Here is a 115,874-nt window from a genome sequence, read left to right on the forward strand (position 1 = left end):
CCCAGGCGCCCCGCTGTGGTCTGCTTATTTACCACTAGCTTTCCTTTTACAAATTCCTTTCCTGTGATTTATGTCCTCTGAAATGAGACTGAGAAACAGGATCGTTGTTAAGTGTATACATTTGACATAATACAAATAAAATGCTCCATTTTATTTTAAATTGTCTCCACTTTCCAAGACTCGATGCAAATGCCCCCTCCTCCAGGAAGTCTTCCCCATCTCTACTGCAGAAGCAATCTTTTGAACTTCCTCCATATTGTTCCACCATATATTATGGTACTTTCCAGTTTCTTCCACATTTGTGGTAGGGTAAACTATGTGAAAATCTCGTTTCCTTTATTTGACTGCAAAGTCCTTGGTGTCAAGAATTATGTCTTTAAACGTTCACGTAAAGCCAAATGCATTTAGCAGAGTATTCTGCAGGAAACAGATTTTTGGTAAATTGAGGGAAGAATGAAGCAACGGAAGGAGAAAAAAGAAGTCTATTGCATACAGGAGAGGCCTTCCTGCATAGAAAAGACCTTTAAGGGAGTTTTCAAGAGAACGGGAGGAAGCAGGAAAGAAGAGTAACCTGAATTAAAAGCCAACCCATCAACGAAAGGGATTATGTCTAAACAAGTAAGGAGTGGCAGGGAAGGGGGTGAGGGGTGGGGTGCCTGGAAACATGTTATCTTTATGGGTGATACTTCATAGGCTGGCTTTGCCTCTTCCCTCACCTGTTGCTTTCAAGTCCACTTTCTGAATGAGTATTTGCTACCCTTAGAGAAGTCAGAGGTAGGCATATGCAACGGCCACAGGCAAGCTTAAACTCTAACAAGACAGATTAATTCCTTCCCTAGAATGTAAGCACTATCTCTCTGAGAGCAATCAACTGACTGACATGAAGCTTTTCTCCACTACAAATGTGGAGATTTGTTCCTACAACTAAATCACTGGAACATCTTGTTCAGCCAAAGCATTTCTTCTTCAAGGAAACCTATGCCAGTGCTCGGGATGCCAGGCTATTCCTCCCTAACCCAGGACACCATCTTGACAAATCAACTTAGCCTGAGTCAGCAAGGGCGTTGGGCAAAACCCTCTGTCTCTGATTGGATGAGAGGTCATGTCATTCACACACTCAGACTTCCCCTCCCAACTCCGCGCTTATTTTCCTTTGTCCCTAGCTTGATTTCAACCACTGAGCCCAACAGTCCAGGTCTGCGCCCCCCCCCCCCCCCCCCCCCACCAAAGACTAGACTGGCCTCACAGAGCCAGCACCTCAAACTCAAGTTGTCCATAATGGAACCCTTCACCTCTTCACACACCAAGTATGCTTTTCCTCATGGTTTCTCAATGCTTGCTAAACATACCTACCTCCCAGGTCAGGAAGCCTCACAGACCTTTCTACTACCCAGCCCCCAAGGCTCTTTCTTTTCTGAGCCAACTCCGATGCTGGAATCTCCTTCCATCGTTGCTGCAAACTCCAGAGATGAAGCCACGTGTCCCCTCTTCATCCCAGGGTTCAAAGAAAACTGAATCCGGTTTCCTAGGTAGGGTTTTTTGGTTTTTGTTTTTAATTTTTTTTAACGTTTCTGGTTCTTTTTTTTTCTTTTGAGAGAGAGAGAGACAGAATGTAGCAGGGGAGGGGTAGAGAGAAAGGGAGATGCAGAATCCGAAGCAGGCTCCAGGCTCCAAGCTGTCAACACAGAGCCTGATGTGGGGCTCGAACCCACAGACTGTGAGATCGTGACCTGAGCTGAAATCGGTCGCTTAACCAACCGAACCACCAGGCACCCCCCGAGGAAGGGTTTTATAGTGACTCCCATGGCACAGGAAACATTAGTTCACTATAAATAAACAACGTATAGTTTATAGAATTCAAAAGGTCATAGACTGAAGGGGCTTCCAGCCTCTGTTTCCAAAGGCAGAGCTCCCCACACCTTACCTCTTCCCTTCCTTCTGGCCTGGGCTTCAGCTCAGGAGCATGCAATGCTCACAGAACAGCTAAGCTGCTCTCTATCAAGCTGGTGGTTTGTATTTCTAAGACTCTCTTGTTTCCGGGACTCTGCTTGACAAAAAAAAAAAAAAAAAAAAAAAGATAACTTTCCTTTTTCTTAACATCTTTTTTTTTTTTTTAAAAACCAACTAGTCTTAAAACTTTATAATAACTCCTCCCTCTTCCTATCAGAATTGCAAGACTCTATCCTCTACCCTTTCCTTTCCATTCCCAGCTCACTGTCCTGGGTTAGGCCCTCTTAATAGTTTAATTAGTCTAGGCTATCGCTCTACCCTCTTAACTGGTCACCCGATTTCTGATATCACTCTAAATGATACTTACTTCTAGCTGTTTTTCGTGGTGCCTCGGAGGCGGTAGGTAGCCTCACGATGAAGCTGAACATCTCTTTCCCAGCTACTGGCTGCCAGAAACTCATTGCAGTGGACAATGAATGCAAATTCCATGCCATTATGAGAAGCGAATGGCCACAGAAGTTGCTGCTGATGCTTTAGGGGAAGAATGGAAGGGTTACGGGGTCCGCATCAGTGGTGGCAATGACAAACAAGTCTTCCCCATGAAGCGGTGTCTTGACCCATGGCTGTGTCCACTGACTATGGAGTAAGGGGCATTCCTGCTACCGACCACAGAGGACTGGAGAAAGAAAGTGCAAATCTGTTCGAGGTTGCATTGTGGATGCCAGTCTCAGTGTTCTCAACTGGGTCATCGTGAAAAAAGGGGAGAAGGATATTCTTGGACTCACTGATACTACTGTGCCTCGTCGCCTGGGGCTCCAAAGAGCTAGCAGAATCCGCAAGCTTTTCAGTCTCTCGGAGGAAGATGATGTCCACCAGTATGTTGTGGGAAAGCCCCTAAACAAAGAAGGTAAGAAACCTCGAACCAAAGCACCCAAGATTCAGCATCTAGTCACTTCACGTGTCCTCCAACACAAACTTCGTCGGTGCATTGCTTTGAAGAAACAGCACATGAAGAAAAGGAAGAGGCTGCAGAAGATGCTAAGCTTTTGGCCAAGAGAATGAAGGAGGCCAAAGAAAAGCGCCAGGGACAGATTGCCAAGAGACAGAGGCTGTCTTCTCTGAGAGCTTCTACCTCAAAGTCTGAGTCCAGTCAAAAATGAGAGGGTTGTAAGAGGAACAAATAAATAAGATCAGACATCAAAAAATAAAAAATAAAAAATAAATAAATGATACTTGTAAAGCACATTTTGATCATGTCACTACTGTTCCCTCTTACTCCCCTACCCTCAACATTTTTAATAACTCTCTATTGCTCACAGAACAAAGACAAATTTACTTAGCATGGTATTCAAGACTTTCATGTTTGCTCCCCAACCTGCCAGTCTAGTCTTACATTCTCAGACTCTAAATTCCTGCCAGTGCAACAGGCTCTAAGATTTCAAACTCACCTCTGTCTGCAATGCATGTCTACCTGTTAAAATCTTGGCAGTCATCCACACAAAAATCCGCACACAGATGCTTATAGCAGTTTTATTAATAATTGCCCAAACTTGGAAGCAACTAAGACGTTCTTCGGTGGGTGACTGGATAAATAAACTGGTGCATCCAGACAATGGAATATTATCCAGCACTAAAAATAAACAAGCTATCAAGCCATGAATAGCATGGAAGAAACTCAAATGCATGTTAGTAAGTGAAAGAAGCCAATCTGAAAAGACTACACATTGTATGATTCCAATTATACGGCATCCTCAAAAAGGCAAAACTTTGGAAACCATAAAAAGATCAGTGGTTGCCGAGGTGGCCGGGGAAAGAGAGGGATGAATGGGCAGAGCACAGAGGATTTTTAGGGCAGCCAAAGTACTCTGTGTGGTACTATAATGGTGGATACATGTTACACATGTTTCCTAGTCCACAGAATGTGCACACGAAGCATGAACCCTAATGCAAACTATGGACTTCGGGTGATTGTGATGTGTCGATGTACACGCAGATTCATTGACTGTAACAAATGCACCACACTGGGGTGCAATGTTGATAATGGGGCAAGCTGTGCATGTGAAGGGATAGGCATATATAGGAACTCCTGTACCTTCCTTTCAATTTTGCCGTGAGCCTAACTCTGCTCTTAAAAAAATAAGGTCTATGAAAAGAAACAAGGAAAAAAAAACCCTCCAGCTATCTTTCAGGGCTCAGATAAAATGATACCTGTTACACCTGCTACCTTCCTAACTTTTCCCTGCCTGAAATGCTTCCCTGGACTCTGGGTCCACCTCACTTCCATACACGTGTCCCCGGGCACTTTTTACCTCTCACTTAGTAACTGGTACACACATTCCATCTCCTCTTTCAAACGCAATAAAACTCTATAAGGTCAAGAAAAGTGTCATTGATTTTTATACCCTTTTCAGTGCCTCACACATTCCCTTACATAAACTTACTTAATAAAATATTTGTTAAATCCATTGCTATGCTAGTGGTGATGTTAGTCAACAACTTTTTACAGGTAGATAGCTTCAACTTCAACTTGCAACCTTTTTGAATTTATATACCTTCTGCCAGGAAATTATGTGAATCATTTCTTACGCAATCATGCTCTCAGTCCAGAGGTTAATCCATATGGGGATGAACTTTAGTTACACATCCCAGTGAGTTCTATTCCAGAAAACTGTGTAATGCCTACTCAACACTGTACATAAGAACCGACTCTTGTATTCCTTGTGAGTCAGGGGAGGAAAGGAAACTGGGTGGGTGAGGAACGTATTCAAGGTCCCTAGCAAATGAGGGCAGAGGTTAGATTTAGAACATTGCAAGGTTTAGGGAAACATTTGTATTGAGTCCCTGGGGTATGGTTCTCTGAGCAGTTGGTGAGTCATCCATGAAGGTGCTGATTAATACACAATGAGATTTGACTAGCATCGCACACGCAATGCCAAAGAAAGCCATCTTGTGGACAGATGGCCAGCCTGTTAGTATGGTAGGCAGAAGGGTGAGTTCTGGCCCAGCAGCCAGGATGGCTGGGTTTTAGCTGGTCCTGCCCACTGTGCATCCTCAAGGGACTCATCCACTCATCTGTTTAAGCCTCATTGCCACCTCCGGATAGTGATAAGCACATCAAACTTAGGGAACCATAAGGCCCTTTCTAGCTCTAAAGCTGTGATTTGGAGAAATTCATTCACTCAATGAGTAGACCTTCTGAGCAAGTGCCTTTGTTGCATCCCTAGGAAGTAAAAAAGAGCCTGAAGCCCAAATGGGAAGGGAAAAACTAACACATCTGAAAATAAAAATTAACATCCAAGTTGGGAGTAGAATAGGGAAGGAATAAAATAAGGCCAACTCATGGAGAGTCTGGGGAGTCAGGCTGTGAAATCCCACCTTGACACAGGAGAGGGAGAAGAGGAAGGAGAAAGAACAGAGAATATTGGACTTTGGATTTTATAGAACCTCCCTTTTGTCATCTGAGCCTCGTAGTACCCTGAGAGTTGTATGAGATACAGGGACAGAGCAGGCTCATCTAGACATGAATAAAATATTTTAGGACCCCCCCCCCTCGCCCCTAACAATAATGTCCTGGCTACAAATCTTGATAGGGGATAGATTCTAGGTCCCTTTCTGGACCATTAGACATTCTGGACCATCCTGAAACTCATCCTGACTTTTCACTAGTGCTGGTTTTACACTGCACCTCCCCAGATTCCAGCAGATCAAGAACCTAAAGTGAGAGAATTAAATGCTTGTTAGACTCTTTATTTTTTGAGTTCTATTTTATTTTTGAGAGGGTAGGAGCAAGAGAGCATGTGCGTGAGCACAGAGGGAGAGGGAGAATCCCAAGGAGGCTCAGAGCTGTCAGCGCAGCGTGAGGTCATGACCTGAACCGAAATCAAGAGTCAGACACTCAACTGCCTGAGTCACCCAGGTGTTCCTGAAGTTCATTGCTTCTTTCCACTACCCTGACACAGGGGCATGATATGATAACAATGCTGTTTTTGAAAGAGAAGTCAGGCGGCCATTGGTAAGAATGATGAGCACTGGGAAGAGGAGGGAGACAAAAATGTGACCAGTTAGCAGGGGCAGCAATTCATAAGGGCCAGGGAAGGGTCTTGGTGATACATTCAATACGGGGGATGAAGGAAGAAATCATATTCAGATTCCATTGTTATCTATTGAGCATTTATTGGATTTCTAATTGTATACTTGGGTGCTTTGACACACCCATTTAATATGGACTTTAGAACAACCATGCAGAGGTACGTTTTATAAGAGTCATTGAGAGAACCACCTGTGGTCTCTGGCTAACAGGTGCTAGTGTGGAATTTGAATCCAGCTGTCCTAACTCCCAGTCCCATGTTTTCTTCATGACATTATGGATCTAGAGACGTGGCATTTACATCTGTGTGTCACATTTGCACAGGGGCCGTGCTAATCTCTGTATCATTCCAATTTTAGTACGTGTGCTGCTGAAGCCAGCACTAGAGATGTGGCATTTGCAGTTGAAAGGAGTGGCTCACAGAGGGTTTGATTTTTGGACCCACAAATAGGAGTCATAGTGAGACATCCATCCAGTTGGAGATGTTCTGTGCTGACCTGGCTCAGTCTTGCCTTCCATCCTAATTCATAAACACAGTCCCTCCACGGGCCTGTGACCTTCAGTGCATTTCTCCTCCTGGATCGCGCTGATCCTACCGTCTCTGACAAATGCTCCACTCCACATCCCACTTTCTGCCTGTGACTCCCCAGTCCCCCAGGTTTCCAGTTCTCTTATTCCCATTACAAATGCCTTTGACTTTTTGGAAACATCGGCCTCTTGATCTGTTTCTTTTCTTCCAACCTTTTATTACTTCCTCCGGGTTTCTCCATCTCCCCAAATGACCCTAGACTCCATGGCCGATCCTCTAGATCCTGCCCTTACCAGCACCTTTGATTCCCTTGCACCCCATCCCTCTGTAGCATCTCTCTGACAACACCCCAAGCTTAGCTTAATGTTGTAATCCACCTTCATGCTGACCTAATTGCCAGAAAACAATTTCTCGGTCTTGCAGAGAATACTGTGATCTCCAACGTCAACTGGGCCCTCAGTACCCCGCTCAATCCTTTCCCTGCCTAGGGCCCCTCTCTGTTGCCTCCTACCTCATAGAGAAAACCCCCAGATCACCATGTATGCTCACCAGCGCCCTGCTATCTGTAAATGTATCAGTACATACCCCTCCTCCCTGCTTGTCCTCCCACAACAGAAAATCAGCCATCCCTTCTGCCCAAGGCCAGGTCCCAGCCTCTGCTGCTCCCTCAGGACTCTGCTTCTTCACAGCACCATATGTCACTTCTCCAACTCTGCTGGCCCCTTTCAGCTTCTAAACCTTCTCCCCCTCTCCTCCTTGACCTCCTTGACCTCACCATCGTCTTAGCCTTTGTCCAACTTCTCTTCCCCTGCTTGTCCAAACTTCTCAGAGGAGTCAGTCTCTACATCCTTACCTCGCACTTGCTCCTCAACCCACTGGATTCTGACTTCCACAACCAACTAGCTAATAAAACTACATTCCTATAGAGCTTAAATGCCCTCCTAATTGGTACATATAATTTTAATCTTCCTGGATCTCTCTGCTCAACTGAGCCACCCAGGTGCCCCTGTCTTAATCATTTTTAAGGGTAAGTTCAAGAGTGTTAAGTATATTCACATTGTTAGGTAACCATCTTACAAAATTGAACCTCTGTACCCACTGAACAAGTCTACATTCTCCTCCGTCCCTAGAAGACACCTTCCACTTTCTGTGAGTTTGACTACTCTAGATGCCTCTTGTCTTTTTGTGACTAGCTTATTTCACTGAGCATAATGTCCTCAAGGTTCATCCATGCTGTCGAATGTGTCCGAATTTCCTTCCTTGCTAAAGCTGAATCGTATTCCACTGTAGGGACAGACCACATTTTGTTTATCCATTCATATGTTAATGGACATCTGGGTTGCTTCCACCTTTGACTAATTGTGTGCTATGGACATAGGTGTACAAATACCTCTTTGGGACCCTGTTTTCATTTCTTTCACATACCTACACAGAAGCAGTATTGCTGGATCATATCATCTCCTCCATTTTTTAAAGTTTATCATTTCTTCCTTCCTGAAGCTCTCTGCTACACTGTTTCCATGAGACACTGTCCTCACTCTCACTCGCCATTCTTTTTGTGGCCTTCCTTCTCCTTCCTTCCCCATCTCCTTTGAGACCCTTTCAGGGTCTCCCTGTATCCATTTAGAAAAACAAAAACCACCTTTCAAAGACGGAGTGTTCGATACAGATTGTTGGTTCCACAAACACTGGAAAGCTGAAAGAATAAGAAGGGGAATGGTGGGGTCCAACATTCCGCCCAAGTCAGTAACAGAGGGATCAGTAATTCCCCCTTGCACCAAATGGCTGAGGAACAAAGGAAGAGGTGAGGTTGTCCTTCACCACCAAGGCTGGGGACCAGAAGTTCTCGGAAACCCCTGCTCTGTGGCATGGTACTCAGACCCTTGTCTGTGCTGCTCAGCTGATTGATGCTAGCAGCTCTGAGTGAGGCACCTCGGCTGGGGCTGGGAGTGAATGAAGAAGGCTGAAACTGGCACTGTGGCTGTCCTCTGTGACTTTTGTGACTTGGGTGACTGCGATAACAATTAGAAGCAGGAAGAAAGTCCATTCTGCCTTCTTCATGCCTTCCTGTTTCCCTTTAGTGGCTCTACTGGCAGAAGTCAGTGGGAATTCAGCTGGCAAGGAAGGCTGGCCGTAGCCTGGAAGCACAGTAGAAGGGTGAACGGGGAGCTGAGAGACGGTGCACAAATGACCAGCCTGGGGCTCTAACCTGGGTCCACTGTACTCACTAAGTATACTTCCTAAGTGGCCTAAGCTTTTCTAGGTGTAAGCTCTCCCAGTTGCCATGGCTACTTGCGTGTAGGGACATCCAGACCCACCCATCCGATGCTCACCTCTATACTGTACTGAACTTCAGATGCATTACTTCTTCAGTGGCCTTCCAGAAATCTCCACCCTTGTGGCTTTTGAATTAAACAGGCTAAAAACTGGACTTGTTGTCTTTGCTCCTCGGTCTGCTTCTACTCCTCTGTTCTCTGTCTCAGCTGGTGGCCCCACCTATGCCAGTGAGCTTCTCCAGAAGCCTGGGGGGGGGTCCCCCTCAGTTGGCTGGCTCCTTAGCTCCCCTGCCCTCTGCTCCATCTATACCACTGTCCCAGCTCAGGCCTTCACTCTGTCCACCCGTCCACTCCACAACCTCCTCAGTGTTCAGCTGGGTTTTCTTCTTGCTTGGCTGACATACACACAGCTGCCTAAGTGATGGCCTCAAAAGCCCAAAATGGCCACGTCTCTCCCTCTCTTAAATAAAACTGTTTGCTAACTCACTACACTCCTTCCCTGGTCTGGCCCTGCCTTCTCTCCAGCATCATCTCTTGCCCCTCTCCACCCTGTCGCCCACTCTAGCAATTCTGAATTGCCTGAGCTATGCTATTTCTCCCATTCTGTTCCCTCTGCCTGGAAAAGCTTTCCTCCTCCACACTACCTCTGAGTTAACCCTACTCATCCTTTCAAACCCAGGTCAGATGCACCCCTCCTGCCCTGATAATCCTCCCCAACATGGAGATAAAAAATACTTAAATCACAAGATATGGCAAGCTGTGAGGCATGCAGAGTGGTATCTCCAGGCAGCACCAGGGTCATAGCCACAGCTACCACTAGACTCCTTAATGGCCCGGTCCTGCTTCCTGGCCACATGCCACTTAGACCCCCAACATCCCAGCACTTCTAGGCCATTGTGCCTCTACCTTCTTGTAAAAGCAGCTCCTCCTGTGAAGTTTCTATCTATACCTCTCCCTCACCACCGACATCCAATCACCAGGCCCCATAGTTTCTGCCTCCTACACATTTCTCAAATACGTCTGCTTCTCCCCATCTCTGTTGTGGCCCCTGAGACCAAGCCATCCCTAACTTCCATCTAGGACGTGGCTATAGATTCTCTCCTCATTGGCTCCTGCCCCCTCTCCAGTCTATTATCCCTCTGTAGCCAAACTGACCTTTTCTGAATGGAAATTTGATCTTGTCAGCTACCAATTTAAAAACTGTTGGATTATTAGCCTTTTTTTTTTTTTTTTAAGATAAAGACTAAACTATTTAACGGCAAGGCCCTGCAAATTACCGTGTGCCTACCCCTCTCAGCGCATCATCTTAGCCCTTTGGCAAAGCCCTTTGGCAAATTCAATCAGCTCTTTGGCAAATTCTCCTTCCTCTGAGTCATCATATACCTGACTACTCTTTCCTCACTTTGCCTATTTTCTACTCAGCCTCAAGCGTCATTGAAGTCTAGCTTAAGTGTCAGCTCAGGAAAGCCCTCGTCAATTTCTCAGTTTACTAGATCTCTCTATTAAACGCTCTCTGGCATTTTGTGCTTACCTCTTAGTAGTACCTGTCGCAATTGTAAAATTGCATGACCCATTTAATGTCTCTTTCTCCCACTTGGTAAGACTGTAGGCTCCATGAAGACAAGGACCAGGCTTGCCTTGCTCATTCTTACAGTCTTAGTACCTGGCTTTATTACTGATGCATAGTAGGCCCTTGCTACTATTTGTTGATTTAATGAATGTGAATGTTTGTTGAATTAAAATGAATAAGTTCCCTCACCCCAATCCCAGATGGGGTAGGTGTCTCTTCTCCGCAACCCCGTTATACACTGTAATACTCATTTCTATTATTGCACTGACATAAGTATCTGTACAGGTGTCTGCTCCCACCTCTCTTCATTCTTCAGTCTTTCACCTGTTACCCACTCGGCCTCCTGAGCACTCCTTCAGGGTAGAGACAATTAATTAATCAAGTGTTCATTTGAAAGCAAGTAGGCCCTCTAAAAGTGTTTCCTGAGTGAATGGAAGCTCGGGGAAGAAAGGCTAGGATCAAAGGTGAAAATTCACAGCAGAGGACACAGATACCATCACAGTGGATTGGTTTAGCTTTGAACCTCAGGGATCACCCTTCATAATGCGGCAGCAGGAAGAAGAGACAGCAAAGGTGAGGCCAACAATTCGGAGTATTATGCCCAAGAAGCCAAAGGAAGTGTTTCAAGAAGGAAGGGAAGGCCAGTTGGGTCAAATTTTGCCGAAACAATAAGGAAGTTGAGGACTAAAAAAAAAAAAAAAAAAAAAAAAAGTTTGAATTTCACCGAAAAAAAAGAGGAAGTTTTGCACAGTTTTAATAAAGTTATGGAGAAGGAAGCCAGACTATAGGCTATAAGGAATGGACTGGTTTCATAGGAGAGAACAGAGCTGCAGGCTGTTTGTTAAAGGGCTTAACACCTTGGAGGCAAGTCAAGCTCTCCCATTTGGACAGAGTAAAATGAGCTCCAGGATATTCCTTCTCACATTTTCTTCTCACTTCTCCTTTCCTCCCTAATAAGTACACACTGGGCTGAATTCATGACTGAACAGTTTGATTTCCCTTTTCTCATTGTTGGCGTAATGTTTTTTGAATGTTATTTTCACAGCTGGCATGAAATAAAATTCTATTCCTTTTCCACACTTACATAAGGATGACAGTTGCTTTTCATATCTTCTTCAGAAAATGTGAGTGAAATATAAAAATATGACACGTCGCTCTCTCCGCCATCTTGGAACCTGTGGAGGTGTGCGGGGAGCAGGACTCCTGAAATGACAAATATGTCTGGAAGGCTGTGGTCCAAAGCCATTTTTGCTGGCTATAAGTTGGAGTCTCTGGAACCAGAGGGAGCACACAGCTCTTCTTAAAATTGAAGGTGTTTATGTTCTAAATGACACTGGATTCTATCTAGGCAAGAGATGGGCTTGTGTGTACAAAGCAAAGAACAGCACAGTGACTCCTGGTGGCGAACTGAATAAAACCAGAGTAATCTGGAGACAAGTAGCTAGTGCTCATGGAAACAGTGGGATGGTCCCAGCCCAGTTCTGAAGCAACCTTCCTGCTAAAGCCACTGGCCACAGAATCCGTGTGATGCTGTATACCTCAAGGATTTGAACTAACTGAAAAGTAAATTAATAAAGGTGCAGAGTTGTTCTCTTGTATTTTTGTTTAAAAAAATGAACAAGTCATTTTTCTTCACAAAAGGAACTCGGATACATTCTTCTACCAAGAAAAAAATTGTAAAATGCATTTTAAAAAGTAATCGTGGTAGGCTTTCAAAAATATATTCTAGAGCAATTACTCCAAGAGGAAGAATGTCAGTAATAAAATCACTTCCTTAATGTGTCTCACAATATGTGCCTCTAGCACAAGGAAAGACGTGAACAAATTCCTCTTAACAAGGGATAGTAGATGATAAGGGAAGTTTTCTAAGTTATCAACTTTGGATGCTGAAATCCAAACTGGATTCGGTGAAATCCAACTGGAAATTGTGGCCAGTTTTCAACTTGAAGGCACCCTCTGCAATGCTGACCAGGCAAACCCACATTTGTTTCACCAGGCCACAGGAAAGCCCGGGTAACACTGTCCCAAGGAACACTCAATAAATTGAAAGGGAGTAGAATTTACTGAAAGTCACAAAAGACCTGTTGACAGGGAATGTCTCCACATATCCTTGAAACCGGAGATCTGACAAAAGAAACTGCTACAGGAAACTGTTTCCCGGTATCAGAAGTTGAACTCATAAATTGCTGACTGATAGAAGGAAGTTCCTAGCTAAACTGAGATCAAAACAGCCCCAGTACACAGGGTTCTTGGCCACAGGTGGTAGGTGAACTTGGATTGAGAAAAGTATACTTATCTTTGCTATCTCTTCACTGGAATTTAGCATTTTGTTTGTGGATGAAGACGACAAACTGCCAGGATTAACAGAAACCACAGATTTCTCATATCACCTTACAGCTGTTGCAGATACTTTGAAACATCATTTATATTCATCATTACTAGTTATTAGACCCACCATTAGATTTTTATTTAATGTATTATAAAGTAGCATATGTATCATTATACCAGAAATTTGGGGATAAAAAAATATTTTGAGGGGTACTTAGGTGACTCAGTCAGTTAAGTATCTGACTCTTGATTCTGGCTCAGGTCATGATCTCATGGTGACATTGAGCCCCAATTCAGGCTCTGCACTGATAGCACGGAACCTGCTTGGGATTCTCTCTCTCCCTCCCTGCCCCTCCCTTGCTTGCTCTCTCTCTCTCAAAATAAATGTTTTTTAAAAAAGAAATAAATATTTCCAAAAAAATCCAGATATAATTTTTGGAAGGTTGTGTCATTTTGGACTAACCTCTTATTCTATGTTCTTCTGTGCGATATAATTCTGGTTCAAGTATAATGAAGGAAAGACATTCTACTTCACTTTGGATGTCTATTAAAACAGAATGCTCTAGGGCGCCTGGGTGGCTCAGTTGGTTAAATGTCTGACTCTTGATTTCGGCTCAGGTCGCGATCTCACAGTTCATGAAATCTAGCCCTGAGTCGGGCCCTGGGCCAACAGTGTGGATCCTGCTTGGGATTCTCTCTCTCTCCCTCCCTTTCTGCCCCTCTCCTGCTTACACACACACACACTCTCTCTCTCTCTCTCAAAATAAATAAATTAATTAATTAAAAACCAGAATGCTCCAATTAATTGCTGAAATTGGTGCAGACCCCAAGATGATCAAATTCTAATATGAACCATCAGTATTGAGTCAAACCTCCAGGGAGGTGTTGGGTTCCCCAGACATTCATGAGATAGCCAGTGGCCATGGTAAGGATATCTGGAAGAATTCCCAGCCCAGGAGTGCAGCTTGGTGTGGAGGGTGACTCACTTTTGAGAAACATTTCAGAATGCTAGCAAGTCTAAAGCAAACTAATGGAAGGAAAGGCATGCCTAGGAGATTTCTTTTATGGTTAGACCACATCTTATTGATCTAACAGATATGACATATTCAATTTAACAACATCAAAGCTGTTTTTAGGATTCTGATATCCCTTGTGCCAAAGAACCCGCCATTTATTGCTTAGTAGTAAAATATATTGACTAGGATTAGGAGTAAAATAACTTAAGCCCAAATTATTAATTCATGTTTTTTCTTAAATTACTGTTATCTATTATAGCTACTCTCTTGGCCACAGAAAGCTTGAAAACTTTATAGAAAAGTGTCCCTGTAATGCCCCCAAGAGATAGAATCTCAGAGGTACCTTTTCATCCCATGTAGTCTAAGAACCATGAAGCATGTGGGGTCTATTAAGGACTGCATGTAAAGTTATGCTCAAGATACCGGGAACATTTTTTGAATAATAAAGGCAAACATTTCTGGGATTTTTTTCCCTGACATCAGCCAGAGACTTTGCATACATTCTATTTGGTGCAAACATTCTACCTGGTGCCTAGATCATAACTACACATCTGATGAATGAACAATAAAATCGTACTGCTTGTGGTTTAAGCATAACATATTCTCATTGTGGGAAGGAGAGAACTGCTTTTGCCTTGGCACAGCAACTTCTTGAAGGTAAAGAAAGTGTCGTGGGTTTCTCATTATCCCATATCTATATATAAAATTTCATTCACAGCAGCATGAGTTCACAGAATCTAGAACTTCAGGGGTCCTCCATGCTTCCCAAATGCTAATGTGCATGACCATGTTGGATTCTGATGGAGTAGGTCTGGGGTGGGGATATAGATTTCATTTTTCTAACAATCTTTCGATGCCAATCTAGCCGCTCCTCCAGTCCTCTCTTAAGGGCTTATTAGATAATCATGAAGAGAGACTAGGATTTAGAATGAATAACACCAAACAACCAGAAAATTTGAGAGGTGGCATTAGTAAGACTGAATCACCTTCATAAAAGAAAGAAGATATTGGGGCACCTGGGTGGCTCAGTCGGTTAAGTGTCTGACTTCAGTTCAGGTCATGATCTTGTGGTTCATGAGTTTGAGTCCTGTGTCAGGCTCTGTGCTGACGGAAGGAAGAAAGAAAGAAAGAAAGAGAAAGAAAGAAGGTTGTGCCACAATGACGTGATGCTAGCAAATTTTACTTTACTCTCTTCAGGTTACCTAAGTTCTAGATAAAAATCAAGAGGTAAAATATTATCCACAAACACCAAAGTGTTATTTTTCTTTAAGGAGTAGAGGTTCTTCTATTGTTAATAAGCCTATGATATTACCTTCTTTGTGCTTCACAAAAGTTTCTAGAACTCTCCTTAAGAATATTTTGGTAATGAAGGTATTGCTTATTATGGTATTAATTACTGCTTAGTTACAGTTGTAGTTTAGTCTTTTAGATATGCTGACAAGTTACATTATTTTAATTATATAAAAAATGGTTAGTACTTTTTTAAGTGGCAATTACCATCATTGGCACTTCATTGTATTTTATTTAAAAAAACATTTAATGTTTATTTATTTTTGAGAGAGAGAGAGAGCATGTGCAGGGAAGGGGCAGAGAGAGGGAGACAGCAGAAGATCTGAAGTGGGTGCCAATGGGGGGCTGGAGGGGCTGGAACTCACAAGCTGTGAACTGCAAGATCATGACCTGATCTGTAGGATGTCGAACAGAACGAGCCACCCAGGCGCCCTGGCACTTCATTGTACTTTAAAACACATTGTTTTGGGGGCTCTTGGGTAGCTCAGTCAGTTAAGCCTTCGACTTCAGGTCAGGTTATATCTCATGGTTCATGGTTTCGAGCCCTGCATCGGGCTGTGTGCTGACAGCTCAGAGCCTGGAGCCTGCTTTGGATTATGTGTCTCCCTCTCTCTTTGCCCTTCCCCTGCTCATGCTCTCTCTCTCTCTCTCAGGAATCAATAAACATTAAAAAAAAAAACCACATTTTTTTTTTAATGATAGTACCTACACCAAATGCCTTTCTTTCTTTCTTTCTTTCTTTCCTTCTTCTAACGTCAAATGCTTTTATGTCTCACTTCCAAACCAGGCTGACTGGACACAAATGCCTTTAGATATACAGTTTACTTTCTCTTTCATTTTTAAAGAGTTTGCATTTTTAATGACCCTAATTTATTGAAGGATAATTCCCAGTGGTGCAGTCAGTATTCATTATTAATGTTTTCTATTCTAAGGCAGATGGAGTTGTGTAAATCTAAACACGTGATTAGCACAATCTATCTACTTTTGCTATAGATGATGTGCCAACCTAAAACCAATGACCCTACTACATATATTCTCATTATAAGGAGAATAACCTTCCATAATTCTCTGAAAACTCAATAATATGGATTTTCCTTAAGGAAACACACTTGGTGCTTAGATGAAATAAAGCTACTCTATTTTCATGGCAACTGGTACAGAAGTTTCTCTAAGCATCTTCCTTTAATTTTTAGGAAGATGGGCAAGAGTGTACCCATCTTGAGATAACTGGCATACCTTCCACTTTAAGCTGCCTATTGAAGGGTTTTTAGGGAAGTCACCTGGCCAAGTGTGCCCTGGAAGCCTGCCCCTTTAAGGCTCCTCCTACTTCACAAGTGGACTAGCCAACCTGAAGACAAACTGAAATAGCAGCTTCAGCTCACAACAGTACAAGACTTATACAAACTTATCCATACCTATGCCCTTCCCTTAGTTGAGTGACCAAGCCCTATACCTATTTCTTCCTCCTACTTTCCTGTTAATTTGGGCCTTGGCACTTTGTTTTACCAGATGTCCTGCTTTGTAATCCATCCTTCCTGGAAGAGCTTGTACCTTCTTTCTAGGCTTGTATTGTCTGCACGGTCATTTTGACAACTCTACAGGGCCCAGTGAGCTACACTCTGGACAGTCAGGAATGGTCCCTCACTTTTCCTAAGAGGTCCAGTGGAGGTTACCAAGGAAGAAGCCTAAAATGAAGGTACTGGATCTTCAACAGGGGGCATTTACTCCAAAAGAAACAGCAATGCACAATGCAAAAGGTTTATTTTGTATTGGTTGGGGTAGAGATAAAATTCATGCATTGAAGTGTATAAGTACCTCACTCAAGTGTGATGAATTTTAACATATGTACACATATATAGTCATCGTCCAGACTGAGATATAGAATGTTCCCTTGTCTCTTTTCAGCCAACCCCCCATTAAAGCTAACCACTTTATTGACTTCTAGCATCAAAAATTTCTCCTTAAAAGCTAAGTTCTTATAACTTACCCAATCAGTCATTTCTGTGCTCACAGCGCCAAGTAAAATTTAGCTTGAGTATTATAATAAGCAATATTTAAGTAATAAATTATCTGCTTAATTCCAGCAAAATTGGAATTGAGGACTATACATAGCCTTCCCCTAATTTATTGTACCATAAGGATTGCACTTCTGGATCATACAAACAGATGAAGCCCTTGGAGCCAACTTGAGAACTTAGAAAATTCTGGATTTGACAAGACATTAAAGGAACATATCCTATAAGTTATATATTACCTTCAGTGAGATCTGGGGCACTCAGTCCATACGACTGAAAACAGATACGTGGAAAATCTATTATTATCATTACTACTACTAGTACTCCTACTACTTCAGATTTGATATCCTCAATTTGAGTTATGAGCTATTTTTTTTTGAGTTATGAACTATTCTAAAGAAAGAAGTATATAACTAAGATACTATGGCAAGGAGCACGATTTTCGTGCATGTTAACAGTAATTGTTAGTAATTATTTTTAGCTCCAAACAACAGAAAACCCTATTTGAGTTGATTTATACAAACAGAGGCTTATTTTTCACAAAGTAAGAAATATGGGGCTAGGAACCATGGTGGAATGTGGCTCAATAATACTATCAGGGATCCAAGTTCTTTAATCCTGCCAATACCCTTAGAGTGTAAGCCTTCATCCATTTGTTTGTCATCTTATGGTGCAATGATGGCTGCCACGCCTCCAAACATTTCTGGTAAGAAGTGGAATGAAGCAAAAAAGCCAAAGGCATATACCAGTTGAGCTTATTTTTTAAACGGCTTTCCAGAAGTCTTGCCCAGCAGCTTCCATGTATGTGACTCTAACAGGGTCCTCTTGGACTAGTACTATACAATGGAAATACATGCAAGCCACAAATGGGACCTACATATGCAATTTTACATTTTCTAGTAGTCACATGAAAAAGGTAAAAAGAGAGGAAAGTAATTTTAATAATAAATTTCATTTAACCAAAATTCTCCAAAGATTTTGACGTGTGATCAATATTTTAAAAAATCAAGAGGGGTGCCTGGGTGGCTCAGTCAGTTAAGCGTCTGACTCTTGGTTTCAGCTCATGTCATGATCTCGTGGTTCGTGGGTTCCAGGCCCATGTGCTGTCAGCACAGAGTCTGCTTGGGATTCTCTCTCACACCCTCTCTTTCTATCCCTCATCTCCCTCAGAAGAAATAAACATTTAAAAAAATCAACATACATGGTTTACATTCTTTTTTGTACTGTTTTCATACTCAGTGTGTATCTCAATTTAGACTAGCCACATTTCAGGTACTCAATAGCCATATGCTGTCTTGAATAAGAAGCCTCAGACCAGTCACCAAAGGGACTCGGGAGGAAAAATGTATTGGGGTGGGCCACCAAACAGTAGTGTATGCCTCATTGACATTAACAAGTATTTCATTTAAGGAATGAAATGACCTCAATTTAACAAAAATAAGTCCCATCCATGGGTTATTCTAATGTAGGACGAACTGTCTTTCAAAGACAAAACAATTTTACCTCTATTAATGGAGCATTTATGACTTTTGTAATTTTTGAAGTTTCTCTCATTCCGATTGATATTCTTGACAATTCCTTGCGAGCAGGGTTATTTTTAGGTGATGGTTACTTATAGTCCTTCTTTTACTGAGATGGTTACTATAGCAGCCATATCTATCATTTATCAACTAACTACGGTGTTTCCAAGCATGCCCCACCCTTCCATCTCATAGTGGTCAGCTGCTCCAGATTTCACGTAATTGTAAGTTTAAGAATGGATAACTCTCTTTTCTCAACTTCCGCTCAATTTTCTCTACCTTACATTTCCATCACTCAGTTTTCTTATTCCATCTTCCTTGACTCTTTTTTTACCCTTCACACTTTCACTTTAAAATTATCGGGGCGCCTGGGTGGCGCAGTCGGTTAAGCGTCCGACTTCAGCCAGGTCACGATCTCGCGGTCCGTGAGTTCGAGCCCCGCGTCAGGCTCTGGGCTGATGGCTTGGAGCCTGGAGCCTGTTTCCGATTCTGTGTCTCCCTCTCTCTCTGCCCCTCCCCCGTTCATGCTCTGTCTCTCTCTGTCCCAAAAATAAATAAAAAACGTTGAAAAAAAAAATTAAAAAAAAAAATAAATAAAATTATCATTACCATACTTCAAAAGTAAACTCAGTTACAGCCGAGAAGTTTTGGGTTATAAGATTTTCTGAAAAAAAGTGAAGAAACAGCCTCCAATGTCATAACCGTGAGTGAAGATGTATTAAGGTGCAGTCCCTGCCGCTTTCAAGATGACAATGTAGGGTTCCAGTGCTCTTCTGAGAGAACATTGAACTATTTATGGTGACTGTGACGGTAGGGATTGGTAAATTCCTCGCGGGCCAGTAACTGTGCTAACAGGCGTGGAGAGCAGCAAAGAATTCTGCAAAAGAGCGAGGAGACACAAAAAATAGCTCAGAAACAGAAGTCGCCCCTAAAGTGCGGAGGCCTCGCATTTCCTGGGTTCCCCTTCTTCTGCTTCTCTAGTCTCCTGACCTATACCCAGCTCTTAATCTCTCCTTCATCCTCTGCCTGCCTCCATGGGCTATTCAGGATGGACCCAAACTCCCAGCCTTTCTCTCGCCTCCTGGGGACTGGGAAGACTGGTACCCGCCGACATCCCCCGGCCCGCCCGCGCCTGCGCAAAGCCTCTTCTCGCGCGAACGCGCAGCCATCAACTCGAGTATCCGCGCAGCTATCAACTCGAGTATCCCCGCAGCCCAGGGATGCGAGGTCCGCTGTAAACCAGCCTCCGTTCCTTTCATGGAACGACGGGCGTCGCCTGTATCTCCGGACTCCTACTCCACACCGCCCCTCTCGCATTCCTCGGGATCGAGTGCACACGGGCGCGCGCCCGGCCTCAAAACAGAAACCTCAAAGAAACAGACCGAGGAAAGCGCCCAGGGGAAGGAACCCCGGCGCGCGGGCCGCGAAGCCTCAGCCACAGCTCCGCCCTCCGGGGCCGGCTTTCTGCCTCCGCATTGGTCCGCGCGCCCGTCAGTTTCCGCCCCAGGCCGCGCCGGCCGGCCTCCCGACTCCCTTGCTCATTACGCCGCCGTACTTAGGCTGCCTCGCCGGCTGTTGGCCGCCCATGCCAGTCCGAGCTTGAGCTAGCGCCGGCTCCGCGAAGCTCGGGAAGGGGAGGGCCGGACTCGGCTGCAGCTGAGCATCGCCTGGGTGGGCGGCAGGGCCGCGGCCTCTCCGCCGGCAGCACCACCTGTCGCGGGGCGAGACTTGGGGTAAGGCTTCGCGTGGCGCTCCGTCGCGGGAGGCTTGGCACTGCGGGGCCAGGGCGGGAGCTCCGAGAGGGGAGCGGGCGCCGGCCTCCTCCTGTCCGGCCAGTGAAGCCGTTTGCGGACCTGCGGCCGGCTTCCGTGTGGGCTGCCGGCACGGACCCGTTTAGCGGATGGGCGGGGCGAGGCAATGGGAAGGGGTTCTTGGGGTCGGGGCTGAGGGTGGGGGAGTGGTCAGGTTGAAGCGGTCCCCAGTTCCAGCGTCCGCGGCTCTTCCCCGGACACGGTTTTGGGGCGCGACTTCCCCGTTTCTAGACTCGCTGGTCCCAGGGTGGCCCCCTTCCCGCCCCGGAGTGAGATCCTGTGGCCTCCAGAACCCGAGCATCGCTCCCTTCCGCGCCCTTTGAACACCCGATTTTGTGGCTAGACACCTATTACCAATGTCTTTCTGCAGGGATGAATTAATGACAGGAGTTAGGCGGGGTGTGTGTGTGTGTGTGTGTGTGCGCGCGCGCGCGCTCGTTCGTGTGTGTGTGTGTGTGTGTGTGTGTGTGTGTGTTCGTTCCTCGCTTTAAAGGAAGTTTGTTAGGAGCTAGAAAGTTCTAAGACTGGAACAGTTCTGTCAGGCAAAATGTCATAAGTAGACCAGGACTGGCAGGTGTTCCTTTGACGCTGGTGGTAACCACTTCTGCTTGTGTGGTGGTGTTACATTTTCGAGCCTGGAATTGACTTTCTTATGAAAATAATTCCAGAAAGCTTGTTGCCTTTTAATGAGAAGCATAATCAAAACAATACATTTTTTTTTCAAAAAAAAAATCTTAACAGTAGTGCTTCCTTACAAAACGTAGTGTTACCTCCTATCAGATTTACCTTCCTGATGCTTGTGGCAATCACTTCTGGCAAAATAATAGCATTGTTGTTTCTTTTAGTGTTGCTATTGGTAGCAATGGAAGCCCTATTGATTGTCAGTTACGGTCTGGACACTACTCTCTACGTGAGTCTTTTCAAAATAACTTTGAGGTTGGTACTGTTATTTCCCCTTTACAAATGAATAAACTCAGGCTTAAGAAGGTTAAGTAACTTGCGCAAGATCCCGGGTTTTAGGTAGCAAGCCTGGATTTGAACTCAAGCAGAATCAGGCAATTTACCATAACAGCTCCAGCCCCCTCTTAACCTTGCCTTGTACGCTTCTTAAGCATTGTTCATGTTGTTGAGCTAGTTGCAGAGTTGTACTCATGAATTTTAATTTTAAAATTTATTCTTCACTCATAAATTTATTCTTTAGTTTCCAGGCATTCTGGAAGTTAGAGAAGAAATGGTTGCCCACATTTACCCCTCCTCAGCTGCCATTGTATTGTATGAGCGTGTATGTGTGTGTGTGTGTATGTGTGTGTGTGTGTGTATATACATATATATATATATATATTAATTATAGTAGTTATACAAAATATAGATAAGTATAGAATCTACTGTGTAATTACTAAAACTAATTGAGTTACATGTTACTATGTTACATGGTTTGCAGAAATATAGAAAAAAACAGTTTAACTCTTGGCTTCTAATATTGAACCTTTAATTAGGTTTGAACTCTGATTTGTAACCTGTATCTGACTCTTTTATGGTAGTTATAAAGACTTAATGAGAAGTTAGGCATAACGGCCAGATATGCTGCTATAACCTTTATCATAGGTTAATAGGGAATATTGGGCTATGCTTTTGTAGAAGTTCTTCATTCTCTTGAGAATTAAATATACCCTTGCTCAATAGTTATTCTTGAGAAGGAAGCGTTTACAGATTTCACCCTTAGAAGGTGTTTATGTGTAATGTTTTTTCTTTCATACATTTGTTATGAAAACACGTTAAAAAATTCATAAAAGAAAAACTCATTTACCATTTGAGAATTTCTTTTGTAAGTTAATTTCTATAATGCCATAAAATATATTTAATTTCCTATAAAAATAAGCTCTTCTCAACTATATTAAAATTTATGTTAAGTTAAACTAAAATTCTAATTTAGGTTGGTGAATTTTTGACAAACTTAGTAATATTTTAAAACAAGTAATGTTGAAACCTGTAATAGTTTACTGAGGATTAATTTTAGAGGGAGGACAAAATTCGTACTAAATGTCAAAATCACTCTACATATGATTTTCTAAAAACCTATTTTATTAAAAGTTAACTTTTATTTTAAAGTCACCATTTTGATTGTATGGCTGCATATCATTTCTGTTGATCAACATGTACAAATTTCAAAAGTAATGAAAAATACTATATTGATTCTGTAGATGTTGTTTAGAATGACATTTGATGTTGCCTGGACCTGTATGCCATCCACATTCTCATTATTGACCTAGAGATTTCATTTGAAATCGTATAAATAAATGCTAACCATGATCATCCTTACAGCCTCTTAATAAGGATTTCACACCAGAAGATGTTGATGCAGATACTCACAGGCATTCAAGAGGCACCTTCTGACCACCTTAGTCTCTTACTACCACTAGTAGTGCTTAGGTAACTAACATTGAAGCACTTAGAGGGCACTGTGATAAGCATCTTACATGGATTATCTAATTTAAATCTTAAAATGGTACTGTTTAGTAGGTCCTGTTGCTTATCATCCCCACTTGAATGATGAGAAGACTGCAACAGACTTACTCAAAATCACAGAGCTAGCACTGGCCAACCCTGGATTTAAATCTGGTAGTTGAACCCAGAGCTTGTTTTTGACTACTGCTGACCTGCCTGGATATGGATTTTATTGAATAAACCTTCACGTCAAGTAGTCAGGCTCTTAATGGTGATGATAAAGCTCTAATTGCTTGATACTTTACAAATACCTGATTACTACACACAGCTCTGCCCAATAGAGTTTGCCCTCCGCTAGTTCATTGATAAGAGAAGTAAGACTTGTAAGGCGGTGGTTCCCAGACTTTGGGACTTCTTGGGCAAGCATGCACAGGGGGACAGTTGGGACCAGACATAGACTGCCAACTTTTAATTCTGTCAAGGTTAATGACCTTTTTAAAAACTACCACAGTCTACAATGCCCGTCTTTTCATAAAAGAAAGGACATTTTTTTTTATCACTAAAAAGGTATGAAGATCGTAATTAGAACACAAAAACAAAGACCATAAGTTTTGTTTTATGAAAGACTATATTGCATTGTCCCAATTTTTCTCATTTGGCCACAGACCCATGAAAAACGTGTCCCAGATGAACACCAATTCAGAGACCATTTGGGAATGCCTGGGTGACACCACTGATTGCAAAATGGTGATGAGCCGAGTCCAGATTCAGACTCAGGTCTGACTACAAAGCTTGTCCTCGTTGCCCCTAGTCATGACCTCTGTCTAATTTCGGTCTCCTTTGCATTGCTTCCTTTGACCCCAAGTAAGAGGCTAAGGTGAGTAGTCTCCCGCAGCCAGTGACCTAGCAGTTTCTGTCCCAGTCCAGTTTGTAAACAGCAGAGAGTAAGTTCCAGGGCAAGGCCATGTGAATGACACACCAGGGGAGAAACCACAGGCATATCTCAGTATCCCAGAAACTCACATAAGCAGGCAGCTTGATTTTGCATGTTGATTAAAAATTGGAAGCCCTGCCTTTTGGTTCCTTTTTTTACTTCACTCTCCTTCTATCACATCTGCATAACGTAACATTTTATCTTGTTGCCTCCCCAGATGATATTAAGGCTACCTGTCTCTTAGTCCTTGGTTCTAATTTTGGCAGAATTTTTTCCCCTTAAGTTTGTTTGTTTTTTACTTATGCCTGCTGTGTTTTTCTTTTAATTTTTTTTTTAACGTTTATTTATTTTTGAGACAGAGAGAGACAGAGCATGAACAGGGGAGGGGCAGAGAGAGAGGGAGACACAGAATCCAAAACAGGCTCCAGGCTCAGCGGTCAGCACAGAGCCCGACGCGGGGCTCGAACTCACGGACAGTGAGATCGTGACCTGAGCCGAAGCTGGTGCTCAACCGACTGAGCCACCCAGGCGCCCCGTCATGCCTGCTGTATTAAAGACACTGTTAAAATTACCTTTATATTTTATTTTACTATCACTTACTAATAAAGTAATTTAAGTGGTATAACATCTATATATTTTTTGGATATATTCTCTCATTTGATCATCAAAATTATCTGTAAGGTAGATTTGACAGGTGGTATTATCTTTATTAAACAGACTAAATTCAGTGTTTGATAGCAAAACTTTAACCAGGAGTTGAAAGTAGATTTCATGTATTAGAGTGCTGATCTTAACTTCTGAAAGGAAAAACTAATTCTCCTTACTTGCAGACTCAATTCTTCTGGCCACCAAACATGGGAATTTTTCCCCCCACACCCAGCAGTTCACCAGTTCTCAGCAGATGCTGACTGGGTGTCCTTTAATTTAACCTCATTCTGACGCTGTCCAAATGCAGATAGCTTCACATCCCACAGGTTAAGAGTTCAGTCGCAAAAGATGTCCCTACTTCAGATGCCAATTGGAAGTCCAGGTTGTGACCTATACTTCTGACCTATAAACTGAGGCTTCCCACAAACCCCTCCTCAAATTGGATGATTTTATAATGGCACATTGAACTCAGAGAGATACTTTACTTGCCTTTACCGGTTTATTATAGAAGGATGCAACTCAGGAACAGATGGAAGAGATCCGTAGAACTGGGTATCGATGGGAGTCAGGGGAGGATGTGGGGCTTCCCTGCCTTCCCTGAGTGTGCCAACCCCCAGCACCTAGGTGTGTTCAACCTGAAAGCTTGGCAGATCTCCTTCTTCACGAGTCTCTAGCCCCTGCCCACTTCCCTTTTCTGGAGGTTCCGGAGTGGGGCTGAAAATTCCTGCTCTCTAATCGCTTGGTGTTTCTGGTGACCAGCTCTTCCCTGAGGCTTTGTAGTGGTCCACCCTGGGTCACCTCAAAATGGGTGGCTTATGAATAACAGAAAATACTCCTATCATGCAGGAAATTCCAAAGATTTTTAGGAACTCTGTTCCAGAAACTGGGGACAAAAACCAAATACATTTCTTACTATACAACAAGTGCTGATTACAAAATGCTTTTTTTTCCAGATTTTCTTTGATTTAAAGTAAAAGTATCCCGTATTATTTTAGATGTGCCTACCTCACCAATATACTGCAAATACTAGTTCAGTCTTCTGGTACTAAAGTTTTAATCGTGACACATAATGCTGTCTCTCCTGGAAGAGCCACACAAACACATGATCAATGCTACCATTTCAATTTCTGTCTTTTTAAAATTTATTTTGAAATAACTTGAAAGGCTTTGGTTGCGTACATCATACTTCTTGGCCCCTTAATAGTTCACTGTGTGTTTTCGAAACACAGGTGTCTCTTACATATGGTTATCAAATTCAGGAAATTTAAAATTTTACAAAACTTTTATGTAAGCTATGGTACATGTTTCAGTTTTGCCAGTTGTCCCAATAAATGTCCTTTATAGCATTTTTTTTTTTTTTTGATTTAGGTTTTGCATCTAGTTATCATATGTTTAGTCTTCTTTAAATTGCAGTAGTTCCTTAGTGTTTGTCTTTCAGGACATTAACTTTTTAAAGTGGCCCAATTATTTTGTTGTATATCTCTTGTAATTCTTTATTACTATTATTATTGAAGTATATTTGACATAAAACACTGTATAAAGTTAAGATGTACAACATGTTAATTTGATATATTTATATATTGTAGTATGATTGCCATTGTAGTGATATTTATTGCTTCTAATGTTATATCATTTCTCTTTGGTGGTTGAAACAATTAAGATGTAGTCTCCTAGCAAGTGTGATGATTATAATACAGTATTGTTGTCTATATTCACTATATCATGTATTAGATCTCTAGGAGTTACTATCTCTTAAGACTGTCACTACAGGTTAGTACCTTTAAACATCTGTCCTATCCTCCCATCCCCCCATCCCCATCTCTCATGATTTTTGATGTTCTTATATAGATTTCTTGTTTTTGTGGCCGTACTTATACACTACATTTATATGAAATACCCAGAATAGGTAAATCCATAAAGACAGTAAGCAGATTGGTGGTTTATGGACACTGGGGGAGGGGAAAAGCTGCTTAATGGGTACAGTGTTTTCTGCTGGGATAGTGATATTTTGGAACTAGATGTGGGGTTGCTCAACATAATAGCTTTTCTAAATCCCTCCAAATTATTCACTTGAAAATGGCAAGTTTTGTTATGTGAATTTCACTTCACTTAAAAAATAATCCCAATGTAAACGGTTTGCTGCACCCCCCCATACAAACCCTTGATTTCTCAAAAACTACAAATTCCACTAAGAACTTATTGCGGGATCATTGCAATGATTTGTAATAATTACGGTAAATGGGCATTGCAGGTTGATTTTTGGTGGGAGAATTGATATGAAGAAGAATCTATTATATTCGTATCATTTAATGTTTAATGTAGTATGTAGAATTTTCCATTTTGAAAAATTCCCATGTGTTTGTGATGGACAGGAAAGGGTAAAAACATGTTTTCTAGCCAATTTGCATGTTTTTCTATGTTAAATAACAGGGTTTTTGAAAACAAAAAATATTTAGTACATTACATAATCCATAACACATAATATATAATTATTACATAAAAATAAGTATAGTATTATACTAATATTAGTACATTGAAGTCCTACATCTAGGTTAAGAATTTGTTTTTTGGTTTATTTTTTTCATTTCTTTAAATGTTTATTTTTTAGAGAGAGAGTGTGTGTGAGCAGGGGAGGGGCAGAGAGAAATTCTTAACCTACATCTAGGTTAAGAATTTGTTTGTTTTTTGGTTTATTTTTTTCATTTCTTTAAATGTTTATTTTTTAGAGAGAGAGTGTGTGTGAGCAGGGGAGGGGCACAGAATCCGAAGCAGACTCCAGGCTCTGAGCTGTCAGCACAGAGCCCAAGGAGGGGCTCAAACTCATGTACTGCAAGATCACGACCTGAGCCTAGCAGAAGTAGGCCTCATAACCGACAGAGCCACCCAGGTGCCCCTAGGTTAAGAATTTGAATAGCTTCTCTTCCTCTAAATGTTTATGCTCCAGGCTTTTCTGTTACTTAACTTTTCCACCTTCAGCCTAGACTCCCACACCCATTTACATGGAACTCATGTTTACTAGATGTTACCTTGTTTCTTAATCTCTCCATTTTTTGGTCCCATAAATGGGAGATACATACCTTGTCACACTTGGGTAGATTAGAAAAAGAATAAGTGTTTAGCACATTTGTAGTGTACCGTATATACAAAATGGCAATGATGAGTAACCAGGGACTTAGAGTGTTGTCAGTCTTTGTCTTCACCCAACTATTACTCTTTTACAACCGTTGCAACCTGTAGAAACATAAATGTACTTTGAAAAAGCTTTATCAAGTGTGGAAAATTAGGCTTTCTATATCTGCTTTTGAAAACTGATACCTGACGTGCATGCAGTTCTCTGAAAAGTTTATTTGCTTCTTTTTTCCCAGGTGAAAGGAAAGATGTTGTCCCGGATCAGAGTAGTTGCCGCTCCTTGTACTCTGGCATGTCGTCATTTGCACATAAAAGAGAAAGGCAAGCCACTCATGTTGAACCCAAGAACAAACAAGGCTAGTAACTTTAATACTAACATAACATTTTCTCTCTTCCTGGAAAAGGTTTGATATATTTCAGACTGATAAAGTATGAACTTTTTGTATTTTGTAGCTTTATCCTAAAAGTATTCAGAGGTATTTGCTTTTTCTGCATGACTTTTCCCTTTTCTCCATGTGGCAAGAATCGTGGCTGCATTATGGCTCCCAGTTTCACCCCTCACAACTTCTACCACCAGAAAAAGATTGACTTTATTTCCTAGTTTCAGCTGAAAAAAATCCCTAAAATAGCAGTGTAGCCAGGACTTTTAGCCAGGGTGGGATATTTAGATTTACCCAGCTCAAATCAGGTACTTACCCTGGACCAATCTAATTGAGCCCTTGGAAGATGGAGTCAAAATTGTAAAATAAAATTTCATCTAATGTCCACCCCTACCGTACCTCCAACCAGCTTTTTGGACACAAATCATTGTGTACAAGTGCTTTTGCCCAGTAATCTCATAGTGCTACTTCAGAGTGGGGAGACTTCTGACCCTCTTTACAACTCTTGGGGCAGAAGTGGCAGGCATTATTGATACCTAGTCTTGCCTTAATTCTGTACCCAAAGTGTGTTCAGTGGGCAAGTCCCTTTCTATTTTTTAGTGGTGATATTAATTAGGAAATACACATGCTTCTGAAAAAAGATTTCTTACAGAAAGCTTGTAAGAGGATACATTAGATTTATTGTAATCTGTGAGAGTTACCTCTTGGGAAGGGTGCATGCAGATTGAGTTGCGATTTATTTTAAAACAATGGTCATCAGAAATTTGCCAGTCCCGTTTATTTCCTCTGGTGGGGGTTGGGCATAATTAATTGTACAGTGTATGTTTTGAAGGATTTCAGGCCTGCAAGAGGAAATTTGATCGACGGTCACGCAGAGCGCCTTATCTTTGCATTTTTGGTACCTTGCACAGAAATGAGAATTCTGTAGGCAGTGGTGAATTAAATGAAGCTTAATGAGGGATGTTCTAATCCTCTTTTTTTTTTTTTTTTTTTTTTTTGGCCTCACTTCCCCAAATCTTGCTTGCTCTCCAAGATGCAACTCACTCAAATCCAGTTCTCCTGTAGAGCCTTTTCATACCACCATAGACTGGAATAATCTCTCCTTTCTCTGAAACCCTGTAGCAGTTTTTATCTTCCTGTTCCTGTGGCAAGTAATCAATATATGTTGCTGCGTGCTTCCTTTCATCTCTTAAGCTGTCCTTGAAGTAGTTGATGGTAGTTGCGTTTTCATGAATTTATATTCCTAACTATATTTCAGGTTCCTTTGGGGATAGGGACCATTCAAAATTTCTTAAATTTTTTACGATGCCATGAGTACAGTAAACAGTTGCTAAGTATGTTGGTTTTATTTTATTTTTATCCTTACAGAAACTATTTAAAATGTACTGTGAAGAGATTATAAGAAATTTATAAAATACATTAAGTGGCAAATTAATTTTAAGGAGGAGGGTAGTCTAAAATGCATTACAGTACTTCTGTACAGAAAATAAAATCTAATGCTCTGGCCCTCTGAAATCTCTAAGGTTGGATAGCATCTGTATGGTTATCTCATTGAAAGATCACTTTTGGAAGCCCTGTAAGCATCAGGAAGAGTTATTTTGTTGTGTGTGTTTAAGAAGGAACATAGACTGTGATTCCCAATTTGAGGGTCATGAAGTCCTTGGGGACTTAAAAATCAGGCATGTGCTTCAAACATTGTAGACTAAATGTCTTAAGAGTATGTTGCTGCTGCGATTAATAAAATAGTAATATAAGGCAGTACTGAATTCTTTTAAGATTGTAATCTTTTAACACATCCCAGCAGGGCGCCTGAGTGACTCAGTTAACCATCAAACTTCAGCTCAGGTCACAAAATCAGGGTTCATGGGTTTGAACCCTGCATTGGGCTCTGCACTAAGTCCAGAGCCTGCTTTGAATCCTCTCTCTCTCTGTCTCTATCTCTCTCTCTCTCAAAATAAATAAATAAACTTAAAAAAATAAAAACACATCCCAGAAATTGAAAGGATGAATTGGACAATTAAAAAAATAAATAAGATTGTAATCTTTTAAGATTTCTGGAATCACTGTCTACTAAAAGCATACCTGTTATTATGTCTATAAGACTTTTTCATTGTGGTAAATAGTGTACAATTTACAGTTTTAACCATTTAAAATTGACAGGTCAGTCACATTAAGTACGTTCAGAGTCACGCATCCTTCACCGGAAATGGAAACCCAGAACCCATTCAGCAGTCACTCCCCATTTCCCTTTTCCCCTCCTCAGCCCCTGGCAGCCACTAATCTGTTTTCTCTTCCTATAGATTTGCCTATTCTGGTATGAATATGAAATTCTTTATGAAATTTTTTAAAGTCCTTATACTTAAAAAATTTTTTTATGTTTTTATTTATTTTTTTAATTTTTTTTTAACGTTTATCCATTTTTGAGACAGAGAGAGACAGAGCCTGAACGGGGGAGGGTCAGAGAGAGAGGGAGACACAGAATCTGAAACAGGCTCCAGGCTCTGAGCAGTCAGCACAGAGCCCGACGTGGAGCTCGAACTCACATACCGCGAGATCGTGACCTGAGCCAAAGTCGGACGCTTAACCGACTGAGCCACCCAGGCGCCCCTGTTTTTATTTATTTTTGACAAGAGAGAGACAGAGCATGAGCAGGGGAGGGGTAGAGAGAAAGAGGGAGACACAGAATCCGAAGCAGGCTCCAGGCTCTGAGCTGTCAGCACAGAGCCCGATGCGGGGCTTGAAGTCACAAGCCGTGAGATCATGACCTGAGCTGAAGTTGGAAGCCCAACCAACTGAGCCACCCAGGCGCCCCAAAGTCCTTATACTTTAAATTTTTTTTTTTTTAACGTTTATTTATTTTTGAGACAGAGAGAGACAGAGCATGAATGGGGGAGGAGCAGAGAGAGAGGGAGACACAGAATCGGAAGCAGCCTCCAGGCTCTGGGCCATCAGCCCAGAGCCCGACGTGGGGCTTGAACTCACGGACCGTGAGATGGTGACCTGAGCTGAAGTCGGACACTCAACCGACTGAGCCACCCAGGCGCCCCATTCTTATACTTTAAAGGACAGTGAACATCACTGTGCTAGGTTATAAGCAGGACTTTAGGTGTTAATTTGAATTTGGTAGCCATGAAACTTTGGCTCTTCACTTAACCTCTCCAGACCCAAGTCTTCACCCTTAAATCATTAGGTAATATAGCATTTTGAAATGTTCAGAAAGCATTAAAAATTTTTTTCACCATGACCAAGTGGGATTTATACCTGGGATGCAGGGCTGGTTCAATATCCTGAAACGTTCAAAAGGCTGTGCAAGTGTAAGATTGGATTTCTCCTTCCATCCTCATGCTCATTTACTTATTTATTTTTTATTATTACTTAATATTTATTTATTATTATTATTATTATTATTTATTATTTATTATTAATTATTTTATTATTACTTATTTGTTATTATTCCTTATTACATGCTATGTATTTACTTATTTATTTTTTAAATTTTACTTGAGAGAGAGAGAGAGAGAGAGAGAGATTCACAAGCAGGGGAGGGGCAGAGGGAGAAGGAGAGAGAATCCCAAGCAGATTCCATGCTGTGAGCTCAGAGCCTGACAGGCGGCTCATACCACAGACTGCAAATTCTTGATCTGAGCCAAAAGCAAGAGTCAGATGCTTAACTGACTGATTGGCTAACTTTCTAGATAATTTTTTGAAACTCATCTTTGCATCCTTTGTTGTAGGAAGTTTGCACTTCCCAGTTTTGTACCTGGAGCTCTGGCTTTATGGTTATTAGTTCTGTGAGGGTTTTTGTTTATTTTAACTTCCCCTGGCTATATGTCTAATAGGTAAACTAATTCAAATTTTTATTGTTTGTGTAAATAATAATCATATTATGACTAATGAAAAATTGCATTCCTACTACCCCAGTACATCATCTGTTTTTATTTTGCCAAATCCCCTTAGAAGTATATTTACCTTTAAGATTGTAGTATATAATTTTATATGCCATTTTACTGCTGGGAAGAGTGTATTATAAATAATCTCCATGATGCTTTGTAAGCCTTTTATATATGGCTGCATCATAATTTAGTAGATAGATTTGGAATCATTAAGACTAAAGAGAGACCCCCTTGACTCTTACATGCTGTGTTATCTTCAGTGTAAGGTTATACCTACAGTTTCTTTATCTAGACTGCTGTGGAGAAAAAGGAAAATTCTAAAGCTACTTTAGGCACTGTAAATGCTTTATAAATGTGAGTTACCCCCTCCAGGGGATGTTTTGTAATTTAGTTAGCCATGACCCTATTATTGAATATAATTTTCAATTTTGACATTATGAATCATTAGTTACTAGTTATCAGTTTTATAAGTAGGTATTTGGTAATTTCCTAATCCCTAACAGATTATTCTGATTGTATTTGGAAGGAAAGATATAGAAGGGGCCTTTTATGTCTCCCCAGTGTTTACTTGCAACACTCAAGTCTAGTTAACAGATTTTTATCAATGTTGACTTATGTGAGAAAACTAGGTGTGTCTAAAGGAAAAAGCTCAGGGGATCTTTCAGGATTGGTCAAAGGAGGTACACTTCTACTGTGTTAATTGGCAGGGTATTGCTGTTGCATAGATGAGAAAAGGGCAGACTTGGTGGAACAGGTGGCATTGAGGAATGGAGAGGGAGAGGCTGACTGTTAAAGAACTAATCAAGGCATTCATTTTAAGCTAATGTCGTCTTTGCAGACTTGCTTCACTTATTAATACCAGGCTAGAAAATGTAGGCATTTGATCAACTATTAACGTAAATACTCAACATATAAAAATGTTTTAAATCATTTTAACTTCTACCCTGCATTATAAATAAAATGCTTTTGAGTGTCCCTTAAACCTAGATAAGAGATAGGCAGTGACACCTTGTATAGCCAACTCATTTGTCTTTGGCACTAGGATAGGCACTTTTAAGTGAACTCATTAATTCATTTAAATCTAAAGTTTAGGGTCGGCTAAAGTTTAGGGGAGCCGACTAGCTGGCTCAGTCGGCGGAGCATGTGACTCTTGATCTTGGGATCATGAGTTCGAGCTTCATGCTGGGTGCAGAGATTACTTACTTAAATAAATAAATAATTTTCAAAATAAATGAAGTTTAGCTTTTCCACTTTTGTCTTGTACTAGAGTTGGAAAAGAAAGTAAGAGTGATAGTTTGGGTTTTACATCTTTTATATTTCCCAGCCTTAGGTGAAATCTTACAAGGAGAAACATGAGTTGCAAAGGATTTAGTGATTTAAGTCTTCTCCCTTTTCTCTTTTTCCAATATAGCTGAAGCTTTGTCAGTTTTGGAGATCTTTTTAAAGAGCCAACCTTTGGGTTAACTGATTTATTTTTCCAGTTGTTTTTCTATTTTCTATTTCACTTATTTTTGCTCTAATCTTTAATATTTCCTTCCTCCTTGCTTCAGGTTTAGTTTGCTCTTTCTCTCCCCCCTAGTTTCTTAAGGTAGAAGCTTAGACGATTGATTTGAGATCTTTCTGCCTTTTTAATGTGGGTGTTTACAGCTCTAAATTTCCCTCTAAAGATTGCTTTTGCTGCATTCCCTAAGTCCTAAGTTTTGGTGTGTGTGGTTGTTTGGTTTGGTTTGGTATATGTGTTTCAATTCATCTCAGAATATCTTCTAATTTCCTTTGTGATTTCTTCTTTGATCAGTTAGTCATTTATGAGTTTGTTGTTTAAAATCCAAATATTTGTGAATTCCCCAAATTTCCTTTTATTATTGATTTTTAATCTCATTGCATTATGGTTGGAGATCAGACTTTGGATGATTTCATAAATCCTTTAAAATTTATGGAGACTTATAATTATAGTTTAACATACAGTCCTGGAGAGAATATTCCATGTGCACTTGTTTTGAAGAATGTTTATCTTGCTGCTGTTGTGTGGAGGGTTCCATACATGTCTGTCAGGTCTAGTTGCTTTATAGTGTTATTCAGGTCTTATATTTTCTTGGCCGATTTTCTGTGTAGGTGTTTTCTCCATTATTGGAAGCGAGGTATTAAAGTCTCCAACTTGTCTTTCTTCCTTGGATCCTGTCAGTTTTTCCTTCAAGTATTCTGAACCTCTTTTACAAATGTATATATGTTTGTAATTGTTATAACTTCTTAATGGATTGACCCTTTTGTCATTATAAAATGTCCTTCTCTAGTAACAGTGTTTATTTCAAAATCTGTTTGGGTTATTGTTTATGTGGTATATCGTGTTCTATCTTTTTACTTTCTACCTAATTGTATTTTTGCTATAGACAGCATAAAGTTGCCAATCCCTGCCTTTTTATTGTAGATTTTAATACATTTACATTATCTAATGGTTGATAAGATACAGTTTAGTCTGCCATTTTGCTATTTGTTTTCTAAATGTCTTTTTTGTCCCTCTGTTCTGCCATTGTTCCCTTCCTTTGTGGTAAATTGATATTTTCAAGTATACCAATCTAATTCCCTTGTCATTTCTTCTACTGCCTTTTCCTGAGTTGTTTTCTTAGTGGTTTGCCCTGGGGATCACAATTATCATCTTTATAACAACTTAGTTCAGTTTGATTCCAACTTAACTTTAATAGTACACAAAAGCTGTTGCTGTATAGTTCTGTCCTTTCCTTCAGTGCTGGTTTGTCATCCAAAGCATGTGCTTATGCATTGTGTGATCATCAATACAGATTTATATTTATTTCTTTTTTTAAAACATTTTTAAAATTTTATTTTAGAGAGCACAAGGAAGAGGGGCAGAGAGGGGGAGAGAGAGAGAGAGTCCTAAGCAGGCTCCAAGTTCAGTGCAAAGCCCAGTGTGGGGCTCAGTCCCACGACCATGAGATCAGGACCTGAACCGAAATCAAGAGTTGGATGGTCAACTGACTGAGCCACCCAGGAGCCCCTATGTTGACTTTTATATTTACCTGTATGATTATCTTACCCATGTTCTTTATTTCTTCAAGTAGATTTAAGTTACTGTCTAGTGTCTTCATTTTAGCTTAAAGGACTGTCTTTGGTATTTCTTGTGAGACAGGCCTGCTAGCAATGAGTTCTCTATTTTTATTTGAAAATATCTTAATTTTTCCTTCAGTTTTGGATAATTTTGTAAAGACTTAGAAATTCTTGGTTGACACGTTTTTGTTTTGTATTTTTTCTTCCAGCACTTTGAATATGTCATCCTACTGCCTTATGGCCTCTGTGGATTCTGATAAGAAATTAGCTGTTCCTCTTTTTAAGGATCCCCTGTACATGATGAGTCACTTCTCTGTGCTTTCAAGTTTCTTCTTTTGTCCTTGTCTTTCAACAGTTTGAATATGTGTGGCTAGGTATCGATCTCTTTGCGTTTTTTCTGATTGGAGCTGTTGAGTTTCTAGGATATGTGTTTCTTCTAGGGTTCGTGTTTCTCATCAAATTTGAGAAGCGTTTGGCCATTATTTCTTCAAATATCCTTTTGTCCTTTTCTTTCCTTGCCTTCTGGGACTCCTGTTATGCATATGTTGGCACACTTAATAGTGTCCCACCAGTCTCTGAAGCTCTGTTCATATTTACTCATTGATTTTTCTTTCTGTTTCTCAACTGGAGAATCTCAATTGACTTATCTTTAAGTTTGCTGATTCTTTCTTCCACCTGCTCAAATCTGCTGCTTAACCCCTCTGAACTTTATTTTAGTTACTGTACTTCCAATTCCAGAACATCTATGTTTGGTTCTTTTTTATAGTTTCTATTTTTTCAGTGATATTCTGTAGTTAGTGAGGTATCATTCTCTTACTTCCCTTTACTTCTTATATGTGGTGTCCTTTAGTTCTTTGAATATATTCAAAATAACTAGAGTCTTTGTTTAATTAGTACAATGTTTGAGCTTCCTCAGGGACAGTTTCTATTAGGTACCCTTTTTCCTGTGTATGAGCCAGACTTTGTCTTTGTGTATGCCTTATAATTTTTGTTGAAAACTGGACATATTAAAGAATGTGGCTGCTCTGGAAACCAGATATTCCTCCCAGGGCTTGTTATGTTGCTGTTGTCTATTTAGTGACATTTCTGAACTAATTTTTTTTCTGCGTGTGAAATATAATTGAACTACTTCTTTAAAGTCCTTATTCTTGTTTGTTAGGCCGACTAAAGTCTGCATCATTAGCTAAGTAGTCAACTAATGATTAGACAGAGACTTAAATACCTAAGGGCTCAGTGTACTTGTTGGAGTGTGTCTTTAGTGTTCAGGCAGGTTACAACTACACATTAGCCTTTATTTCCTGCTTACATGGAGCCTCCAGGTTAGCCAGAGATGGGAGCTAAGGGCCTTCTCAGATCTTTCCTGGACTTGCCTACAGTTTGTGCATGATGACCTTCTAGATTCTTACGAATATGTCAAGCTTTTCAACCACTGCCCCCACTCCCACCCCATGGACATTTTGTTCTTCAGCTTCTCCTTTTCAGTTTTTTGGTTAGCCTGTTGTTTCCTCAGCTGTTATCTACTGCCTTAGGCAGCTGCCATGTTAAATAATTGCCTCAGATTGTTTTCAGGACACTCTTCTGGAGAAAAAGCTGTTCACACTGGGTGAGCTCCATATAAGGTTAAATAAAGACAGATTTGCAAGTGGGGTCTTCCACTGAAATAATGGCAGCTTTCCTGGGGATGGGGCTGTAGAAAAATCTCCAACCGCTAGACTCTATTTTTCAAAGCGATTATTTCATAGTGATTGCTGTTTTCTAGGCTTCTGTGGAGCTGGGAAGGGAAACATAGGAATAAGGCAAATAAAAATGTCATGAATCCTGCTTTTCTTATGAAAATTCAGCTGCTTCTCTTGAATATAATGTTCCCTGATTGCTGAGGCCTTTGGTTAGTTTCCAGAATTCTGAAAAAGTTTATTCTGGTCATTTGGCCAGTATTCTTGTTGCTTTTATGGATGAAAAGATTTTTGGAAGTCCTTACTCTGGCGTTTTTACAGACATCACTTTGATAAAAAGAAGTTAACACACAGCTGAATATCAGAAATTGAAAAAGATTTTCATATGACATAGGTTAATTTTTTCCTAAGTATCATTCCCTGCTTGCTCTTTGTCAACTCAGCCTCACTGCTTTCTAGTGGAAGGAGCTTCTGTTATCAGTTTGGTTTGTGTTCTTTTAAGCTATATTCTGTTAATTTCATTTCTAATGTATGTATGGATCTGTGTATATGATTTATTTTATGGGGGGTTTCTGAATATAACAGTTAACAGTAAATGTGTTTGATTTGAAACTTGCTCTTTTTTTTTCTTAACTATGGGTCTGGGAGATACTTGTACTACATAATTGGAGATCTGTGTTTTCCATACCAGGAAATACCATAGGTTCCTTAACTGTTCCATAATTCATGGGCTTTTAGTTAGTTTGTAATAGTCAAGAGAACTAGAAACAGTACTATAACGAATCTTTTTTATATGCCTCTTTATGTATGACTATTTCTCTATGATGGCTGTCTAGAAGTAGAATTGCTCTCTTGTAGAGTATGTGCATTAAAATTTAAGAATGTTTTTAAGTTGTCTTCTAAAAAGCTTAAACCTGTTTACATTTCTAGCAATGGTATGTGAGAATAACTCTTTTACCACACCCTCACTGATACTAGAGATGATCAATCTTAAATACTTATGACAGTCTGGGCAAAATGGTATCTTACTTATTTTTTAAAAACTTACATTGAAATTACATTTTGTTGGATAGATAGCACCATTGCAACCTCAGTAAGCAATAATTTTTAATCCTTTTCTCCTTTGTAGGGAATGGCGTTTACATTACAAGAACGACAAATGCTTGGTCTCCAAGGACTTCTACCTCCCAAAATAGAGACACAAGATATTCAAGCTTTACGATTTCATAAAAACCTGAAAAAAATGAATAGTCCTTTGGAAAAGTAAGAGTTGATTAGATGTTTCGTTTTTTTTTTTTTAAAGGAGATAATTGTTTTAAGTTTATTTTATTATGAGAGAAAGCACAAGTGGGGAAGGGGCAGAAAGCCAGGAGAGAGCGAGAATCCCAAGCAGGTTCCACACCATCAGTGCTGAGCCTGATGCGGGGCTCAAACCCACGAACTGTGAGATCATGACCTGAGCCAAAGTCGGATGCTTAACTGACTGAGCCACCCAGGTGCCTCAGATGTTTGGTTTTTTTATTGATGTCCTGATCAGAAAAATTGGGAGCATTATGGTATGTAGTCTCAAGATGAAGTTTGGATTTTAGTCAGTTAACTATTATTTTTTTATTTTTTTATTTTTTTAAATTTTTTTTTAACGTTTATTTATTTTTGAGACAGAGAGAGACAGAGCATGAACAGGGGAGGGGCAGAGAGAGAGGGAGACACAGAATCCAAAGCAGGCTCCAGGCTCTGAGCGGTCAGCACAGAGCCCGACGCAGGGCTCGAACTCACGGACCACGAGATCATGACCTGAGCCGAAGTCGGACACTTAACCGACTGAACCACCCAGGCGCCCCAACTATTATTTTTATAATGATTATGTTTCCTTTATTTCACTGAATGTTTGTGTTTGCTATTGTAAAAGTTAGCAGAAATCTATTTTTAAGCTTAAAATCACAGAGCATTTCAGACTTGAATGTTAGAAACAAAAGCTATTATCTGACTTGTATCCTTTCTATTCAACAACTTTTATTAATCATCTACTTTGTGTTTGCCACTGTACTGGCCACTGAGAGTGTAAAGTAGGTAAAAGTTAGGTGACCATATAATATATCATCCAATCCAGAGGAGTGAAAAAGAGGAGTAACTGAAACTGTCCCAGGAAAACTAGAATGTATTGTCACTCCAGTAATACACAGCCCTGCCTTCTAGGAGCTCATCAATAGATATTATACTGTGACGGTCATAGTACTCTATACTACTGTGTGCAGGACAGTGAGAAAAAGGTACATGCAGAGAACATTCTGAAAGCACAAAATAGGGACTCCTAGCCGGATTTGGGGAATCCATTAAAGTTTTCTGGAGGAAGTGATTCCTGAGCTGTGTTTTAAACAGTATATTACACGTGGCAGGCAAAATGAGAAAGAAGGGCAAAATATTATGGGTAGAGGGATCAGTCTGAATGCAGAATTAAAAATATCTTCTGGGTTTGTTAAGTACAGGAGATTATTGTTTGATGACTGGTGAGAGTGGTTTCTCACCAGTAAGTAAAGCAGGACTTGGGGTTAAGGAGGTATATTTCAAGCTAGAAGGAAGTTGAAGGTGTTCACGTTGTGAGGAATGAGCCCAGAAGAAAGGGTAATTGATAGAACAAGATCCCAGAATACTGAAAGGGGCATAGAGTCAAGTGCAAAGATGGAGAGCATGGGACATGCAGAGGTAGAAGGCATAAGGTCGAGGACAGAGGTGGAGGCTGACCTTGCACAAGAAAAGTACAGAGGTAGAGGGAATAAGGTCAAGTACAAAGAGAGAACAGTGGGTTGAGTGCAGAGGTAGAGGGTGTAGGGTCGAGGGCAGAGGTAGAGGCTGGCCTTGGACAAGAAAAAAGAACAGGTCATTTTCTGGGGCAAGAGCAAAGATAAATACAGGTACAGTACGGATAAGCTATGCAGGTGGTAGGGCAGAGTTTGTGAGATCTCATCCTGCCTTGTTGACCTTGATTTTCTCTATGATGTCAAATATGGAGGTTGTGGCTAAGATTTAAAAGGGCCAAGGTTGAATAGAGTTGGTGAGGAAAGTGATAAATGTTTAGAATAGCCATTTAGCCAAAGAGTGTAGCTGAACAAGGACAGATTAAAGGGATGGGAAAGCCCTGAAGACTTAGTGGCTTAATCTTGTTTGTATTGATGTCATTCTGCCCAGCAATGTTATTTTTACATGGAAAAGGTGAAATTTAACTTAATTCAGGTTTGGGGTTTGCTGGGCTGGCAAAGATGCTACATTAATTTATTCAGCTAGTATTCATTCAGGGCTGTTATGTGTCAGGCATTGTTTTAAGCTCTAGAACTACAGTAATGAGAAATTCCACCCTTTCCTTCAGGGAGTCCATGGCTGGAAAAGACAGACACTGTGGAAGGGGAGTGCAGTGATAAAGGTACAGGGGTGTTCCAAAATGGTGAAGATTTGTTCAGAGTGAGAGGCTTGATCATGGGATCCAGAGTGGGGAAAGAAGAGGAGCCAGGGAGGAGCTAATAGAGCGGGAGAAAACAGAGGGATCCAGGAGCCAGGGATCTCTCAAAGAACTGGGAAGTGGGGGCAATGGATAGCTAGCCACAGGGGAGAGGGTTGCCTTAGTGGTAATCAGAATTTCTGAGCTGTAGTAGTCCTAGGTGAGGACAAGATCCAGCATGGAGCACTCAGAGGAGGGACCAAACTTAGATGGAGGTGAAAGTGAATCACAAGTGCCTGATAGGTCTCTGCTGTCTGTTTCACAGAGCTACTCAGTCTTGTCTGTTTTCTCCCCTGGACTGAGGAGCAATCTCCTTCCCTTTAACTTCTACCTATTGGTATTATTTCTGCCTGTGGTAGCTGCATAGAAAATACTATTCCTCTTCTAAATAGAATCACTTCTCCCTGATTATTCACCAAATATTTGCACACCAGTTATATTCCACTTACTTTGCTAGTTACTGGAGATACAGAGGTATATAAAGCAGTAGTCCCTAACTCATGATACCATCCAGGCTGGAGGGAAGACAGAGTCAGGAAGTAGAGTGAGAGTTGCAGAGGAGGGAGTAGGGTATTAAGGGATCTGAAAAGAGGAAAATCTGTGTCTGTGTGGTGGGGGAGGGGAACGGGCACCAAGGGACAGAGTGCCACCTGAGCTGCATTCGGGGAGAGTAAGTAGGGACTATGCATGCATAGGGGGTGTTCAGAAGTTGCGTTGTATGTAGCAACACCAAGGTAAGACATGGGTGTATTTGAGAAACTGAAGTAAGTTCAGTATGAACATGTGGCTGGAAAGTAGGCGCAGGTGTTGCTAACTAGTTTAGAAGCATTAGCCTATTTAATGGGTGTTTGGAAAGCATTCAAAGAGAATAGAAATAATAAGAGTTATTTTTTTAAGAGAAGACTAGATTGGAGCAGGGGAGCAAAACCGTGTGTATACAGACTAGTTAAGAAAGTTCTTGAGGTAGCCCAGGTGAGAAATGATGCTAGCTTGGATGGGGTGAGGGTGGAGAGGGGGAAATAGATATATTTGAAAATTATTTAGTAGGTGGACTCTGTAGGGCTGTTGCTTTATTAGACTAGGGTAAGGTAGAGTGAGAGAGGGAGAAATCAAGAATGGGATCTTGGATTCCCATTTGGTCAGGTGATAACAGGAAGAGAAACAAGTTTGAGTAAAAAGTAATGCGTCTGTTTTACACATATTTAATTCAGGGTGACCACTGTTTTTTTTTTTTAATAATAAAAGCATCTACGACTTAATATTTTTAAGTTTATTTTTTATAGTAATCTCTACACCCAACATGGGGCTCAAATTCATGACCCCAAGATCAAGAGTTGCGTGCTCTTCTGACTGAGCGAGATGCCCCATCGCTGGTTTTTTTTTTTTTTTTTTTCAGGCCAACATTTTCCAGTTTTCTAAACTTTATTCTTGAAAAGCCATTGTTTATATGTGTATATGAGTTGACCATTGCCTTTATGCTACCTCTATGCTTTATATAGATCTGATAATGCCATTAAGCCTATTGGATTATAACTCCACAAGGACAGAGGTCACTTCTTACATCCTGGGAGTCCAAAATAGTGCCTGGCACATAGTATTTAGTAAATATTTGAATGAATGCCACTTTATTTTGCTTCCGTATTTACATGTTAGTCACTTTGAACATTAGTTCCATAAGGATAGTCTTTGCATTTCTAGTTCCTGGTATAGAGCCTGACTCTCAGTAAGGGTTCAGTAAATGTTAGCTGTTGTTTCTGCTGTTCTCCTCCTCCTCTTCTCCTTTGTCATCATCAGCATCTATAATTTAAGTGCATTTTTACTTTTGTTAATCTTTGTCCTGGGTGTTAAACAGTGATAATTCAGGGTTTTGTTTTCTGGCAGGGAAGGAGTCCTCAGTTTTTGATGTTTGCGTATGACTTTCAAAGGCCAGAACTCTAAGTATAAATGCTGACTGATGTAGACATTATTTACTGTGCTTAATTTCAGATACATCTACATAATGGGAATACAGGAAAGAAATGAAAAATTGTTTTATAGAATTCTGCAAGATGATATCGAAAGTCTGATGCCAATTGTATACACACCAACAGTTGGTCTTGCCTGCTCCCAATATGGACACATCTTTAGAAGACCTAAGTAAGGCTTATTTTTAAAACTATATTTGCAAAGATTATTGTATAGGGAAAATTGCACCCCCTAACCCCTCTTACATTTCTCTTTTATATATGCAGTCTCAGGTCAACCACCTTCCCACCTCACAAAAGCTTAATTTGGACAAAAAGGGATTAATGAAAATCCAGCATGTTGATACCTTTTGTTTTTGTAGAAATAGCAACATTCATTCCTAACCTGTAACTTATTTTGGTTGTTAGAACTGTGCATTTCTGTACCAAAAAAGGGGGGATGTAATCTTAATTTTCGTGGCAGATTCTCCAGAATTATCATGAATATCATTTTGATGATCTGCCCAAATTAAGAGATTCTTTCTCTCTCTCTCTCTCTCTTTTTTTTTTTTTTTAATTTGTGTTGTTTGTTTTTTCTTTTAGAATTTGTACGAATTTTAATTTCAAATAGTTCTGGCACCTCAGCTATTTTAAGTAGAAAGAGTACTGGAATGGGCATCTACTTAAGTCTTTCAATAAGTCACTTTCTCCTTATGAATCTGTTTTCATATGAAACAGGGATCCTAGCACCTCTCAGAGAGCAGCTGAGAAGGTCAGATGAGGAACTGATGGGACAATTCTTTACAAATTTTTGATTATTTTGTGTTTTCTTGTCATGTTCCTCTAACCTGTCCTTTTCTTCAGTCCTCACACCTTTCCCATGTCCTGCTTACACGTTGATACAAATGTACAAATTCAGACAGTGCAGGATAGCATTGACCTTCACTCTCCCCTCATCTAGCCTAGTGGCGTTCAGACCTTAATGTGCATACAGAACACCTGTGGGACTTAAAATGTTGATCCATGCCAACCTTCCTCTCCTTCCCGTTCCCAAGATTCTGCTGACAAAGAGAAAGGTCTGGAGGTCTGGATTTTAATGACCGTGGTTGGTGATGGTGCTGCAGGTATTCCCTGGAAGACCCTTGGAGAACAAGCATTGTCTTGTTCTGTCCTATGTGCTGCCATCAGTTAATGAGTCTTAAGCATTTCTTTTTTTTCTTTTTCTTTTTACATTTATTATTTTTGAGAGACCGAGAGAGACAGAGCACTAGTCAGGGAGGGATAGAGAGAGAGGGAGACACAGAATCCGAAGCTGGCTCCAGGCTCTGAGCCGTCAGCACAGAGCCCGACGCAGGGCTCAAACTCACAAACCGTGAGATCATGACCCGAGCCGAAGTCAGACGCTTAACTGACTGAGCCATCCAGGAGCCCCAAGTCTTAAGCAGTTCTTATGTTAACCCAGCTGTTCAGCTCTTTTACATTTCTTTTTCATTTAGAATAGTGTTTCTCAATCCAGATTAAAGGATTAAGATAAAGTTAAAAAATACTGATGCCTAGGCCCCACCCTAGAGATTCTGATTCATTCAATCTGGAGTTGGGCCTCTGTGTAGGTATTTCATAAAAGCTCTTGCTGTGGTTCTGATGTGTACCCAGCACTCAGAACGGACTCGAAGCATAAAGAGCATGGTTTTTGGGTGAGGACAGGTACTGTGTGTCCATTATGCAGTATAGTGCTGCAGGGGTGTTTTTTTGTTTTTTGTTTTTGCATTGAAGATCATCAGTAAATCTTGGTTGTTTAATTGACCTAAACTCCAGGCCAGTTAAATCAGGATCTCTGGAGGTGGGACCCCTGGCATTTTTTTAAAAAGTTCATCAGACAACTCTGTTAAGCAGCTGTAGTTGAGAAACTGTTTAAACTGATTTGAGATGGGATAGTAATGCCAAAGCTGAGATAGGTACCAATGAGAAAGTTAAGTGTAAGAACCAGTTTGAAGGCACTGGGGACCTGTTGACCCTCACATCTGCCTGACTCATTTTCTACAACCTATGTTTCTCCCCCATCCCCTTCTCCCTACCTCTCTTCCTTTTTAAAAATCTGGATTATTTATCTCAATTGGATAACAATATGCTGTGTGTTTAAAATAACTTTTCACTTTTTCCTAATGCTTCAAGGACATCCTCTTTTGTGTGAAGTTATTTACTGTAGTTTTCTTCTCTCCCTTCCTGCTGCTTCATATTTCAAATTTTCAGTTTTAGTGAGTTTGAATCAGAGTGTATGTAGCTTTATTATGCTCTCCTGCATTAGTGGTTTATTTTTGTACTGCCTTTTTCTGGAGGTGTCTGGAGTTTATTTGAACATGAGATGTGGAAACATTCCTTCTTGGGTAACACCATCAATCGTATAATAATCATCTTTGTTGCAGCTACCGTGTGAGCAATGCAATTACAGTTTGAAATAGTCGAAAATGTTTGAAAATAATCCAGTGTGATTTAGCAAAATCTGCTTGGAAATGATACTGTGTCTTGATGTGTTATTACAATATCTAAATATTCCAATTATGAACAAAAACTTAGTAGAAAGCAAAAAACTGTTGTGAAATGCAAAGGTGTTTTTGTTCTGTTGCAGGGGATTATTTATTTCAATCTCAGACAGAGGTCATGTTAGATCAATTGTGGATAACTGGCCAGAAAATCATGTTAAGGTACTAATAGCACAACCTTCCTCTTCACAATGTATTTTCTTTCTTTGTAAGTTATCTCTGAATTTCCAAGAACAGTTTTCATTGTTGCTCTGATTTACTTTGCATTTACATACATGCAGATTTAGTGCCCTGAGGAGATCAGGATAGTAATACTTACAAAATGGGTGACAAGTACGGAGTTTACCCTGGGAAAGAAATTGGAACTAGTTCACGCTGTGAACCTGTCACTACCACTGGTGTTTCTTGCCTTCTTTTTATTCCTTTTCTGTTTCAATTCATGTTATTGCCGGTAGAGAAAATACCTTAAATGCCATAAAAAACTTTCATTTTGGTGGGTGGTGAGAGGATTTACTACGCCTTTTTTCTTCTAAATCCCAGGTAGATTTAGATCCGTAGCAAATATAAAACTCTTTGAGTTTCAATTGTAATAGATATAAATTTTCGTCAGTCTGGCTGTCTTTCATAAAACAAAATCTGATGACGTATTAAGATCTTTTGGTAGGCTTTAGTGCTTATTATAGGCAGTAACCTTACTTGCCTTTATAACATGTCTTCCTCACCAAAATAATCTTTAATGAATAATTATTAGTTGTAGTAATCTAGAAAAAATTTGGTTAGATAATTACTCACAGTATCATCTTAAAACTTGGTAGGTATATTTTGTATTCTAGATCTCCCCTCAGCCCCCCACACACTGTTGCTAAGGTTTTTCTTGTTTGGCCTACGTTATTATGTGGGAGTAGCATATTCATTTCTAAACTTGATTTTCTCTTCTGGTTAATCTCTGTCCGAAGTTTGCCTGCCTGTCCCTGGTTTAGTCTTTGTGATGATATATAAGTTGACTCTCCAGTCAGAAGCATTCTGTTCCTAAACCAAAGACAGAGGAAAATCAGACCTAGTTCATTCTCATTTTTATACCTAGATTCTAAAGTCCTACAGATTTAAGTATGCTTGGTTGGTTTATGTTGGAAGTTAATCAAGAAACAATTTTGTTTTTAAAAGAGTGAAAATATACGAAGAGACTCTTTTTTTCAAATGCTTTAGTACCCCATTTTTGGCAACTTTTAATTTATATGTATTTTTTGTAATTAAGGCCGTTGTGGTGACTGATGGAGAAAGAATTCTGGGTCTTGGAGATCTGGGTGTGTATGGAATGGGGATCCCAGTAGGAAAACTCTGTTTGTATACAGCTTGTGCTGGAATACGGCCTGATAGATGCCTGCCTGTGTGTATTGATGTAGGAACTGATAATCCAGTGAGTAAAACAATTTTTCCCCTTTGATCTTTCTCTCATATTTAAAAAACAAAAGTTTTATTATATTCTTCTTTTGAAGATAATATAAGATGGGAAAATGTTGTGATTAAAGCTAGTCTGTCTTGAACTGTGCTTTTGATATTTATACAGATAACAGTAAATTAAGCCTATTAAGAGATTCTTGAAGAAAATGTAATGAATTTTTAAAAATTACAATAGTAATTTTTTTATTTTGCAATTTTTGCTTTATAGAGTATGTTTAAACTGGTGACGTAACAAAATGATTTTATTTTTACATTTGGTCTATTTTGTAGGCACTCTTAAAAGATCCGTTTTACATGGGCTTATATCAGAAAAGAGATCGATCACAGCGCTATGATGACCTGATTGATGAGTTTATGAAAGCCATTACTGACAGGTATTTTGTAAAAGGTTGAGTAAATGGAAGAATCTTTAATTAATAAAAGAAAGGAACCACAGTTTTCTTTTCCTTTATCTCTTTTGAAGATGGGTACAAGGAGATTAAATATTTGAGAATTTGGGTTCTGTTCTGCCTGCTTAGATTCTGATGCTGGTGACACCCTCTATACTCTGCCTTGCTTTCCTGAGTTATCAGACCTGCTGTAGGAAGTCTGTATTCCCTGCTTCTGCCAGACCCTCCTGTCCAGTTCTCCCACCCCTTGGCCTCCGGGCTCACTTGCACCGTTCCTGGGACTCTCGTGCAGCTTTTGTGTTTTAAACTTGCTGATCTGGGGCGCGGGTGGCTCAGCCAGTTGAGCATCAGACTTCAGCTCAGGTCATGATCTCGTGGTTGACAAGTTTGAGCCCTGGGTCGGGCTCTGTGCTGACAACTCACAACCTGGAGCCTGCTTCGGATTCTGTGTCTCCCTCTCTCTCTGCCCCAACCCTGCTCATTCTCTCTGTCTCTCAAAAATAAATAAATGTTAAAAAATTTTTTTAAATAATTTGCTGATAATTGGGGCTCCTGGGTGGCTCAGTCCGTTAAGCACTTGACTTCAGCTCAAGTCCTGATCTCATGGTTCATGAGTTCGGGCCCAGCATCTGGCTCTCTGCTGTCAGATCTTCTGTCTGCCTCTCTCTCTGACCCTCCCCTACTTGCGCTCTCTCTCTCCCTCTCTTTCCCTCTCAAATAAATAAACATTGAAAAAAGAATAATAAGTTTGCTGACCATTGCTCCTCCTGTCTCTCCACCTCTGCAGCATCTGACCAGGTTTTCTACTCCTTCATCTTTGAAATTCTCTCTTCTCTCGATTACTGAAAGGCTTTCCTAACTTGGTCTTTCTCCCACCTCTTTCTGTCTTTTGTCATCTGTACTGGTTCTTCTTGCTCTCTTCTACTAAGTGGGGATACATTCATAGTTCTTTTCTCTTTCAGTCAGGTAAGCCATGACCTTCAGGCATGTGACTCCTGAACTTACCTCTAGTCCCACCTCTCTCTGAGGCCTGCATTTCTAACATCCCATCTAGACATTTTGTTGCTACTTCATATTTGTGTCCAAAACCACTCCTTCCCTTAGCAAGCTGCCTGTCTTCTCTTTAGCCAGCTTCTATTAATGGCAGCAACATTTACCCTCTGGCCAAAACTTTGCTTTTGCTCTTATCTTTGACTCTTCCCTCCTTCTCCATCAACCCTCTATAGTGTCTGTCGGTCCTCAGACCCAGGTGGTACTACCATGTAAATGCCTCAGAGATACATCTCCTCTTTTCCATTGCCACAGCCTTTCTGCACATCCTCATCTCTCTCTGGGAGGCTTCTAAACCTTCCTTCAGTTTCTCTCCTCTCCATTTCATCTCCACCTTATCTCTCTGCTACTCTTTTATTATTATTTTTTTTAATTTTTTTTTTTTTTTTTAATTTTTGAGAGAGAGAAAGACAGAGTACAAGGAGGGGAGGGGCAGAGAGAGAGGGAGACACAGAATCTGAAGCAGGCTCCACGCTCCGAGCTGTCAGCTCAGGGCCCAACGTGGGACCCAAACCCACCAGCGTGGAGATCATAACCTGAGCCGAAGTCGGCCGCTTAACTGACTGAGCCACCCAGGCTCCCTCTGCTAATCTTTTAAAAATGTGCACTTCATCATGTCATTCTTTTGCTTGAAATCTCTCAGTAGTTTCCTGTTGTTTTGGGGTAAAGTTCAAACTCTTTATGATACTAGCCCTGCCCTACCTTTTAAATTGCTAGTACATAGAAGATACTAAAAATTAATGCCTTTCCCTAGTCAAAGTTGACATATCTAAAACTAAACGTTTCATCTGCCCGTAAATTGCCACCTCCTCCCCGTCTCCTCACTTCCCTACCTTGGACAATAAATAGTACCTTCATAGTCATCCAGATTGCTTTGGCATTTTAATGGCGTTTCCCTGACTTCCCAGGTGGCCCTTATCAAGTTCTTTTTGCTCATTCTGATGTCTTAAAATTGTCCCTTTAACTTCCCGTGGTTTTTCCTTCAGATTCTCTTGTCCTTATACCATAGTAGCCTCCTGGCTGCTTCCTGCTTCTCCGCACACCAGTGTGTGTTACACGTCACTGGCACGTCTGTCCTTCCTAACGGGTCTTCCCTTCCCTGCGGCCTTCAGTGATTTTACCTTGGATACACAACAAAGTCCCATTCTCTGATTGTGCATTTAGGATTCTCCCTTATCTGGCCCCAGCCTACCTTAACCAACTTCTCCTTATTCTTTCCTATAAACCCTGAAATATATAGCCTGATTGTTGACAATTCAGGTTCACCAAAACACACCTTGTTTTTCTTCCTACTTCTTTACTTTTTGTTCTTTCAGGGCCCAAATGAAGTCTCCTCGCCTCTTCAAGCCTTCCCTTACCCCACCTCACCAAGATGATTGATGTCTTTTTTTTTGAATGCCAGTGAACTTGTACAGAAATTATTTTTTTTTAATTTTTTTTTTTAACGTTTATTTATTTTTGAGACAGAGAGAGACAGAGCATGAACAGGGGAGGGGCAGAGAGAGAGGGAGACACAGAATCTGAAACAGGCTCCAGGCTCTGAGCGGTCAGCACAGAGCCCGACGTGGGGCTCGAACTCACGGACCGTGAGATCATGACCTGAGCCGAAGTCGGATGCTTAACCGATCAAGCCACCCAGGCACCCCCAGAAATTATTTTTTAATTTCTTATTTAATATAAACTCTTCCTTAATATACTCTCCTGTGTTGCTGTTTACCTGCTAGTACAGTGAGAATATACGTGTCAAATAGATACTTTATGAGACTCAGAGGTAAAATCCCTTTCTTTTTAGGAAGTTATTTCATGCTTGTATGTGCTTGGTAACACTTGGATATAGTTTATGCCAGTGACTATCCCATAGGTCCACCTCATAAATTTTTCTGAATGAGTAGTAGATTTCTACATTTCGACTCCACTTTTTCACAGGCTCTCTGAAAATTGCCAGGTGCCCATTTAAGGGATACATTATTTTTAAATGGGATGATAAAGACTATTAGAAAAGCTATCTAATGGTGGTATTTTCAACACAGCCATTATGGGTTTTGTTCTTTTTAGATATGGACAGAACACACTTATTCAGTTTGAAGACTTTGGAAATCATAATGCATTCAGATTCTTGAGAAAATATCGAGAAAAGTATTGCACCTTCAATGATGATATTCAAGGTAAAGCAAAAAGAAAACCTTAGGTTTTTGACCCCCTACTTTCTTTAAAGGTTTTTAACATGCCCCTTTTTTATTCTAAGAAATCTTTCTTTTCCGCACAGGGACGGCTGCAGTAGCTTTAGCAGGTCTTCTCGCAGCACAAAAAGTTATTGGGAAGTCGTTCTCAGAACACAAAATCTTATTTCTTGGAGCAGGAGAGGTAAGTTTTTGTAAGCTTTTAGAGTTTAAAATCAACATCATCCTTTAGAATTGGCAAATGGGGCATAATGAACTTTTCATTTTGTTGAGATCTTGTGTGAATTGAAGATCTGTATTATAAAGTAGATCATTTAAAATATGATTAGAGGGGCGCCTGGGTGGCTCGGTCGGTTAAGTGTCTGACTTCGGCTCAGGTCATGATCTCACGGTCTGTGGGTTCGAGCCCTGCGTCGGGCTCTGTGCTGACTGCTCAGAGCCTGGAGCCTGTTTCAGATTCTGTGTCTCCCTCTCTCTGTAACCCTCCCCCGTTCATGCTCTGTCTCAAAAATAGAAAACATTAAAAAAAAATTTTTTTTAATATGATTAGAGAGAATATATAGCAAATCAACTTTTGTGTGGTTTGTTAGAGAAGAATAAACCAAATATTCCTCGTAACACATAATCCTCATATATAAAGTAACTCAAGCATTGTGCCTTACCCTCATCTTTAATTTTAAAATTTATATTTTGTTGGACAGGCTGCTCTTGGAATTGCAAATCTCATCGTTATGGCCATGGTAGAAAATGGCCTCTCAGAAGAAGAGGCACAAAAGAAAATTTGGATGGTTGACAAGTTTGGTTTATTATTTAAGGTAAGGTAATTAAATCTTGGAGAAGCAAAAGAATGTTGTTACAATGGTGTTTTTGTTTGATTTTTAAAATATTACCACTTCTTAAAATACTGTATTGCACTGAACTGTCCAGATTGTACCAGTTGGAGACCTTCCAGTATATTCTCAACAGAAATCCTCCCATGTTTTTTTGTTTTTAAGTTTATTTATTTTGAGAGAGGGAAAGAGAGTGCATGCTCGTGAGTGGGGGGAGAACAGAGAGAGGGAGAGAATCCAAGCAGGCTCTACGCTGTCAGCATTGAGCCCAACGTGGAGCTTGATCCCAGGAACTGTGAGATCGTGACCTAAGCTGAAATCAAGATTTGGATGTTTGACTGAGCCACCCAGGTGCCTCCAGTCTACTTTTTGTCTTTTATAAAGACTCTTGCTTTTTATTTAAATCATAATCTCCATGTTGGCATGGACATTTTCTTTCTTGCTTTGTTCTCTGAGTCTTAAGAAAGCAAGTAGCCATACAAATAAGATTGTACTTGACCTTTCTAAAACTAGGCTTTATATGGGAACTCAGAAGTTTCTAATTAAATTGTTAGCAGGACATCTGACATTTGAGCAGAAATTCTTTAACCATTTGGAGATCATAATCCCTTGGAGCAGTCTAACAGATGTCCATGGACGTTTTCTTGAAGCCAGTTCATGGATAATAAGAAGCTTCCATCCCAGATTAATTTAGTATCCTTTGGACCTGCCTGCCTTCCTAGCATTGATTGCCATTTTTAGTAGCTTAAGAAATGCCTTGTATCTTATACTGTGTAACACGTTATAGTATAGGTAAACTGTTTCATAGTTGAACCTGTCCAGTACACAATGCTATTGTATTTTTGTTACATATAATGACATACCTCAGTTACTTGAAATACACATCTTTGGAGCAAGTTTATTTCCATGTGCTTTGTTTCAGTTCTGAAATCTTGCCTTCTTAATTAGTGCTCACAACTATTCGTACAAAAAATAAAATGAAGAAGCGTATGAATGAAAAGTTTTGAGTGCTTAAATTATACATAATTTTAAATAGTAGTTTAAAATGCAGCAGACATTGTGGTAAGACTCTACAGGTATTATGTCATTTAATCTTCTCAAAAATTCTGTGAAATTTTACAGATGAGGAAACTGTGGTTTGAAAGGGCAGGTGACTTTTCCAATGTCATCAATTTAAGTTGTGTGTAAGAGTCGCATCCTAGCAGTCTGTGAGGCCTGTGCTCTTAACCATTGGACTGTGCTGCCTCCCAAGTGAGCTACAGCCACCGTATTTGCTTACACATCAAATACAAGGATTATAAACCTTGTGCTTTTAGAAAGCTGTTGGCAGAATACATATTTTTACTGGTACCCAGTTTGATGCTTCTTTTTGTGGTGTTGGTGTTCACAGATGTTTTGTGATTCTTTTTAATAAACAAGTCCGCTCAAGAATGAATATGGTATTGGTTAGCACCAGTGAGAATCCCTCTATATCCACAAGTTCAAAGTCTATTTTTCTTTTAGGGTGTGTGGATAGCTTGACCTATGTGTAAAACACATAGGTGTCCAGTCTCTCTTGGTGACCCAAACACTGCCCTCCTTATTGAGACTTTGAGAGTTTCCTGTTGAACCCCCATAGTGGAGAGCGAGCACAGGAAGCCACTGTTCTGAAAACCTGGATCTGTTGAGGCTAGATGTCAGTCCTTTAATTAACTTCCCAGCCAACCGATGGCGGTGTGTTGCTTTTCCCAAACCTTGCTAGTTCTTCTCTGGGGCTATTCTGGAATTCTGATGCAAAGTTTCACCTCTAGGGCAGGGTCTTCTCTTTTGCCAAAATAAGGGTATGGATTTCTCAGCCTGGTGGGTTTTTGCGTTCTATGTGTTTTTGCCTGCTTTCGATACTGAGAAATTCTTCAGTGTTCTGGTTTGTCAGTGGTACCTCTGGTGGCCTTGTAATACTACTAAGGATTTCATCGTTCTAGTTTTTGGCCTGGGATTCGTGGAGGAAAGCATGTTCCTAATTCAGCCGTCCTGAGCCAGAATTCCCTGTTCCTCTTGCTTCAGAACTCTTGTTAGTACAACTAGTCCATGATGTCTAGATTCCTAAAAGCTCTGAAACCCCACAGTTTTTTCTGAAATTGGTAACAGATCTGACTGACTTGAACTTACCTGGTAGCAAAACCAGAGAGGGTATTGGTAGTACTATTCATAAGTGTTGTTCACTTTGGGGTGTCCACAGTGGGAAGATTTGTAATATTTGCTATATTACCATAATACGTTTCTAAAATGTGAAAAATTCTGAATTCCAAAATGCGTCTAACCCGGATAGGGTATTATAAGCCTTTGTGCCATATTGGATTTAGAAGCACTTAACAAAGTAAATGAGTTTTTGAGAGGGACTAGAAAGTTTCTGATTATGACAAGATTGGATTTATGTTTTATATGCGGGTTTTGTGGACACTGCAAAGATAGAATTGCAAGATAGAGGTTGAAGAGGAAAGTAAATGAGAATGAAAAGACATTCGTATTATAGAAACAATATGTGACTCATAATGATGTCTTTTCGATTAATTCTCGGTAAGCATTTACTAAAAAATACTGTATTTTTCCCAAAAATTCAGGGACGAAAAGCTAAAATCGAGAGTCATCAGGAGCCCTTTGCGCACTCAGCCCCAGAGCATATACCTGATACTTTTGAAGATGCAGTAAACATACTCAAGCCTTCAGCTATAATTGGTAAGTGGAGTTGTTGACAAATCATTGTATCACTTAACTCTATGTTGCTGGTCATAACTAGCACGCTAGAGCACTAAAAATGAAATGACCCATTTTATTTAGCTTTCAGCATATAATGTTTTTTTTTTTCTGTGGTAGCCTTTTGGTCATAGTGTGTAAAGTTCAGTTAACAGATGTTGCTTGTGCTTTTAAGTGCTCGAAGCTGTGCGATTTATCATGCTTTGCTTTTAGAGTTGGTGTGACTGACCGCTGCACTCAAAACCTGAAAAAAGACCAAGGTCACCTGACAGACTGAACCAAGAAAGTCCTATGCAGAGTCAAAGCTTTGCATTGGCAACAAAGCAGAAAGCTTTGGTACGTTTTGAAAGTCAGGCATTGCATAGCTGACATCCGACTATGCCAGAATGGCGCTGAGTTCATAGCAGAAAATGTAAAAGTCTTTTTTTTTTTAAGTTTATTTATTTATTTTGAGAGAGAGACAGAGAGAGAAAACACGAGGGGTTGGGGCAGAGAGAGAGAGAGAGAGATTGACAGTATCCCAAGCAGGCTCCACGCCATCTGTGCAGAGCCTGACTTGGGGCTCAAACTCATGAACTGTGAGATCATGGCCTGAGCCAAGATCAAGAGTCGGATGCTTAACTGACTGAACCACCCAGGTGCCCCGAAAATGTAAAAGTTTTTAAAAGAGGAGCAATTTCATTTCGTATACAGCTGTAAGATTTGAATCTATAATTTTTAAATAATTTTATCACTTTCTTGAAGAGGCCCTGTAGAATTTTAAATAGTAAACCAGTCACAAACAGTAAGTTTCTATGGCCATTAGCTTCTTCATTGATTAGAACTCATAATTGTTTTAGAGCAAGAGGACATCTTGAAGATCATCCAACTTCTCTCAAAACCCTATATGGAAACCTAAGAATCTGTCCATTCAGTCTATCTCTGGAGGGTCAAGAAAACAAAAGTTTTAAAGGTTTAATTATTTTAGAACTCACAGACTCCTAAAAATATGTTCACACACCTCCACATGGAGAAACACTGAATATAAATTCCTATTGTACGTAGGAAAAACAAGCACGGAGATGTTAAACAACCTGCCCAAGATTTGTGAATATTTCATATATCCAGGAGTGACAGAGCAGGTGCTAAAACTTTGGTCTCCAGATCAATATTTCTCTTTATTACATATCAGTTTATAAAAGAGAATTGAAAATTAATTATTTTGACTATTGAAGTCTCTTTACTGGATGAACTGGAAGAGTACTCAGCTGAGGCACTGCTTGGTCATCCCCAGCGTCCTGTCATGGGCCGGGTCCTCCTCTGTAACACTGCGTACTTGTTGGCACCTGTTACAGGTTTTCTCATTTTCTCTTTAGTTTTTTTTTTTTCTCAATTATAAGCCACGTTATACTCATTTTTATATCCCAGAGGCCTAATACAGTATAGGAGCTTAATAAAAAGGCCATTAAATTCCATCAAGAAAATAGATTGCTTTAGTCAAGATGATTTGGCATCCCTTCTGAATTTCTGGTATTTTCTAATGAATACCAGAGTTTGAAAGTTTAACATCTGAGATGCAAGTTTTTATCTTTTTAAAATTCATTTGTAACTGCGGTAAAATACACATAATGTAAAATTTGCCATCATAACCATTTTTAAACGTACAGTTGGATATGTTAGGTGCATTCACGTTGCTGTGCAGCCAGGCTCCAGAACTCTGCGTCTTGCAAAACTGAAACTCCCTACCCGTTAAACAAATACTTGCCCCCAGCCCCTGGCAATCACCGTTCTACTTTTTGTATTGATGAATTTGACTACTCTAGGTACCTCATGTAAGTACCTAAGGAATCCTACAGCGTTTGTCCTTTTGTGACTGGCTTATTTTACTTAGCATAATGTCCTCAGGGGTCCTCCATGTTGTAGCAAGTTTTATCTTCTTAATTAGAGTTGGAGGTACTCTTATACTCTTCTTTTATTTCCTGCAATTCACTATTTTTGGGGCAAACTGAGTATTTCAGTGAAAGCTTTTAGAATTTTATTGTTGTTTTCAGATTCAAGATTTTGTTCCCATGGCATTTTCTCAGTTATACAAAATCTGTCTTTGTGATGGGAGTTTACCTGTGCTTTCGTTGTATTAAACCTATTGTAGAAATGATGTTGATAAGAATTGTTTTATTTTAACTATAATGAAATTGCTTCCTCCCCCCCCCCCCCCCCTTTATATGTCATAGGAGTTGCAGGAGCTGGCCGGCTTTTCACCCCTGATGTAATCAAAGCCATGGCTGATATCAATGAAAGGCCTGTAATATTTGCATTGAGCAATCCTACAGCAAAGGCTGAATGCACAGCTGAAGAAGCATATACACTTACAGAGGTACTGATGACAACTACATGAATTGGTCTTGTCTATTATTTTCCCTCTAGTAGCCTATTAGTTATACATTCTTGTGTAATTCTTTTCATGGTTACTCTAGAGATTCCAGTATGCACCCATGGATTGTCAAATTCTGATGTTATTGCTTGTTTGAGTTCTTGAAAGCAATTACCTTATATTTCCATTTTAATACCCTCATGTCTTGTGGCTCTTGTTGTGTGTTTTATTTATTATTTTTTTTTAATGTTTATTTATTTATTTTGAGAAAGAGGGAGTAAGAGAATCCCAAGCAGGTGCAGAGCCCAACTGAATGCAGAGCCTGTTGCAGGGCTCAATCTCAAAATGGCGAGTACACAACCTGAGCCGATATTAAGAGTCAAATGCTTAACGAACTGAGCCATTCAGGGGCCCCGTTGTTGTGCATTTTAACTCTATGTTTTAAACCCCAAAAGACATTATGATTCTAAACACAAAATATTCATTTTGATACATTTTGATATCTTCTGTTGCCATTTTGTCCTTCCTGTATGTGTGTGCTTTTATCTTGGATCATTTTCCTTCTACCAGAAGAACTTTCCTTGAGTGTGGGTCTGATGAATTCTCTTGATAATTGCTTTATTTTGCCTTCATTTTGAAGGATATTTTCACTGTGCATAGAAGTAAAAGTTGACAGGGACTTTATTTTAGCACTTTGAAGATATTATTCTCTTGTTTTCTGATTTGTTTTCCTTTTGATATACCATTTTGTCTTGGGTTTTACCACATTGGGCATGGGTGTGTTTTTCTTTGTATTTATTCCCCCTGGGACTATGAGCTCTTTATCTTGATGCTGCCCTCTCTTGTGGTCTCTTTTGGCAGTATCTCTGATTTGGCTGCCTTCTCTCTCTCTTCTCGTGGGACTCCAGTTGTGTGATTGTCAGACCTTTTCACCATATCTCTTATATCTACTACATTAGTTTATATATACACCATCCTGTCTGCATACTGTGTTTTAATCTGGTGATTTTCTTTGGCTTTATCTTCCAGTTGGCATATTCTTTTTTTAGCTATGCTAATCTGCTGTTAGATTCTTAATTTTATTGTATTTTTCTTTGTAGAATTTCTATTTGATTATTTTTCTAATTATTTAGTGACACAGACGTACAAAGATGTATTATGGAAATAGTCAATTCATAAATAAATTCTGCTTTCTTGCCCTCACGTTTCATAAAACAATTCTTTTTACCCTCTTCAAACGCATCTTCACTGTCAGTGTTTGTCTTTATGAGGGCCATTGTTCTCAGTCATCTGACAGCTGTCGGGAACAAATTTTTACTTTCATCCAAATTGTTTAAGATTTAGTTCTTTTGAATTCTTTAACACTGCCACAGGGTTATATTCCCAGTGACAAGTATCTGCTCATATGATCCAAAGGGTCAAATTCTTGAGTGTTAAATCTGAGGATCCACTACACTTCAAAGAATAATCATTACACCATTGGTATAATGGTATAATACACATTTTTAGATCTAGAGAAAAGAAGACAATAGCGTTGTCTAAACGCTTCTTATTCTGCCCAGTGTTCAGGTGCCATGTCAGTTTGTCCATCCTACTGTGTGGAGATAGTTTAGTTTTCTATAAATCTCCTTTTCTTTAATCCAAGTAGCTGATTAAACATGATCTACTTTAGTCATACCTCAAGTATTCCAAGATAGATTATCGTTGTTTGTTTTGTTTTGTTTTTTTGCCAAGGAGGAGTGGGGCAGGTAAGATTTGGCACAGGGAAATGATATTTAAAGGATTTACAAATTTACTTTCAGGTGCTCTTCAATTTCATGGGCATCTAATTCTCTCTTAGAAATAGTGAATATTCAGGGTGCCTGGGTGGCCCGGTCAGTTGAGCGTCTGATGTTGGCTCAGGTCATGATCTCACGGTTTGTGGGTTTGAGCCCTGCGTCAGAGTGCTGACAGCTCAGAGCCTGGAGCCTGCTTCAGATTCTGTGTCTCCCTTTCGCTCCCTGCCCCTTCTCCTCCCCACCCCCTCAAAAATAAACAAACATTTAAAAAAAATTTTTAAAGAAATACTGAATATGCTAGTAACATTGCATACCATTGTTGAGCATAGTACTAGAAGTGACGCAACAAATTTGGAGGTTTATTTTTCTTCAGCAAGGCAACATGCCATATTTTTCTGGGGTAATAGTGTGGGTATACCATACACCTTTGCGTGAACTGCATAATTCGGGCATTATAGCAGAATGGAAAGACCATGGGCTTTAGAGTTATAAAAAAAAAAAGTCTGGATTCAAATGTAACTGCTGCAGTTGTGATGCGTGACTTTTTACAAAGCACTTGGACATCTAAGCCATAGTTTTATGAGATTTTTTTTTTATATATCAGTGAGATGGAGATGATAATCCCAGAAGGTTTCTTACACAGGCTATACTGAGTTAACTCATAGAAAGCACCTGGAACAGAGCCAAAAAACAGCAGCTGGACAGTCAGTGGTCACAATTTAATTTTTGATGTGTTCCACTTCATTCACAGGTGTTTACAGCAATCTTTATTATTCAGGATAGCATTTGTTGGCCCATCTACATTTTAAAAGGAAAAAGAAGTGTCAGGATTTTTAGTTTATTAATGGGCAGTTTTCAACTTTATTTGAATGTGTGTGATGCATAAAACCTCATTCTAGGGGCGCCCGGGTGGCTCAGTCGGTTGAGTGTCTGACTCTTGATTTTGTCTCGGGTCATGATCCCAGAGTCATGGGATCAAACCCCAATGTCGAGCCTGCTTCAGATTCCCTCTCTCCCTCTGCCCTCTCCCCTACTTGTTCTCTTTCTCTCTCTGCCTCTCTCTAACATTAAAAAAAAAAAAAAACATCGTTCTAATAAGAATTTTTAAAATATTTATTTATTTATTTGTTTTGAGAGAGAGAGAGAGAGAGAGAGAGAGAGAGAGCAAGCAGGAGGAGGGGCAAAGAGAAAGGGAAAGAGACAATCCCAAGCAGCCTCTGCACTGTCATCACAGACCCCTATGCGGGGCGCGATCCTGTGAACTATGAGATCATGACCTGAACCAAAATCAAGAGTCAGACGCTTAACCAGCTGAGCCACCCAGGCACCCATCTAATAAGAATTTTAGTGGAAGTATTATGTTATATAATAAATTATGTCTGTTCACAAAGAATATATTGGTCTGTTTTAGTACAGGATTTAACTTTGTTTTGATTCGTTGTTTTGATTCACCTCAATATTTTAGTCCAAATGAAGTTACAAATTGAAGTTGTTTCATTTCTTAACAGGGAAGGTGTTTGTTTGCCAGTGGCAGTCCATTTGAGCCAGTGAAACTCAATGACGGGCAAGTATTTACACCAGGCCAAGGAAACAATGTGTATATTTTTCCAGGTAAATGCCACCGTTATTTATGTGAAAGATCAATAGTTAATTACATTAACTAGTTCTCCAAATTGCTTAGAATTTAAGAATAAAATGAACAATAGTGTTTACAGAATTTTGGTATGTTTGTACAGGTAAACTCAAGGAATTCAGCAAATCCAACTTGCTTTATTTACCCTATAAATGTATTCATATTGTTCATTAGATTTGTTTTTATTACAGAAATAATGTACTACATGGTATATAAAAATGCAGAAGGAACACAATGTTTTAAAATTATTTAAGCCTCTTTGTCTCCCTTTGGTACCTCCTTTTTTTTTAAGGTTTTTATCTAAATTGCACTTAACATGCAGTGTAATATTAGTTTCAGGTGTGCAATATAGTGATTGAACACTTCCATACAACACCGGGTACCCATCCCTAATCCCCATCACCTATTTAGTGTGCCCTCCCTAATCCCCATCACCTATTTAACCCATCCCTCTACTCACCTCCCTTCTGGTAACCATCAGTTTGTTCTCTATGGTTAAGAGTCTGTTTCTTGGTTTGCCTCTCTCTCTCTTTTTTCCCCTTTGCTCATTTGTTTTGTTTCTTGAATTCCACAGATGAGTGAAATCATATGGTGTTTGTCTTTCTCTAACTGACTTATTTTGCTTAGCATAATTCTAGTTCCATCCATGTTGTTGGCAAATGGCAAGATTTCATTTCTTTTTTATGGCTGAGTAATATTCCTGTGTGTGTGTGTGTGTGTGTGTGTGTGTGTGTGTGTGTGTGTATCACATCATCTTTATCCATTCATCAGTCAATAGGCAACTTATGGAATAGGAGAAGATATTTGCAAATGACATATCTGATAAAGGGTTAGAATCCAAAATATGTAAAGAATGTATAAAACCCAACACCCCAAAAAAAACCCAATTTAAAAATGGACATGAATAGATACTTTTCAAAAGAAGATGGCCAATAGATACGTGAAAAGATGCTCAACATCACTGATCATCAGGAAAAGACAAGTCAAAACTACAATGAGATATCACCTCACACCTGTCAGAATGGCTAAAATCAACAACACAAGAAACAATAGATGTTGGTGAGAATATGGAGAAAAGGGAACCCCATTGCACTATTGGTAGGAATGCAAACTGGTAGAGCCACTCTGGAAAGCACTGTGGAGGTTCCTCAAAAAGTAGAAAATAAAACTACCCTACGGTCCAGCAATTGTACTACTAGTATTTACCCAAAGAATGCAAAAATACTAATTCAAAGGGATTTGTGCACCCCGGTGTTTATAACAGCATTATCAACAACAGCCAAATTATGGAAAGAGCCCATGTGTTCTCTTCGTGCCTCGTTATCATACTTCTCAGCTATAACCGCTGTCAGTGGTTTGCTTTGAGTTTTTCTGATGGTTACCATCATCACTGATACACTTCTCTTCCCTTATCTTGATTCCAGCTATAGACAGTATGTATGAACTTCCCAACTGTAAAATGTAATAGTGTCCACATACCTCCTAATACCTTGCTGCTTCTCTATACCTCTGAATTTGTATTACTATTTTTAGTTTTTAGAGTAGTTACCTTTATTTTTATAGAACATATTTAAAGACCTTTTGATAACAACTTAAGACTGTTTTTTTTTTAATTTTTTAATGTTTATCTTAGAGAGAGACAGGAGTGTGGGTGGGAGAGGGGCAGAGAGAGAAGGAGACAGAGAATCTGAAGCAGGCTCCAGGCTCTGAGCTGTCAGCACAGAGCCTGACGTGGGGCTTGAACTCAAGAATCACTAGATCATGACCTGAGTCAAAGTCGGACATTTAACTTTAACTGACTGAGCCACCCAGCCACCCCAAGACCATTTTTATTAGTTTGCCACAGTTGAAAAATCTGGTACTTAGCTTTCTTATCTGTTCTTATTCCATCTCTCAATTTTGGTCAGTTAGTATTTCTACACTGTAGAGAGGGTTTTTGGACGTTTACATTATGTTCTGTTGTTTTCTGTGCTTTGTCTATGGATTGATTCTAAAATTACATGATTATGGATCATTTATGTCTAAACAAGTATGATTTGAATACATAATTCTATATTACAAAATGTTTGAAACTCAGAAGTCTTTCAGGTGTCAAGTATAGTGAATCTTTCTTTAATTTCCTGTTAGCTTTCTTCGTTTCTCCTAGATCCTGCTCCACAGTTGACTACTTCTTGGGCCCCATGTTATTGTCCTCTCTCACACGCATGTGTCCTATTTCTGTCCTGGTCTCACTTTTTGGAATGCATTTTTGAGTAAGTGTTTTTATTGAGCATGGATGAAATGTTCCCGAGTTTTTACATATCTTAAAATGTCTTTATTTTGTCTTCTCACTTGATAGTTTGGTTGGGTAGAGATTTGTAGACTGAAAGTCCATTCTGTCAGATCTTTGAAAATATTTCTCCTTTTAGTGGCCAGTGTTGCTGTTGAGAAATTTGATGTCATTAAGATTCTCATTTCTTCATGCATACTAGCTTTTTCTTCCTAAAAATATTTAAGCTTACTAGGATGCATCCAGGTTTAGGCTTAATTTCCATTTATTATGCATGTATGTGTGTGGGCCAGTTCCCTATATCTTTTCCAAAGGATTTTTTGTAACTTTTTGTTTCTTTCTCATTTTTCCCTTCCATTGTTGCCGTTTTCCTCTTACAGAACTTATGTTAGACCGCGGTCAAATCCCTCTATTGTTCTTGAGTTGTAAATTTTATTTCACATATTCACCTCTGCCTTTTTTATTCCGTAATGTGGGGGATTTCTGTGGCATTCATTCATTCATCTGTTTTTAGCACTTTTAGTGTATGTTTCAAGTCTTTTTTTGTGGGGCACCTGGCTGGCTCAATCAGTAGAGCATGCACCTCTTGATCTCAGGGTTGTGAGTCCAAGCCCCACATGGGGTGTGGAGCCTGCTTAAGATAAAATAACACAATAACAATATAAAATAAATATTATATACAACCAAATATATAACAAAATAAAAATAACCAAAAAACCCCAAAATCTTTTTTATTATAAGAATTTTCAAACATACACAAAAGCAGAGGGAAGAACAAAGTTCCATGCTCCAGTCTCCCACACTTCAGCAGTTATCAACAGGTAACCATATATTCCCACCCGTGCCTTCCTCACTGGGTTATTTTAAAGCAAATCAGAGATGTTATATAATTTTGTTCATAACTACTTCAGTATATATCTCTGAAAAAGTAATTTTTTAATTTAAATATCACCATAGTACTAGTGTCATAACCACATGAAATTAACAGTGTTTAATATCACATGTCATCAGTTTAGTAGGTTCAAATACCTTTTTTATTCCCAATACCTTTTTCTTGTCCTAAAATCACTCTTTTTTTTAATATCCACTTTTATTTCTTTTTAAAGGTTGCAGTATCCTTTCAAATGCCCCCTACGGGCTAAGATTCTTTTAAATATTTCTTCTTTTGTGCTGTTCATTTTCTATAAATTTCTGGTGATCCTTAGTTCATTCATTTTAATGAGAGACTATGTTTAGTAAAATAGGGATTTGATCTGAATTTCCCTTGTACGTGTGTCTTTCTCCTCGTGGGCCTCTCCCTGAAGAGCTGAGAGCAGGCTCTAAGATTTCACGACAGGTAGATTTTTAGTGTACATGGGCTGGCATCAAGCAAGCATGTTACAACTGTTGTCAAAGACTTTTAGCCTGTGAATATCCCAGCGCTTTTCCTCCTTTTCCTTCCATGTGGCAGTTTTATGTCTAGAGGTCTACCCTGCTTATCTCTGGAGACCTAGTATCTGTAGTAGAAACTCTCCCATCACCAGTGATCTCTTTCTCGAACTTGATAATATTCAAAATCAATCTGTTCTATCCAACAATATTTCTGTGGCATAAAAGCATAAGAAGAGAATACCTTTCTGTTCATTTTAACAAAGTCATTTTCTGTATCTTATTTAACTAGTAAGGAATTTGGCAATTGATTATTTTATACAGCACTACAAAGTCCTAACTTTATTAATAACCATTATTAGCACTATAAATATAGATGTAAAAATAAATTGGTAGTGGTGGTAAAAACGGGCTTTAAAACAAGAAGACAGGGGAGCCTGGGTGGCTGAGTCGGTTAAGCATCTGACTTTGGCTCAGGTCATGATCTCAAGGTTTGTGAGTTCGAGCCCCATGTTGGGCTCTGTGCAGACCACTCAGAGCCTGGAACCTGCTTTGGATTCTCTGTCTCCCTCTCTCTCTGCCCTTCCCATGCTCATGCTCTATCTCTGTCTCTAAATAATAAACAAACATTAAAAAAAAAAACTTGAAATGGTGAGGACAGATGAGAAATAAAATGATTTAAAAAAAAAAACCAAGAAGACAAAAGTCTGTTTATAAAGCAAGTAAACATGTAAGGCTCCAATAATATTTGAATTACCTAGTCCAGTAATTATAACTGGATGAAATAACAACAAAAATAAAACCTGAAAATAGTCAAAAGGCTAACAAAATGTTGACTGTAATGTGGGGGATTTCTGTGGCATTCATTCATTCAGAAGGTTTTTTTTTTGTTTTGTTTTCTTTTTTTTTGTGGGGCACCTGGCTAGCTCAGTCAGTAGAACATGCAACTCTTGATCTCAGGGGAATTCTGGGTCAAGATTAGGGAGAGAGGGGCGCCTGGGTGGCTCGGTCGGTTAAGTGTCCGACTTCAGCTCAGGTCACGATCTCGCGGTCCGTGAGTTCGAGCCCCGCGTCGGGCTCTGGGCTGATGGCTCAGAGCCTGGAGCCTGCTTCCGATTCTGTGTCTCCCTCCCTCTCTGCCCCTCCCCTGTTCATGCTCTGTCTCTCTCTGTCTCAAAAATAAATAAAACGGTAAAAAAAAATTAAAAAAAAAAAAAAAAGATTAGGGAGAGAACTAGAGCTCAGAAAACCAGCATGTGAAGGAGTCTTACGCCAGAAGCACTCTCTGATCAGCAAGATGTGGCTGAGCAGTAAAGCAGTACTTTCCACAAAGGGAAGACCAGTGTTCGCATCCGGCACCTGCCAAGGAAGGGATTCTAGTGAACCACTAGTGGGCCGAAACCCTAAAGCTGTACCTTGGAATAGGGGTATATTTGCACTATCACATGGATGATCTAGAAAACCTCAGGCCTTTATTCTGGCCTACCGGCATCCACACGTGCCTGGCAGAAGCAAACAGAAATCTTCTGTGGAACAAGATAACACCACCCTAGTCTTCAAGTTCCTTTCACAAATTTTAAAATACATTCCTAGTTAAAAATTCATGTAAAGAGATAAGACAGCACAAGGCAAAAGGAGCAGAAACAACAGGAAAACTCTGGAATTCTAGATATCAAACAGGCGCTCTGAAACAAATATGCTTAGTATTAGTTTATGGAGATAAAACCAAATTTGAAAAATTCAGCCAAGTAACACTAAATTCTAGCATTGAAAAATAAATTTTAAGAACTCAGTGAATGAGGCTTATAGCAGATTAGAGCAAAGAGGATTAAATGGTAAGATAGGCCAGAAGAAATGATCCAGAGACCAAACAAAGAGGAAAATATAGAAAAACAGATGCATATCTTTAATTGATGTAGTTTATTGAAGCCCTAGAAGATGGGCATGAGAATGAATCAGAGGCAATATTGGTAGGCTTCATGGCTGAGAATTTCTTAGAACCTGATGAATGATGTCAATACACATATTCAGGATGCTCAGTGAAACCCATGTGGGATAAATAAAAAGAAGGCCACATCCGGAACATCATTGTGAGGCTTTAGCAGACAACAACAAAGTGAAGACTGAATGCAGCCAGAGGAAAAAGATTTACTTGAAAGGAGCAACAATAATACATAGCTTGTCGGTTGAGTAGAGTTAAACTGTTATGAGGGATTTGCCTTGTGTCAGGAGGGTAAATTAGAAATTGACGTAGAATTTTCATACAGGTGCGTGTTACAAATTTTAGGATAATCACTAGAAGACTAGAAAAACTTCCCAGCTATGGTGAGAGAACGTTTGAGGAGGAAATGAAATGATTTTTAAAAATCTGAGGGGAGCCTGGGTGGCTTAGTCGGTTAAGCGTCCAACTTTGGCTCAGGTCATGATCTCGCAGTTCATGAGTTTGAGCTCCGCGTGGGGCTCTGTGCTGACAGCTCAGAGCCTGGAGCCTGCTTCAGATTCTGAGTCTCCCTCTCTCTCTGTTCCTCCCCCGCTTGCACTCTCCCTCTCAAAAATAAAATATTTTTAAAAATTTTTTTTAAAAATCTGAAAGTCAAGAATAAAGAGGAAAAAAAGGAATGTGGGATCGAAAAGAAAAATATAAGAAGGCTATAGATCTTGCCCCAGATATTTAAGTAACATTAACTGTAGATAGAACAAATGCTCTACTTTCTAAAATATATATATTATCTAGAGGCTGGATTAAATAAGGAAGCTATTAACCACCTGATTTTCTTCTCATCCTTGGGTAATTAGATAACCGTGCTTCCCCACCCTAGTGAAGACTGTTGGGATACCTTTTGAATAGTGTAAAACTGAGACTTTCTAGACTGGAAGACGCCAGACACAGTTGAAGACAGAGGTGCCAGAAAGTAGGGTGATTAAAAGCCAAGCCACCGCAGTGATTCTCGGAGTGGGCAAACCCCATCCTCGCCTCAGAGCTACCATCATTCTAGTGCCTAACGCTCACATGAGAAACACTCAAAGATTACTAATCAGCTGAGGAAAATCTCTTATATGAACAATGTATTTCATAAAAGAGACCAAAATAAATAAGGAAAAAAAAGCCTTTTAAAAAGAAGCAGGGATTAGGTGGGGAGAAGGAAAGTTAAAAAACTATCAATGGAGACAAAAATATTATGTTCCAGAAACAAGACAGAATTTTATTTTTTTTAATTAGAAAACAAAAATGAGTGCTTGAAAATGAAAAGTTTGATAGCAGAAGGATTATAAGAAAAAGCTAAGGGGGCTCCTGGGTGGCTCAGTTGGTTAAGCGTTTGACTCTTGATTTCGGCTCAGGTCATGATCTTACAGTTCATGAGTTCAAGCCCCATTTTGGGCTCTGTGCTGATAGGACAGAACCAGCTCAGGATTCTGGGTCTCTGTCTCTCTCTGCCTCTCTCCCACTTGCTCTCAAAAATAAATAAACATTAAAAAAAAATAAAGAAAGAAAAAGCTGAGGAAGTCACTTAGAAATAGAGCAAAGAACAAGGGGTGGAAAATAAAAGAAGATAATTAGCAGACTAGTCCCGGAAGTACAATATCAGAAAATAGAAATTTTAGAAAGACAACAGATAAATGGAGGGAAGAAAATTATGAAAAACTTCATGAACAGTTCCCCAAACTGAAAGATCCAAGTTTCTAGATAGGAAGGCCCTCCCACTGAGTGCCAAACGTGGTGTGTGAAAGTCATGAACCTCAAGGCACATCGCTGGGAAATTACAGAACATTCGGTATGAAAAAAGATCCTAATACTTCCAGAGATGCAGCTAAAAGATAATCACTGAAAAGGATCGAGAATCAAATTGGCACTGATTTCTCAATCAGCTCAATCTAGCTGGCAGCTAGAAGGTGTTGGAATAATGCTTACAATTCTGATAGGAAATTATTTCCAAACTAGAATTGTAAACCCAAAGAAACTATCACATAAGTAGAAAGTAGTGGAAAAAAGGAGGGGGGAGGAGAGGGAGCATCTTCAGAAAACTACAGGAGAACGTATCCTACCAAAAAGGGAAGTAACAAACAACTAGGAAGAAGTGGGATTTAGGAAGTGAACTCAGAAGCAAAGGGAGTCCCCATGAAAATCGGGGTTTTTCCAGGATGCCAACTCTGTGTCTGGGATGCATAGCAGCCATACCAGATGGGAGCTTCAGCACAGGTTTCTTCTAGAGGATGAAAGAAGAGACTATGTCCGGGAGCTGAAACACTTCATGATTTAGGCAGTTGAATGAGTGTTTCAGGATGAAGTGATTTTAAGTACAGAAAATCTAAAACAAGGAGAACAGCCGGACAGTAACTTCAGGGAAAACAAAAGGTTATGCAGGAGAGGAGAAATAATCATGACAGGGTGTTAATAATGGCTCAGCTGCAAGTAACACTTATGAAGTCCTAATAACATAAACAATATTGGTTCAGCCAAAGTTGTGCCCTAACCATGTGGGAAGAAGGGAGGAGGCTGGAGATGTGAAGGAAAGCCAACACACTTATTTCCTGCAGGAAGGAATCAGTGATCTCTAAAACTCAGAAGTCAGTCAGGAGAAATTCAAGCAAGCTGTTGAAGAGTGAGAGAGAGAAACATTAAAATAATCAACTAAAAGAATGGAAAGTAATTGCCTCTATAGAAGTCCATAGTAACGTCTAAGAAGTGGAAAGGTGTTTAGAGGTGGGCTAGGGATTGATGTTTCTTGTAACAAGTGTTGATGAATTGTATGCATTGTAATTTTGCTAACTGTTAAATTGAGAAAAGCCATTTGCTATTTCTAAAATTGTTCTGGTAAATAAGAATTGTAACAGTTAACAAAGATCACTTGATTTTTAACTCAGATTTCTGTTTTCTCTTGGCTGCTTTGTTTTGGGGGTCCGTCTGGGGGAGGTGGGTTACCATTAATTTGCTTTAAGTGTGGGAATTTATTTGGCTCCTTTCATAATTTGAAAAGTGACCTTACTAAATAAACTATTTATAATGTTTTCTAGGTGTGGCTTTAGCTGTTATTCTCTGTAATACCCGGCATATTAGTGACCATGTTTTCCTAGAAGCTGCAAAGGTAAATGCTTTAAATAGTGTTTGGCAGTGCTCACTTCGGCAGCACACATACTAAATATTGTTTGGCTATTTTATAAAGGATGAGTTATAAAGATGAATGGATCCTAATTAAAATCAGAGAGACAGAGAATGGGTCAAATCTGCCTTATGAATGGAAAGGAAGTTCTTCATCTGTTGATTTTGTGACTTGCCCCTCTACTTTTGCATAAAATTCATTTTTATCATGATGTTTTAGATGTTTGATTGCAAGTTACGAATCCTTTCATACTTGTGACATGTACTGTACCTGTATAGTATATGTATAGTATGTATGTGTGTGTGTGTGTGTGTGTATGTGTAGTGAATGTACATATATATGTAGTATATACATCTGAAGGTGATATACTATGGCAGCTTCATTTTTTTAATGAATACTGGTTTATTTGGAGTGTGCTGGCCTTTTGGAGCACCAGACTGCAATATGAGTTTTGAAGAACTCGTGTTAATACAAATTTTAATGTCTGTTTTCATAGTAGCTGTTGTAATTATGCCAAACTTTGTATGTGTTAAGAAGAATTTGTCAATAAGCCTTTAAATCTGGTTATTTATTGTTTAGTGGTGAACAGTTTTAATTTCTGCAGTGCTTTAAGCATATTCCTGATAAAAGTAAAGCGAATTATGATACCTGTATGATTTACTGCTCCCCAAACCCCTTTCCCATTTTATTAGATCCTTATTCTATGTTATTTAAACAAAAGTAAAATGCTGTCTTTCTCTTCAGGCACTGGCAAATCAATTGACAGATAAAGAGCTAGCTCAAGGGAGACTTTACCCACCACTTGCTGATATTCAGGAAGTTTCTATTAACATTGCTATTAAGGTAAGTATTAATTTATACCTCCTCACATAAATTTTAATGACATATTCTTATGCAAGTAGCACAAGTTTACAGAGACAAGTTTGAAACATTTCAAGAGTACAAAGAAGAAATTTTAGGTGACCCATATTCTTTCTGCCAGGATGTAACCCACATTATTATTTTGGATTTGTTATCTTCTAGTCTTTCTTCTTCCCAAACACATGCATACATCTGCACACACATGCAGTCACCTATGACTGTTTTTGTAATTGGTTCTTCACTGCACTTTCTCCATTAAGTATATTGTAAACCTTTTCCCATTTAATCAGTAGTAATTCTCCTGTATGACTGTTAATAATGCTGCATGGTGTTCTCTTTGTTGGTATATCATAATTTGTTTAACCATTTCTGTATTTTTGGACTTTAAGCATTTCTCATTTTGTTAGAAATATTGTAGTGAACATCCTTAGATAAATTTTTGCACACATTTGTGATTGTGTAAGATAAAGTCTAATCATAAGAACAAAAAGTATTACTATGCTAAGGCTTCTGATATGAATTACCATCATATATCTTCAGGAAAAAAGTATCAGTTTACATTGTACATATTAGATATGAAATACATCTGTTTTCCCACACTTTTGCCAATACTTAGTGTTTTTTTAATCATAGATACTTAATAGGTGGAGAATTATATCTCGTTGTTTTTAAAAATCTTTTTTAACGTTTATTTATTTTTGAGAGAGGGAGGGAGGGAGGAAGGGGCAGAGAGAGAGGGAGACACAAAATCCGAAGCAGATTCCAGGCTCCAAGCTGTCAGCACAGAGCCTGACACAGGGCTCGAACTCATGAACTGTGAGATCATAACCTGAGCCAAAGTCAGACGCTTAACCAACTCAGCCACCTAGTCACCTCGACTTTTGCTTGTTTTTATATTGTACTGGTTGTTTTCTTTCTAATACTAACTTATAAAGGCTCTGTATATATTAAGTGTCGTGATCCTCCTCTTGGCTGTGGTGCAGGTATTTTCCCGTTTGCCATTTATTTTAACTTGTGGAATGCCATATTTCAAAAGTTTTTTTTATGCAATGATGTGTTTACTCTGTGGATTGTTTCTTCACCCTTTATGGATATTAATGCCTTCCCCCACTCCCAAAATCATATAAATATCTACCTGCGTGTTTTAATAACATAAAACTTTGTAACCCCTCAGAATTATTTTAGAATATGATGTGAGATAGAGAAACATTTTTTTTGGAGTAGCTAACCAGTTGCCCCAGCACCAATTAATGGAGAATGGTCCTTTTATTAACATACAGTCCTCATATCTTGAGAGTCTGTTGCTAACTATATTGGCCTATTACTAGGCACTGTTAAAATTATTGTGGTATGTGGGGTGCCTGGCTGGCTCAGTCAGTACAGCATGTGACTCCTGATCTGTCGGTTGTGAGTTTGAGCCACACAGACTCTTGATCTGGCAGTTGTGAGTTGGGCGTAGAGATTACTTAAAAACAGTCTTAAAACCTTAAGAAAAATAATTGTTATTGTGGCATATATATAATATGCATTATTTTATACTATATAGTTCCTTCCCATCATTATGGTTTTTTAGGATTTGTTTAAACTGTGCATTTTTTTGGATGAATTTTTCGATCAGTTTTTGAGTTCAGAGAAAACCCTGCAACTACGTATGAAACTATCATACTTATAAATTAAATTGGTACAGTTGTCTTTTAGTATTGACTCTTCTTCCCCATCAGTGTCTCTTTTCACTCACCACAATCTTTTTCTTTTTTTTAAGTCTTTCAATATCATTTTGTTGTTTTCTTCTATAAATGTGGTACATTGCTGAATACTTATTTTCCTGGATATTTAAAATTTTGGGTCCTTTATAACGAACAAAGTTTTTCTTTCCATATCTGTTTCCTTGCTAGTCATTTCTGCCATATAGGGGAGGTATTAATTTTTATGAATTTACTTGATAACTAGTCGGTTGAACAATCTTAATTCTTTTTTTTTTTTTTAAGTTTATTTATTCTGAGAGAGAGAGTCTGAGTCGGGGAAGGGCAGAGAGAGGAAGAGAGAGAATCCCAAATGGGCCCTGTGCTGCTCCATCTCACGAACTGGAGATCATGACTTGAGCTGAAATCAAGAGTCAGAAGTTTAACCTACCGAGCCACCCAGGCGTCCCCAGTTTTTATTCTTTTAATGGTCTCTTAATTAACTCTTTTAGAATTTTGAGTTTTAAATCAATTGCAAGCAATTGTATTATTAATTTATATGTATTGCTCTTTTTTTTTTTACCCTTAAGATCAGTTTTAAGCAACTCAGTTGATAAGAACATCCTTATATTTTAATATTGAATGTGATACTAGCTTTTGGTTGAAATAAATATTCTTTCATCTTTTTAAAGAAGTAGGCTTCATTCCCAGATTACTAAAATTTTCTTAAACATCAAGATTAGATGCGGAATTTATCAACCACATTTTTTTTTTTAATATATGAAATTTACTGTCAAATTGGTTTCCATACAACACCCAGTGCTCATCCCATATCAACCACATTTTTGACTGTATACTGATGATCCTAAGATTTTTACCCCTTTGACTATAAATGTTATTTTTGCATTATTTTAGTACTCATAAACTAAACAAAGGTTGGGAATTAGAGTAAAGGATGATATGTTTAAGAAATAACAGCCAATCCAGGGGCACCTGGCTGGCTCATTCGGTAGAGTGTGCGACTCTTGGTCTCAGAGTTATGAGTTCAAACCCCATGGTTGTGTATAGAAATTATTTAAAAATAAAATCCTAAAAAATAAAAACAGCCACTCCAGTTGAGCTGGACTCTAAAGTATAGGTAGGAAAATGGCATAAGACAGGATTTGAAAGTTATCTTAAGGCCAGCTTGTACAGATACATGAATGCCAGACTAAAGAGTCTGAATATCTTACTGTTCCAAAACAACTGAGGATTTTAGAGCCCAGAACTAGGATGGAAAGAGTTCAGCTTTAGAATTTATAGAATGATATTACACGTGGGAAAGATTTGGGAACGTATCAGTCAGTCAAGAGGTTACCGTCGTGCCCAGATGGAAGGTCATATGAAATAGGAGATACCTGTGTTTAGGAGTTGGCACAGGAGTACAGCCCCCAGATCATGTCTCTTCCCCTTCCCTAGAGTAGAGAATTTTCTCCTTCACTGAGGCTTTCCTTTTTAAGAACAAGGGATCAGGAGACTAGGCAGTGCTTTGTTTCTGTCCCCCACCCCAACCCACAGCCACTGAGCATCTCTTTATAGCTACCGGTCACCTACTGCATGCCTACCTGACCAAGGAGAACTCACTCTGATCTCCTGCTTTGCCCCGGTCTTTTCCGTGGGTACAAATATGTTTCTTACAATAGACCAGAAAATAATTGAAACATATTTTCATCGCAAAATACAGGAAGGTTGAGCCCCTGGGATGAAAGCTTTTTTTTTTTTTTTTTAATTTTTTTTTTAATGTTTATTTATTTTTGAGACCGAGAGAGACAGAGCATGAATGGGGGAGGGTCAGAGAGAGAGGGAGACACAGAATCTGAAACAGGCTCCAGGCTCTGAGCCATCAGCCCAGAGCCCGACGCGGGGCTCGAACTCACGGACCTTGAGATCATGACCTGAGCCGAAGTCGGACGCTCAACCGACTGAGCCACCCAGGCGCCCCTGAAAGCTTATTTTTAATAACCTTCAGTTTTTGTTAAGTTTTTTTCTTAGAGAGCTGAAATAAACTTCAATAATGATCACCATTTAGAATGGGAACTAGACTAGGAGGAGAAAGGCATAATTGTTTAAGTATTTTTTTACTCTTTGCCACTACATTTTTTTTTAAGTTAAAATGAAACCGTGACTTGAGAATTGACGATTTCACGGGCACTGTGCTATATCCTGTGAGGAAGCTTTTTGTACTACCTCATTTTACATCAAAATTGAGGCTCAGAGCGTTTATCCTCATCACCATTCATGGTGTGTGACTTGGTTACAAATACCAGAAATCCATTCAAGCCAAGTGATGTGGGAGGTAATCTAGCTTAACTGTATAGGGCCTGGGATCTATAATCAGAATGCTTTGGGTTTAAAACTCAGCTCTCTTTTAACTGTCTTGGGCAAGTTACTTAAACTCCTCATACTTCAGTGTCCTCATATGTAAAATGAAAATAATAATATCAGTACTTACCTCATAGGATTCTTGTGAGGATTAAATGAAATGTCCATGTAAAGCACATAGAACATGGTTGGCACTCCATGATGGTGGTAGTGAGTTTCGATGTGTAAGTCCCAGCCCTAACTTTACTTGACCTTACAGTTCAGTGCCCAACACCTGATTTATAATAATTTCTGTGTCTCTTAATCCAGATTCTAGAGCAAAAACTACCTGGCTCATTGTGGGTTAGGTTTTCACCGGAGTCCAGTCACCTGTGGGTAGGAAGTAGAGTCTCCTACACCCCATTTGAAAATAGGGAGAAGGACATGGGCTGGGCAGGCCACCCAAGTAGGTCTACTTGACTGACACAGAGTAGAGCTTAAAATTATTTGTTAGATTGAAGTATGAAGGAAATGCCAATAATTGGGGGGGGGGGGTGACTTTAAAACACATCAGACTTACAGTGAGATTGGAGATAATTTTTATTTCATCTTTTAAGCTTTTAATAGTTTCCAAATGTTTGAAATGAGTCAAAGTAATGTTGTTTTGTACTTTGAAAAAAGAAAAACGTCACTCTTCTAAATTCATTTCTCTGTGTTTGAATAGTAGCTTTTCTCTCAATCAGGTTGATATTCAGAGCCTACACAGTAATCTTACTTATTTTTCAGGTTACAGAATACCTGTATGCTAACAAAATGGCTTTTCGATACCCAGAACCTGAGGACAAGGCCAAGTACATTAGAGAAAGAATATGGCGAAGTGAATATGATTCGTTGCTGCCAGATGTTTATGATTGGCCAGAATCTGCATTAAGCCCTCCCCTGATAACAGAATAGAAGCATACCCACTGAGAAATACTTTCCATGCTTCAGGGAACCTGTTTTTTTCAGACAAAAAGAGAGAATGTTCTCAAATTTATGGTTTTTTCCTGTGTTTTATTCTCCCCCACCGCTTTGCTTGACTTATTCTTTTCATGAATTTATACTTCTGTAGAGGGTAGATGTGTTGGCTATATTGTTAATGCCCACCAGGACCCTGCAATCAAATAACCATAATGCTTTCATTCTGATTTGTAGCTCATACCACATCAAAGAGATGTTCCAAATGTATTTATCAATGTCTTCACTTGTGCTCTTATTCCTGCTTGCCAAAGTATTCGCTATTTACTATTATAGTAATGATCTTCTCTCCCCAGCCCTAGAATCGAAATTTACTTCTGTGGATAGGAGTATAGAATTTTAAGAAGCCAAATTTAACCAAATTCTGAGGACAAACTGTCAGTATCTGCAAGTCTTTTTGTCTGCCTCATTTTATCTTTATGCTCTGAAATCCCTTTCGAGTTGATAAATCTGGAGAAATGTGAAAAATCTACCCTGTTATTTATTTTCTGGACCTAATTTGAAGCTTTAACATCATGAGAGAGAAGTGGGAAGTATTGCTGCCTTTAGACAAATAAACAAAATAGTCATTGTTTTCAATAGTGTATAAAAATCATAGTGTAACTTTTTTATTTAATAAAGGTAATACCCTAAATTTAATTTGCTTCAATGATGCGATTTTATTGCCCACTAGAAATTTAGGTTTGCTTTTGACGAAAAATACCTATTTTCATTTTATTTATTTCTAGATGATTGAAAGGAAGGGACACAATGCATAAATTATAAGTGACATCATGTGACCCTTAACAAATTAGTCATATGTTTCACATCCAAAGGAAGCATACTTAACTGGAGAAGCTGTATCCCCTATTCCAGTATGGTGCTCTTTATCACTTAGATAATTTTGGAATGTTTCTGTGATACATTCCTTTGAATACCATTGGTGACAGCTCTGTCTACTGAAGATGGAATTAATTTTTTAATCAATTTAATTAGTTTAGATCTAAGTGGGGATAAATAAGGTTGGTGTTCTTACCAAGAAATGCCATTTTTAATCCCAATTAAAATGGGTAACAATTGGCTAGTGAAGCCAGTTTTCTTACGTGGCGTATTGGAGAGGTGTTTGTTGTTCTTTGGTTTTTTTAATTTGTTTATTTTGAGAGACAGTGAGCAGGGTAGGGTCAGAGAGGGAGGGAGAAAGAGGGAATTCCAAGCAGACTCCGCTTTGTCAGTGTGGACATGGGACTTGAACTCACGAAGCCTGAGATCATGACCTGAGTGGAAATCAAGAGTTGGACACTTAACCAACTGAGCTACCCAGGTGCCCCTGTATTGGAGAGATCTAAAGCAAAACCCAAAAGCATTTTGAGAATTAGTAGTATTACTTTATGTGTGCCTAACATAGTTGCTTTGAAGGAACTTTTAGATGCTCATTCTAGAATATTAACTACAAAAAGTTATTCATAGCTTCGTATAAGGGTGGACATTATTTGGTATTTCTCTCCACGGTCCTTGGAAAAAAGGGGTTAATTATTATGCTCATATTTCCTTCTATCTATAGGTAGAGATTGATTGATACTAATTTTGAATATAATTCAACATTTTAAGAAAGCTTGAAATGGCATTGCCATTTGGAGTATGGAAAAATGCAATTGATTAATCCATTTAACAGGTGAGTGAAGTCAGAAGTGTGTTAAATAAATCTGTTTTATAAAATAAGCAACCAGGTCACAATTTGTTTCTGTTAGTTAAAGATGAAAGGTTTATGTTTTTCTTGTTACCTTTGTCAAAACAAAATCACCCCCCAAAATACTATCTTGAGTTTAACATTACAAGCATAATAATTACAAATCCTGTTTTTTGCCTAGTGCTTATTGAAGGCAGGACCATATGCCGAATTAAAGTAATTTTACGAAGCTTAGTAAATATGTCTAGTATAGTCTTTTTTTTTTTCTAGTATAGTCTTCATGGAAATTATACTTCAAGGAAAAAACAAGGCCAACTGGTATATAGCCTGCTTATTTAAAAGAGAAATTATATACATATAACCAGTAAAATAGTGGTTGGTAACACATGAGAACAGGTTGCTTTTAATAAATATACATTGGAATATATATTAAAAGCAACCTATTCTCATGTAGTATTTACCAACAAAGTAACAATTACTGGATGTACTTTGAAGAAAAAATTTTAAGAATCTAGGCAGGAGCTATTAGGATAGTGGAAGGGGGTTGGTGGCATTATGGCATCAAATTGGAAAAGAAACAAACATTCAGACCTTCTATGGAATCTGTTACCTAACAAGAAGGTAATTATTTTTAAAACCTCAGTGGAGAGTCATTTTCATTCTTTTGAATAGAGAAGAAATTCTGTAAGCTTAGTCTGTCAGACACTACCCAGTAGGGGAAAATGAGAACACTGTCTCTAATCTGGCCCCAGCGCCCATGGTATGAAACAGCCTGCGTAAATAGTAGGGGTATAATGATGAACATGTTAGAGATTTGGTTAAAATCTTTTTAAAGGATGATGTCTTAACCAGGAAGCTGCTTCAGAGTCACCCTGAAGCTTTTTTGTTTGTTTGTTTGTGTGTTTGTTTAAGTTTTTATTTAAGTAATCGCTACACCCAACGTGGGGCTTGAACTAATGGCCCTGAGATCAAGAGTGGCACACTCCTCTGACCGAGCCAGCCAGGCGCCTCCACCCTGAAGCTTCTTTACAATACATATGCCTCTGCCCCTTCCTTCCAGGTCCCCTGGACCACCAGGGACAGCCTTGGCAGGTGTATTTTCAGCAGGTCCCCAGGGGATTCTGGCACACATGCACCCTGCCTCCCAACCGTTGCCTTCAAGTGTACATCTGAATTATCTGGAGAGCTAACTGATGGCTCCCGCTGATGCAGTGGCTCTGGGGTGGGGCCTGAGAGTCTGTATTTCTTGCCATCGGCCAGGTGATGTCTAGGTGTTGGCACAGAGAAGGCATTGAGTGGCTTTCTTCCAGAGTTTTGAGTGTGATGTGCAGTTTGTTTAGTGCTCATATAGTACATACTTTATATAAAAAAAGACAACTGGAATTATGTCCTTCCATGTAATTGTTTTCATCCACTTATGTCGAGTTTTTGTGGGATGTTTATAAGGACAGGAATTAATATAGAACTTTTAAACAGATTTTTCTGAAAATATATAAATAGAATACTGTTCAATTCTGAAGTATAGTTTTTTTTTTATTTTTCTAAGTTTTAGAAAAAGTCCTAATGTTTGTTTATTTTTGAGAAAGAGTGAGAGTGAGCAGGGGAGGGGCAGAGAGAGAGGGAGACAGAAAATGTGAAGCAGGCTCAACGTTGTCACCGCAAAGCCCGACACAGGGCTTGAACTTACAAACTGTTAGATCATGACCTGAGCTGAAGTCAGACACTTAACCAACTGACCCGCCCAGGTAACCCTGAAGTATAGTTTTTAAATGCGCTTGTTAAGTAAAACCTAGCAGCCAGTTTTCACTTATGAAAAGATTAGCTATCTGGGGCGCCTAGGTGGCTTAGTCGGGTAAACATCCAACTTCGGCTCAGGTCATGATCTCACGGTTTGTGAGTTTGAGCCCCACGTCAGGCTCTGTGCTGACAGCTCAGAGCCTGGAGCCTGCTTCCGATTCTGTGTCTCCCTCTCTCTCTACCCCTCCCCTGCTCACGCTCTGTCTCTCTCTCTCTCTCAAAAATAATACATGTTAAAAAAAATTTTTTTTAAGATTAGCAATGAAATGGGTAATTGTTTCTTCTCTGTTGGTTGCCTTATGATACGACTTATCCTTTGTCTTTTCTTTCCTTAAATTATCAGCTTCTGCAGAAATAAGATTCTGCATTCTCCTTTTTGCAAAGAAGTTGCTAATGAATTAAGACCAAAGCATAATTATTAAGGGGCACGGAGCATAATATATTTACTGCCCTCACATAACTGAGAAAACTCAAACGGGTGGTAGAGGAGTGAGACAAGTCTTGCCTTAGAAAGAACACTTCATCCAAATACTCCTGTAGCTTTTTTCCCCAAGCCACTCAGTAGCTTTCAAAAAGAACTTCATACTGTTGAACAGCTCCAGGGTTCTGTTGAATTCACCAAAATGGAATCCTCTCTGTTGAGTGTAAATAACACTTAAGGACACTGATAGAAATCTCAAAGCTCTCTGCTGGGATTCCATTTAGAGGGACTACCCTAAACAGTGAAATAGCACCAATATCGTGTTTCCATCCAAAACACGACCACACATATTCAGGGACTGGCACATTGCTGACTTTATAGGAGAGAACACAGAATCATTATCTACGTTGGCTCTCAACTGATTTGTGATTTGTACTTTAATGTGCATCTAAATGTTAAGATGAAATAAATCCTCTACAGCCAAGCTTAAATAAAGTAACATATTTAATATTTAAAATAGCCAAGATAATTTGACTATAGACAACTTCCCCCTCATCTGAAATGAGAATGTTTTAATGGAAGCAGAGTAAAAGCTCAATGCTTTTTTTCAAATTTTAATACATTCAGCTGGACCTGATTAGGACATGACTCTTCGTGCATAATTCTTGCCAGGAGTTACTCAGGTAAACTGGTGATTAGACTTTAAAACAATAATTATTTCCCTTCTTGGATAAGGAAAATGGTGCCTCTCAGAAAAGTAACATGATATATTATGATACATGATGAGGAAATGTGTTCATAATTTAGTTGCATAAAACATACAAATTAAGCCAGATGACTTTTGGATGCTTTGTATATTTATGTACAAATATTCCCCAGTACATTTTAAGTGTACATTTTTCTGATTTTAAGTGTATATCCTAATAAGTCATTGATTCCTACAGTCATTGAATGTCACCAACATGTTAGGTATGTACAGTTAGCAAATAATGCTAAAGTCAATTTTATGGATAGCACCTGGTCTCCTTGTAAGCATCTAATAGGCGTCAGCGTACTTCATTCGCAAATCACCTCCTGTCACTGCACCTGTTTTAGAAAGGCCACAGGCACAGGGAGGTTCAATGCCTTGCGCGAGGTCCTAGCTGGTGAGTAGCAGAGTCAGGGCTCTTAACCTCAGCCCCTCTCAAGGAAGAAGGGCCTGTGTGACGGGTGATTTTATCTGGATCTTAAATACGTTGTCTCCAGGAACTGTTATTTCAGATGAAAACTCACGTGTTCTTCTAAGATTAGACTTAGGTCCTTTTAAATGTGTTTTATCAGTTTACTTGATTTTTACTTTGTTCCCGTATATAACTCAAATACAATATAACACTGTTGTGTTAGTCTTCAGCATCTTAAGTACTGGATGTAACCATAAAAGATTTGGTTTTGAATTTGATAACTTCTATCAAAGATTCTCAAGAGCTAGTTCACTAACACTTTTGATTTGATAATCTTTCCAGAACCACCAATTGCTATCACTGCTATGCAAACCAGTTTCAATAATGCTTATACACTTGGTGCCTCTGCCAATGTGAATTTGAATTGTGAGATATATTTCCATATCTTGAGGCAATGATATTTTGATACACTGATAACTATTGTATTATAGGCATGTATATATGCCTATAATATGCATAACTTCTTCCATTAAAAACTGAGAACAGTTGGGGTGCTTGGCTGGCTCAGTCAGTAGAGCATGTGACTCTTGATCTTGGGTCATGAGTTCAAGCCCAGAATTGGGTGTGGAGCTTGCTTAAAAAAAAAAAAAAGTGAGGGGGAGAAAAAGCTAAGACTTAAAAAGTAGAAATATAAAAATGTATGTGTGGAATAAGGAATTTCTGAGACCTATTTTAGCTAAATATTTGACAAAGTAGCATTTCTGCCTAATGTTTTATTATACTTTGCCTAATGACCTTTAAAATTAACTGAAATTAAAACCATGTTTTTGCAATTGATACTGTGTTCCCTTTGATAACATCCCAAGCATGAATTACTAATTTCAAGGGAGTCATGCATTACAAAAGTGACCGCTTAGCCTTTCCCACCTGTGCATTTAAGATAAAAGGATGGGATAATCTTGTGGTAATTGCTTAAGGGAATTACCAGTTTAAGGGGAAAGCCTTGTGTAGAGTGTTATACCAGACTGACTTATTCCAGATGGTTTCAGGAATCTGTAAACACTCCATAATGATGTGAGTTGTTTTTTCGCTTTTGAGGTACATAAATTGTAATGAGATGTGTGTATTTTCTTAGTAAAACTTCCCATGCATAAAAAATGTGTTATGACCTTGTTTTTAGAGGCACTTTCAAAGCTCGGTATTATCTTAAACCTTAAAACACACCCCAGAACACCTGCTCCCTTGGGAGTGCTCTGGGCTTAGCTCTAGATTCACACGCGGAGCCCTACTCATGCTCACCAACTTTTCCTTTTGTTCAGCTTCCTACTTTATCTCCTTATTTAATCATAGCACTAACGGAATTGTTCCTTATCCCTTCTCCCCCACTACATATACATTGCAAGACCCAAATGTTAGAACACCAAGTCAGGAAAGATTGTACATTGATTTTGTGATAAAGGGGGGAAATGGTAGAACAGCTAATACGTTCTGAGTGCTTACCTTAAGCCAGGCACTGTTCTAAGTACCTGATATCTATTTACTCATTTAACCTTCAAAACAACCTTCTGAGGTGTAGGTACTACTATTTTTCCTGTTTTGCAGATGTAGACTCTCAGGTACAGAGCCCTGCAGGTCACGTAGCTACCAAAATGGCAAAGCTAGGATTCAGACCTCTCGCATCTGACGCTATGTCAACTACTCTTCACCTACTCTGAGCACAGCCCACACAGCAGAACGTGGCTGCAGAAAATTACAGTCGTGCTGGCTGTCTCACTCAGTCATCATCACTAACTTTAAGATGGGCATCCAGTGACTGACACCTTCCCTGCATCAGACCTCGGACATCTTCCTGCATCCCCACTCACTGCAGACAGCCTTGCTTCCTGTCTCATAGAAAAACCCAACAGAAGAGAATGTCCCAAGTTCCCCTTCCCCCATCTCCCCAGGTACCTTGAGAAGGTGAGAGAAACAGCAGCTCCTGACATCCAGAAGCTGGCCCCACCTCGATGGCTGGCCTCGCTGTGGCTAGGAGCTCATGGCTAGGCCTCCGTCTTCTCCTGTTGAACGTTACCCAGCTCACAGGACGTCAGTGTCAGGCAGGGCCACTCTGACCACAATGGTCAGGCCAAGAACTTCTGTTCTTCCTCCCCTAAGCCTTCTCTTCCCCATCTCCAATTTTACCTAAGTGTCTCAAGCCAAAAGCCCTGGAGTTATCCTGGACTCCCATCTCTTTCTCTCATACCTTATATCAAATCCATCAGCGATTCTTGTTGGCTCTATCCTTAAATATATTCCTTTTCTGTGGTTGTTGTTTTTAATTTTTTTTAAACATTTGTTTATTTTTGAGAGAGAGAGGGAGACAGAGGATCCAAAGCAGGCTCCGTGCTGTGAGCACAGAGGCCAATGCAGGGCTCAAACTCATGAACCTTGAGATTATGACCTGAACCGAAATCAAGAGTCGGACATTCAACCGACTGAGCCACCCAGGCGCCCCTGAGTGATCCTTTTAAACATAAAATGGAGTCACTTCTCTGTTCAAAACCCTAAACTGCAAAACCGAAGTCCTTATGGTGCCACAAAAGGTCCCACGTGATCACCCACCACTACCTCCACCACCACTTCCTACTTCTCTGACCTCACCTGCTACCCTCCCTGCTCTCTTGCTCTAATTCAGCCATACTTGTCTTGAGCACCCAAGCAAACTCCAGACAGAACTTGGCATTTGCTGCATCCTCTGCCAGAACATTCTTGACATCATCTTCTCTACTTGCTTCTTTAGGTCTTTGCTCAGATGTCACTTCTCAGTGAGGCTTTCTCTAACTCACCTTTTTCTTCTTTTTAATGTTTATTCATTTTTGAGAGACAGAGACAGAGTGTGGGCGGAGGAGGAGCAGGAGAGGGAGATACAGAATCCGAAGCAGGCTCCAGGCTCCCAGCTGTCAGCACAGAGCCCGACGCGGGGCTCAAACTCATGAGCCACAAGATCGTGACCTGAGCCGAAGTCAGACACTTAACCAACTGAGCCTCCCAGGCACCCCTCTAACTTACCCTTTTAAAAATTGCAGCCCAAACTCCCCAGCATTCTCTCTCCTCCCTATTTTTCTCCACGGAACTTATCACCTCCCCTCTATGTATAGTGTTGCAGGGTAGATAGAATGTGCTTTCTTCCTCTGCAGAAGCCAAAGCTAGTGGGGGAAGATCTTCCATTGCCCTACCTCATGGCTGCCAAGAACAGTGGTCAAGTATCAAGTGATGGTTGGTCAATGGCAGTGCCCTAAGAGGATAGTGAGGCAAGACCTTGCATGTGGTTTCTGCTGCTTGCATTAGTTCATGGTTTCTGTCAATTTTGTGGGCTCTCCACTCTGCTTTCATTCTGTAATTTAAATTAGCCAAAGTTGGTTCTATGCTTGTAACCAATAATTCTGATTGACATGCAATTAAGATGTCAGCTACTTATAAGTATGTTCATATTTGCCCATCCAACAATACTTTGAGCAAGTCAAGAGCTGGGTCATGTCTTGTATGTATTTTGCAGTCTCAAAATCTCTTTCTCACCCAGTTCGGGGCTCCTTCTCTATATAGGTTTAAGCAGTGCTTGATTTCAAATAATTGAATGATGAGCAAAAAAGTTTCTAAATATAATTTGAGTGATAAAAATAAAGTCACGGAGCCTGCCATGTTATCACTTTGTGGGCTCTGAAACTTGCCCACTGCTTTTACGAATTTGTCATTAGAGTCATTAACCTTCCCCCTTAATTTCAGGTCAGTTACAGTTGTAGATGTAATGATAGGTAGGTTAGTTTACTGATTTGAGAAGACCACTATTATATTACATCAAGGTTACCTCTAACCAGAGAATGAGAGAAAAAAGAGAAGGCACCTTTCTCCTATCTGTGTAAATCATATTATTAGATGTGCTAGGTATCACTTTGGAATGACTCACATTTGAATAACACTTTACAAAGCATTTTCAACAAACACCATTTGGTCTTTGTAACAAAGGTTTGAGGCAAGAGCAGACACAAAAAATCCAGACTCAAACTGTCTTTTGACTCAAAAGTTCATGCTGTTAAGTGATGTAAAAAGACAAATGACAAATTTGGAAAATATTTGCACCGTATATCATAAAGAGTTAGTATCCCTAATATATAGAAAGCACCTAAAAATTCAGAAGAAAAAGACCATTAAAATAAAAAAAAAAAAACTGAACAGAAGATATGCACAAAATGTTCACAGAAAAAAATGCAAATGACCCTTAAACTTATGAAAACATACCCAACATAGCATGAGTTGAAAGATAAATGCAAATTTCAACTACACTAAGATGTTAGATTGGCAAAAACCCCAAACTTTGATAACATTAATGGTGGTGAGGCTCTCAGGATAAAGGTACTCTGATACGTTGCTAATGGCGAGGCAAATGACACAACATCCAGAGCAGTAATTCTGGCATTGTCTAGCAAAATTATACATGTAGTTACCAGTCGAGCCATCCCACTTGTAGGAATCTATGTCAAAGATACACTTGCAAAAATTAAAAAAAAAAAACTTATACACATATTATAGCAAAAGACTGTAAACAACCCAGAAGACTGACTGAATAAACTATAGTATAATCCATTCAGTATTAGATAACTGTAAAAAGGAATGAGGAAGAAATATGTATCCCGATACAGGGTTGTGGTAGCCAAGGAGATGTGCTATTTGGAACTTCTTTCCAAAAATAACTTGCTGCAAGGAGTGCATCTTTACTGATGCTTTTTGCTTTTTCACATGTATTTGCTTCTTGAGAGAGAGAGAGACAGACAGACAATGTGAGTGGGGGAGGGGCAGAAAGAGAAGGAGACACACACACTCTGAAGCAGGCTCCAGACTCTGAGCTGTCAGCACAGAGCCCAATGCGGGGCTCAAACCCAGGAACCATGAGGTCGTGACCTGAGCCAAAGTCAGATGCTTAACTGACTGAGCCACCCAGGTGCCCCCTTTGCTTCTTTAATCATGATTTCTTTTAGTTCTTTGAACGTATTTATAACGGCTACTTGGATAGCTTCGTCTGATAAATCTAACACCTGGGTCACTCTCACAGGCGGTTTCTGTTGCCTGCTTTCTATTATACAGGTCATAGTTTCCACTTTCTTTATATTTCCCACATTGTTTTTGTTGTTGTTGGAGAATGCATATTTTAGATAATATATTGTAGCAAGTCTGGGTATTGCCCACCTACCACTTCTGAAACTTGTTATTGTTATTTGCTTGCTTATTTGTTTAATGACTGCTGGATTCTTTTATTGGAGCCTATTTCCCCTAACCCTGTCTGCCTACAGAGTTAAGCCTCTGATATTTGCCCTTAGGAAACACAGTCTTTTTAGGCCCACTGTCATCCTGGGCTGATAGTGGTTTTGACAGGGCCCTCTTTGTCTCTTTCCCTAACTATACCAATCTGTTAAGCTTTCTGATTGCCAGCTGATTGCTTTATTATTTTCAACAATATCCAGGGCATAGATTGCCCCACAGACTAAAGCAATCAAATTTGAGTTCCTTTGGAGGGACAGTTTCTCTTACTGTTTGAATTTTGTTCTGATCTCAGGTAGGCTCCTTCCATTGTCTTGTGCCTACTGTCCCTTATTAGGAAAACTAGCTGCTGACAATTTAGCCTGTATGTCTAATGATTCTACCAATCTCCTCCCAGTTCCCTTTCACCATCATTTCCATTCATTTTGTAAGTGTCCTTAAGCTTGAATGTCTCCACACTCTATTGCAAGTAAAACTAATACGGTGGAAGAGATTAAAAGATACATTTTTTAAAAAGTTTATTTTGAGAGAGAATGACTGGGTGAGGGGCACAGAGAGGGGGACAGAGGATGTGAAGTGGGCTCTGTGCTGACAGCAGAGAGCCTGATGTGGGGCTCGAACTCACAAACTGTGAGATCACGACCTGAGCCGAAGTCAGACATTAAACAACTAAGCCACCCAGGTGCCCCAAAATACACGTTTTATTTTTTTTTTCTTACAGCGAGTGTAAGCAGGGGAGGGGCAGAGAGAGAGGGGGAGAAAGAATCTTAAGCAGGCTCCATGCTGAGCATGGAACCCAACACAGGGCTCCATCCCATGACCATAAGATTCTGACCTGAGCGCATATCAAGAGTTGGACGCTCAACCTATTGAGCCACCTAATGCCCCTAACAGGTAGATTTTAGGTCTGCTTCTCCCCCCAGGCAAAACATCTTTGCCAAGGCTCTGGAACTGGAGACAATGGCATGCTACTCACTCAGTGACATCCCCAATTTAGGAACTGGGCCCTTGAGGAGTGGAGTAGAGACCTCAGGTCTTCTTGGTTGGCCGCTCCCTCATGGAACCACCACTTTATGAGCCAGGCCAAGGGCAATCAGGACCCTTGTACTCTCGCTAAGCCACGTCTAAGCCAAAGCCTCCATCCTGCCTCTTCGCTACACTTGCCTAGAATTTAGCTTCACCAACCAGTAGCTGGGGGCAGCATGAGAAACACCGATATGCTAGCCCTTCCTGGAAGACAGCCCCCCTGACTGTGAGCTGGGAGAAGGAGTCTTGTGTTATTGGTTGTGCCAGTCTGGTGTGGAGGTTCAGTCTCACTGATTTGGGAGAGAAAAGGGGGGAACCAGGTCTCAGTTCAAATACTATAAACTCTCACTGTTTCTGCTGAATTTTGGTAGAATTTTTGAATAAATGTTTCTTCATTTGCTGAATGTCCTTAGGACAATTTCCAGAGACTCGAGGTGATTTTGTTTTTATCATTTTAACCAGTTTTCCTGGGGAATGGGCCCATAGGCACCTCATGCTGTCATACTGGAAGTTCCTCTAAAACTAATTTTAATAAAGTATCACCAGGGCACCTGGGTGGCTCAGTTGGTTGAGCATCTGACTCTTGATTTCGGTTCAGGTCATCTCAGGGTTGTGGGATGGAGTCCCGCATTGGGCTCTGCACTGGCCATAGAGCCTGCTTAAGATTCTCTCTCCCTCTCCCTCTGCCCCACCCCCCATTTACAAAAATAAAAAATAAATTTAAAAAAATAAAGCGTCAAGGTGCTTGGGTGACTCAGTCAGTTGAGTGCCCGACTTAGGCTCAGGTCATGACCTCACAGTTTGTGGGTTCAAGCCCTGTGTTGGGCTCTGTGCTGACAGCTCAGAGCCTGGAGCCTGCTTTGGATTCTGTATCTCCCTCTGTCTCTGCCCCTCCCACGCTCTCTCTCTCCCTCTCTCTCAAAAATGAATAAAATATTAAGAAAATATATTAAAAATATTTTTTTAAAGTAAAGTGTCACCTATGGAAGGAAGGAATATTTTTCTGAATATGATTTTGACTTTGGAACCCATGTAAGTAATTTACATAATTTAAAACAAATTTTAAAAAGCAGTACCTAAAAATGGAAAATAAGTAAAAAATCTAACTGTATATCAGGTTGGTGGCATAACAACATGGAAAAAATAATTCTTTTTTCTTTTTTCTAAATATATATTTTTGAGAGAGACAGAGGGACAGAGTGTGAGCTGGGGAGGAGCAGAGAGAGGGGGAGACACAGAATCTGAAGCAGGTTCCAGGCTCCAATCTGTCAGCATAGAGCCCAACTTGGGGCTTAAACTCACAAACTATGAGACCAAGACCTAAGCCAAAGTCAGAGGCTTAACCAAATGAGCCACCGAGGTGCCCTGAAAAAAATAATTCTTAAGAAACCTAAAAATAGGTTTTTGACTGTATATACCTACTGTGATATATACAGTGGTTTGCTAAAGTTACTCTCCTGGAGCCAAATCAAATTATGCTAATGTCATTAGGAACCAAGATTTTTTTTTTTTTTTTTTTTTTTTTTTTTTGAGAGAGAGCAAGCAAGAGAGAGCGCTCATGTGAGTTGGAGAAAGGCAGAGGAAGAAAGAGAATCTTAAGCAGGCTCCACGTCCAGCTCAGAGCCCCATGCAGGGCTCAATCTCATGACCATGAAATTATGACCTGAGCTGAAATCAAGAGCCAGATGCTCAATTGACTGAGCCACCCAGGGGTCCCAAGGAAACAAGATTTTTTATTTAAGTGACATCAGTATAAAACTAAACAAATTAAGTAAAAACTCTGTAATCTTGTAACTGAATTGAAAAAATCAGTATGAATTCATGATTTATTTTACTTTAAATTTTTTTTTTTTAATGTTTATTTATTTTTGACAGAGAGAGAGAGAGACACAGAGCATCCGAAGCGGGCTCCAGGCTCTGAGCTGTCGGCACAGAGCCTGATGCGGGGCTCTAACTCACAGACCGTGAGGTCATGACCTGAGCTGAAGTCTGATGCTCAACCGACTGAGCCACCCGGGTGCCCCGATTTATTTTACTTTTAAAAATATGTATTTATTAGCTCTGCCCACTAAAAGGCCTAGAACAAGCCTCTAGATCTAACTCCCATGTGATAGGAAATGCATGGGATAGAGAAACATGTTACATGGAGACGGAATCAGCCAAGTCCAGAATTTCAGAAACTCTAGAGTATAAGTGACCCAATTTCTTCCACAAATAGATGGCAAGAAAAAAGGAGAGGGAAAAGAAACCATCAAAGTTTAACAGAAACTTTAGAAACTCATACTAAATGCAGTATAAACATTTTCTTTTGAATCTTGGTTCAAACAAACCAACTACATATGAGACTCTTTGGGAATAATTAGGGAAAATTGAACACTGAACAGTTATTAGATGATATTAATAAGTAACTGGGTATTTTAACAAATTAGATGAAGGAATTGCTAACTTTTTCAGGGGAGACAATAACATTAAGAGATTTTTAATGTCTTTATTGTGTATTTTTATTTTCTGATTTGAACAAATGAGCCTCAAAAAGTTATGAGATGATCAGGAAAATTTAAACAATGAATGGATATTTGATATTAAGGAATTATTGTCTCCTTATGATAATATGATCATATAACAAAAAATTTATCTTTTATATTTATATACTCAACTGCCTATCATCATTATGTAGTGATAAGACTTTACCAAAAAAAGGATTCTTTTTTTTTTTAAGTGTATTTATTTATTTTTGAGAGATACAGAGACAGCATGAGCAGGGGAGGGGCAGAGAGAGAAGGAGAGAGAGAATCCCAAGCAGGCTCCATGCTGTCAGCACAGAGCCTGATGCCAGGCTCAAATTCACCAAACCGTGAGATCATAACCTGAGGGGAAACCAAGAGTCAGGTGCTCAACTGACTGAGCCACCCCAGGCGCCCCCCAACAGAGGATTCTTAAATGCTTATAGAACTATTTATAGATAAAGTAATATTGTGTCTGGAATTCGCTTGAAAATAATCCAGGTTTTTGTTGCTTTTGAAGGGGGAGGGGTTGGTTGTAGGTGAAACAAGATGGACCAGATGTTACTATTGAAGGTGAGTGATCACTATTCATTAAAGTTCATTAGACATTTTCCCAACTTTTCTATATGTTTAAAATGTCCCATAATGGAAAGTTTTAAAAATAAGCAAAAAGTTCTTCCCGTGATTCTCTAATGGGAAGAGAAGAGGAGTTGGGAAGAGGAGTTGTAGGAAGCCTTGATGGGTAGGCAGGAATTTCTGCGGCAGATAAGTCCATGGAGGGTACTGCTGTGGGTAACCCGTAGCTGAGTTGTGACCAAGACCTCGCTGTAGAATGATGTGTGTCTTCCTGGGCCCTCCTGAGCTAAGCAAGTATCAGGATAAATAAAGTTCAAGTTCTGGTGTTTAATACTTTGCTAAGGCAGACCCCACATGACCAAATCCAACTTATTTTTTTCCTTTTCCAAAATACCAATCCAAGTCTCAACCATCCTACTGGACCCAGCTCAAACCCTTCCTTTTCTTAACTAACTGCATATCTAGTCATCTCTCTTTTTCTATATTTTTGTCACTCATTTCGTCTTCTTGTTTGTTCCCTCATATTGTGAGTTGGTGGCTTCCCAAGACATATTTTTCCAGCCTCAGTGTATGCTCCTAAAGCCAGGGACTATGACATACTCAAAAAATTATTTCAGCATCAAAAATAATACCATCCACAGAGCTGGAACTCAATTAATACTTGAATAAAGGCTTTGAAGAAGCCAAAAAGTAAATTATGCCATGGTCTATTGGATAAAACAGTCGGGGTGGGGCAAAAGGGTTCTTGAGTCCTCTCTCCTGGTAGTTCCAAAACCCCCACAGTCCCAGCACCTCTATTCCTGTTATGAAACTGTTGGATGCTTTGACCATCTCAAGTATGTCTAGCAAAACTCAGGGCCATCTGGCACTGCATAGGAGCTTAAGATACCTTTTTTTTTTTTTTTTTTTTTAGGTTGGAATTTAAGCCAAGTTTTTTGCCCTTGTGGTAATCACCACGTGCAGTTTCTGCACAGAGCAAGTCTGGGTTTTTCGCTGTCCTGTCCAGCAGGCTATGCTGTGCACAAAGAGAACACACCAGCAATGTTTGTGTGAAAGCAGATATCCTGTGTATCCCTAAATAAAGTGGAATAGAACGGAGTTCTCAGGATCTATAGTAATGCTGCTATGAACTCTGATTCAAAGGCACATTGCTTTCTCTTAAGGCATCGTAGGCTTAAACGTTTAGATTTAGTGATTAAAAGAAAGATTTATTTCAGCGCAAGACTAGAAATTACACAAACATATGCAGCAACAAAGCATTAGGGACAACACTCATCTGGGAGCACGCTGGAAAACATTACACGTTTCTCCTTTGGGCGCTGTGGTCCTCACAGGTGACCGCTACCACCTTTACCCAGAGAATTCTGCGGGCGAATGAAGGCCGACGGGTACCCACGCGGACCTAGAGGGCCCCTACCATCGGTGCGGAGCTCACCCACGCGGCCCGGCCAGGCCAGGCCCGGCACCACCGAGTGCGGACCTCCGGCGCATCCTAGAGCGGCCACACGCGGCCACTGCCCGCGGGGCACTTCCGCCCGCGCCGGCGCCGCCCGGTGGACGGCTGGGCCTTGCCGCGGGCCTGCGCCTCCCTCGGCTCCTGCCGCGGGCCTCGGGTAGTGGGTGAGTGGGACGGGGAGCGCCGGAGAGGGGCGGGCCAGGGTCTGCGCCGCCGTCTGTCCGCGTTCGCCTTGTGGGCCGAGCCGCGCGGGCGGGCGCGCTTCCTCCGGACTCGAGGGCCGGGCCGGAATGGAGGACCCAGGCCCGGGGAGCGCCCGGGAACGAGGACGCGCCTAGTCTGTCCTCCACCCCCCCACCCCCACCCCAAGGCGGGAGCCCCCGCCCACCCCTCCTTTGGGAAATTGACATTGACTTGAGGGCGAGCCTGGGCTCGCTGGTGGTCGGAGACCTGGCCTGTGGCCCTGACTCGGCGTTGGCATCTATTTGTCTCCGGGCCACGGTTCTTTCATTTCCAAAATGGAGGAAGGCAGTATGCGCCCTACCTAGATCACAGGGTGATTGCAGGGTTGGCGCTGCCTGTATGGAAACTGGTTCTCAACCCGGCAGCCTTTAGAATCTTTTGGGAGCCTTCCCAATGCTGAGTCCCCAGAATCACCAGGTGATTGGGATATCCTGCCGGGACGAGAACCACTGGTCGGGAGTGTCAGGTGACAGTACTGTGGTCGTGTGCTGTGTTCTCCACTGGAATGTGCACTTGGTCCAAGGTGGATCATAGCCATGAGAAAGCAAGTGGCTGGTTTTATGTTCAAGAAGACAGGGACCAAATCCGGTCTGGTCACATTGAATTCCTGGTGCATAGAATGGTGCATGCCACAAAACATGAACCATTGATTAAATAAAGTAATTTCTGATTACTTTCCGACCTACTGGGTGGGTTTTGATCATTTGGCTCATTTTTTAACTTTTTATTGTGGAAACTTCCACACATTGAAACAAGATACTGTACCGAATTCCCAACTCTGTTGGGTGACTCTTACGCTCACCTCACTAGATTATTTGAAAGCAAATCTGGATGTTCCGTTTTGTCTATTAAATACTTGTTTGCATTTATAAAACACAATAATTCCTTTTTAAAATATCAATTTAATAAGCATTTCATGTTACCATCTATCCAGTCAGTGTTTACATTTCCCCAGTTGTCTCTTTTTTTCCCAGTTCTCTTTTTCAGTTTGCCCAAATCCAGATCCAAACAAGCTACACGTGACATTTGGTTGACATCTCTTATATCTCATTTAATCTCCTTATGCCATCCCTCTTTATTTTTTTTCCTCTGTATTTTACTTGTTGAAGCAACCTATTCATTTGTAACATTTCCTACGTACTGGATTTTGCTTCTTCCATCCCTGTGTTGTCCTTTAATAAACTGGTATTTAGATTACAGGCTTTTTCAGATTTCAGGTCCTACTTTTTGGCAAGAAAACCTCATAGTGTTATTGTGTACCTCCTATTGCAGCCCACCAGGAGTTACATAAGGTCTTGTTTCTCTTTGTGGTGTTAAGATTGGTCAGTGGGCCTTTTCTGTACAAATCGCACTGCAGGGTAACTAAATAATTGGCCAGAGATTTACAGAAGGATGCCAACTAATAACTTCAGAAGGAATGAGAGAATATCACCTTTTGGCAACCTCTAGTGAAATAACCCAGGCAATGATTAGTGGTTGTTAAACATCAGGAAGAGAGAGACATTCAGACAGCATGTGCTTCCTGATGGGAGTACCCAATACCACGTAAACAAGCATTCTTGGATAAATACTTATGAAATATTCTTGGATATGAATGTGGGTGGTGGATATAGACCAAGATTGGCCATGAGTTGCTACTTGTTGAAGCTTGGCGATGGTCATGTGGTAATGCATTATACTAATCTCTCTACTTTTGTATGTGTTTGAAATTTTTCAAAATAAAATTTTGTTTTGTTAAGTTTGACTAATTGGCTAGTGAATTCAGGTCAGCCTGATCCATCCATTATAGTTCTCCATGAGCCTTTCATTAAGTGATTCTCAAACCTGACTGCACATTAGAATCACAGGGGAAGTATTTTTTTTTTAAATACTAAAACACATGTCTCACTTGCAGAATTTCCTTTTTAATTGTTCTGGGATGGAACCCAATTATTGATATGTCTTAAAAGCTCTCCAGGTGATTCTAATATGCTCTTGAGTTCTGTACCATTGGCCTAGATCCATTATTTGTTAGGGATTGCAGAGTGATTATATTTTATTATTCCTTCTGCATTTATTAGCTTTTAAAATGTTTGACTTTCTATATTGTGTTATTCCCATCTCTGTTGCAAGCTGCAATCCAACAGGAAAGCCTCTGCAAATTACCTAACTATCAGAGGAATGCTTGATTTTGGAAGTAGAAGTGTGGAGTAACACATGGAAGGGACAGTAGCATAACCTAAAGCCTGTGCATGAATTGGAGAGATGTACCATCTGTGTGGGTGAGGTGTGTGTGTGGGGGGGGGGGGGGGTGAGGTGGGAGGGCTGACTGTGTCCCCAAACGGAAAGGAAGATTCGGTGATGTGTAGTTAGAAAAGTATGTTCGGCCTTGTGACACATTTCTTTTTAATAATCAGTATTAAATAAATGAAATAAACATTGAAAATAAAGTCATCAGATGCTGCTCATTGCAATGAAAACCAGTCCAAAGATTTAAAAGAAAACTTAATGACCACTCCCCACCATCACCATTTTAATCACTCCTGAGATAACCAATATTAACAATATGCTGTGTATCCTTACACACAGACTTTCTCTCTCATATAAATGCAGAGGTTTGGGGCATTGTTGTAAAAATGATGTTGTAAAAATCTGTAACTTTTCTCATTGTCGTCCCTCCAGGACAAGAGTTACAGAGCTGACTTAACTGCAGAATAAATAGTTGATGGTAGGAATGTACAGTAAAATATTCAGTCATTGTCCTGTTGAAATATATTCAGACCGTGTCCAAATTTTAGCCACCTTAAAAGTACCACCAGAAACATTGTACATAGGTCCTTTATTTCTATAGTGTCAATTCCCCAAAATAGGGTGGCTGAGTTAAAATGTACTGTTAATAGCATCATTATTATTGGTAATACATATTGCCAAATTGTGCTCCCAAACATAAAAGCAGTTTACACCTCTGCCAGTAGTAACATATGAGAATACCCATTTCCCCCTGTGTTCTACCTATTCATTCTTCCCTCCTTCCCCCCCAAACCACTCTCAACCACTGGTCTTTTACTGTCTTCATAGTTTTACCTTTTCCAGAACATTACATAGTTGGGATTCAATTACAGTTTTTAATTGACTGGATCTGGCAGTTTTTTAACTTGTTTGTTTTTGTACGTGTGAGCAGCCACCCAAGGTTTGGTAACTTGTGGTTTTAACTCACTAAGAGTTATTCAAATCTTACTTGGGATTTCTATGGAAACTTAGAAAATAAGAACCCAGTCTCTTCTGAATAACAAAAAGATAAATGAACAGTAAATCTCACAACGACCTGTTTTTGGTGATATCGAGCAGTGATGTGTAATAATCCCTGGGTAATCTTTTCATTGCAGGGTGGAAGATGTCTATGGATGTGACATTTCTGGGTACGGGTGCAGCATACCCATCCCCAACCCGGGGTGCCTCTGCTCTGGTCCTTCGGTGTGAGGGCGAGTGCTGGCTCTTTGACTGTGGGGAGGGAACTCAGACACAGCTGATGAAAAGCCAACTTAAAGCAGGTTAGTGTGCATTCAGCTCTCTCACCAAGACTATCTCTTATTCTGCTTCATTTTCTTGGCTCTCCTTGAGGCTTTTGCTCAGAAACAGCCCTCACAGTTGCATCCCACTTCAGTGCTAGAGCCCTGGCAAGGTTGGGAAGACCCTCAGGCATCCAGCCTCCCCCACTGAACTTTATCTACTTGTTCGTACTGTAAATGTTGAGAGCAAGGATTTATATAGGGTTAGGGGGTGGAGGATGGGTTGGGATACATGAGGCATATTAGATGGAGACTATGCAAGCAAAGGAACAGTGTACATGATTCCACCAGGAGATGGTTGTCAGTATCACGAGAGGATACAAAGAGCAATAGACATTCAGAAGAGTGAGGTGTTCTTTTTCATGTGAGGTTATCAGGGTAGGCCTGTCACAGAAGGTGACCTGTGAGTCATTGAAGGAGGAAGAGGGATTTGCTGGGCTGGGGAGATGAACATGCAAAGGCCCAGCGCCAGGGAGACTGAGGAATACAGTGGCGCAAAGCCTTGGCCTAGAGTCAGGCCAACCTGGGTTGCAGTCCCAGCAGTGTCTTGGCTTTTGGCCTTAGCAGATCAACAAACTTAAGGCTTATTTTCCTTATCTTTTTTTTTTTTTTAATGTTATGTATTTTTGAGAGAGAAAGAGAGACAATGAGCACGAGCAAAGGAGGGGCACAGAGAGAGGGAGATATAGAATCTGAAGCAGGCTCCAGGCTCTGAGCTGTCAGCATAGAGCCCAACATGGGCCTCGAACTCACATGCTACAAGATCATGACCTGAGCTGAAGTCCGAAACTTAACCGACTGAGCCCCTTATCTTAAAAACATGGGTAGAAACTCAACTCAAGTCAACTTAAAAGGGGTGTTGTAAAAATTACATAAAATAATCCCCTTTCTGTGTGGTTGTTTCTTTCTCATCAGTTAAAGCTTAGCTCAGATGCCATCTCCTCAGAGACTTTCCCTGAACCCCTGGAGTTCAGTAATTCCTCGTTCTTCTCAGGCAGTTTACTGCTTTGTGCTATTTTTATTGACTTCTTAGCATCAATATCTAAAATTGTTATTTAAATAGTTGTTTCTGTGTTCGCTGTATTTTCCCTGTATGATAAAGTAAGCCCAAGGATCATTTATATCCTTAGTAGATGCCTAGTAAATATCTGATCAGTTAACGCATGAATAAGGTGTTCAGCACTTAGTATGGTCCCTCTCACTTACTGCATCTTGTTAACTGGAAGTTATTGAAATTATTCCTCTGATTCATCACAGTGTGTGGCATTGATGGCTATAAGAAAGTTAGTTCTAGCATCCAGGGATCTCTTAGTCTAGTGGTGGGAACTGACGTGTAAGTAGTCATAATGTAATGTGATAAAGAGAATAATGGATCTGTTTTCTAAATACTTTTGGAGCACAAAAGAGGGGGACGTTAACTGTGTGTTCAGAGAAAGCATCCCAGAGATGGTAACAGTACAGCTAGGGTCTAAGTGATGATTAGAAGTTTCTCTGGGGAGAAAAGTAGGGATGGACTTTCAAGGAACAGACAAAGTGAGCAAGAAGTAATCGAGTTTCTAGGAGAGAAGTGACATGTTTGGCCAGGATAAATGAGAGGTAAAAATGCTGAAAAAGTGAGGGCAGATTATGAAGTTCTCTGTGGTTTGCTAAGGTATTTGGACCTTCTTATTCTGTTGGCAGTAAGGAACCATTAAAAGTTTTTAAGCAGGGGAATAATATGGTCTGATTTACGTGTTAGGGACAGAGTTTTCTTGTGGCAGATGTACTGGGAGAGACCAGTGTTAAGGCAGTTGCATTCATCTGAGAGAAGAGAGAGAGGATGAGGGTGTAGGGATAGGGATGAAGATGAGACTCAATTTAAGAAATACTTGTAGACCTAGCAGGGAGTGGGTGACTGACTGAACGTCTAGGATGTGAAGAAGTGAAGGATTATTCCAAGTTACAAGGATGGTGTCCGAGACCTAAACAGGGAGACAGGAAAGGAGCTGTTGGAGGAAGGAACTAACGCATTTCACTTAGGACTCATGGCCTTGAGGTGTACACAGTTCAGCCTAAGACCCTGAGGTCTGAATATAGCAGGTACTATACTTTATTTCCCTTGGGTCACACAGAGGTTCCTTTCATGAGAACTCTCAGGGAGGAGCAGGCTAGAGTGGAGGCAGTAATACCCCATTTTAGAGAGTAGGGGTTGAGGTGGTGGGATGATTAAAACAGAAACAAGAAACTGTTAAGTGTGGGTACTAGAGGTGTGGGTGTGGGGATTAGTCGTTACTTTTTATTTAATACCTGTGTCAGTTACCAATGCTGTATCACAGATTACAAATTTAGTGTCTTACTGCTTTTATTGTCTCATAGTTTCTGTGGGTCAGGGAGTTTGGGCCTGGGTTGGCTGGCTTCTCTGCGTCAAAGTCTCACTGGGTTGCACTCTGTATTTGGCTGGGGCTGAGGTCTCATCAGAGGCTCATCTGGGGAAGAATCTGCTTCAGAACTCACATAGGTTGTTGGCAGGACTAAGGCTGCCTCAGCCCCTAGAGGTCTCCTCCAGTTCCTGATCATGTGGGTTTCTCCTTTGTGGTAGCTCGATTCCTTACTGCCATCCAAGGACAAAGAAACTCAAGAGCAAGTCTGCTAGCAAGATGGAGTCTTATAACATAATCACCATAATCACGCTGCATCCCTGTGCCATATTTTACTGGTTAGAAACAGTTTGCAAGTCCCACCCACACTCAAGGAGAAGAAATTGTGAAAGGATATGAACATCAGGAGCCAGGGGCCATGGGTACCACCTCACGTCTATCTGTTACAGTACCTTTCTCTAATATTTTATATTTTGTAGCTATTTTATATATGTTTTAAGTAAACATTTTGCAAAGCTAAGCCTCGTAAAAAATAAATAAAGTCTAAGAGAATCTTTAGTTTACTAAATTCGTATTGGCTAAAAAGATTACTGGCTTCAGAGAAGAGGGTGAGATGGTAATCCTAGAATATTATCTATGACTCTTTAGCATTTCAAAAGCCCTCAGTCTCAAACTGGAATGCAGAACCCTCAATTCATCTGGGTTACTCTCAACCCAATGTGGACCTGTTATTTGATTCATTGAAACCCTGTCAGCTTATACTCCTCCTCTTATGAGTTTTGTAAGGAAGTACTCTCTGTTTATCTAAACACACTTATTTTAAGCTTCCTTGGCCCTAATGTGCAAACATCTGATTAACAAGTAACAGGTTTGTCATGTCTTATTTCTTTCATAATTTTAAAGAGTGAGCTTAAGCTTTTCTTCTTTTTCCCTTAAAAATGATTATAAAAAGGGGGCGCCTGGGTGGCTCAGTTGGTTAAGCGACAGACTTCAGCTCAGGTCATGATCTCGCAGTTTGTGAGTTCGAGCCCCACGTCAGGCTCTGTGCTGACAGCTCAGAGCCTGGAACTTACTTCAGATTCTATGTCTCCCCCTCTCTCTACCCCTCCCCTGCTCACACTTTGTGTCTTTCTGTCTCTCAATAATAAATAAACGTTAAACAATTTTTTTAAATGATTATAAAAAGTATTACAAAAGTATGATGAAAAAATGTTTATAAAAAGTATACTTAGGGAGCACCTAAATGGCTCACTTAGAGGAACATGCAACTTCTTGATCTTGGGGTCATGAGTTCAAGCCCCATGCTTGGTGTAGAGGTTACTTAAGTAAATAAATAAAGACATTTTAAAAAGTGTACATTCTCATTGTAAAAATTCAAACAAAGCAGAAAAATATTAAAAAAGCCTAAAATCCCCCTTACAGGTAAATATTTTGTAGATGTATATATGTTAAAGGTATAGGTGTATTTGGTGTGTGTGTGTATGTGTGTGTGTGTGTGTGTGTGTGTGTGTACAATTTTGCATAAACAGTATCATACTAGGTGTAACCTGCTTTTTTTTTTTCAACTGAACAATAATATATTGCAGATATTTTCCTATGGCAGTAAGTATAACTGTGTCATCGCTTAGGGGATCCTTAGAATTCCACTTCTCTATGGATGGCATATTCCCCTGTAATTTTCTTGTTCGCAAGTGAAAGGAAATTCATGCATTTTGCTTTCTTCATTTGATAGCATCCCCTAAATTTGATAATTGAGGTTGCTATTCCTTCTCCTTCTGAAATCAAGTTTCTTGAAATATTTGTCTTCCCTGAACCTGTGATAACTGTGGGAAGCAATTTTGACTTACTTAATTTGTCTCACTTGCTTTGGACTCACAGATTGTTTTGGTGTTCAGTTTTGGCTTTGTTTTACACTAGATAGGGAGAGGGCCCAGAAAGTCTCACTTGGCAGTTTTAAGGTCAACGTGGAGATCATGACTCAATAGCCATTCTAGTTATCTAGTTCTTTTGTCTGCAGAGGCCTCAGGTCACACTTATGTGTGTCTTGGCAGCTCAGACAGCAGGAAGGGGGGTGATGAATGGGTTCCAAGAAGTCAAAAGACAGCAACAACAGGGGCTAAAAAGAGAAAACAAAAAGGAGCATACTGAAGATACTTCTGGAGTGCCTCAGGGTCTCCAGATCTCAGATCAGCCTCTGCCCAATCTGTTGTTCTCTGCCATGGGGCCTGGGTTTGATGTATTAACTCAGGAAAGACTTACTTGGAGAACACTTTCGCCTTGATGTCACAGGATAAATCACATTACAATAAACTATTCCTGTTCTTTTATGGTATCAAATACTTGAAATAGATGGGCCATGAGCTAGGAGCAGAAGCCTCTGTTATACTAAAATTGTGTTAATTGGGATTGTTACTTTTAAAATGCCTTGTGGCGCATCTCAGAGAAATGCTAATGTGGCATCATGCCACATACCAGCAGTAGATTCAGTTTACCATTGACAATTCAAGTTACGACCTAAGCCAATATGTACTGAAAAAGCCATTGTGTTAGCTCACGTTGAAAAGAAGGCATGGGCACATGTACGTTGACATAATACCATAGGAGATCTGCCCTCTGATCTACATTCTAGCATCTATTACCTACCTTCCCTCTGGGTTCTTCACCCCTTTCCTCTCCTGCTTCTCCTTTCCCCCTCCTGTTTCATCATCTTCTTTTTCCTCCTCCCCCTTCAACCTCACTCAGACAGGCAGGCTCTGTCTTGGTTAATTCATCTCTGTCCAGTGCAGAGGGTCCTTACACGGCAGTTTTGGGTTCAGGCGTTGGTCCAGTTGGAGCCTGGGGAACATTTGTTTTGCTGGAGGTATGTATTTGTTATTCTCAGAGGGAACAGTAGAGGGCACTGTAACTGTCAGATGCTTTTGACTTTTGAGGCCTATCTAGTTTAAGTGAACTATTTTGGTACACTTTTTGTTTCCCTTTTCTTGCTTGCTTGCTTTCTGGCTTTCTGTCTGTCTTTTAAATTTTTTTTGAGGTTTATTCATTTTTCAGAGACAGACAAAGCATGAGTGGGGGAGGGGCAGAGAGAGAGGGAGACATAGAATCTGAAGCAGGCTCCATGGTCTGAGCTGTCAACACAGAGCCTGACACGGGGCTCGAATCCACGGACCATGAGATCATGACCTGAGCTGAAGTCAGATGCTTAACCGACTGAGCCACTCAGGTGCCCCTGTTTCCCTTTGCTTTGCTTTGCTTTGCTTTGCTTTCACACTCTTTGTTTCCCTTTTCTTCCCTCTTCTTTTTCTATTTCCTTTCTTTCTGTAAGAAGATATGTAGGAAAATACTCTTAAAACTGCAATACTATGTAAATTGAAGAAGCTTTATGAAAAAAGTTACATCTAGATCTTGTTAAAACATAAAGCCTGTGTTGCTTCTGAAATCATGTAGAAAAATATAAAGAAATACGTTTATGGTAATAAATAGAATTCTAAATTCATTTTGCTGCTTTCTATGTAAGTTGTTACACATGTTTCAAGTAGCTTTGTACCAAATTTTTTTCTCTGCCTCAATCAAAAGGGAGAATTACCAAGATTTTCATCACACATCTTCATGGAGACCATTTCTTTGGCCTTCCTGGCCTCCTCTGCACAATCAGCCTGCAGAGTGGCTCTGTGGTTACCAAACAGCCTATTGAAATCTATGGCCCTGCCGGGCTTCGGGACTTTATCTGGAGAACCATGGAACTCTCTCACACAGAGCTGGTCTTCCCTTACGTGGTCCATGAGCTGGTGCCTACAGCAGATCAGTGTCCAACAGAAGAACTAAAAGAATTTACGGACGTGAATAAAACAGACAGTCTTCCCAAAGAGGGACAAGGAAGAACTATCCTACTAGACTCAGAAGAAAACTCATACCTTCTGGTTGATGATGAACAGTTTGTTGTAAAAGCATTTCGCCTCTTTCACCGAATTCCCTCCTTTGGGTTTTCAGTCGTAGAGAAGAAACGACCAGGTAAACTCAATGCACAGAAACTGAAAGACCTCGGTAAGTGGTTTTCTTTCTTCTTCTTTTTCTTCTTATCAGTTGAGCTGTTGTTAGCTGAAGCTGTTAGAAGTGTCATAATAACCTTCCTTTCCTCTCTCCCAGGCCCGAAACTGACATTTCTCCACTTATTTCTTTTGCCCAAAGTCTGCTTATTAAGGGAAATTCTTGAGGCCAAAAGATGCTATTCAGACCAAAATCCAAATATATACTTGAATCCTTTTCTCTTCAGCTCCCTGGATCCACATTTTTAGTCTCTCTTATCTTCAGCTAATGCTATCTTGCTTGGGAGGGTGGTTGTTGTTGTCCTAGGTCTAGGCCTTTATTTTTTCATGTCTTCCTTTTGAAATATGCTTTCAGTGACATCTTTGGCCTGAGAATTTTTGCCAGAGTTCTTAACCTTGCAACTGCAACCAGCTACTTTTCTTTCTTTCAGGATTTTCTTTCTTTATCAACTTTGCCTACTCATTCAACCTTGATTAAATTAATTTGATGTTCAGAATACTACGTCTCAATTGTTTTACGTGCCTGGGTTCATCATAGGTGGAAACAAGCATACAGAGATAGACTTGGGCCCCGTCTGAGGTTGTGTACCTCCTCCCTGCCAGGCCATCAAGCATGAGAGGGTCTTCAGCACCTCTCTTGAAGCAGTGTCCAGGTCCTTTATACCTGCAGCATCACCACCTTCCTTGTCATGGCCATGGCCCTATAAAAAGCATGATGGTATCTTCCGTAGATTTGTTTCTTTTTTCTTTTAAATTTACTTGTTTTTGAGAGAGAGAGAGAGAGACAGAGTGCGAGCAGGGAGGGAAAGAGACAGGGAGGGAGACGCAGAATCTGAAGCAGGCTCCAGGCTCCGAGCTGTCAGCACAGAGCCCAACACGGGGCTCGAACTCATAAGCTCTGAGATCATGACCTGAGCTGAATTCAGACACTTAACCGACTGAGCCACCCAGGTGCCCCTAGATTTGTTTCTTTATGCAAACTCTTCCTTCCTCCTCAACTAAAACAAAATGCTAAATAATGAGGAAAAGTGACTTAGGCCAAAGGTATTTTTATTATCTAAAAGCTGTGGAAATACTATTATATTGGGAAACTTTAAATATGATGTATGCTGGAATTAGTGAACACATTCTATTTGTTTATAGGTGTTGTTCAGAGTGATGATCATCAAGTGTTGTTCTATATTAACATAAGATAATTAATATAAGTTTTACCAAACCTAATTTGGTAAACATGGAAGTGCCCCTGCCTATGAAGAAGATTATGTATGATTGGATCTTGTGATCCAAACAATCCCCTCAAACAATTTTTTTAATTAAGTTAGTCGGTTTGTAGGTACTTTGTCATTATTTAAATGGACTCATTAAATTTACTCAAAAGATGAGCTTGTTAAGTAAAGCGGCCTCAAAAACTGTTACTGCTGTTCATAGCCGAGAATCAAAGCTGATAGCTTGACCCTAAGAAGGTCTTAGTGGGACTTAAAAGCTTAAAACTCATCTGACATGTGTGCTTGGGAAATGTTTTAAGTACTAGGGCATCACTAACATCAATAGCCAACGCTGAACTTTTAAAAATGTATAAATATTCCAGCTTTCCACAAGTAGTAAAATATTTATAACGATTATGAAAAGAATTGGATGCCTTTTCCATTTTGGTGCTCTTAAAACAGACTCTCTTAACAAGTCATAAATTCCATTCCCATGATGTGATGTTATCTGCCTCCATCATTAGGTGTTCCGCCAGGTCCTGCCTATGGGAAGCTGAAAAATGGAATTTCTGTTGTTCTGGAAAATGGAGTTACAATTTCTCCCCAAGATGTCTTAAAAAAGCCTATTGTTGGAAGAAAAATCTGCATTTTGGGTGACTGTTCTGGGGTTGTGGGTGATGGAGGAGTGAAGCTGTGCTTTGAAGCAGACCTGTTGATCCATGAAGCGACCCTAGATGATGCCCAGATGGACAAAGCAAAGGAGCACGGCCACAGCACACCACAGATGGCAGCAGCATTTGCAAAGTTGTGCCAAGCAAAGAGGCTAGTTCTGACTCACTTCAGTCAGAGGTACAAGCCAGTTGCCTTGGCCAGAGAAGGAGAAACAGATGGGATTGTAGAACTGAAAAAGCAAGCCGAATCAGTGTTAGATCTCCAAGAAGTGACTCTAGCAGAAGACTTTATGGTGATTGGCATTCCGATCAAGAAATGAAACCCAGGTTCTGGATACATACTGACATATCTGTGAATATGTTCCTGAGCCAACAGCCAAGTTGGTTGTTGTAGTTGGTGGTTGTGCTTCTAGTTTTGGTCTGAAATTATTTGGGTCCTAACCACCCTAAAAAAGGATAGAGCTGCATTGCTGAGCTGATTCAGCAGTGACAGGGAGCAAGCTTTTGGATAATAAATCATTTTAAAAAGAAAAAAACCAGCATCCTTCTTAAAGCCCAAATTTGACGAAACGATAACCTGTTCAGGTATACTTTTTGTTCTGTGGCTGCTGCCTCAGGTGTAAGCCAGTACCCCCATGCAATCCTGGGCTTAGTTTCTGCCCAGGTTTATCGCTGTTGTTGGCACAGTATATAGGGATTGGCCCTTTGGGCTAAAAATGGTATTTTGGCAGTTTGTCGAATCTGTTCATATTATTAACAGGATACAGAGAAATGTAATGAGACATTGGACATGCAGGATTGAAGGTAGCATATTAAATCTGTATTTGTTTGCTGGAATACTGAATGCAGGATCAAGGTAGGTGTTTATCTTCAGTCATTGTTCTATGGAACTTTCTGCTTTGCTGTAAACCTGTGGGTCTCGGCTGGGGGTGATACCACTCCCTTAGAAATTATGGGGATGTTTCTTGTCAAAATGACTCGGGGGCTGGAGAGGGGTACTACTAGAATTTAGTCAGTAGGGACCAGGGATGCTAGATACTAAAAAATTTGAGTCCTGTACAGTGAAAAATTATCTCCCCCCAAAATGCAAATCTCAGGCCTTTTGAAATACACAGCAAGTTAAAACCTATACTCCCAATGTAAATATACTTTATCAAAATTAGTGATGTGAATTGAACTACTGGGTAAGTCAAATTCTGCAGCAAGCATTAAAAACCTAGCTACATGAAGGTATGGGGATTGGAATGTTATGTCAAATATTATTTGACAGAAATGAGCCATGAACTGGAACTTATGAATCTGGAGGTAAAGAAATGATATCTGTTAAACCGAAGTTTAATTTATGTGTCCCTATTAATTAATAATTCTTTGAGCACAGTTTCAATAAGCTAGCTTTTCTTCCTTTTTCCTTCTATCTGCTATGGGGTTATCTCTGACTCATTTGACAGTGTTTCTCAAAATGGGTTACATGGAAAGCTAGTCTCAAGCATAGATTCATTCAGAAGGATTTCCTAATCACATTAGTTTGGGGAACACTTTATGTTGTGTGTCCCTCTGGAGGTGTTCTAGTTCTCGTCAATATATTAAAAACAGTACTGCTTGAGTGATAACAAACCAGTCTTTGGTGCCAGAAAGACCGATTTCAGAGTCCAATTCTGTACCTTATGGTGGTACCTTTGTGGCCTGGTGCAGATTACTTACTCCCTGTCAGCTTCAGCTTGCCCTTGCCCTATCCTTTTCCTTTTCCTTTTCCTTTTCCTTTTCCTTTTCCTTTTCCTTTTCCTTTTCCTTTTCCTTTTCCTTTCCATTTATTTTGAGAGAGGGAGTGTGAGAACGGGGAAGGGGCAGAGAGAGAGGAGAGAGAGAAAATCCCACGTAGGCTGCCCATTGCCAGCGCAGAGCCCGACGCAGGGCTCGAACCCGTGAACCGTTAGATCATAACCTGAGCCAAAATCAAGAGTTGGATGCCTGACTGACTGAGCCCCCCAGGTACCCCTTGCTCATTCTACACTAGGAAAAATAATGAGACCTACCGTGTAGGATTGCTGTGAAGACTAGGAGGAACATAGCATAAGAGGAACATAGCACATGGCTTGAAGGTTGAGAAGTCCTGCAGTAGAGGGGCCTGTCATCTGTTTTGGACCCCTTTCTCAGTCCTGTTTCACCACATACCATCTATGAACATGCAGGAACCTAGAGAATTTCATAGTACACATATTTACAAATTCTGTCATGGTATATACTGTTAAATCCCTTTAGGTTCTTTCTGGGACTTCTCTCACAAAAACTTTTGACTGCTGGTTCTACCCTACTCTAGGCTCCCGGGCCACCAAAGTTTGACCAGCCTAGCATATCTTGGTTTCCGAACTCAGTTAAAACAAGCATTTATTAGACACCTAATGTGTGCCCAACCCTGTACACCACGGACTGGTTGGCAATACTCCTGGGGCTCTTGAGGTTAAAGACTGTAGCTTAATCACCTCTGCATTCTTGGAATTACCCACTCATAAGCACTCAAAAGTGTTTATTGAATGAAATGAGGCCTTGATATCATGACTGCATAAACTATATGGCCTAATGTTGAGGACCTGTGCTGAGCCCATTTCATTATTGCATTTGTCTAAAAAAATTTGGCCACCTGTTTGGTTGTGCTCTGTTCAACTGAGTACCAACTAAGTGCCGGGCTTTACCGTGTTAGAACTACGTAAGTGAATATAAGACACAATTTCAGGCTCAATGTCTGGTGGTAGAGATTACTAGTAAACAAAAGTAAATATACAATTCCTTCTCAGATTCTAATTTTGTAGCCTGGCACTCAATTTTGTTTTTCTTAAGTGTTATTTGGTAACTGATTTGAGCTGTGCCCTTAGAATCAGACCCTATTAATGTATGTGGTCTAAGTCATCAGAGACCATAGGAATGTAAGATTGATCAAACATAGAGTGTCAGTCCATAGTGAGAATTCTTGGGCTCTCTCCTGGCCTAGAATTTTTTTTTTTTAAGTTTATTTATTTTTTTATTTTAAGAGAGAGAGGAGAGAGAATCCCAAACAGGCTCTGCACTATCAGTGCAGAGCCCAATGTGAGGATCAAACTCATGAACCACGAGATCATGAGCCAAAATCAAGAGTCAGACGCTTAACTGACTGAGCCACCCTGGTGCCCCTAGTTTTTTTCTTAATGGTAGGACACATCCTAAGAATTTGTGGAGCTAGAATTAAGAATGAAGATTATACTGGACTTCCCAGAGCCTATAATATGCTCATGGTTGTATGACTCTAAGAGAGGATTAGAATATGTATCGTGCCCCGAAGTTATTTGATCACTGAATCCTTTTTGCCAAGGAACATCTTGGAGCACAGGAAAATACTGTTTCTTAATACTTTTCAAAATTATTATATTTGTATTTTTTACCTGCACTATTTATTGAGTTAATGAATTTCGTATTTACACTTAGTATTTTTTTGTCCTATTTATTTTTTTCATTTATTATTATTGTTGTTATTATTATTATTATTATTATTATTATTAATTTATATCCAAGTTAGCATATAGTGCAATAATGATTTCAGGAATAGAATCCAGTGATTCATCCCCTATGTATAACACCCAGTGCTCATTCCAAAAAGTGCCCTCCTCAATGCCCCTTGCCCATTTAGCCCATCTCCCGCCCACCCAAAACCTCTCCATCAACCTTCAGTTTGTTCTCTCTAAAGTGACATTCTGTCAGGAATCTATAGGTACCTGCTTGCTTTAAATTTTAAAAATGCACTTTCCAATTCTCAAAAGGTATTTAGACTTGCCCAAATAGACCCCAAATCTGTTCTGTTTTTCTAATACTCATGCTTCATTAATATACTTTTAATGAGCTTTTTAATTACAAAAGCAGCATATGCTTGGCAGATAATTTTTTTAAAGAATTCCAGGAAGAAGATTACTCATAATTCTGTCACCCAGAAAGCACCTACTTCTCATTCACTGGTGTTCAAATGGAGGTGTGAATCAGTATCAATCAAGGTAGGCCGTAGGTGAACAAGGCAGTACATAGGTGGACAAGGCAGGATATAGGCAGACAAGGTAGTACGTGGGTGGACAAGGGTGTGTAGGTAGGCAGAAGTCCTAGGGCTGTGATGCCAAAGCCTCTAATTCAGTAGATCTGGAGTGGAACCCAAGGATTTGCACTTCTAGCAAGCCCTCTAAGATACATGGATGTCTGACCATAGTGGGAGAAAAAGCTCTTTTTCTATGCACTAAAAAAAAGAAAGAAAAAAAATGGAGTGTGTGTAGATATTTTATATATATTTAAACATACTATGTTTGGGGTGCCTGGGTGGCTCAGTCGGTTAAGCGGCTGACTTTGGCTCAGGTCATGATCTCACGGTCCGTGAGTTCGAGCCCCGCGTCAGGCTCTGTGCTGAGAGCTCAGAGCCTGGAGCCTGTTTCAGATTCTGTGTCTCCCTCTCTCTGACCCTCCCCCGTTCATGCTCTGTCTCTCTCTGTCTCAAAAATAAATAAACGTTAAAAAAAAAATTTAAACATACTATGTTTATGTATGTGTGTATGTTTTTACATGTAGGTTGACTTCAAACTGGTTTTCTAATTTCACATTACGAGCATTGTCCCATGATGTTAACTGTTCTTTGAAAGCATGAATTTAATGATTATAATATTCCATTCTATAGATGTAACATAATTTAACCTATTTCCTATTTGGGGGGCATTGAGATTCTTTTCCATTATGTATAAATAATACCATCATGAAGATTCTTTGGTGTCAATCTTTGTATCTTTGAATATTTCCTTAGGATTGATTGACTTATTGGAAGGCCAAAACCTCTGACTGTTGTTTTAGACTCTGCATAGGAATCACCCACCTGTTTTCTAGCTCACAGCAGTGTGAGAGAGGCCTATTTTGCTAGTCAGTGGGTGGATTATACAGTTCATCAGTTAATGACTTTTCTAACACTTCTCTTCCAAGATATTTGTCTTGTAAAGATTATTTTTGCCTCCTAGTGCAAATAGCTTTATTATGTCTTTCAACTAGCATGTATAATTCAACTATAATTTCCTTGACTATTCTTATGCCAACTTAAAAAAATTGAACAGTTTTTACTTAATGGGGTATGAGTCCTTACTGCTTTAAGTGTGTTCATGACCGATGTACAGGGAAGGTACTTTTGTCTTCGCAATGTACTTGTTCTGTCCTTACTGATTGATGGATTTTTCAAGTAATGAATGAGTCAATATTTTTTCTTATTTGGGAAGAATAAAAAGAAAATGTTGGTAATGCTTTGAATATTCACTCTTGGCAGGATAAGAATAGAGTTTGGGCATGGTGGGACATGGGGTAAAATCAAGAAATTCTTTTCTTCCAAAGTAGAAAGTAAACAGTGTTTAAAACTAGAAAATAGAGGTGCCTAGGTGGCTTAGTTGATTGATAATCCTACGCTTGATTTTGGCTCAAGTCACAATCCCAGGGTTGCAGGACTGAGCCCTGTCAGGCTCTGTGCTGAGCATGGAGACTGCTTAAGGTTCTCTTTCTCCCTTCACCCTCTCTTTCCCCCTCGGGCACTTTTCCTGGCTCACACTCTCTCCCTCTTTCCCTCTAAGATAAAAATTAAAAACTACTGAAAAATAAATAACGCTTTTAGCATGCTGTATTAAAAAAGAAAAAAGGGGGCTCCTGGATAGCTCAGTCAGTTAAACGTCCAACCCTTAATCCCGGCTCAGGTCATGATCTCACAGTTCATCAGATCGTACCCTGTGTCAGGCTCTGAGCTATCAGCACAGAGCCTGCTTGGGATTCTCTCTCTCCCTGTCTCTCTCTGCCCCTCCCTGCTCACTCTCTCAAAATAAATAAGTAAACATTTTAAAAGGTAAAAAAATATATTCTCCTAAAAATAAAGGGGGGGGTGTAGTCAATACCAGATGAATAGTTAGGAGTGGAGGAAGGGATCTTGAGTAGAAGGTGCGAGGGGTATGAGGAGGAATGTTCAGAGGACTACTGACTTTCATAACCTAATAGTACGAGTACCAGTTGCTATTTTTAAAATACTGTTTGCTATTCTGAATGATTTATGTGTATATGTATTCATTTCGTTTAAAAATTATATGAAACATAAATATCATTCAGAGTAGAATAATCGTATCAGTTGCTGGTTTCCACATGGCTGCTCCAGGTATTCGACAGTTTCTCTCAAGCTTTTTTTAACATCCAATCCATTCTCCCTACTGAAAAGTGATTTTTTTTTTTTTTTTTTTTTTTTGCAAAATGCAAATCTGAGCCCAGCATCCCCTACGTGAAACTTTTTAATGGCCTTGCCTTAACACCCTTTCCAACCTAATCTTTCTCCAAAGTGCCATTCATTTTTGCAGCTCCAGCCACGGGTCCTTCTTTTGCTTTGTCAGGGGCTTCTGTTGTTCCAACCTCCACTTGGAAAGTTCTTTCTCCTCCCCACAAGATAACCTTTAGTGGGCCTTCAGATCACAGCTCTGCAGTCACAACCTCAGAGAGACCTTCTCAGACTTCCCACCAGGAGGCATATTAACTCTTGAAGCACCTGCACCCCCACCTTTCTGGTGCTTGTCGCTCATATTTTCGTTTTGTTTATTTGAGTATTTGATTAACGTTCCTTTTTCCCACTAACACGGCAATCAGAACTGTGTCTGATTTTGTTGCCTTTTGTGCCCTAGCTCCTAGCTCATTGGAGCATACTAGGCGCTCAATAAATAATAGTGACTGGCTCAATTTTCCTTGCCATCCTGTTCTGTTAAGATGCAACACCTCACTCTCCTAGGGATTTTTCCTGATCAATACTAAAAACAATGAAAAATCCCCACCGTTACTCTCTAAACTAAAACTGGAGAGGAATAGAATGGTTGTCTGTGACCTTAATGAGGCAAATCCTTATAAATACTAATTCTAAAGCTTTAGCTTGTGTCCTAAGATATGCAGACAGATACCTAGAGTCAGAGAAAAGGTTGGAAAAAAGTTTTTGTGCCTGAGAAATTGGGATGTTGCCTTTTGTGAAGTATAGGAAAGTCAGAACAAAGGTAATAAAGAATGAGAGAAGGCTAAGCCCCATTCAGGGTAAGGAAACTGGGGGAGAACCTTAAAAACACAGATGGGTGATAATTCAGTTTTATGGTGGCTGCGCTGCTTGGAGTAAGCCCCTCCAATTCCCCCAGACCATCTTTGAAGTCTGATAGACACATAGGATTTGAGTAATCTCTCCTCAACTCTGCACACCAAATAAGAACAAGTTCTGAATTCCCTGACTGTGTTGACCTGGGTGGAAAAGGGACAGCAGAAGTGAGAGTGAGACAACCCCAAACTAACACAGTTGACAGGAGCTGGAGTCAGAGGTGAACACAACCTAAGTCTCCCAGGAATTTTCAGGAAATTGTAAGGAGGGCATTGACCTTTATGTAACCCATGGGGTGGGGAGGCAGGAGAGGTATTGAGCCAATGTCATGTGTATCTTAGAGGGCAACTTTGGCTAATGTCTGGACACATATTTCTGTGCCCTTGACAGAAATATTCTAGGGATTAAACACCTGTCATCTCCAGGATAATAAGGAAGTAGAGGGGGGTGCCTAAGTTGACCCAAAGTAAAAAATATTTCCATTCCTAAATAAAGCTGAGAAACACTGTTGCTCAGATGTCAGCATGCTAATTATACACTCAGCAGACATGGCAGGTACAAAGATTAAATTCGCCCACGAAAAAGTAAAAGGGGAAAGGCAAGAGATCAAGTTTCCCAGCTATATAAATCCCCCTGTAACTGCCAGAAACTGTTCAGGCAACCTCAGCTAGAGCTAAGCAACATTTAGTTTGGTGTTGCCAAATGAAGCCAAGGTTATTTTGTCTAGGTTGTACTCGACATTGTTGTGGCTTCCAGAGATCATAGGTTTGTCTGAATGAGACCATATCTTTGTCAAACATCCTGGACTGGAGCTGACCTTGTAGAAGTACCTATGTCTGGGTCAGCAACCCAAATGCTGTTCCTAATTGACCACAAAGGGCCTTGCTATGGAACGCATCTTCATACAGCTGGTAGATACTGGAAAACAGTTTTTTCTCCCACATGCCTCTACTAAGAGGCAGCATAGCCTACTGCAGTGGTCTTCAAACTAGGATATTTGTACCCCTCGGGACATGTAAAGACTTTCCTAAGGATACACAGGCAAGCTTCCATATGAAGAATTTCCTAAAATCAATCTTGCTGATAACTAGTGTAGGCACAGTATCTTTCTGGGTCCATTTCACAATGCTCCAGGATACCAAAAAAGGGGGAAATTGAAGTATTGGCATTGGGGCTAAAACATGAATGATTAGGTACCAAATTCTTTTGCAAAATGGGTAAGTAGTTTCTAATTTGTTGCTTTGAACAAAATTGAAGGAGGATCTAATCAAGTCTAGATCAAGGAGTATCTGACCTATCCAATGATAGATTTCTTAAATTGCTTTATTGAGATAACAATTCGCATACCATGAAATTCAGCGGTTTTTCTTATATTCAGAGAGTTGTGTAAATATCACCATTATCAATTGTAGAACATTTTCATTATCCCCTGAAGAAACTCTACCCTTTGGCAGTCACTCCCACTTTCCTCCCAAACTTCATAGCCCTCAACTACTTTCTACCACTAATCTTCTTTCTAACTACTAATCTGTTTTGTCTCTATAGATTTGCCTATTCTTAACATTTCATATAAATTGAATCATACAATATGTGGTCCTTTGTGATTGGCTTCTTTCACTTAGCATAATGTTTTCAAGATGTATCCATGTTGTAGCTTGTATCAGCCAAATAATAATATTCCATTGCATGGATACACTGCATTTTATTTATCCATTCATCAGTTGATCCAATGATAGATTATTGAAAATACTCTTTACAATATGCCTATATCAGGAATGAAGAAGGAGACATTGCTACAGATCTTACAAATATTAAAAAGTGAAAAGAATACTATAAGTAACTTTAATTTTAGATAAAATTGCTAAAAGAAATTCCTTAAAAAACAAAATTTTCTAGAACTGACATAAAAAATATAGGACTATTCAAATTTTCTGTTTTTTAAAGAAATTGAATTTGTGGTAAGAAACACTTCTTACAAAAAACCTCCAAACCCTGCCCGCCTCCCCCCTGCCCCCCCAAAAAATCCAGGCTTACATGGTTTCGCTAGTGAATCATTCTGAACAATTAAGGAAGAAATATACCTTTCTCCTACAAATACTTCCAGAAAATAGAAAAAGAGGGAACACTTCCCAACTCATTTTATGAGGTCAACATAACCTTGATGCCAAAACTTAAAGGACATTAAAAGAAAGGAAAATTATAGTCTAATCTCTCTCATGAAAACCCTAAAGAAAATAATTAGTTAATTGAATTCAGTATTATATAAAAGGAATAAGACATCTTGACAAAAGGAGTTTGTTCTTCAAGGAATGGAAGATTTATTTAACATTTTGAAATCAATATTATTCACAACATTAATAAAATAAGTGGGGGAAAAAGTGGTAAGATGATCTTCATAAATACAAGATTTTTTTGATAAAATTTAATACTCATATGATAAGAACTCTTAGCATATTAAGAACAGGAAGGAATGCCCTTAATCTGATATATATCCACAAAATAATAGACTAAATATTATATACATTTAGTAATAAAATATTGAAATCTCCCCTTGTGGTGTGAGAAACGGACAAGTGTGCTCATTTAATACCACTTCTATACAACATTGTTTTGAAGGTCTTAGCCAGTGTAATAAGGCAAGAAAAATAAATGAAAGGTATAAGGACTAGAAAGGAAGAAATAAAACTTATTGTTAGCTGATGATATGATTATGTCCATAGAAATTCAAAAGAATAAGCAGATAACATGTTACCATTATAAGTGAGCTTAGCAAGATGTCTGGATACTCAATCAGTGTATGGAAAATCAATTTTGTTTCTATATTCCAACAATAAACAGATTTAAATATTTTAACTGAAGCCATTTACAGGGGCATCAAAACTATCAAAAACCTTGGAATAGGGGCAGTTGGCTGGCTCAGTAGGTGGAGCATGTGACTGTTGATCTTGAGGTTGTGAGTTTGAGCCCCATGTTGGGTGTAGAGATTACTTAAAAATAAAAATCTTCAAAAAAACAAAAACAAAATCCTGGGAAAAGATCTAATGAAAGATATGCAAAACTTAGTTGAAAACTACAAAACATTATTGAGATATATTAAAGAAGACTCAAATACATGGAACTTTATACCATGTTAATAAATTTGGAATACTCAGTATTAGAAAAATGTTATTTATCCCTAAATTTATCTTTAGTTTATTGGTCTAGGTGGGAGTTATATGGGTACCTTTATGGTGTGAAAATAATCAAGCTTTTCAGTTCTGATTTAGGTATTTTTCTATATGTAGTTATACATCAATGAAAATTTAAGAACATTTTTGAGTTATATGTCAATTATATCTCAATGAAGCTGAAAAAGGGGGGAATATTTTTTGAAGAAAAGATTCTAGGAAGAGTTCTAATTCCTATTTCCTGGTTATTCGATCAAGCACCAATCTAGGTACTGCTATGAATTTTGCAAATATGATTAAAGTCCCAAGTCAATTGACCTTAAGACATGAAAATTATCAGTTTGAGCCCCACGTCAGGCTCTGTGCTGACAGCTCAGAGCCTGGAGCCTGTTTCGGATTCTGTGTCTCCCTCTCTCTCTGCCCCTCCCCTGCTCACACTCAGTCTCTCTCTCAAAAATAAACATTAAAAAAAAGATATGGAAATTATCTGGATGGATCTGATTCAATCAGGGGTGTTATTTGAAAGCAGAGAATTTTCTCTGGCTAGTAGTAGAAGGGTAAGTTAGAGAAGTTTGAAGCATGAGAAATATTTGAGAGTCCATCGCTGGCTTTGAAAATGCAAAGGGCAACATTCAATGACCTGAGAGTGGTTCTTTGCCAGTAGCCAGCTGGGAAACAGGACTTTGGTCCTACAACTGCAAGTATCTTAATTCTGCCAACAATATGAATGAAACATTTTCTTCCCCAGAGCCTCCAGATAAGAACTCAGTCCTACTAATATCTTAATTTTGGACTTGCAAGACCCTAAGCAGAAAACTCAGCCAGTAGTCCTAACCTCCTCTACCCACCACAGACTTCTCATCTACAAAATGGTGAGATAATAAATGGGTGTTATTTTAAGCTGCTGCTTTTATGGTATTTTGTTATGCAATAATAATACAATAGAAACTAATGCAATCACTATGTAATTAAAAAAATATTTTTGTTTTATTAAGATAGGATTCACATACCACAATTCACTCATTTAAAGTGTACAATTCAATGACTTTCATTGTATTCATAGGGTTATACAAGCATCACCACAATCAATTTTAGAACATTTTCATCACATCAAAAAGAAATTCCTTACTTATTAGCTATCATCCCTTAGTTTTCCATCCCCTAGCCCTAGGCAACCACCAATCTACTTTCTGTCTCTCTGGATTTGTCTATTCTAGACATTTCATATAAATGGAATCATACAATGTGTGATCTTTTGTGCTTGATTTCTTTCACTTAGCATGTTTCAAGTTTCACACATACTATATCCATGTATCAGAGCTTCATTTCTTTTTATGTCTGAACAGCAAATATTCCATTGTATGGATATGCATTTTGTGGATATATACATACATTTTGTATGGATATATATTTTGTTTAGCTATTCATCAGTTGATGGACCAGGCTTTATTCTTCCTTCCTTCCTTCCTTCCTCCCTCCCTCCCTCCCTCCCTCCCTTCCTCCTTCCCTCCCTTTCTTCCTTTCTCTCTCTCTCTCTCTCTCAGAGCAAGATATATATTTTCTAATGTTTATTTATTTATTTTGAGAGGGAAAATGAGTGAGCACACAAGCAGGGGAGTGACAGAGAGAGAGGGAGAGAGAGAATCCCAAGCAGGCTCCATGATGTCAGTGCAAAGCCCAACACGGGGCTTGATCCATCAAACCCTGAGATCATGACCTCAGCTGAAATCAAGAGTTGGACACTTAAAGAACTGAGCCATCCAAGTGCCCCTCTTTCTTTTTTTTTAATAGTAAAAAAACCCAATAAACACATAAATTTGCCCTAATAATTTTTAACTGTACATTACAGTACTGCTAACTATTACCAATAACACACTATTGTACAACAGACCTCTAGAATTTTTTCACTTTGCATGACTGAACCTTTATACCTATTGAACAACAACTCCCTATTCCCCCTCTCCCTAGCCCATCAGTCATATAATCATATAATATAATATAATATAATATAATATAATATAATATAATCCTAGCCCATCAGTCATATAATATAAATGATATATGTAAATAAAATATAATATAGAATAATAAAGAATATATGGTAAATATTAAATGAGGTTATAGGATAATCTATTCCTTCTATCTATCTGTGTCTTTCTTAGAAGAGCAGTTTAGCATGATGGTTCAGAGAGTGTTCTTTTAAATTCCAACTGTATCATTAGTCATGTGATTCTGGGCAAAATCACTTAATCTCTGATTCATTGTCCTCTTCTGTACACTGGGTAATATAATAGTATCCATCTCACAGGGTCATTGGGAGGCTTAAATGAGTTGATATGAGTGTAACACTAAGCATAGTGCCCAACACATAGCAAGTCCTCAATAAATGCTAGCAAACAATATTATGTCTAAGTTATATAGATTATAAATGCCTCAAAAACAGGGGCCCTTGCATTCTTTATAGCTAACGTGTAGCGACTGCTCAAGTTTTATCCATTTGCTTGGCTCAGCAGTATTAATTTATTAGCAGATGCAGGCATTGTCTTGCTTGCTGGTTTCTCCATCTGCTCTAAATTTAGGACTAAATAAAGACAGTTGTGGGGGTGGAGGAAGGTTTAGAGATCTCTGGTCCAAATCCACTGGGTTTTTGTTTTGTTCGAAAGCTGTAATCCAGAGAAAATTTAGAAGCATCTGCTGAAGACCATTTTTAGGCATTTGCAGAAATGTGTAGCATCTATTTACATTGTTATGTGCATCCATACTTCGAATCTTCAGTCATTTGCATAGAGTAATATCCTAACTGGTGTTCCAAATTTGATGCTACTCTGTATATGGTAATTCCTAACTCATTATAACATATAGATATCAAATAAATTGATTTATGAGAAGCAATTCACTTTTTCAATCTTTGTAATTAGAATAGTCAGAATCTTACAATCCCAGATTTGAATAAAGATGTCTAAGAATAGGGCAGTGTAATTAAACTTTACATTTGTATAGTGCATAATAATACCTTACATCTGTATATCTTTTTTTTTCAATGTTTATTTATTTATTTTGAGAGAAAGACAGCATGAGCAGGGGAGGGGCAGAGAGAGACAGAGAATCCCAAGTAGGTTCCACGCTGATAGCACAAAGCCCGATGTGGGGCTCAATCCCACGACCCTGGGATCATGACCTGAGTCAAAATCAAGAGTCAGATGCTCAACTGACAGAGCCACCCAGGCACCCTAACATCTGCATATGTCGTTTGATGCAGGGGAGTATGATGAATTCCATTTTGTAGATGAAGAAATTAGAATCAAGAGGTGTTGGAGCACCTGGGTGGCTCAGTTGGTTAAGCGTCTGACTCTTAATTTCGGCTCAGGTCATGATCTCACAGTTCGTGAAATTGAGCCCTGCATCAGGCTCTGCGCTGACAGCATGAAGCCTGCTTGGGATTCTCTCTCTCCCTTTCTCTCTGCCCCTCCCTCCCTCCCTCTCTCTCTTTCTCTCTCAAAAATAAATAAACTTAAAAAAAAAAAAAGGAATCAAGAGGTATTGACTGACTTGCCTAAATTTACTAACTGGTATTAAATGGCAGAGCCAAGGCTATCCTCAGGTTTCCTGACTGTTAGCCAGTGCCCTTTCCATCTGTTGGCAGAGGAAAAAGTTAGGAATTCCCACTTTCTTCCATCAAGTTTTATAGCCTGACTCTACTAAGGACCAGACATTATTTTCCAGGATGGTCTGTGTGTGAGCCTTCAGTGAAGCCCAGGCCTCCCTTGGTCAGTCCCATTTTGTAAATGCTACGGGCTCATCCCCCTGACAATGAGGATTTATACTAGGGAAATGTTGCAGATAACAGCGTTTAACTGCATTGCTGGAACTGAGAAACTTTGGAATTGAAAGATCAAAAGCAATCATCTATTAAATAACTTGAATGATGAGGAAAATCTTCTAGTCAGCACTCAACCTCTTTGCTTCTCATGTCAGGCTAAAGATGCCTATAAAACCCCATGTAATGTGACTGCAGAAGGTGTTCTGTA

The 115,874-nt window shown here is 39.8% G+C and overlaps 2 protein-coding genes and 3 pseudogenes across 10 annotated transcripts; 4 read left to right on the forward strand and 1 right to left on the reverse strand.

Moving 5' to 3' along the window:
- The first annotated feature begins 2,353 nt into the window (after nt 1–2,353).
- LOC122203816 lies at nt 2,354–3,140 on the forward strand (annotated as a pseudogene).
- Nucleotides 3,141–6,321: 3,181 nt separating this feature from the next.
- LOC122204286 lies at nt 6,322–6,420 on the reverse strand (annotated as a pseudogene).
- A 4,807-nt stretch (nt 6,421–11,227) lies between these two features.
- Nucleotides 11,228–11,963, forward strand: LOC122204050 (annotated as a pseudogene).
- Nucleotides 11,964–20,014: 8,051 nt separating this feature from the next.
- Nucleotides 20,015–75,384, forward strand: ME2 (malic enzyme 2). 4 transcript variants are annotated; one of them, XM_042911165.1, is made up of 17 exons: nt 20,017–20,314; nt 23,503–23,714; nt 27,785–27,904; nt 37,684–37,817; nt 42,034–42,183; nt 44,617–44,692; nt 45,786–45,947; nt 46,262–46,365; nt 49,486–49,595; nt 49,697–49,794; nt 50,312–50,425; nt 53,041–53,155; nt 55,384–55,526; nt 58,810–58,912; nt 67,585–67,655; nt 68,415–68,513; nt 73,340–74,616. In XM_042911165.1, exons 3-17 carry the CDS (start codon nt 27,797–27,799, stop codon nt 73,505–73,507), a joined length of 1,755 nt encoding a protein of 584 aa, XP_042767099.1. In that variant the 5' UTR covers nt 20,017–20,314; nt 23,503–23,714; nt 27,785–27,796; the 3' UTR covers nt 73,508–74,616. The 4 variants fall into 4 exon arrangements, with proteins under 4 accessions (XP_042767101.1, XP_042767099.1, XP_042767098.1 ...); XM_042911167.1 differs by lacking the exons at nt 23,503–23,714; nt 73,340–74,616 and adding an exon at nt 75,111–75,384 and having other exon boundaries at nt 20,015–20,314; XM_042911164.1 differs by lacking the exon at nt 23,503–23,714 and having other exon boundaries at nt 20,020–20,314.
- On the forward strand, nt 75,134–103,316 carry ELAC1 (elaC ribonuclease Z 1). Of its 6 annotated transcripts, none has more exons than XM_042911174.1 (4): nt 75,134–75,221; nt 93,077–93,241; nt 99,190–99,657; nt 101,389–103,316. In XM_042911174.1, exons 2-4 carry the CDS (start codon nt 93,085–93,087, stop codon nt 101,853–101,855), a joined length of 1,092 nt encoding a protein of 363 aa, XP_042767108.1. In that variant the 5' UTR covers nt 75,134–75,221; nt 93,077–93,084; the 3' UTR covers nt 101,856–103,316. The 6 variants fall into 6 exon arrangements, with proteins under 6 accessions (XP_042767108.1, XP_042767106.1, XP_042767107.1 ...); XM_042911172.1 differs by lacking the exon at nt 75,134–75,221 and adding an exon at nt 80,508–80,573; XM_042911173.1 differs by lacking the exon at nt 75,134–75,221 and adding an exon at nt 87,789–88,009.
- The last annotated feature ends 12,558 nt before the right edge of the window (nt 103,317–115,874 follow it).

Source organism: Panthera leo, chromosome D3, assembly GCF_018350215.1.
Source record: "Panthera leo isolate Ple1 chromosome D3, P.leo_Ple1_pat1.1, whole genome shotgun sequence".
Classification (NCBI taxonomy): Eukaryota; Metazoa; Chordata; class Mammalia; order Carnivora; family Felidae; genus Panthera; species Panthera leo.

What these genes read in the sequence shown, in the direction of transcription:
- ELAC1 (XM_042911174.1), top strand. Translation starts at nt 93,085, where the DNA reads ATGTCTATGGATGTGACATTTCTGGGTACGGGTGCAGCATACCCATCC. An exon ending in GAAAAGCCAACTTAAAGCAG is followed by an intron (nt 93,242 to 99,189) that starts GTTAGTGTGCAT and finishes CTCAATCAAAAG; the next exon opens with GGAGAATTACCAAGATTTTC. An exon ending in ACAGAAACTGAAAGACCTCG is followed by an intron (nt 99,658 to 101,388) that starts GTAAGTGGTTTT and finishes CTCCATCATTAG; the next exon opens with GTGTTCCGCCAGGTCCTGCC.
- ME2 (XM_042911165.1), top strand. Translation starts at nt 27,797, where the DNA reads ATGTTGTCCCGGATCAGAGTAGTTGCCGCTCCTTGTACTCTGGCATGT. An exon ending in TGAACCCAAGAACAAACAAG is followed by an intron (nt 27,905 to 37,683) that starts GCTAGTAACTTT and finishes TCTCCTTTGTAG; the next exon opens with GGAATGGCGTTTACATTACA. An exon ending in CAATGTGTATATTTTTCCAG is followed by an intron (nt 58,913 to 67,584) that starts GTAAATGCCACC and finishes AATGTTTTCTAG; the next exon opens with GTGTGGCTTTAGCTGTTATT.